At 46.4% G+C, this 116,888-nt stretch overlaps 1 protein-coding gene and 1 long non-coding RNA gene across 3 annotated transcripts; both read left to right on the forward strand.

Annotated features, from left to right (window-relative positions):
- The first annotated feature begins 6,377 nt into the window (after window positions 1-6,377).
- On the forward strand, window positions 6,378-66,796 carry LOC138667000 (zinc finger protein 182-like). 2 transcript variants are annotated; one of them, XM_069755215.1, is made up of 11 exons: window positions 6,378-6,447; window positions 15,145-15,294; window positions 15,424-15,603; window positions 15,686-15,809; window positions 15,889-15,983; window positions 25,168-25,314; window positions 25,444-25,614; window positions 25,698-25,821; window positions 25,905-26,002; window positions 27,127-27,217; window positions 64,922-66,796. In XM_069755215.1, exons 2-11 carry the CDS (start codon window positions 15,217-15,219, stop codon window positions 66,178-66,180), a joined length of 2,367 nt encoding a protein of 788 aa, XP_069611316.1. In that variant the 5' UTR covers window positions 6,378-6,447; window positions 15,145-15,216; the 3' UTR covers window positions 66,181-66,796. The 2 variants fall into 2 exon arrangements, with proteins under 2 accessions (XP_069611316.1, XP_069611315.1); XM_069755214.1 differs by lacking the exon at window positions 6,378-6,447 and adding an exon at window positions 9,215-10,443.
- A 28,135-nt stretch (window positions 66,797-94,931) lies between these two features.
- Window positions 94,932-98,567, forward strand: LOC138667053 (uncharacterized). Its single transcript, XR_011318588.1, has 3 exons — window positions 94,932-95,751; window positions 96,129-96,229; window positions 96,684-98,567. It is a non-coding gene; the product is annotated as an uncharacterized lncRNA (long non-coding RNA).
- The last annotated feature ends 18,321 nt before the right edge of the window (window positions 98,568-116,888 follow it).

Genomic DNA, 116,888 nt, shown 5'->3' on the forward strand with positions numbered 1-116,888 from the left:
ATTAAGGTATGGGAGAAATGGATTATCATCTGTGAATAAGTACCGTATTTTTCGGACTAAAAGACGCACTTTTTCCCCCCCATAGTTCCTATGACTAAGGGCGCCGTGATGCGCCAGAAACACGTCAGGCAGAGAGGGTCTCTCTCTCTTTTTTTTAATATTGTTTTTTAAAATGCTCTAATAAATTTTGGATATTTTACTTACACTGGATGGACATGCTGGATATTCCCTTTTCTTTTCTTCTACTTCAGCTGAAATCACCAGCAGGTACGGCACCCACCAGCTACATTCATTTGCAACGGCTTACAGATGCATGTTTCGGCGTGTCAAGCTCCTAACCTTCCCTCTCCCCCCTCCTCTTTTTCTTGAATACCTATATCACCCTCTCTATACGAGAAAGGAGAACGCTTTTCCACCACCTAGCAGTCATGAAGGTCCAAGACTCCGGAAACTTAACTACTCTCCTAATTAACTCTCCAAAACTTCATCTCTCCCAGCCACCATTAACAAAATAAAATGCCTGGTGCACCGCCGAGCGCAATCATCTTGAACCAATCCGTCCTGCAATGTCACAAGATAGTTATCATATAGCTAATCCAGTTTTATCAGTCTCAATAACATTTAGCAATTAACAATTGTCCCACAAACATATCGAAGCTTCTTCAACGGCCCTTCTCTGCTCCAATACGTTTAGCGTTTTTATCCAGCCAATTTGTGGTATCCTCAGGGGCCTGAAAGAAGTGCACCCCTCCCAGGGCCACCACTCTTAATTTAGCCAGATATAACACTGAGTAAGCCAAGCTTAGTCCACGCAATCTTCTCTTGACTTCTCCAAATTTCATCCTGAGCTTCTGAACTGCCGCAGAGTAGTCAGGGTAAATAGAAATCTGGTTGCCATCAATAATTAAGTCATTCATGTCCCTGGCCCTTCAAAGTAGAATGGTATTGTCCTGATAGTTCAGGACTTTGGCCAAGATGGATCTTGGGGCAGATCCCAGGGGCAAGGGTCTAGATGGTAACCGATGGGCCCTCTCCACCGCAAACAGTTTAGTGAGGTTGTCTCCACCCACTTTAGTTTTCAACCATGATTCAATATAATCCATGGAGTTACTTCCCTCCACTTTTTCGGGCACCCCAATTATTCTTAAATTGTTCCTGCGGGAACGGTTTTCCAGGTCAGCAGTTTTAAATTCCAACTCCCCGATGCATTGAACATGTACATGTGTACGCTCCCTCTAAACGCTCCTCCACCGCCTCCACTCTCTCCTCTACTTTTTGCATGGCGTAACGGAAAGGAGCTACTATTAGGATTCGGAGGGGAAAACCCGAAAAGTGGACCCTCTGGGTCGCGGCTTCAGAGCCTCCGAGGACGAGCGCATCAGATGGAGCCATCCCCTGTACAGTGAGTGTTTAGTACAGGCCCAAAGAGGACGAAACTGCAACTACCGGACCCAAAGGGGTGACTAAGGGCTAGGCCAAAGGAGATGAGAATCAACAGCAAAGAAACCAACAATCAAGAAGGCCAAAGGTATATTGAAAAATAGAAAAAACTTTATTTAATACAGATATAAATAACAGGTGTGCCAGTGGGTACTCCCACAAAGCATATGTGCAATTTAAACAGGAAGATGGGACATGGGAGGACAGGCAAAAATAAAACAAATCGTTCACTTAAATGTACATATTGTCCAAGATATGGACCAATATAGTATTACTATTAATACCTCTAAATATGATAGTGCGGTAGTCCAAAATAATAGTATTTATACCATCAATATATTTATATATACCTGTCAGGTCACATGTAGAGAGCATCAATAACACTGAAGGCAAAAAAAGCCTATATCCAAGGATGCAGCAGCAATCATAAAAAATGTATCAACATGTCTTACCCAAAGGATAACCAAGGACCACCAGAGAAGTCAAGGGGGAACCTGCCTGTACCACCCACATCACCCCTACGTCTTGGAGACGTAAGTGCAATCTGTAAGGGGCACGCATGAGGAAAGAACTAGCGCGGTCCGGATCGCTGCCGGCGTGTGGGAAACACCGGGCGGTGTGTACCACGTGATTGAAGGACCTGCCGGTCACGTGGTGGGAGAGTGTAAAAGATGAAAATGCCTTGTCTGCTGCAGCTCCCGCCATGGGCCCTCAACGGAGGTATAGGCAATGAAGTCAAAGAAAGAAGCGTTCTGAAGGGAGCACTGAAGAAAGAGGTCACTGGGGCAATACTGATAACAATGTGGACTTTTAATCACAACGCATTTCTACGGCAGGTAGCCATCTTCTTCAGGTGGCAATAAGTAAAAGGAGAAGGGGATAGTATTTAAAGGAAAAGGGACCAATGGGAATAAAGGCAATGAAAAAGGGGGGGAACAAATGTAAGCAATGGAAAGTAATGCATAAACACAATCTAAAAACAAATGCAAATAAATACATCAACAATTAATAATATGAATAAATAAAAGAAAATATAATAATCCTATGTAAAATCAATTACAAAACATTATAAAAGTGCGTCATAAATAGTGCATCATTGATAGCATTAAGTAAATTAAAACATGTCACACTATATGATAAAAAAAGAACAAACACAGACTATAAGGGATAAAACTGGTATTATGTTATTAGGCCACATTTTCTATAGTGAGATTTAGTCCCTCAGGGGATAAAGTGCCCAATATAAAAATCCAAAAACTCTCCCTATTTATTAAACTCTTGTATCGATCAGGAACATTTTCAGGTATGTTATCAACAATAATCAGATTAAAATTCCTAGGTCTTTCTGATGTACTAGCGAAAAATATTTGGATAAACTATGCAATAAAAATAAATTACGGATATTTTGCCTGTGCTTGTTTAAACGAGCGTGCATAGTCTGGATGGTACGTCCAACGTACTGAAGCCTGCAGGTACATTGGATCAGGTAGATCATATTGGAAGATTGACAATTCACATGGTAGTTAATATTAAAATTGGTGCTCGTAGTATTCGATGTGAATTGTTTTGCACCATGCACAATGGAGGTACAATAAAGACATTTTGAAGCCTTACAAGCAAAGCAACCTGGACTGAGTGTCCTGTGAATGCTGGGGAATAAGTATTCAAAGCCTTATTGCTGGGGACAACCAGATTCCAAAGGGTACGATTCCTTCTAAAGATCAATTTTGGTTTAGTAGGAAGGTGTTTTGAGAGTATGGGGTCACAATTCACCCTTTGGTATTATTCTCTAACATATACTAGCCAATTTTTGTTTATATTTGTATATAAGCTTTCTTCATGGTCATGGAGTATTTTGACACAAGCTTAGAATCCCATAGGTTAATTGTCATTCCTGAGGCCCAGGGGGCTGCAATTAATCCATCTTTGGCACATGAACAACAAATTTGTCATACACTAGATGACCAAGAGAAAAAAAACATGACTAAACGTTTCTTGGATTATGAGAACAAGAGCAAAATTCTCTAATCATGTGAATGTATTATTTTTGAAACGCTACATTCTGGAAGGGCTTATTCCTAAGGGCTTAAAAATCCCCCACAAATCCGCTTTCCCGCAAGATATTGCTTTCACTGAACTATGGAATTCGATTGTCTTTAAGTGCTCCACTGACATGATTCGATTGCTTATTGATAAAAGGAACTCTTCAGCTGAAACAGCTCTAACCCAACTTTCCTTATTTAGACAAAAGCTTTTTCCCTGTCATTCATCATTAGAATTTAAGGAGTTTGACAGCAAATTGTCTAACAAACTTAAGAAGTTCGAGGATGAATTAATAAGGAATAAAGTAAAAAAATTTACGAGGTATAGACAACATATTAGTGAAAATCAGTAACGTAAAGGATCATTATTCATGATTAGGGATTCTAAACATTCCTCTACTCAATTTGAAAATAAGCAGCAAAAGCTTCACTATGAACAACAGAAAAAGACATTGAAAATTAACAATTTGGTTGCTGGGTCCACCAGCCTTCCATCATCAAATACTAATGCCAGTGAAATTAATTCGCTGACATCAGGGACCCCTACCACACCTGATATTGCTGGCATCAGCTCCTCTAATCATGAAACTTTACAACATACCCCATATACCCCATCCATTTTAAATGAACCTAAGAAGTACCCAGATAACATGACTTGCACACAATTCCAGGAGTCATGGAATTTTACAGGTCTCTCCCAAATCACCCTTCATGATGACACTTGTCCTTCACAGTCAACTTTAACGACAATCCCTTCACCCACTATACCTCCCCTTGTGCCTTTGGAGGTTTCTATCCCTCCACCTCCAGTAATTGCAACAATACAATCAGTCAACCCATTACCGAATAATTTAAGTGTTTCATCTTCCATTGATACTTTAGTTCCATGTCCTACATCTTCAATTGGATCCAATGCTATAGCTATGGTCAGTTCCTCAAGAAATGCTAAAATTACTCAGTTTTTTCAGATTTCCCCGGGCCGGCTACCGAAAAGAAAAAGAGGAAGTGAGGTTGCAGAGGGGGAGGAAAATCCTATAAAAAATCCTGTCCCACAGGCAGAACACATGATGAAGAAAATGATGGCCAATTGATTACTGCCCCCAATTTAAATACTCCTCACTCCAATACTTTTGGAATTTTTAACCTTTCCAGTCATATTTTAACCAATGAGGAGAGATCTTTGTTGGAACACGGCCTATTTTTTTGTCCAGATTCCCCAGTAAATAAGTTTAATCTTTATTTAGATCTCAATGAATTTGTGAGGAAATTGACTATACAACATCACTTTTTATTAGAAGAAAAGAATAAAACCCTCAATCATATTTCTTCTTCATCGGATAATTTAAAGAATCCTTTTTTACATGTTGATACGCAAACATCATCTATCCATTTTTACCCTCTTCACCATAGGGCAGGGGTCCCCAACTCTAGGCCTTGAGGGCCACCAACAGTGCAGGTTTTCAGGATTTCTTTAGTATTGCATCGGTGGTAATGTGATCATCTGCACAGGTGATGATTCCAACCCCTGTGCAATACTAAGGAAATCCTGAAAACCTGCACTGTTGGCGGCCCTCGAGGCCTGGAGTTGGGGACCACTGCCATAGGGGTTCTCATATTGAAACTTTCCAACATCTCAATCTCAGTGATGTTCGTTCTCTACCTCCCACCAAAAAAAATATCACTACTCTTACTAGAGTAGAAAAGCTAGCTATAAATACCCTCAGGGATAATAAGAACATCATAATAAAGTGTGCAGATAAAGGAGGCGGGGTAGTTATAATGTACTGGATCTGCTATTTAAAGGAGGGTCTTAGGATCTTGGGAGATCAAGAATGTTATGAGAAAGTTGAACCTGATCTCTCCATTTCCATCTTTTATGAATACAACAAATTCATGCATTGTCTCTTGGCATCCTGAACAGGAAGGAATATAAGTTTTTGAATATATCTCGTCTTCAGGTCCCTTTCTTTTATTTCCTACCCAAAATCCACAAAGACCCCCTGAATACCCCCGGTCACTCCATAATCTCTGGTATCGGATCTATAACTAGCAATCTTTCTCATTATTTGGACCTTTTTCTTCAGAAATATGTCATCGAGTTAAGATATTCTTCTCAGTTAATTGACTTTCTTCATATTTTGCCTGCCCACCCCAACTGTATTCTCATAACTATGGATGTTCAAGCTCTCTACAGTAACATACCTCATGACCGGGGGTTGGACACAACTCTGTGATGAGAATATGCCTCACACACAGAATTTTAACTGAGCGACATTAAATTTAATCTAAATAACAATGATTTTTAATTTGAAAGTTTCACATTAAGACAGTAGAAAGGTTGTGCAATGGGGATGAGGTTTGCCCCAGTTATGCAAACCTGTTTATGGGGGTCTTTGAGTCGGCTTTCATTTTACCTTTTTTTCACCCTTTGGGAATAATAGCCTTTTACCGCCAAATCATTGATGACCTGTTCTTGGTTTGGACCGAATCTCAGGAAGAAGCATCCGACTTTATCCAAACAATAAATAATAATTCTTGGGGTCTGTCCCTTTCAGCTGCAATGTCAAATACCAATATACAGTTTCTAGACTTGATGATTTCACACCTCTACATTTTTAAAAAAAGTGAATGTAAATAGCTACGGTCCTTTCTTTTGCTAGTGGCCACCTTCACATTCTGGTGACACTGAACAATCAGTGCTGAGCGTAATTATTTATATTACAAAAAGTGACAATAAAAGTGCTGAGCAGTCTACAGCGGAGATGGTAAAATGAGGTCCTCAAAAAATCACCTCCAATCTAGTCCCTACCATTCTGTGACACTGTGGAGTTCTGCTTCCAGGACCTGTGATGATGTCACAGTCATGTGATCAGTCACATGGGGAGGAGCAGGATGGGCGGGAAGTGGAGGGTTTTCTGTGTAGGAAGCAGCGACATGAAAGAGCTGAAGGGAGAAGTCTGCACTGGTGAGCGGTAATGGGGGAGCAGGGACTGTGTGATAGAGGGGACAGGACTCAGTCCTGGGGGGGCACCGGGACTCTGCACATTAGGGTACAGCCGGCTCCACATGTAAGAGCTGAAGGGAGAAGTCTGCACTGGTGAGCGGTAATGGGGGAGCAGGGACCGTGTGATAGAGGGGACAGGACTCAGTCCTGGGGGGCACCGGGACTCTGCACATTAGGGTACAGCCGGCTCCACATGTAAGAGCTGAAGGGAGAAGTCTGCACTGGTGAGCGGTAATGGGGGAGCAGGGACTGTGTGATAGAGGGGGCAGGACTCAGTCCTGGGGGGCACCGGGACTCTGCACATTAGAGTACAGCCGGCTCCACATGTAAGAGCTGAAGGGAGAAGTCTGCACTGGTGAGCGGTAATGGGGGAGCAGGGACTGTGTGATAGAGGGGACAGGACTCAGTCCTGGGGGGCACCGGGACTCTGCACATTAGGGTACAGCCGGCTCCACATGTAAGAGCTGAAGGGAGAAGTCTGCACTGGTGAGCGGTAATGGGGGAGCAGGGACTGTGTGATAGAGAGGACAGGACTCAGTCCTGGGGGGCACCGGGACTCTGCACATTAGGGTACAGCCGGCTCCACATGTAAGAGCTGAAGGGAGAAGTCTGCACTGGTGAGTGGTAATGGGGGAGCAGGGACTGTGTGATAGAGGGGACAGGACTCAGTCCTGGGGGGCACCGGGACTCTGCACATTAGGGTACAGCCGACTCCACATGTAAGAGCTGAAGGGAGAAGTCTGCACTGGTGAGCGGTAATGGGGGAGCAGGGACTGTGTGATAGAGGGGACAGGACTCAGTCCTGGGGGGCACCGGGACTCTACACATTAGGGTACAGCCGGCTCCACATGTAAGAGCTGAAGGGAGAAGTCTGCACTGGTGAGCGGTAATGGGGGAACAGGGACTGTGTGATAGAGGGGACAGGACTCAGTCCTGGGGGGCACCGGGACTCTGCACATTAGGGTACAGCCGGCTCCACATGTAAGAGGTGAAGGGAGAAGTCTGCACTTGTGAGCGGTAATGGGGGAGCAGGGACTGTGTGATAGAGGGGACAGGACTCAGTCCTGGGGGGCATCGGGACTCTGCACATTAGGGTACAGCCGGCTCCACATGTAAGAGCTGAAGGGAGAAGTCTGCTCTGGTGAGCGGTAATGGGGGAGCAGGGACTGTGTGATAGAGGGGACAGGACTCAGTCCTGGGGGGCACCGGGACTCTGCACATTAGGGTACAGCCGGCTCCACATGTAAGAGCTGAGGGGAGAAGTCTGCTCTGGTGAGCGGTAATGGGGGAGCAGGGACTGTGTGATAGAGGGGACAGGACTCAGTCCTGGGGGGCACCGGGACTCTGCACATTAGGGTACAGCCGGCTCCACATGTAAGAGCTGAGGGGAGAAGTCTGCTCTGGTGAGCGGTAATGGGGGAGCAGGGACTGTGTGATAGAGGGGACAGGACTCAGTCCTGGGGGGGCACCGGGACTCTACACATTAGGGTACAGCCGGCTCCACATGTAAGAGCTGAAGGGAGAAGTCTGCACTGGTGAGTGGTAATGGAGGAGCAGGGACTGTGTGATAGAGGGGACAGGACTCAGTCCTGGGGGGGCACCGGGACTCTGCACATTAGGGTACAGCCGGCTCCACATGTAAGAGCTGAAGGGAGAAGTCTGCACTGGTGAGTGGTAATGGGGGAGCACGGACTGTGTGATAGAGGGGACAGGACTCAGTCCTGGGGGGCACCGGGACTCTGCACATTGGGGTACAGCCGGCTCCACATGTAAGAGCTGAAGGGAGAAGTCTGCACTGGTGAGCGGTAATGGGGGAGCAGGGACTGTGTGATAGAGGGGACAGGAGTCAGTCCTGGGGGGGCACCGGGACTCTGCACATTAGGGTACAGCCGACTCCACATGTAAGAGCTGAAGGGAGAAGTCTGCACTGGTGAGCGGTAATGGGGGAGCAGGGACTGTGTGATAGAGGGGACAGGACTCAGTCCTGGGGGGGCACCGGGACTCTGCACATTAGGGTACAGCCGGCTCCACATGTAAGAGCTGAAGGGAGAAGTCTGCACTGGTGAGCGGTAATGGGGGAGCAGGGACTGTGTGATAGAGGGGACAGGACTCAGTCCTGGGGGGCACCGGCACTCTACACATTAGGGTACAGCCAGCTCCACATGCAAGAGCTGAAGGGAGAAGTCTGCACTGGTGAGCGGTAATGGGGGAGCAGGGACTCTGTGATAGAGGGGACAGGACTCAGTACTGGGGGGCACCGGACTCTGCACATTAGGGTACAGCCGGCTCCACATGTAAGAGCTGAAGGGAGAAGTCTGCACTGGTGAGCGGTAATGGGGAAGCAGGGACTGTGTGATGAAGGGGACAGGACTCAGTCCTGGGGGGCACCGGGACTCTGCACATTAGGGTACAGCCGACTCCACATGTAAGAGCTGAAGGGAGAAGTCTGCACTGGTGAGCGGTAATGGGGAGCAGGGACTGTGTGATAGAGGAGACAGGACTCACTCCTGGGGGGCACCGGGACTCTGCACATTAGGATACAGCCGGCTCCACATGTAAGAGCTGAAGGGAGAAGTCTGCACTGGTGAGCGGTAATGGGGGAGCAGGGACTGTGTGATAGAGGGGACAGGACTCAGTCCTGGGGGGCACCGGGACTCTGCACATTAGGGTACAGCCGACCCCACATGTAAGCTGAAGGGAGAAGTCTGCACTGGTGAGCGGTAATGGGGGAGCAGGACTGTGTGATAGAGGGGACAGGACTCAGTCCTGGGGGGCACCGGGACTCTGCACATTAGGATACAGCCGGCTCCACATGTAAGCTGAAGGGAGAAGTCTGCACTGGTGAGCGGTAATGGGGGAGCAGGGACTGTGTGATAGAGGGGACAGGACTCAGTCCTGGGGGGGCACCGGGACTCTGCACATTAGGGTACAGCCGGCTCCACATGTAAGAGCTGAGGGGAGAAGTCTGCACTGGTGAGCGGTAATGGGGGAGCAGGGACTGTGTGATAGAGGGGACAGGACTCGGTCCTGGGGGGCACCGGGACTCTGCACATTAGGGTACAGCCGGCTCCACATGTAAGAGCTGAGGGGAGAAGTCTGCACTGGTGAGCGGTAATGGGGGAGCAGGAACTGTGTGATAGAGGGGACAGGACTCAGTCCTGGGGAGCATCGGGACTCTGCACATTAGGGTACAGCCGGCTCCACATGTAAGAGCTGAAGGGAGAAGTCTGCACTGGTGAGCGGTAATGGGGGGGCAGGGACTGTGTGATAGAAGGGACAGGACTCAGTCCTGGGGGGCACCGGGACTCTGCACATTAGGGTACAGCCGGCTCCACATGTAAGAGCTGAAGGGAGAAGTCTGCACTGGTGAGCGGTAACGGGGGAGCAGGGACTGTGTGATAGAAGGGACAGGACTCAGTCCTGGGGGGCACCGGGACTCTGCACATTAGGGTACAGCCGGCTCCACATGTAAGAGCTGAAGGGAGAAGTCTGCACTGGTGAGCGGTAACGGGGGAGCAGGGACTGTGTGATAGAAGGGACAGGACTCAGTCCTGGGGGGCACCGGGACTCTGCACATTAGGGTACAGCCGGCTCCACATGTAAAAGCTGAAGGGAGAAGTCTGCACTGGTGAGCGGTAATGGGGGGCAGGGACTGTGTGATAGAGGGGACAGGACTCAGTCCTGGGGAGCAGGGACTGTGTGATAGAGGGGACAGGACTCAGTCCTGGAGGGGCACCGGGACTCTGCACATTAGGGTACAGCCGGCTTCACATGTAAGAGCTGAAGGGAGAAGTCTGCACTGGTGAGCAGTAATGGGGGAGCAGGGACTGTGTGATAGAGGGGACAGGACTCAGTCCTGGGGGGCACCGGGGTGAGGGGAGTCCCGGTGCACCCCTGTCCTGGGGGGGACAGGGGTGAGGTGTCAGTCTACGCCGGGATTGTCTTCCACACTGACCGGTATGTATACCAGTGATATTTATTGTGTATGTGTTTTCATATATATTTCTTTGGACCTATGTGTCCAATCCATGTAGTTATATTTTATTCGCTTGCACAATTTTTTTGATCACTTTGTGATATCTGTCTTGGTTACAATGTGGATGTATTTATATTTTAGGCACCTGTCCCCTGTTCTTATAGGTGCGTGCTGAGTATAGCACGGGGATTATTTCCCCCTGTCGTCTTTTAACCTGGTATTACTATTAATAAAGTTTTTTCTACATGTTTACCCGGACTTTATGCTGCTTCCTTTTTTTCTGTTGGTCTATGTCTATTTGAGTGCAGTGGTCCGATATGGTCCTTCTTCCGGTCCCATTTTTTTCTGGATTGAATATACCCTACTTGGGTTAAATTATGATGTTGGCGACCTCTCACTGTTCCACCTTAGTGTTCTATATAGACAATCACATAATGTAGATTTTCTTTTTAGATTATTATTTATGAGGTTTTGGTGCCGGGTTGGAGATATTATGTGATAAATATCTGTATGTGACTATAATTGAATAGTGTGTTATACCGGGGACAGGACAGGACCATGATTGGATGTACATTTCAAAAACCTGACCTGCACATCCAAACATAGACTGAGTGTGAACAGGTGCTGAACCCAGAGTCGCCAACTCGTATATAGTTAAATAAACAGGGCAGCACACTGCAGCGCCAAAACATGCAAACTTGAAAAAACGAAATTTGAACTGCATTACTGCACTAGAAATATGAAAAATGAGAGCTTTTAGCGCACAAAAATGGCCAATTTTATGTGTACCTCGTAGCCACGTTAAGGCATCTCTCTTATACGAGGTCCTACGTTTGACCTACCTCACTGAGAATAAACGTCTCCATCTGAACGGGTACATGTGAAACCTCTTCTTGGACTCAAATTCTCTCTCTATGTGGAGGGGTATTGGACCTACTATAATTAAAACACCTGAAGCTAGGAGGCGGGGAGTGCACGATCAGAAGGCTAGAGAATACATTTCAAAAACCTGACCTGCACATCCAAACATAGACTGAGTGTGAACAGGTGCTGAACCCAGAGTCGCCAACTCGTATATAGTTAAATAAACAGGGCAGCACACTGCAGCGCCAAAACATGCAAACTTGAAAAAACGAAATTTGAACTGCATTACTGCACTAGAAATATGAAAAATGAGAGCTTTTAGCGCACAAAAATGGCCAATTTTATGTGTACCTCGTAGCCACGTTAAGGCATCTCTCTTATACGAGGTCCTACGTTTGACCTACCTCACTGAGAATAAACGTCTCCATCTGAACGGGTACATGTGAAACCTCTTCTTGGACTCAAATTCTCTCTCTATGTGGAGGGGTATTGGACCTACTATAATTAAAACACCTGAAGCTAGGAGGCGGGGAGTGCACGATCAGAAGGCTAGAGAATACATTTCAAAAACCTGACCTGCACATCCAAACATAGACTGAGTGTGAACAGGTGCTGAACCCAGAGTCGCCAACTCGTATATAGTTAAATAAACAGGGCAGCACACTGCAGCGCCAAAACATGCAAACTTGAAAAAACGAAATTTGAACTGCATTACTGCACTAGAAATATGAAAAATGAGAGCTTTTAGCGCACAAAAATGGCCAATTTTATGTGTACCTCGTAGCCACGTTAAGGCATCTCTCTTATACGAGGTCCTACGTTTGACCTACCTCACTGAGAATAAACGTCTCCATCTGAACGGGTACATGTGAAACCTCTTCTTGGACTCAAATTCTCTCTCTATGTGGAGGGGTATTGGACCTACTATAATTAAAACACCTGAAGCTAGGAGGCGGGGAGTGCACGATCAGAAGGCTAGAGAATACATTTCAAAAACCTGACCTGCACATCCAAACATAGACTGAGTGTGAACAGGTGCTGAACCCAGAGTCGCCAACTCGTATATAGTTAAATAAACAGGGCAGCACACTGCAGCGCCAAAACATGCAAACTTGAAAAAACGAAATTTGAACTGCATTACTGCACTAGAAATATGAAAAATGAGAGCTTTTAGCGCACAAAAATGGCCAATTTTATGTGTACCTCGTAGCCACGTTAAGGCATCTCTTTCAGGTTTTTGAAATGTATTCTCTAGCCTTCTGATCGTGCACTCCCCGCCTCCTAGCTTCAGGTGTTTTAATTATAGTAGGTCCAATACCCCTCCACATAGAGAGAGAATTTGAGTCCAAGAAGAGGTTTCACATGTACCCGTTCAGATGGAGACGTTTATTCTCAGTGAGGTAGGTCAAACGTAGGACCTCGTATAAGAGAGATGCCTTAACGTGGCTACGAGGTACACATAAAATTGGCCATTTTTGTGCGCTAAAAGCTCTCATTTTTCATATTTCTAGTGCAGTAATGCAGTTCAAATTTCGTTTTTTCAAGTTTGCATGTTTTGGCGCTGCAGTGTGCTGCCCTGTTTATTTAACTATATACGAGTTGGCGACTCTGGGTTCAGCACCTGTTCACACTCAGTCTATGTTTGGATGTGCAGGTCAGGTTTTTGAAATGTATTCTCTAGCCTTCTGATCGTGCACTCCCCGCCTCCTAGCTTCAGGTGTTTTAATTATAGTAGGTCCAATACCCCTCCACATAGAGAGAGAATTTGAGTCCAAGAAGAGGTTTCACATGTACCCGTTCAGATGGAGACGTTTATTCTCAGTGAGGTAGGTCAAACGTAGGACCTCGTATAAGAGAGATGCCTTAACGTGGCTACGAGGTACACATAAAATTGGCCATTTTTGTGCGCTAAAAGCTCTCATTTTTCATATTTCTAGTGCAGTAATGCAGTTCAAATTTCGTTTTTTCAAGTTTGCATGTTTTGGCGCTGCAGTGTGCTGCCCTGTTTATTTAACTATATACGAGTTGGCGACTCTGGGTTCAGCACCTGTTCACACTCAGTCTATGTTTGGATGTGCAGGTCAGGTTTTTGAAATGTATTCTCTAGCCTTCTGATCGTGCACTCCCCGCCTCCTAGCTTCAGGTGTTTTAATTATAGTAGGTCCAATACCCCTCCACATAGAGAGAGAATTTGAGTCCAAGAAGAGGTTTCACATGTACCCGTTCAGATGGAGACGTTTATTCTCAGTGAGGTAGGTCAAACGTAGGACCTCGTATAAGAGAGATGCCTTAACGTGGCTACGAGGTACACATAAAATTGGCCATTTTTGTGCGCTAAAAGCTCTCATTTTTCATATTTCTAGTGCAGTAATGCAGTTCAAATTTCGTTTTTTCAAGTTTGCATGTTTTGGCGCTGCAGTGTGCTGCCCTGTTTATTTAACTATATACGAGTTGGCGACTCTGGGTTCAGCACCTGTTCACACTCAGTCTATGTTTGGATGTGCAGGTCAGGTTTTTGAAATGTATTCTCTAGCCTTCTGATCGTGCACTCCCCGCCTCCTAGCTTCAGGTGTTTTAATTATAGTAGGTCCAATACCCCTCCACATAGAGAGAGAATTTGAGTCCAAGAAGAGGTTTCACATGTACCCGTTCAGATGGAGACGTTTATTCTCAGTGAGGTAGGTCAAACGTAGGACCTCGTATAAGAGAGATGCCTTAACGTGGCTACGAGGTACACATAAAATTGGCCATTTTTGTGCGCTAAAAGCTCTCATTTTTCATATTTCTAGTGCAGTAATGCAGTTCAAATTTCGTTTTTTCAAGTTTGCATGTTTTGGCGCTGCAGTGTGCTGCCCTGTTTATTTAACTATATACGAGTTGGCGACTCTGGGTTCAGCACCTGTTCACACTCAGTCTATGTTTGGATGTGCAGGTCAGGTTTTTGAAATGTATTCTCTAGCCTTCTGATCGTGCACTCCCCGCCTCCTAGCTTCAGGTGTTTTAATTATAGTAGGTCCAATACCCCTCCACATAGAGAGAGAATTTGAGTCCAAGAAGAGGTTTCACATGTACCCGTTCAGATGGAGACGTTTATTCTCAGTGAGGTAGGTCAAACGTAGGACCTCGTATAAGAGAGATGCCTTAACGTGGCTACGAGGTACACATAAAATTGGCCATTTTTGTGCGCTAAAAGCTCTCATTTTTCATATTTCTAGTGCAGTAATGCAGTTCAAATTTCGTTTTTTCAAGTTTGCATGTTTTGGCGCTGCAGTGTGCTGCCCTGTTTATTTAACTATATACGAGTTGGCGACTCTGGGTTCAGCACCTGTTCACACTCAGTCTATGTTTGGATGTGCAGGTCAGGTTTTTGAAATGTATTCTCTAGCCTTCTGATCGTGCACTCCCCGCCTCCTAGCTTCAGGTGTTTTAATTATAGTAGGTCCAATACCCCTCCACATAGAGAGAGAATTTGAGTCCAAGAAGAGGTTTCACATGTACCCGTTCAGATGGAGACGTTTATTCTCAGTGAGGTAGGTCAAACGTAGGACCTCGTATAAGAGAGATGCCTTAACGTGGCTACGAGGTACACATAAAATTGGCCATTTTTGTGCGCTAAAAGCTCTCATTTTTCATATTTCTAGTGCAGTAATGCAGTTCAAATTTCGTTTTTTCAAGTTTGCATGTTTTGGCGCTGCAGTGTGCTGCCCTGTTTATTTAACCATGATTGGATGTAGTGATCACGTGAAGCGGGTAACAGCTGCGGAGATTTCTTATATGGGATCTTTATGATGTTACATCGTCATCTTCTCCCCATTCAGGTTCCTACAATATCGGATCCTCTCAATGGATATCTTCAATATAGGAGAATTCTCCTGAGTGACCCTACAAGGATGGGTAGGGACAAGGACAAGATGGCGGAGAGGATATTACACCTCAACCTAGAGATCCTCTTCCGGCTTACTGGAGAGGTGAGAGATTCTCATGACGTCACATTACATCATTCTTATCTATGGGAATAACAGATGGACAGAACTGGAGAGGTGAGGACTCTGGAAATGTCTGTAGTGAGATTTATTAATGTGTCTCTCCATGCCCAGGATTACACAGTAGTGAAGAAGACCTCGAGTGAGCTCTGCCAGGCTCCTGCGTCTGAGGGATGGGGATCTCCCCTGATCCCAATCACAGGGTCCCCACCTCACCCTATGATACATGAGGGCATCAATGACCACAAGATCCTAAAACTCACCTACAAGATGATTGAGCTGCTGACTGGAGAGGTGACACTGCTGGGAATGGTGGGACATTATACAGTAACACTATCGAGGGATGGAGGGATGACTGTATCATTGTATGTGTCAGGTTCCTACAAGGTGTCAGGATGTCACCATCTATTTCTCCATGGAGGAGTGGGAGTATTTAGAAGGACACAAAGATCTGTACAAGGACGTCATGATGGAGGTTCCCCAGCCCCTCATAACACCAGGTAATAGACAGGACTAAGTACACACGGCCTATAATTATATGTATGTAAAGAATTCAGTTCCTGTATGTGTTTCTTTCAGTTCTATCCAGTGAGATGACAACAGAGAGATGTCCCCTTCCTCTTCTTCCACAGGACTGTAAGCAAGAATATCCCAATGTTCCTCAGGATCATCAGGTAGATGGAGAGAAGGTGTCATGAGAGCTTCCCTATGAGCTGTGGACAGCAGTTAAGGTCTTATGTTCAGTCTTGTTTTGTCCACCAGTATAAGGGAAGTCAGATGTATAACTTGGACCGGGATTACATCACAATACTCGAACTGGCTGGCGGCTCTCGCGTCCCAAGCATGACAACATGTATTTCTACGCAACTGTTACGCTTGGAGTGCACACCTAACATCATGACTGAAGTGCCAATAATGAGCGATAGTACAACCTGAGTCTACAGAGCTCCATATAGGAAGCATGCATTACAACTACAGTCTATTGTGTATACAGTGAGCCACCTAGAAACATCTCCCAATCTTACTTCAGACCCCACCATACCACTGAAACTGTCCAGATTAAAGTCACCAATGACTTACTAACCGCCAAATGAAAGCGACGCGAGTTTGTCCTCCTACTTCTCCTGGAACTGAAATCTGTCTTTGACACAGTGGACCATTATCTCTTACTACAGACTTTCTGATCTGTTGACACTACAGACTTGACCCTTTGTTCGATCTCCTTGTACCTAACAGACAGGACATTCAGTGTTTCCCACTCACACACCACCTCTTCATCTCGCCCCATGTGTCAGTGTCCACCAAGGTTCAGTTGTAGGACCGAAACCTATGCTTAGAGGGCGCATGCGTGCACTCCCTCCCTCTTAAAGAGACCGCCCGCATCAACTTAAGGTATTCCCAACCTATAGCTGGGCGACACCTTCTATTTAAGGCTTCTCCTTCAATATAGAGGTGCCTGAGCTACATTGTTAGTTTGCCTTGCATGCTTGCTAGTTGTCAGGTTCCCCAGGTCTGCCTGTCTGCTTATCTACCCTGTACCCATCTGATCTTACCTGTCTGTGCCCGTCTGCTTGTAGCTGTCTGCGCACTTCTGTCCATCAACCGGTCCACATCGCACCTGCCAGTGTCCATCTGTCTAACACCCGGTCGAGCAAGCACCTTCCAGTGTTTTTCTGTTCCTCAGCCGATCCCATCTGCACCCATGGTTCCAGAGTCTCTAAAGTGCCTGCCAGCAGTTTTCATCCCTCCTTTGGGCCGTAGCAGCTTACCCGCTGTAGGGGGTTAGCTGCCACCTTTTGTAGGCCAGCCATGGAGTAGCACCTGGTGCCACCTCTTTGATTCACAGTTTGCGCCTGCTGCCACATGTCCAAGTAGAGATTTGGTAGGCCACCTAGTTTCACCCCTACCAGGCTTTCAGAGGGATACGGAACAGTAATTCCACTACCTTGCCCGTTACAGTCTCCATCTGCTAGGTTGTCTGTAGTGGAAGAGGTTCTGTCTCCGCTATACTAATTCTACTTTATTGCAATTGATGCCACTTTGATGGTGCCTGCCACTAATTTTTGTAAATGTTTAGACTCCTGGTTGAGTCTCCTTCATGCGTGTTGCCTGTAGCAGTAGGCCTCCAAGACTGTCAGGCCTCCACTTCCTTGGAGTCAACTACCAGTGTTACTATCCTTACATTTTTCACAAAACTGCTATTTGTGCCACTTGAGTGTGGCTCAGCATGAAAACAGTTAGAGGTGTTGCATGTGGTATCAGGGCTCCCATCAAAGGGGCAAAACACCGATCCCTCACCCACCTCATCTTACTGTCACGTTCAATTGAAAGCTGTAAATGCTGTCCCAGACCCCGATACCTCATGCCTGACTGATTGCTGCAGTTCGTGCTACAATTTGTACTGTGGGTGAATTGAGGCCACTTTCCTGGTGTCTGTTCCTCATTTCATGAGTTTTGGCAGCATTTGGGGCCATTCTAAGGTGTTGTGCATCCGTTTGTTTTTGCCTCCCATTGAGCTGAATGTCATTCGGTTATGTTTGGTGAATATTCGACAAATTAATTGGCGAATATTGCAAATATTGAAATATTCACTCACCTCTACTCACCATAATCACTAAATTCTAGTCACTTCAGTGCTGAGCTGACTACATCGGAGAGGATTTTTTAATCCGATCTATCACCTCAGCACTGAACCGTCTACAGCGAAGATGGCAAAATGAGGTTCTCAAAAAATCACCTCAGATCTAGTGTCTACCATTCTGCTATGGGATCTCTCCTGGTCTGAAGGAGGCTCTGCCCCTTCCGGTGACATCATTCCCTCACAAAATCAACTCCATTCTAGACCCAACCATTCTGTGACCCTTTGGAGTTCTGCTTCCAGGACCTGCGATGATGTCACAGTCATGTGATCAGTCACATGGGGGGAGAAGCAGAATTGAGCTTGTATGAAGTGAAAGGTTTTCTGAGTAGGAAGCAGCAACATGTCAGAGCTGAAGGGAGAAGTCTGCACTGGTGAGCGGTAATGGGGGAGCAGGGACTGTGTGATAGAGGGGACAGGACTCAGTCCTGGGGGGCACCGGGACTCTGCACATTAGGGTACAGCCGGCTCCACATGTAAGAGCTGGAGGAGAAGTCTGCACTGGTGAGCGGTAATGGGGGAGCAGGGACTGTGTGATAGAGGGGACAGGACTCAGTACTGGGGGGCACCGGGACTCTGCACATTAGGGTACAGCCGGCTCCATATGTAAGAGCTGAAGGGAGAAGTCTGCACTGGTGAGCGGTAATGGGGGAGCAGGGGCTGTGTGATAGAGGGGGACAGGACTCAGTCCTGGGGGGCACCGGGACTCTGCACATTAGGGTACAGCCGGCTCCACATGTAAGAGCTGAGGGAGAAGTCTGCACTGGTGAGCGGTAATGGGGGAGCAGGGACTGTGTGATAGAGGGGACAGGACTCAGTACTGGGGGGCACCGGGACTCTGCACATTAGGGTACAGCCGGCTCCACATGTAAGAGCTGAAGGGAGAAGTCTGCACTGGTGAGCGGTAATGGGGAGCAGGGACTGTGTGATAGAGGGGACAGGACTCAGTCCTGGGGGCACCGGGACTCTGCACATTAGGGTACAGCCGGCTCCACATGTAAGAGCTGAAGGGAGAAGTCTGCACTGGTGAGCGGTAATGGGGAGCAGGGACTGTGTGATAGAGGGGACAGGACTCAGTCCTGGGGGGCACCGGGACTCTGCACATTAGGGTACAGCCGGCTCCATATGTAAGAGCTGAAGGGAGAAGTCTGCACTGGTGAGCGGTAATGGGGGAGCAGGGGCTGTGTGATAGAGGGGACAGAACTCAGTACTGGGGGGCACCGGGACTCTGCACATTAGGGTACAGCCGGCTCCACATCTAAGAGCTGAAGGGAGAAGTCTGCACTGGTGAGCGGTAATGGGGGAGCAGGGACTGTGTGATAGAGGGGACAGGACTCAGTCCTGGGGGGCACCGGGACTCTGCATATTAGGGTACAGCTGGCTTCACATGTAAGAGCTGAAGGGAGAAGTCTGCACTGGTGAGCGGTAATGGGGGAGCAGGCACTGTGTGATAGAGGGGACAGGACTCAGTCCTGGGGGGCACCGGGACTCTGCACATTAGGATACAGCCGGCTCCACATGTAAGAGCTGAAGGGAGAAGTCTGCACTGGTGAGCGGTAATGGGGGGCATGGACTGTGTGATAGAGGGGACAGGACTCAGTCCTGGGGGGGCACCGGGACTCTGCACATTAGGGTACAGCCGGCTCCACATGTAAGAGCTGAAGGGAGAAGTCTGCACTGGTGAGCGGTAATGGCGGAGCAGGGACTGTGTGATAGAGGAGACAGGACTCAGTCCTGGGGGTAATCATCGGGACTCTCTGCACATTTGCTCTGATGAACACTTGTGTGTATTACCGTGAAGAGCTGTAAAACCTGCACTCATGTAATGATCACAGACAGGATACAGATCCCCAACACACAGCAGGACTATAATATTCCCAGAACATTCGCATGTTGTTCCAATGGGGTGTACTTAATTCTATGCACTATATGTTCTATTGGGGTTTCTATGTTAGAGAAACAGGACAGAAACTGAGAGCGAGGATGACACCTCATCACCACACGATTACAGATAGAAGACCCTTTACCTGTGGCCAAACATTGCTGTGCTCCAGGACACAACATATACAATATTAAAGTTGTTTTTTAACCCCTTAAGAACCGCCGATACGCTTCTCTGAGGTCATGTGATGACTCCAAGGTACGGTGGCCGGTGAGGTTCAGCTATAAGATGAATTTCACAAGTACTGCAGTGTATGAGACCAGCAATCAAAGTAAAAAATTATAAATTTTTACTTTTTTTTCTGTACTTTTTTTTTCTCTAATACCCTTTACAAGCCCCACACAAAACATGTGTAAAAGCACCACTTACATGCACTTTCCCAGTATTTTAAAGAATAAAATAAATATGACCCTTTCTTCAAGAAGACAGAGGAGGCATACACTTTCCTTGCTTTCAAGCAGTGAGAACCACATTCCTGTAGTGCTCTTCCTCCTCACTTTTGTTTCTGGATCTCTCGTTACCTTCCTGGCCATGGGAATAGATCCGGCTACAAACAAGACAGAAGACCTTGGGTCCGGGTTAACAGGACCGACTTTACTGTGTAATTCATTTACACATGGCTGCAGCATACAGATTAAGACAGTCTCTTTTTAGTGATGTTCCCTTGGTTTTGTGCTCCATCAGTCCTTGTCCCCGTCCTGTCCTGAGACCTAACATCTTTACCCCACTCCGCGATTAGGCTGATAAATTCTTCATCAGGGAGACAGAGGCATGACTGTCTATGCCTTTTCTTGACCTTAAGCCCAAAACTGTCCCAGAATCTTGACATGGCTTGTGATGTGCCCTTATTCTTCTAGAAATCTTGTACTGAGCGAACTCGTTCTTCTTTGCTGAACCTTCCTTGCACTGGAACCTGCTTAGGCTAGTTTCACATTTCCGTATGGGAGGGTTGCGGATGGCTTACTTCCTCACTACTTCCTCCCTGAAACCCCACCTATGCCCTGCCTACTCTGCATGCGTCATGCGTAGCTATCTTTAACATTGGGTACGCAGGGACATGTGTTGTATGCAGATGTGTTCGTATGCGGCGATCTGAATTGTGGGATGACCGCACAGAAATGCAAAATTGTGGGAGAAATTGCACAACAAGTTTTGGCTGTTGGAGCTCGCTGCACCAGTCTCAGCGTAAAATAGCAGCGCAAGCCATGATCCGCCATTTATACAGGATGGGTCAAGTGTTGCGCCAGCCAATTCCAGCCATGCCAATATTTGGCATGTCTGTGATGGCTCTGGAAGTGCCCACTGCGTCATAGCTTGTTGTATGACTGCGCTGCAACCTTTCAACAAACTTTATTCATCACGTGTTCGGATTTAATCATCTTCCGGTACGAACCCCGATCTTTAAAGTTTGGTTTCGCTCATCGCTGTTCAGATAGTTTGTTATACCATACCTGATGATGAGACCTAAGAAGTCTTGAAAGCTTGCTTTGTAACATGATTAAATTTATTTTACTTAGCCAATAAAAGGTATCGTAACTAGAAGCTTATTATTTTGTTTTTTTCCACCGAGAGATTTTTTTTTATATTAATTTTTACATACAGACCACACTGATGTCAGCTTGTCTGTATGTTATTGCTGATCTCTCTATATTTATTCTGTTATTATTGGTATCTTTCAATGTATGCTAAGAGACAGGATAGTCAAGGAATCTGAGGTCAGATGCCAGGAAGGTACGTCATAATAGAAGGAAGAGACAAAGACGTAGTCAGGTAAAGCTCTGAGGTCAGAATACCAGGATGACAGCAGATCAAAGCATAAGGGGTTAAAGAGACGGATGGCCAGAACGAGGTCCAAGGTCAGGTAACTAAATATCTGCAAACAGAACACAAGGCACAGAGAGACAAACCACACAGAAGCTGAACGTGCATCTTACAGAGGTCTGGGAGAAACAGCTCCACTAAATAGCCTGGCAATCACCTGGGATAATGAATCCTTGGAAACCGCGTCAGACTGGAGCACCTTGTTCCCACCAGAGAAAATAATTCTTGGGGCCCACTATGTAGCTACATAGAAATAAATACAAGACCAGCAACTGAGTGATAAAACACGATAATATCAGGGTATAATATAAGGTAGTACACGTCTTAATTATGCAGCAGGGGATGGGGTAACCCCCTCAGAATATAATCTATCCCCCTCATAGAATATAATGTAGCCTCCCTTATGGAATATAATGCAGCCCCCCCACAGAATATAATATAGCCCACTCAAAGTATAATGCAGCTCCCCTCATAGGGCATAATGCGGCCCCCTCCACCTCCATCATTGTCCTCATCACCTCTTCTATCATTGCCTTCTCACCCGCAACCCCTTTCATGGCCCATTCCACCACTTCCATCATTGCCTCCTCCCTCACCACCATTGTCATTTCCACCACCTCCATCATTGGTTTCTTCCCCACCACCCCATCATTGCCCATTCCACCACCTCCATCGTTGCCTCCTCCCCCACAACCACCATTGTCCTTTCTACCACTTCCATCATTGTCCTTTCCACCACCCCATCATTGCTTTCTCCCAATTATTGCCCATTCCACCCCTTCCATCATTGCCTCCACCCCATCATCCTTTCCACCAACATTGCCTTTTAACCAACCATTCCCATCACTGCTCTTTCCATCACCCACATCATTGCCAATTTCTACACCACATACTCTCATGCAGGCAGAAAAACAGAGACACAGCAACACTCACCTATTCGCACGCTCGTTGCAGCCGCAGCACATCCAGGAAGCAGCATCTTTGGCGCCGGCTGCTTTCTCTCTGAAACAGCCGCGCTGAATGATAACGTCATCCAGCCGCGCTGTCAGACAGGAAGCGCCGGGCAGCGGACAGGAAGCAGGATGGCATCTGATCCCTGCAACTCCGCTTCGCTGCCAAGCTGCAGGGATTAGCTACCCTGCTGGGGTCCACCTCCGGGGCCCCAATGCAGCCGCTCCGGATTTATATGCGGGCACTATTAGCCTCAGACTGCGGCTAACACTGCCCGCTATGTGAAATGATTACTCACTCCTCTCCACGCCCATGGGGGTGTGGGGAAGCGTGAATATTCATTTCTCTTTAACAGCGGGGACAGGCTCCACTCTCCAGCTGCAGCTCAGCTGACACCTGGCAGGCTCCCCTGACTCGGTGACCCCATAGCTGCTGTGTGTGCCGCTATTAGCGACACACCACTGGCTGGGGGCCCATGGAGGAGTGTGAGCCCTAGGAAGCTGCTGGCTGGTATGCCAGGAGGTGACAGTGCCTGGGCCCACCAGAGAATCCTACGGTGGGCCAGTCCAACCCTGCCTGGAGACAGCCAGTGTCTTCCAGTCTCAGATTGGACGGCCGAACTGTCAATCAACACACTTGATAGCTCAACAAGCCTCTGCACCACACTGGATGACTGAGCTGTCAGTAACTGTATCCAAGAAACACTGAGGGGTGGAATCATAACTATCATCCTTCCCCCTTCCGCCCTTTTTTGTCCTTGTTTGTTTCCAGTCTCACTTTACTACCTGTACTGGGAACAAAAGGGGCAGTACTGCAAAATGGTGCATAAATAGTAAGAAAGTAATAATAAATGGGTTAAATGAATTAAAAAATGCCAAAGTTGAGCATGTAACAAAAAAATAATAGGCAGCTGTGGAGCACCTGATATGCAAAGAACCTGCAGTAATTGTGTTCAGCCAAGAAAAGGTGCAATAGTACTATATATGATTGAATAGAAATAGTACATAAATGACAAGGCTTTTAAAAATAAGGGAAATGCTAGAGAGCGACAAACACAGCAGGAGGTGTAGCGAGTACATTATAATGATGGTGTAAGAACAATGTATACAAATAAGTACATAATGGGAGAATGATGTCATTCAACCAATAACACACAAGCCCAAGTAATAGTGGTATATAGTGAGGTAAAGTTAGAGTTTTTGAATAAGGGCTGCAAATATGAAGAGAAACAGTAAAGGACTAATATTTATCCATATGTTCCTCCTGCCTGGATGGCGTCAGCCCAAAAGCGTGTTTCTGCGCTAGCCTTCATCAGGGGGTGCCACAAAACCAGTGGAGAGAACTATTTAACCTCTCATGAGCCAGTCAGAACTGCTCGGTCACAATATATCATTGCCAAAAAATGGAGCAGTCACTGGACAGCTTCCGAAGGCGAACACTCCCTGTTCCACATCATCGGTGGTGGGATGGGTCACTTGATGGGAAACACGACCTTGTCAATGACGAGGGCAGGGAGGGTGAGACGAGAGCCACACCATGCCCGGATATAGACGCGGTAGAGAATGTGCTGGCCCGATGAAGATCAGCGCATGCGCACAGACAAGAAAGCCAGAGACTTAGTGAAAAATGCCCAGGCAGGAGGAATGAGGCAAGAAAGCAGATTGAAACCAGAGATGAAGAATCAGGGCTGGGAAACGGGAACTAAAACCATCTTGTATACATGTGACAGACTGTGTGCACTGAGGATCACTTTTGGATCAGTTTTTACATACAGACCACAATGATGTCAGTCTATCTGTAAGTTATTGCTGTTTGCTTTATATTTAATCCTTTATTAATTCTCGCTCTTTTCAATATTGCCCCCCCCTTTTTTTTGCCTCCCAGTCCCACTCTACCACCTGTACTGAGTAACTCCTGTATACGTGTTAATATCCTCCATATCCGCGCTCTTTTCTGTTGATCCTGATATCTCTGACCCTGTGTACATGTGACTGCAGGGTCAGTTACATCTCCGCTCTACGTGCGCACTTCTGTACTGTTGTGTTTATCAATTTTTAGCCATTGGTATCATTATTTCTTCCCTGACACACATCCCCTTCTCGGTTTTCTCGATTTATGCAGCGCCTTTCTGGGACAATCACATTTACTGGGATTATAAATTTCTGTAGCTTCTATCATTATCTGTTACTCGCGTCCCCAGTTCTGCCGTCCCGATCTCTGTGGATGTTTCCATCACTTTATAACTTTATATCTTTTTTTCATGGAACAGTTATTTAACAAAGAGTCCATTTAGGTTTTCTTTTTAGGTTATTTCTGAGTTTTTGGTGCCAGGTTGGAGATATTATGTGATAAATCTCTGTATGTGCCGATAATTGGATTGTGTGTTAAACCGGGGGCAGGACGGGGCCATGACTGGATGTAGTGATCATGTGAATCCGGTAACAGCTCCAGAGATTTCTTACATGGGATCTTTATGATGTTACATCGTCATCTTCTCCCCATACAGGTCCCTACAAGATCGGATCCTCTCAGTGGAGATCTAAATAAGAGAATTCTCCTGAGTGACCCTACAAGGATGGATAGGGACGGGGACAAGATGGCAGAGAGGATATTACACCTCACCCTAGAGATCCTCTTGAGGCTTACTGGAGAGGTGAGAGATTCTGATGACGTCACATTACACCATTCTTCTCTATGGGAATAACAGATGGACAGAACTGGAGAGGTGAGGACTCTGGAAAACTCTGTAGTGAGATTTATTAATGTGTCTCTCCATAACCAGGATTACACAGTAGTGAAGAAGACCTCTACTGAGCGCTGTCAGGCCCCTGTGTCTGATGGATGGGGAAGACCAATCACAGGACCTCCACCTCACCCCCTGATACATGAGGACATCAATGACCAGAAGATCCTAGAACTCACCTACAAGATGATTCAGCTGCTGACTGGAGAGGTGACACTGCTGGGAATGCTTTGACATTATACAGTAACGCTTCGGAGGGATCGGGGGGATGACGGTTTCATTGTATGTGTCAGGTTCCTATAAGGTGTCAGGATGTCGCCGTCTATTTCTCCATGGAGGAGTGGGAGTATTTAAAAGGACACAAAGATCTGTACAAGGACGTCATGATGGAGGTTCCCCAGCTCCTCACATCACCAGGTAATAGACAGGACTGAATACACACGGCCTATAATTAGTTGTATGTAAAGCATGATTTCAGTCCCTGCATATGTTTCTCTCAGCTCGATCCAGTAAGAGGACAACACCAGAGAGATATCCCCTTCCTCTTCTTCCAAAGGACTGTAAACAAGAACATCCCAATGTTCCTCAGCATCATCAGGTAGATGGAGAGAAGGTGTCATGAGATCTCCCCTATGATGTGTAGAAAGCTGTGAAGGTCTTGTGTTCAGTCTTGTTTTATCCACCAGTATAAGGGAAGAGTCAGATATATAACTTGGACTGGGATTGCATTACAATACTCGAACTGGCCGGCAGGTCTCCCGTCCCGAGCATGACAGCATGTATTTCTACGCAACTGTTACGCTTGGACTGCACACGTAATATCATGCCCCAAGTGCCAACAATGAGCAATAGTACAACCTCACTCTACAGAGCTCCATATAGGAAGCATGCATTACAACTACAGTCTATTGTGTATACAGTGAACCACCTAGAAACATCTCCCAAGACTCCTCCCACCCACAGTGCTAACCCTCTGTAACTCTCACCTGCCCAGCTGCAGAACTGACCCTCCGTAACTCTCCTCTGCTCAGCTGCAGGGCTGACCCTTTATAACTCTCCCCCGCCCAGCTGCAGGGCTGACTCTCTGTAACTCCCCTGTCCAGCTGCAGGACTGACCCTTTGTATCTCTTCCCTGCTCAGTTGCCTACAGTCCATAACTATCACATAAAAGTGACTACAATAAACCATGGCATTAACCATATAGTTACAGTACTATTCATCAATGTCATGTAAGAAAGGTATATTTGTGATGCTGCAGGATATGTAATGTCATACATCAATTCTCATCAGGAGGTGCCAAGATTTTCCATTCCTTTACACCAGGAATATGACAGTGAGTTTTCCTTGTTTTCCACCTTCACAGTCCTCAGATCTTAACCCTATAAAGCATGTCTGGGACGAGGTAGAATCGGTTGCTCAGAGCATCTCAGCACCTTCTAATTTGCGGCAATTACAAGAACCTATCCTGTTAGCATGGGCAAGTATTCCTGGGGAACAATCTCAGCACCTTGTGCAATCTATGACGCGATTAATATCTGAGGTTCTGAAGGGCAGAGAAGATCCTACGTGTTACTATATGGGTGTCTCCAGTAATGTGGCCATTCAGTGTATGTTTTATATCTGGTGGAGATGACAGGATAAAGATGATCATAGACATTAGATTTTGTCTGGATCTTCTCAAATGTCTCCATCTGCCAGTGACTTTTACAATCTTTGTTTCAGGGTGAAGATCTGACTCATTATAATACTATAGAGACATATGTGAGGGGCGATGAGCAGTGTAAGAAGCAGATTGCTACAGATAACCGCACAGGTGAGTAGTGACCACTAAATGCAGAGAAGTCACAGGTTCTATAAGAAGAAGAGCTGCTCGCTGACGTGGAGCAGCTCAATCACCGGCAAGAGCAGTCGGTGACCACTCTGACCCAGAGTCAAGTACAACAGTCAGGTAATTGTTTCTGTTAGCAAGTACCTGCTTATTAAGTTTTTAGGCCCATAGTAAAAAAAATGTAAGTCCTGGACAATCTCTTCAAGATTGGCACCGTGCACTCCAGTCTTTGATATAGGAGGGTGGTGGGGTAAGGCCCCTTTCACACATCAGTTTTTTGACGGATCTGGTGCCTATAGGCTTCCATTCTAAGAAACGATGGACGGAGACAAAAAACGTTACTTTGTCCATTGTCTCCGGCCGCCGGACATACAATTTTTTTTTTTTTAACCAATAGATATTTATTGAAATTTTGCATGTTAAACAACACATCAGTAAACTTCAGAGGGGGAGGGAGACAAGGGTAAACAGGGGGGGGGGGAGGGGGATGTGGGAAAAAAGGACCAGCGCCTAAGTTAAAGACCACAATATGAACAGTATAATACACACAGATACAGTGTCAAAACTTGAGAAGCAAACGATTTAAATGAGGGCAAGAGCAGACTGAGATATATGTGCCGAGGACACCCAGGGATCCCACCACGAGAGGACCCTAGTTCTCCTCGATAGATCCTGTGCCATGATAACCTCATAGCAGAAGTGTAAGTCAATTCTGGCGATCAGTTCGGCTCTGGAGGGAAGACCCGAGGATTTCCAATGTTTCGCTATACATTGTCTAGTGGCAACTAGGATATTTGAAATTATGGGCCGGAGATGGGAAGGGAGACCCATGAGGGAAATACCCAGGACAGCTAGTTGACCACTCAGCGCAAGGGGGAGACGTGTCAGATCGACAATCAAAGCCTCCACCTCACGCCAGAAAACCCGGATCTGCGGGCACGACCACCATACATGAGAGGAGGACCCCAAGGCGCCGCACTTCTTCCAACACAGAGGGGAGGAAGACGGGAAAACCTTCGCCAGGCGGACAGGGGTAAAGTACCAATGCAGTTGAATTTTTTTCACGTGCTCCAAGTGGCCAAGACATGTGGAGAACCTGGAAGGGTGCACCATAGCAAATTGCCAGTCCTCCAGGGAGGCCTCGAAACCCAGCGAGGACTCCTAGGCGGTCATGAAAGGGAGCTTGTCAGCAGAACCATAGGAGATGAGAGCTTTATAGATTATGGAGATGCCATGGGGCAATATGGTGGCCGGTCTGAAATATCTATGAGCCGGGTCCTCTGTCAGAGGCGGGGGCACTCCGAATGACCGACGTGACCTGAGAAAGCTACGGAGCTGCAGGTATTGATAGAAGTCAGACCCAGTAAGAGAGAATCTCCCTGAGAGGTCCTCAAACGACAGAAGGCCATTTGAGCCGAAAAGGTCTGCCACCCGGAGCACCCCGCGGTCCGTCCAGGAGGAAAGAGAAATGTGCCCGATAGCATACTCCAAAGCCTGCAAAGAAACATAGTCAAACATAAATATTAGATGGGAAGTGCTGAGTAGCGCCCACAATTTAGAAGCATTCCTAATAGAACGGAGACAAGGGCCAACTAGAGGTACCTTAAGCAGCTGAAACTCCAAGAGCAATCTAAGCGAGTTTTTGGGGGCAAAATGCGATTCAATCAGAAACCAGGGTAAACATGAGTTCCCCTCCCACCATATTTTAAGGGGCTCAAGGATCGCCGCCCTATAGTATGAAAGCACTGCAGGCGCGCCCAACCCACCCATAGAATACGGTAGGGACATAATCCGACGCCTAATCCTGTGAGGTTTCCCATTCCAAATAAACCGATCTATAAGAGATTGAAAAGCTGAAATAAACTTCGAAGGGATAAAAAGGGGGAGGCATCGGAAGAGATACATTATTTTGGGTAGGAATAGCATTTTCGCCGTTTGTATGCGGGCCATCCAGGAGAGCAGTGCACCCGTCAGATGATCCATGCTCTTCCTGACTTCCGCAAGAGTTTCCTCACAATTTACACGAACTATATTATCCAGCCTAGTTATCCTGATGCCTAAGTACGTAAAGCCCAGGGGAGCCCAAATGAACTCGTATTGGGATTGAATTTGGATTTGAAGGGGGGCCGGGAGAAAAAGGGGGAAAATTGTGGATTTGGTCAGATTAAGTTTATAATATGAAACCGCCGAAAACTCAGTTAAAATAGAGGTAATCGCGTTCAGCGATGCTAACGGTGAGGCACAAGTCAGGACCACGTCGTCGGCATAGAGGCCAATTTTGTGTTCGGTTCCCCCCACCCGGATTCCCTCAATGTCCGCACTCTGTCTGACCATGGAAGCCAAAGGCTCCATGACCAGAGCAAAAATGATAGGCGAGAGGGGGCAGCCCTGACGAGTGCCATTCCGAATAGAAAATGTCCGAGATCTAAATCCTGCCGAACGAACCGACGCGCAGGGATTGGAGTATAATGCCATAACCGCTCTACTAATTTGCCCGGTGAGCCCAAATTTTTCCAGCGTGAGTTCAATATAACTCCAGTGTACCCTGTCGAACGCCTTTTCGGCATCAAGCGAGAGAAATACACCGGGAAGGCTCCCCCTCTCGACCACATCTAAAAGATCTATCAGGCGCCTGGTGCCATCCCTGGTCTGTCTGCCAGGAACAAACCCAACTTGGTCGGGGTGGATGAGACCAGGGAGAACCGAGAACAGTCTGTTGGCCCAGATTTTTGCATAAATCTTAACGTCGCAGTTTAAAAGTGCTATCGGACGAAAGTTCCCCGGGGATGTTGGGGGTTTCCCTTGTTTGGGGAGAGTCGCTATGGATGCCTCCAACCCCTCAGCCCTAATACTGCCCGTTGACAGCCAATTATTAAAAAGGCGCAAGAGGTAGGGGGAGAGGGCAGGGAAGAACTGAGCATAGTAGAGAAAAGAAAAACCATCAGGCCCCGGGGAAGAACCCTTGTTGGCCTCTCTGACAATATGCGAGAGTTCAGACTCAACAATGGGAGAGTTTAGGAAGGAGAGCTGTTCCTGGGTGACCGAGGGGAGATTAACCTTCTCCAAGAACGCCAAAATTGACTCCCGCGAAGGCTGAGGAATCCCTAGGTCAGACCCGAGGTCATAGAGCGAGGAGTAATAAGATGCAAATTCCTCCGCGATATGAATCGGATTATACACCCGGGAGCCGTCAGGCTTGAGCAAAAATGGAATCTTGGATTGAGCCTCTCTCTTCCTAACACGTCTGGCCAGAACAGCACCCGCTCGATCGCCCATTGTGTAAAATTTAGCCCTAGTTTTCCTCAGGGCCCTCTCAGCCTTATGGAGAAGCAAATTGCGAACATGCATGCGTGCTTTGGAGAGGTCAGAGAGAAGCGCCGGGGTAGGAGATAATTTGTGCGCGGACTCCAGGCGCCTTAATTCATCTAGGGAAGACTGGAGAGCTGCATTATACTTTCTTTTGGCCCTTGCCGCCAGTTTAATAAAGTGACCCCTAATTACCGCCTTGTGGGCAAACCAAAGGGTGTCGTCGCCTATGTCAGGAGTATCATTGGAGGTGAAAAATTCCCCCAAAGCCTCCTCAATACACCGAGAGTTGGAATGGTCAGCGAGGAGATGGGGGTTGAGACGCCAGTGCAAGGGGGGTCTAATAGCCAAGGGATCTCTCAGTGTAAGGGACACCGGGGCATGGTCTGACCATGTGATACTGCCTATATCTGCTGAAATGCAGTGAGGGAGAGCCACGTCATTTACCAGCACAAAATCAATCCTGCTATAGGAACCGTGCCTGGGAGACAGGAACGTGTAGTCTCTCTCGCCGCAATGCAAATATCTCCAGATATCATGCAGGTTAAAAGAGTTAGTCAGAGGACCTGCTTCGCATCTTGACAGGGAAGAAGCAGAGCAGTCCAAGTCCCTAAACATTGGAGCATTGAAATCACCAGCAATCAGTTTATGACCATGTTGGATATCACGCAAAGTTTCAAAGACCTCCTCCAGGAACCTAAGCTGCCCTACATTGGGGGCGTAGATCGAGGCGATGGTATAGGGGGCGTTATTAATGAGGCATAGGACCACAATAAACCTACCCAACGGATCCGCTATGGAGCGAACCAGCTGGAAGGCGTTAGACCTACTGAAAAAAATGGCTACTCCCGCCTTTTTTGACGGGCCGTTGGCAAAAAATTGATGCGGGTATAAGCCTGACTGCATTCTGAGATTATCACATTCCAGTAGGTGTGTTTCCTGAAGACACAGAATGTCGTGACGGGATTTACCCAACTGACGCCATACCACAGACCTCTTGCCCGGCGAATTGAGACCATTAACATTAATTGAATACAGCGATATACTCATAATGAGAACATGTAAACAGTTTTGCAAACTTCAGGACACCAATAACCTGTGTAAAAGAGTCTAGTACTTTTGGCAAAAAAGTAAGTAAGGGGGGACCAGAAGGAGAGAAGGGGAAAAAGGGGAGCAAACAAGACATACAACAAGTCAATCAGTGGACCGAGGTCCATCAGGGATACCCTGAGTCCAAGAGGTGAGAATCAGGAAAACAATTCACCTATGGTTCAAACAAATGCTGCGGATACTCTCGAGAGAGGAACCAACGCAGCTTAAAAAAAGAAAAAAGAAAACCAAATGAATCTGTGCGGGAAAATGGCCAGGAACCAAAGTTGCAGTGGGCTCAGGCCACCTCCCAGTCCGGTGTGATGCGGGCCCTGAGACCTCCACCAGCTCCACGCTTAGGAAGGGTCACGGCGGTTGGAGAGTCCGGAGTTGAGAATCCCCATTTGGTGAAAGCAGTAGCTGCGTGTGACGGAGTCAGGCAGGTGGTGATTGATCCATCTTTACGGATGAGGAGCTTGGTAGGAAACCCCCAGCGGTACAGGATGCCTTTCTCTCTGAGGATGGTAGTGTAGGGGGCAAAGGCCCTCCGTAGAGCCAACGTGCCCGGGGAGAGATCTGGAAAGACGGAGATGCTTGCAAATCTTTCAGGAAGAGCTGGACCCTTCCTTAGGGCCTGGAGAAAATCCTCCTTCATCTCGAAGAAGTGTATGCGTGCCAGGACATCTCTCGGGATGGAGGGCCCCAGGCCAGACGGTTTAGGGATCCTGTGCACGCGGTCAATTATAATGTCCTTTGGGGCCAACTGCGGGAGAGCTGTGGCCATAAATTCCTGCAGAAATATCTTCAAATCCGCCGCCAGGACAGATTCCTCAATGCCTCTCAGTTTGACGTTGTTTCTCCTGGACCTATCTTCCAGGTCCAAGGCTTTAGCATGGGTTTTAGTGGCCATGATTTGCAGGGTCTCATGAGCGTCCCAGAGTTCATTATGAGAAGAGACCAGCTCCGCCATTTTGCGTTCCAAACGGTCAGTGCGGTTACCCAGCTCAACCACCTCCCCTCTCAGTTCAGCCAGCATAGTGCGTATATCTTCCTGGATGGAGGTTCTAAGGTCTCCCAGCAAACCCTTGAGGAGAGAAGCAGTCACCGGGCCATCAGCCGAATCAGACGCTGTACCACTTGAATGCAACGCCTCTCCGCCTAAATGCGACGCTGCTCCGCTTGAATGCGACGCTGCAGCGCTCGATTGCGACGCCTGAGCGTTGCGTTGTGAAGAGCGGGAAGATCTGGGGGAGGGCGGCGCCATCTTGGACTCCGGCGGTAGCTGTGAGGAGGCCGCAAAGAAGTCAGGAATTCTCCTGGTGGGGTCACGGGAGCGCGTTTTGGATTTCCCCATACACTCACCACCGTACCAGGGACCGGAATCAAGATCGAGGAGGAGCAGAAGGGCGCCGGAGAGGTAGATAAGAGCCGCTTTAGGATTCCTGGACACGGAGCTCCCACTCTGTGTGACCTACTCCATCAGCAGTTAGGCCACGCCCCCCCGGACATACAATTTTTGACGGATCCGGCGAACAACGGATGAAACGCGAGGCCATCCGTCGCTAATAGAAGTCTATGAGAAAAAAACGGATCCGTCGGCATCAGTCGATTGCGACTGATGGCAAAAAACTGATGCGTGAAAGGGGCCTAAGTAATAATGAATTAATTCAGACGTACACATAGTACTTATTCTCAGTGGTGCGTGCCTCTGTGCGCCTTACCAGAAAAAGTCAAGAACGGATTGGAGAAACTATCTGAAGCGTGTAAGTTATGCCCCTAGTAATAAATTTGGCAGGCACCAGCAAGCCCCGTTCATACTTCACCCACTTTGGCCTCCCTTAGACTGGCGTGAAAATGCCAAAAAGTCAGATTTATATATATTTTTTTGTTGTTTTTAACAACATTTTGTACAAATGTTTCTCCCCCACATCCAGAACACATTTCAGGACTGTGAGTAAAGAGCTATCACAGGTCACTGTGCACAATGGATGTCTCGAAACATATTATGAAGCATCTTAGTGTCAGTGACCTCAGATGTGTAAGTCAGAAACATTACCAGCCACAGGCTTCACTGCTGTGTACAAGAGAATTTTGTCAACCTAAAAACCTCAATAACATTCTTCTTTACATGTACTGGTACATATATACTGGTCTATACAGATATCTCTGTATGCCAGTACATTATAAGATAAAATAAAGGTGCAAAACAATTATAATAAACATGACATACTTTGTATAATCATAACAAGCAGTACAATTAAGCGAACACATGTTTATGGTTATGTTTTCTTAAACCGTACCTGTGTACAAATCCAGAAGGGCCCCAATATTCCTCTTGTATTTTCATCTAAGATCTGTCTGTTAGCTGAGTGCTGTTTGTTCTTCACTGAGCAGTTAATATGAGAAGTGTTAATTTTCTACTCGCTTGGTTGCGCTTGAGTTGGCACAGGTATTGGTTTAAGTAAAATGTCCAGGCTGGTTTATTAAGAATATTGATCAGCGAACTTGTTAAGAAAACATTCACCTATGTCTAATTCAGCATCAATATAGCAACGTTCGGATTTGTGTTCTGCTTCCCGAGCATTTTTCCTCAAAGTAGTCAAAATTCGGTTTAAAGATCGGTAAATAATTGCGTTTCCACTGTTCGTTTGGGATAAAACTGTGTTGCAGTAAGGAATCAGGAAGACCCATTTGCTCTTCAAAATTGTTAATACTAATATTGGGGATTCAACCAGAAGGCCCTATTTGCTAATCCAAATAATTTGTGATAAAACTGTGTTACAGTGAGGAATCAGGAGGCCCCATTTGCTCTTAAAATCGTTAGGCCACTGACATCTGTTACTGGATAGGCTATTTGAGGGTCAAAAAGACAATGTGCTCCAGTGGATGGCAAGCACTGCATCAAGTGGCCTCCCCTCTTCTTCTTCAACCATAAAGATCACACACATTACAATCCTCAGAGGTGGAACCCAAAGCACCCTGGTTTCCCCCCACATCACAAATTTCCAAACGCCCAACTGACTGTGGGGAACCATAGATGGACTGTTTTGCAAAGCTGTTCACACATTCTTTTCCATGGGCATCAGAGGTCTCCTCTAAAGATTCACAGAATCCAGAGGAGGAAAGCATCTGCACCGATGTTAGATCCGGGCCTGGATGAAGTAGTCAAGCAGAATCTAGACCCTCATCACCAGACGTTACCACCAGGGGAGGAGTGATCCTAATGAGACTCAGATAACACGCCGACTGTACTGTGGCATCAGGGCAAGAAGAGGAGGAGGGTAACTCTTAGGGCGAGGAGTGGGAAAACAGAGAGGATGACAATGAAGTTGTCGCTCCCTCTTGGTGTGAACCCAGAGGTACGCAGAAGAGTAGCTCAACAAAGGGGGGGTTGGGGTAATCCCGCACAGACATGTGGTGATGCAACCGCGACAAGCATTGCTTTCTCATCCACAAATCTGGCTGTGGCCAGCAGCGGTCCCGAGTCTGCTGTTCACAAGGGAAGTAAGGGTTGCCTAGCCTGGGCTTTTTTTTGAGACTGCAATGGATGACCCAACTCACGTTAACTGCCAATTTTGCCAAAAAATACTATGTATAGGCAAAAATTGCTATAATTTGACTACTACATGCATGAACCGGCACATTCACGATCAACATGCCTTAGTCTGGGAATTTCACTGCAATAAAATGCGGACTTATGGGCCTCGCCAACCATCAGCTGTCCCATCAACCACATCTGCTGCTTCTTCCTCCTTTGTCACTGTGCCAATTGTTATCACACTGGTGTCTAGTCCGGGAGAGTGAGAGTCCATCAGCTATTACAGAAGTGGACATGCCTGCTGCTTTTGTGTCACCTAGCACCACACATCTTTCTCAATTCACAATAACAGCCCTTGGTCCTGCAGTTGTGGTCATGTAAAAGAATGTTTCCTCCTACACATGCTAAAGCTACAGTAAGAGCTTGAACTCCACCATCTCCAATCTGTTGGCAATAGCTGTCTTCAGTTAATCTGGAGCCAGGGAAGACCCTGTGTGATAACGGTGCAAACCTGGTGGCGGCCCTATGCCAGGGCAAACTCACACACGTGACTTGCATGGCTCCCATCCTCAACCTGGTGGTTCAGCAATTTTTCTGCCACTATCCCGGCCTGGATACACTGCAACAGTTAGGAGATGAAGAGGATAATGATCCCTCTCTGTTGTCCGTGGTTTGTGGGAAGGGACGAAGGAAGCAAGCTTGAGTGTTACCTCGCCACCCACACACTATGGAATTGGACTTCATGGAAGCTTATGACACATGAGCGCCTTCTTGCTGCTCTATCCTGATATTTGATCTGCATTCACGGTGACTGAACTGCACATGGTAAGCGTATCTGAGGGCATTAGTAGCAGCATTGGATGCATGGTGATTTTGTCCACACCACTTGTTTTTTGATGTTCGCTTACTTCATTGCACTCATTAGGAGCTGTTAGGTCTCTTTCACACTTCCGTCTTTTAGCTCCCATCGAAATCCGTTGATTTTTGAAAAAACAGGATCCAGCAAATTTTTCTGCTGGATCCTGTTTTTTCCCATAGACTTGTATTAGCGACGGATTGTGATGGATGGCCATCCATTTCATCCGTTGTGCACAGAATCCGTCGGAAAAATGCTGTCCGTCGGGCGGAGAAAACGTTCAGAGAAACATTTTTTCTGCACGTCAGAAAATTGCTCAGCGACGGATCCTGCAGTGCCCGTCGTTGGCTATAATGGAAGCCTTTGGACGCAGGATCTGTCGCTGACTGTGAAAAGCAGGAATCCAGTGACAGATGCCGACTTTTCAAACTGAGCATGCGCGGAAGAATTTCCAGTCAGGGAAATTCTCTCTTGCTCTCTCTCTTTTTACTATTGCATATGCATCAATAGTAACAAGATATAATATTAAAAATAATAAAAAAAAAAAAATCGCAATATTCTTACCTTCCGGCGTCCCACGCAGCGTTACCGATGCTCGCGATGATCCCGGTAGCTAGCATTCCCAGTAATGCATTGCGAAATGACTCGATGACATCGCGGTCATGCCGGAAGGTAAGAATACTGCTTTTTTTAATCATTTTTAACCTGTGTTGTGTATGCGTTTTCGCAGCGGAAAACCGCTGTGAAGACGCATACACAACAGGTGCACATAGTCTCGATGGGTCCGTCAGAAAAACGGGCCCAGTGCACCCATTTTTACAATCTGCACAGCATCCGTCATTTCAACATTTTGAACATAATTGATGCTGGTTCGCTACAGGCGCAGCTGCTTATGAGATATAATTCACATGTCCTAAATTTGGCAAACATCTACCATTTTGCATACTATATGTTTTATAGTGAATTGTAACAGGATATTGTTTATTAACCCCTTTCTGACATATGACGTACTATCCCGTCGAAGTGGGGTGGGCCCGTATGACCACCGACGGAATAGTACATCATACGCGATCGGCCGCGCTCACGGGGGGAGCGCGGCCAGGTGTCAGCTGCATATCGCAGCTGACATCCGGCCCTATGTGCCAGGAGCGGTCACGGACCGCCCCCGGCATATTAACCCCCGACACACCGCGATCAAACATGATTGCGGTGTGCCGGCGGTATAAGGAAGCATCGCTCATGGAGGGGGCTCCCTGCGGGCTTCCCTGAGACCCCCGCAGCAACGCGTGTGATCGCGTTGCTGCGAGGGTCTCTTACCTCCTCCTCCCTGCAGGCCCAGTCCAAAATGGCCGCGGCATCTGGGTCCTGCAGGGAGGGAGGTAGCTTACCAAATGCCTGCTCAGAGCAGGCGCTTGGTAAGCCTGCAGCGCTGTAAGTCAGATCGCTGATCTGACAGACTGCTATGCAAACTGTCAGATCAGCGATCTGTGATGTCCCCCTCTGGGACAAAGTAAAAAAGTAAAAAAAAAAATTTCCACATGTGTAAAAAAAAAAAAAAAAAAGCCTAAATAAAGAAAAAAATATATATTATTCCCATAAATACATTTCTTTACCTAAATAAGAAAAACAAGCAATAAAAGTACACATATTTAGCATCGCCGCGTCCGTAACGACCCAACCTATAAAACTGTCCCACTAGTTAACCCCTTCAGTAAACACCGTAAAAAAAAAACGCAGCAAAAACGCTTTATTGTCATACCGCCGAACAAAAAGTGGAATAACACGCGATCAAAAAGACAGATATAAATAACCATGGTACTGCTGAAAACGTCATCTTGTCCCGCAAAAAACGAGCCACCATACAGCATCATCAGCAAAAAAATAAAAAAGTTATAGTCCTGAGAATAAAGCGATGCCAAAATAATTATTTTTTCTATAAAATAGTTATCGTATAAAAGCGCCAAACATAAAAAAAATGATATAAATGAGATATCGCTGTAATCGTACTGACCCGAAGAATAAAACTGCCTTATCAATTTTACCAAACGTGGAACGGTATAAACGCCTCCCCCCAAAAGAAATTCATGAATAGCTGGTTTTTGATCATTCTGCCTCACAAAAATCAGAATTAAATGCGATCAAAAAATGTCACGTGCCTGAAAATGTTACCAATAAAAACGTCAACTCGTCCCGCAAAAAATAAGACCTCACATGACTCTGTGGACTCAAATATTGAAAAATTATAGCTCTTAAAATGTGGTAACGCAAAAAATATTTTTTTGCAGTAAAAAGCGTCTTTCAGTGTGTGACGGCTGCCAATCATAAAAATCCGCTAAATAACCCACTATAAAAGTAAATAAAACCCCCCCTTCATCACCCCCTTAGTTAGGGAAAAATTAAAAAAATGTATTTATTTCCATTTTCCCATTAGGGCTAGGGTTAGGGTTGGGTGTTGTGAATTCTGCTTTTGGGCTCCCTCCGGTGGTTGTAGGTGGTAATGCAGTTGTCTCTGGGCTGCAGTCCTGGACAGGTGTATCTACTGATTGCAATTCTGACTGGGGTATTTAGGTTTGCAGGACTCATTAGTCCTTGGCAGTTGTCAATGTTTCTTGGGAAGTGTTGGATCTCTGTCTGGCTTCTCCTGCTTGGCTGCCAATTCAGCAAAGATAAGTGTCTGTTTCTTTTTCTATGGCACACAAGCTGTGTGCTTGTTTTTTGATTGTATTCCTGCTCTGAGTTTAGTAGTCTCTGGAGTTGCAGATATACGTTCCACGTCTTTAGTTAGATGGAGGAATTTTTTGTATAATCTGCTGTGGATATTTTTGGAAGGGTTTTAATACTGACCGCACAGAATTCTGTCCTATCCTTTCCTATTTTAGCTAGAGTGACCTCTTGTGCTAAATTCTGTTTTTCTGCCTGTGTGTGTCTTTCCTCTCCTACTCACAGCCAATATTTGTGGGGGGCTGCCTATCCTTTGGTGTTCTGCTCTGAGGCAAGGTAGTATTCCTATTTCCATCTTTAGGGGTATTTAGTCCTCCGGCTGTGACGAGGTGTCTAGGGCTTGTTAGGTACACCCCACGGCTACTTCTAGTTGCAGTGTTAAGATCAAGATTTGCGGTCAGTATAGTTACCACCTACTCCAGTGAAAGTTTTCATGCTGCTCCAAGGTCACCGGATCATAACAGTTGGGGCTAAAGTTAGGGTTAGGGTTTGGATTACATTTACGGTTGGGAATAGAGTTGGGGTTAGAGGTGTGGTTAGGGTTACCATTGGGATTAGGGTCAGGGGTGTGTTTGGATTAGGGTTTCAATTATAATTGGGGGGGTTTCCACTGTTTAGGCACATCAGCGGCTCTCCAAACGCGACATGGCGTCCGATCTCAATTCCAGCCAATTCTGCATTGAAAAAGTAAAACAGTGCTCCTTCCTTTCCGAGCTCTCCCGTGTGCCCAAACAGGGGTTTACCTCAACATATGGGGTATCAGCGTACTCAGGACAAATTGGACAACAACTTTTGGGGTCCAATTTCTCCTGTTACCCTTGGGAAAATACAAAACTGGGGGCTAAAATATAATTTTTGTGGGAAAGAAAAAGATTTTTTATTTTCACGGCTCTGCGTTATAAACTGTAGTGAAACACTTAGGAGTTCAAAGTTCTCACAACACATCTAGATAAGTTCCTTGGGGGATCTAGTTTCCAATATGGGATCACTTGTGGGGGGTTTCTACTGTTTAGGTACATCAGGGGCTCTGCAAATGCAACGTGATGCCTGCACACCAATCCATCTAAGTCTGCATTCCAAACGGCGCTCCTTCCCTTCCGAGCTCTGCCATGCGCCCAAACGGTGGTTTTCCCCCACATATGGAGTATCAGCGTACTCAGGACAAATTGGACAACAACTTTTGGGGTGCAATTTCTCCTGTTACGCTCGGGAAAATACAAAACTGGGGGCTAAAATATAATTTTTGTGGGAAAAAATTTTTGTTTTATTTTTACGGCTCTGCATTATAAACTTCTGTGAAGCCCTTGGTTGGTCAAAGTGCTCACCACACCTCTAGATAAGTTCCTTAGGGGGTCTACTTTCCAAAATGGTGTCACTTGTGGGGGATTTCAATGTTTAGGCACATCAGTGGCTCTCCAAACGCAACATGGCGTCCCACCTCAATTCCTGTCAATTTTGCATTGAAAAGTCAAATGGCGCTCCTTCCCTTCCGAGCTCTCCCATGCGCCCAAACAATGGTTTACCCCCACATATGGGGTATCAGTGTACTCAGGACAAATTGTACAACAACTTTTTGGGTCCATTTTCTCCTGTTACCCTTGGTAAAATAAAACAAATTGGAGCTGAAGTAAATTTTTTGTGAAACAAAATTAAATGTTCATTTTTATTTAAACATTCCAAAAATTCCTGTGAAACACCTGAAGGGTTAATAAACTTCTTGAATGTGGTTTTGAGCACCTCGAGGGGTGCAGTTTTTAGAATGGTGTCAAACTTGGGTATTTTCTGTCATATAGACCCCTCAAAATGACTTCAAATGAGATGTGGTCCCTAAAAAAAAATGGTGTTGTAAAAATGAGAAATTGCTGGTCAACTTTTAACCCTTATAACTCCCTAATTAAAAAAAAATTTTGGTTCCAAAATTGTGCTGATGTAAAGTAGACATGTGGGAAATGTTACTTACTAAGTATTATGTGTGACAGTGTCAGAATCACCAGGATCCGTTGAAGCGTTCCAGAGTTATAACCTCATAAAGGGACAGTGGTCAGAATTGTAAAAATTGGCCCGGCCATTGACGTGCAAACCACCCTTAGGGGTAAAGGGGATAATCTTTTGTGTGTATGTATGTATGTATATATATATATATATATATATATATATATATATATATATATGCATACACACACACACATACAGTATATATACAAAAATATCTGTGTGCTGGGACAGGTCCATGAGTGTGGTGGATGGTTAGCCTTATTATAGGCTTGTTCATGTAATGTAGGCCCTTATGGCTTTTTAAATATTTTTATAATTGGAGTATTTACTTGCATATGAATACAAATAGGTACAAATATTTTATTTTCAACATTTCTGACTGATCCCTGGTATTAGTATGCCTCTTTCCCTTCTCTTGTATGTGGTTCATTGTATTCAGCATACTTAAGGTGATCCTTGTTCACCGGAGTGGTGCCCTCCACCCTAGTTCTTAACAAATTAATGCCCAGCTCATGCCCGGACAAATGGTAGTTCTGTGGTTGCTATATGGCGTGCCATCCCCGAGTCACGACGTTGAATTTGGTGAAATGATTCGTCATGACCAAGCAATGTTCATACCCTTTGTAAGCCGGGCCTATTGTCAGATAATAGATCATCAACACTTCTAGAGGTGCTGAGGTCACGATAGTTTGTGTGGGAGCTCTCTGTTCTGGAGGTTTGGCTCATTCACAGCTTCTACAGAGCCGGCATACTTCTTTAACTACTGGCTTCAGCAAAGGGTGGTACACTAGTTTCTGTAACCACTGAAAGGTCTTCTCGTGGCCGAAGTGAGCTCCTCTATCATGTGCCTCGGTGGCCACTTTATGCAACAGCTTTTCGGGGATCACCACTTGCCACGTGGTGGACAGTCCGTTGTAATTGTATTTTCGGATACAGCAGTCATTCATTAAGTTGACGTCTCTCCCACTGCCGAATGATTTGTAGTAGCCGAGGAGACAGGACCTCTCTTTTACTTTGGCGAGGCCGTTGTTTAAGGACTACCCACTGTCTTATTTGAGCAAGTTCTTCGTCCTTCTGTTGAACCCATACCCACTCGTCATGAGTCTGCCCCAATACATTTTCTCAGGATACTGCTTGCACTTGTTCTTGCGTAGCTGCCAACGTCCTACAGAGTCTCGGAACTCGGGAACTTCTTCGGCGTCTAGTTTATCTCGGTTGAGACCACCAGAGCTCTCGTGTGTCACTCTAGATAGGGTAACTGCATGAGTTTTCTCAGCTCCCCCTCCTATAGGAAATTTTATACATGTACTTAGAGCCACCCAGCACTGCTCCAGGGCCCCCAACTTTGCGCTCTCCAAGTGGGCCAGTGGGTTGTTATCAGTGTGTTCTATGACTTCAGAGCCAGACAAGTATTCCGCGAACTTCTCTGTCATGGCCAACACTAAAGCTAACAGTTCTAGCTTAAACGAGCAATAGTTGTCCGGGTTCTGTTCGGAGTCATGGAGAATTGTGTAGGCAATCACCCTCTCTTTTCCATCTTGGATCTGAGATAGTACAGCTCCGAGTCCATGCTAGCTTCCATCAGTATGGAGTTTGAAAGGTTGTGAAAAGTCGGCGTAGGCTAAGACCGGTGCGTCAGTCAAGGCCACTTTCAAAGTTGTTACGCTCTCTCCTGCACTTTCCCCACTGAATCGTCCTGTTCTTTGCACCAGATGGCACCCCTTTCAGTAGTTCCAACAACGGATTCACAATGTGAGTGAAGTTTTTCACGAATCGCCGGTAGTATCCAGTTAGTCCCATAAAGGCCCGAACATCCTATACGGTCTTTGGTACGGGCCAATCCTGTACTGCTGCAATCTTCTCATGGGTCGGTCTTATACCCTTAGCAGAGACCACGTGGACAAGCTACTCGATCTGGGTGCGACACTTGGGAGGTTTTACTTTCAACCCATGTTTCTGGAGCCAGCTCAATACTTGTTCTAATCAGTGCAGATGTTCTTCAAACGTGGTGGCATACACAGTTATATCGTCCAGGTATATGAGAATGGCTTCAAAGTTTAAATCTCCCAAACACCTCACCATGAGACGCTGAAAATTACCAGGAGCATTAGATAGACTGAACAGCATCCAGTTGAATTTGTACAAGCCCATGGGTAAGATGAAGGCTATCTTTGCCCGGTCTTGTGCAGACATCAGTACTTGCCAATAGCCACTGGCCAGGTCTAATGTAGAAAAGTATCTTGCTCTTCCCAGTGCAGACAGGGACTCTTCGATTTGGGGTAGTGGGTATGAATCTCGCATTGTGCAGGCATTGAGTTTGCGATAGTGTACGCAGAAACGCAGGGTGCTGTCCTTTTTCCATTATAAGCATGATGGGAGCAGCCCTGGAACTTTGACTCTCTTGGATGACTCCGATCTGTAGCATCTGCTTTAGCATCCCTTTTACGTCCTGGCACGTTTGCGGAGGTATTTGACAATAACATTCCCTTATGGGCACTGTATTACCAGTTGGAATTTTGTGCGTGATTGCGGTGGTGCAGCCAAAATCGACTTAATAATGCGCGAATGCGTCCTGCTATCGTCCAAGTAGGGCTTCCACTTGTTGTACCTGTTGTGGTGTGAGTTCTGTAATTCAGCTCGCATTTGTTCCAGAATACGGCGCCCTTTCTGCTGTTTTGGAGGTTCTACCACTGGGGATGTCTCGACAGCTACTGTCCACGGGTCCTCCTTTTTTACCGTCTACTGAACAGCCTGTGGTGGTATCAACTCCTCTGGCATGCCTAAAATTTGTGCTATTTCACTCCTGAGGGAAAGTGTCAGACTGTCCTCTCTCAAGTTCACACCCGGCACAGGTATCATTCTTTCATGCACAGTAGCCAGCATCCGGGCAACTAGTAATCTTGGAGGTAGGTGCTCCATGACAGCTTATTCTATTTGAACTTCAACCCCCTCCAGAGGGGTGCAAGCCCGGATGGGTAAGGAAAGCATGGTTTGTCCCGGTGGTAATACAAGGTTGTTAGCGGACGGCATGATCACTTTTCGCAGCACCTTCCCTTCACAGGAGGTCTCTTGTGCTTGAGCCGCCCAAATCAACTGTTGAAACACTTTTCTTTGGGGTGTACGTGGGCTCCATTGGTTCAAAAACACATCTGGGGACTCACCGATGAGAAGACTTCCAAACTCTTCCAACACATTCATTCTTAGTGACAGCATGTCCACGTTCTGTATCTCCGGCAGTTAACACCACACCTTTTCAACCCAGGTCTTTGCCACAGACTTCGATCTGCATCCATGCCACCCCTGCCACTTGGATGGGTAATTGATTGGCGGCAGTAAACTTTATTACCGGGCCCCACTCAGGCCTCATTGCTTCAGAGAAATGTCTTCTACAGTATGTCTCGGGCGTTGTAGTCACTTGTGAGCCAGTGTCTACTAGGCAGCGAACAGCCTGACCATCCATATCAGCCCAGACTAGAGGACACATGGAAACTAAATTGGTGGGACTTCTGTTTCCCCTTTTTGGCCATTCTGGTGATGTGCGGCATCCCCAGCCTCTAAGCCTCCTAGTTCAATGGACGATGCTGTAGAGGTCGCCCTTGCCGTGCCACATGTCCCAATTCTCCACAGTCATGGCATGTAGGAAGTTCCTTGCGACAAAATGTTCTCCCAGCCCATCACGGTTCTGAGATAGTTCTACCTCCGGGTGGGTTTGATGGGGACATCACCTTTTGTAGTTTCTGTCAGGTCTTCTCGCACATCATGAATCTGCTTCCTCAAGTCTTCTACCCATCCTGGTTCAGTGATGAGATTTACAGACACCTCCCCACTCCGGACCTTTGCCGCCGGGGACTGTCACTGCCTGCTCTTGCTCGTGCGTGCGAGCCTCATTTTCCAACTTACGCAAAGGTCAAGTGCGGGTTCACTCGCAAGCGCTCTCTAGTAGGGTCTGTTTTAGCAGCGCGTCTCTCAATCAAGTCACTAACTGGTCCTGTAACACTATGTCAGTAGATCCTATACCAATGCCGTCTTTTCTGAATATAGTAGTGTAAATTTCCTGTAGCACATTTGTATACCGAGTCACTATCTCCCCCTCTCTTTGAACAACTGCATTCGCAATTCCCCTATGTCTGTGGTGTCCCCATGTATCTCTTCCAGTATGCCCAACACTTTGTCAAATGTGTCTCGTTGTTGGGGAGGAGGGGGTCGGAGCATGACCGAGTTCCTTGCTTCCCCGTCCAGAGCCATGATGGCGACCTCCGCTTGCAAGGCGGGAATCATAGGGTGCATTCTCATAATTCCCCTAATGGACTTAGTCCAGCTCCACAACATATTATTATTCCCATACAATTTTGTTAGGTTGCTTAACATGGTCTACCGCCTCCGTGCTGGTGGACTGCATCCTGCCGACTATGCCAAGTGTGAGCAGGTTGCAAGATGCAGTAACTGACCGGAGGCAAAGCAAGGGTTTACGTGAGGTCTACTTTAACAGGTAATACTCCACACAGGGAGAAAACAGAGTAAAACAGGTTTGAACGGGGAAATGCAAAATCTGATGAAATAAGGGCGAGGGAATTAAAGGGTAAGTTCAGTAACGTTATACTTATTAGTCCGACGACGTCAGAATGTGGGTTCCTGGGTTGGAGTGATAGCGCCAAGGGGTCCGGCGTGGTCCTGAAGAAGATGGCGTTCCGATTCTCGGTGGCGACTGTGGTTCCTCATCCTGAAGGGAGTCCTGGATCCTGGAGCTGAAGCGCAGGGACGGTTACAGTCTGTATCACTGTCTGCAAATAACGTCAAATCTCCCTTAAGTATGCCTTCATAGCGTCTCGCACTATATGCAGTCCTGCACTTCCCTCGTTAAGCCTAAAAAATTCGACTATCTCCTCCCTATGTCCAAAAGCTGCAACCAAAAGGGGTTAATTTTTCAGTCCCACTATATTCCTTTGGCCTTCGATCTGTATCGACACCACTGATGGACTATGATCTGATAAGACTCTAGACAGATATTCCACCTCCTGCACTAAATTATCCATCAAATCATTTCTCAGCGCTACGTTAATCTGGGACAGAGCAATATGTTGCCGAATAACAGTACTTATCCACATTTCGTACGCTCCATAAATCCATCCAAGCTATCTCTTGTAAATAGTGACCAAATGCCGTCTCATTTCCCTCCCTCCTCAATATAGCATGACTTCCCTTATCCCAATGATCATTGGCAATATTATTCACATCCCCCATTATAAGTAACGGAACGCCAACCCATCTACTCGATATCTGTAATATTTCTTGTAACTTTTTCCTAGAGAATGATGGGTGAATAAAGACCAAAACAATACACAATTATCTTAAAAGATCGTACAAACTACATACACATACAGTATTGACCGTCCTTGTCAATTACCACCTCTACTTCCTCAAACGGAGTGCTTGTGTGTATCAACATTGAAACACCACTGGCATAAGCTGAGAATGTTGAGTGATATGCCTTCCTCACCCACCTCCTCTGTAGTACAGCTACTTTTTCATTAACCAGGTGCAATTCTTGATGGCATATCACCGAGAGCCTCTGTTTCATAATATATTGCAGTATTGCTGTACGCCTCGTACTATTACATAAACCCCTGACGTTCCAACTCAAAATTTTAACCCTACCTCCCATCATATTCTATATCTACAGGATCTCATTTTGCCCCTCCAATAGCCTCCCCCCCCCCCCCAACAACCCAAAACTCTCCATTTCCCCATTATTAAATCACAACTGAGACACTTTCTCTAAACTCTTTATGTGAATACCTGATTCACCCTCTCTATACGGGATATGGGAACATTGTTCCTGAACCCAGCAATAACAAAGGTCCACAATTCCAGGCACTTAACTCTTTGTCTTAATTAACTCTCCACCACTACATCTCTCCCACCCACCTATAACAATATATGATATCGGTTGCGCTGCTGAACACAACTCACTCCATCCATACCAACACACTGCACCATAACATAGCTATCACATAACTTTTCAAATTTAGTAAACTGCATAACTACAAACAGTTATCTATTGAGTCCCAAACTCATAGGACCGGCTTCAGCGGAACCTCTCCACACCAATATGCTTAGAATTTTGATCAAGCCAGTGTGTCGCCTCCTCTGGGTTTTGGAAAAAATGCACCCTGTCCATGGCTACCACCATTAGTTTAGCCGGATACATAATTGAGTGGGCCAAACCAAGACCCCGCATTCTCCTCTTGACCTCTCAAACCTGCATCCTAAGCTTTTGGACTACAGCAGAGTAGTCAGGGTATATAGAAATCTGATTGCCGTCAATGGTTAGTTCATCTGAATTCCTGGCTTTCCTAAGTAGACTGTCCCTATAATGATAGTTCAGAATTTTGGCCAGAATGACTCCCCAGGCAGACCCAGGGGACAAAGGTCTAGATGGCACTAGGTGCACTTATTCAACGGCAAACAACTTAGTAAGACTGTCTCCTTCAACTTTAGTTTTCAGCCATGGCTCAATATGATCTGTGGGGTTGCACTCCTGAACTTTTTCAGGTACACCAATTATTCTCAAATTGTTCCTAGGGGAACAGTTTTCCAAATAATCGGTCTTGAACTCCAGCTCTGCAATAATTTGGGCATATTTTTTCGCCTTTTTAATTTTTCAGCAATTTGATCCTCAGCGCCCCCCACACGTTCCTCCACTGCTTCTGCTCTCTGCTCCACCTTCTGCATGGCAGAACGAAAGGTAGCCACCTCACCCTTTAATTCTCCCACCTGCAGGGTCAAAGCTGTGATTGCAGACTTACAGGATATCGCCACTGAAAATATGTCCTTCAGGGTCGGCTCCTCCATATCAACTGCACATGCATATACTGCTCAGCATGTATATGGCCTTGTGGGGCTATTGCAGCAGGTAGCGTATCCCCCATGCCATGTGCTTTGTCACGCTGCCTTGGAGAGCCCTGTGCCATTTCACCGCCTTGTGTTTGGGTACTTCCTTCCATCTGCTCCCCTGGATCCTCCGCTCCTCCAGCCTTCTCACATTCAAGTCCCAGTGTTGGGGTCGTCACGACAATACCCTTCATCCACCAGTCATTCCAAATCAGATTAAAAGCATGTTGGTACCGGATAAGAATGAGTCAGACAAAATGCTGGTTCAAACTCATTGCATGCTCGTGTGTAACGTCACAGCAACAACAACTTTATTTTCTAATACACAACATTATATGATCTATTGGGGGAAGGTGTGCAGAGGGCGGGATTAGGCGGGGTTTAAGCAATGTATCTAGTATTCAGTCCTTCTGGTTGGTCTGACGTCATCTGATGAATCTTCCTTTGTCCACATCTTGTCCACATTGCTTTAAGTATCATTTCAAGAGAAATGATACTTGTCCTTCTGGAATGTGTAACTTGTTCCTTCAGCAGGGCGAATCTGGGGCAAAGGTGAATACTGGCAGCCATCTTAACTACAATTACATATGCATTTGGCAAGCAAAGAGAAAAACTTATTGTTTCACAGCATAAGAATATATAAAAGTACAAAGAGTATAAAGATAATATATTTTTACCTTCACAATCCCCCCTAAACACTAAGTTTTTCCCTAAAAAGAAAGTTCCTTCGAGACTGTCCATGTGATGGGAAAAGGGGAGGTGGATTTCTTCATCCAGACACCTCAGAAGCTCTCCCCTTGTGAGAGGCCTCCAGGCAGCTGAACCCTTCACTAGCTTCACATGGAGTTCTCATACTGTCCCTAAACTAAATCTCTTAGCATCATCTGAGAATTAGGGGTTTTGTCTAACTTCTTGAGGGGGACGTACTTGGGGATTTCCCCTGGATCAGTGCCATCGCACTCTAGTGGGTCTACTTCTTGGTTGAGGAAGGTGCCAGTCGGAGTTGCCTCAATGATAACCTTTTTATACAGGGGAATAACACAACAGAGAATTATCGATCCAACTACAAGAAGGGCAATCAGTACCAGACAAGCTTGTTGAAGGAATCCTTTGAGCCCACCCAACCAGCCGGAAAAGAAAGATGTGTCTACTCCAGCATTAGTTTTTAATTCTGCTGCTAACCCATTTATCTTTTTAATAGCTATCATGGTCTTTCCATTTACCCCAGAGTTTTGAGGGATATAGGTACAACATTCCTCTCCCACCATCCCACAGACTCCTCCTTTCTCCGCTAAGATCATATCAAGGGCTAGTCGGTTTTGGAGGGTCATTCTAGTGTTAGGGCCTAATTCCTCAACTATACCTTGGAAGGCATCACAGCTAAAGTTGACAAACCTTTGTTCACTGTAATATATGTAATTGATCCCATCAACATTTTTATTAATCTGCACTTGTGGTTTAAAGAAGCAAGCTAGCATAGATCTGGTTCTGGGCTTTAAATTGGTCAGGCACCCCCCTTGGCACTCCATGCCATCGACATATACTAATAGATCTTCTTCATAACTCATGTGGAGCTGATCGAGACTTCTCCTCTTTCTGGTATATTCATCAGATATCTCTGGATCCCAAGGTAAAATCTTGAACTGCACAGCTAGTTTAACAAGGGTGCATTGACCTGTCCAGGCATTAGGCAACCTAGGACGGAGCTTACCATCTCCACATAACCAATAAATGTTGTACATATACTGTGTATGATTAACTAGCAAGTCAGTATCCAGGGAACTGTTCTCTTTGCAGAAACCTGTCTCGAAGACCCCTACTGGTGTACCTGTAGTGTCGTGGGAATTATAGCAGGTATAATTATCAGCTAACACGGTTATCCCTCCTGGGACCTTTAGTTTAGGTGCTTCATGAATTAGTGGGACATAATCTGAGCAATCAGTGGGTTTAGACCCTTCAACAGATTCATAACACAGGCAGTGGTATTGTCATCAGGAAAAAACAATGCATGTGTGTATAGATGTGTATCCGCTGCAGCACAAGCAACACATCCTACAGAGATATTCTGAACTCTTACATTGTATCTTACCCATTCTAACCATAAATTTTTCCTTGGGGCTGTTTGTGTTTCTATGGAGAAAACTTCTAACACATATATATATATAATACTGGATGATTCCCTCTACCACCCGTTGAGTCTCGGGGCACTTGACTACATTGCAGAAATGAAATCACCAGATATTTACCGGGGCCGTTAGATTTACCCAGAGAATAGTGGCACCGGAATTCTTATTTACAATAGGGGCCGGAGAGATAGGGGCGAGGATGACCCCCAGCCTCAGGACCAAAAACAACAGCAACATTTTCCTTCGATCATCACTGCTGCGACTAGGCGCTGGTTCGGTCTCTTTTGCAGTGTGAAGCGTAGATCCAGGTGCTCTTTCCTTCAAGTTTTACTGACATAGCTTTTCACGACCATAAAACCACCAGAGTTCAAGTTGTGACAAATATCGGTTTCTGCTGAATCTGGAAGGGAAGAAGAAACTAAAACATGGGTGTTAGCAACATTTTTTTTACTAAACTGAATAACATATTGAACAGCACGGTCAGTTTCTTCTGACAACTGCTGAGACTGAAAATTTGCAACTGAGAACCTAGCACCAAACAATATCTCATATGGGGACAGGCCATGTTTTGCAATAGGGGTAGTACGAATGTGTAAGAGCCCTGGCCATGGAGCCGTAGTCTCCTGCATCATTTTGGTCAATTGTCCCTTCAGTGTGCCGTTCAGCCTCTTTACTTTCCCACTGGATTGTGGATGGTACGGAGTATGGAGGGCTACAGTGGATCCAAACATTCAGAACCTCCTGATACACATGAGAAGAAAAGTCCGGGCCTTGGTCACTTTCAGCAACTTCTGGAACACCATATCTGCATATAACTTCCATCACCAGTTTCTTTGCTGTGGTCTTTGCAGTCACGTTGGTAACGGGGAATACTTCTGGCCAACTGGAGAACATGTCGACAACCACCAGACAATATTCATACCTTCCAGACTTAGGCAACGTGATGTGGTCCACCTGGAGCCTTTGGAAAGGATAGTCGGGCTTATGTGGTCCACCTGGAGCCTTTGGAAAGGATAGTCGGGCTTAGCAAGGTGCTTCGGGGGTACACGTTGAAGTTGACCGGGATTGCAGGTCTAACAGATACCTCGATGTGTGGGCCCATGCGCCCACGTGGCAATAGCAGGGTACATCCGCTTAGGGAGACACACAAGTTGGTCCTTTTTTCCAGCGACTATTGTCCATACGTGCTCCATCAGCTTTCCACTGCTTCACTTCCTCCTTTGGAGACATTCTCTGCATCGTCATTAAGCGGTCTCGCGGGGTCCGGCAGAAAACCTCAGTCTGTCATAGATCATCAGGTTCCTGTAGAGTCAGTGTTTCTTGTAACTGTTTACGCTGAGAGCGTGTGGTCACCATAGCTGGTATGGTCAGTTCAACGGGTAGGAGAGCAGCGGCTTTTGCTTGCATATCCGCAAAGGCGTTACCAACAGTTTGTGGTCTGTTCCATAGTACCGTGCTCCTTAACTTTGATAATGGCCACCTGAGTAGGTAATTCGATTGAGTCCATGAGGGCTTTAACAGCTTCAACATTCTTCACTGAGTCCCGGCAGTAGTAACAAACCCTCGATTGGCCCATAGGGCTCCGAAATCATGAGCAATACCAAATGCATACTGTGAGTCCGTGTATATATTAGCCCGCCTGTCTTTGGCCAGAACACATGCAGTAGACAGAGCCTGACGTTCTGCTTCTTGTCCTGACAGGGAGGGAGAGAGTGCAGCTCCGTGCACTACAGTATCTTCCGTAGTAACAGCGTATCCGGTGTGGAATCTGCCAAAATCATCAGCATATCTTGAACAGTCTTTCAGGGCCTTGTAGAGAAATTGCATTATGCGGGATGCGTCCGGTATTCACTGACAACAATAAGTACATAGTCCAAGGAAACGCTGGAGTTCAGTCTCATCTTTTGTAGCTGACGGCTATTTTTCTTTCTTCTGTGAGGTGTCTGGCACCCTGAAGGAGACAGTGACCCAAAAATATCACTTGACCAAGGCAGAACCGAAGTTTCGAGGCTGAAACCCGACAGTTCAGATCTGCCAGATACTTGTGAAAACTAACAGTGGCAACAATGGCTTCCTGCTCTGTCCGTGCACACAACAAAACAAAAAAATTACCCACATACTGAAGCAGCATAACATAAGGATATTCTAACTGCCAGGGTTAGAGACACTATCCCCCCCTATTTTTTTTTTTTTTTTTACAAACTGATTGGGAAAGGGCGTGTAAGATACACATCTCATTATACTCATCTGCATAGGGGTTATATAACATAAGGACCATCCGACCATCATCTTGGCTCACCAACTCTCTAGGTCTGCTCAGGTGCACTTATACATCCATCATATTGTCATTGTCTGTAAAATGGGAAAGGTTTGTTCTCAGGGTCAGCCAATTATTTTAGCGTAGCTAGCTAGTCAGAGGGCTTCCAGGGATAATACTCCTGTATCTGTCTTACACTACCTGATGTGGTTGGTTCTCTGGTGGTGGGGGTGACATGATGACCGGTTGGGGGTGACATGACATGCTGGTCTACAGCTCCTTCCCAAAAGGATTACTGTCAGCTTACTCCCAAAGTTAATGTCCCCACTAACCACAATCCTGTGTCAGCTTCTTATGTCACTACGTGTGATCTTATCTGGACAGGAATCAGTGTAATTCACTTAGGTTGGGTTGCAGCACAGATTATACAAGTATTTCTCCAGTCTGGGTTTGTCTGACCGCAATATTTACAAGTCCATCTGTCTTGTCTTGGTCTGAGAATTAACATGGCGAGAGAGATTTCCAGACACAGGGTTAAAATGGATATTGGAATATGAGACTGGATTTGTGTAAGGGAGGGGGGCTGGAGTCTTTCTCTTGGGCCACTGATAAGGAAGCGAGCTGCGAGCTGTGTCCTTGAAGCTGCGGGGGCTAGAGAGTGGTGGGGGCCAAGAGCGCAGCTGCTGATACAGAATAGGTTAAGTTCTTCTGGACTCAGTGCGTACTGAACCAAGGACAGAATATACACAACTCAATATTCTTCAGCGCAGCTGGCCCCCCTTTCTCTGGCCCGCAGCACAAAGAGGAGAAATAAAAAAAAAAACAATTCGCGCAGGGGTTCACCCCTCCCATCGGCTATAAACACAGAGATAAGAATTTACAGCATTCCTCAACACAAAAGAAGAAAAACAACAACGCAGCTATTTGACTCCCCCCTCCCATCGGGTGTTTTCACAGATCTACACAGAGTAACGGATTACAGCAGTTCTCAGACTCAATTAATTTCTACAAAACCTTCACACAATTCATATACCAAAACACCTTAGAAAAACCAATGATCGAGACACCCTACAACCAAACACGGGCTCTGCATCCTATGATCCTCCCTCTCCATCAACCTCTTTCCATTTCTCGTTCTTTAAACCTCGCGCAACTCGCAGATGAGCTTGCGCTTATTCTAACAATCCTTTATCTTTCAACATGCCCTTTTTGTTCTCTATGAGATGGTGCCATGTAGACGGCTGCAATCTCCCTTTCGAGGGCAATCCTACATGCTTGTACAACCTCTCAACATTCTTGACTGCCTTCTTGCCATCCCGTGACTCTACTATTGTCTTGACTTCCACAGAATCCTCACTTAACTCGTGGGGCATGGACTTCTTCTGCTATAAGAGACGCAACATGACTCACAGAATACTACGCCCTTCTGCAGCAGGCCGCTGACAGCGACAGCAACACTTGTGTCCTAACACGGAGCCTCGCGCTCGACGTGCTATGAATAAAGAGCCTCGCGCTCAATATTTTTCCCTAACCTGAACACCAGTGATTACAGTCTGTCCTGTCACGATATTCTAAACGTTGGGAGGCTGTCTCCTAGTGAGACCCCTCCACTGTGTTTCTGGTGGTCCCCCTCTTGGGACGTCTTAATTACCGATATGTGCAAGTGTGTGCAAGTGTTTCTGGTGGTCCCCCTCTTGGGACGTCTTAATTACCGATGTATGTGCGTGCAATATCACAGAGGCTACGTCTCCTATCCCTTTCTCTCAGCCGCCCCCAATCCACAAACTTCTCAATCTTTCACTCTATCACTACTAGGCAACAGTCACGGGTAGGGTGGTTGAATGGAGTACAATGACCGGTGGAGGAGGTGTGGTGTACACGAGGACGCGCAGAGTGCGACGTCTCTCAGTTGCTGGTTCGAAGCGTGGCACGGGATCGCGCTTGGTCTCACCACCCGACCGGTCACTCCACAGACCCAAGGAGACCACAGACTAACCAATAACGGCTGAAACACTAGCAAGTGTGACACATACATAGTATGTGATCTCCACTTACCGTGTTTGGAGGGTGATCAGTCCTCGAGGTCAGCCACTACGGGTGTCGTCCACGGATGTCCAGGCATTGTTCCAGGGGGTCTCGGATCGCCGGCCACGCCCCACGTTGGGCGCCAAATTGTCGGGGTCGTCACGACAATACCCTTCATCCACCAGTAGTGTTGAGCGATACCGTCCGATACTTGAAAGTATCGGTATCGGATAGTATCGGCCGATACCCGAAAAATATCGGATATCGCCGATACCGATATCCGATACCAATACAAGTCAATGGGACATCAAGTATCGGAATGTATCCTCATGGATCCCAGGGTCTGAAGGAGAGGAAACTCCTTCAGGCCCTGGGATCCATATTAAAGTGTAAAATAAAGAATTAAAATAAAAAATATTGTTATATTCACCTCTCCGGCGGCCCCTGGACATCAGCGGGAGGATCCGGCGTCCGGCACGGCTTCTTTCTTCAAAATGCGCGCCTTTAGGACCTGTGGAATGACGTCCTGGCTTCTGATTGGTCGCGTGCCGCCCATGTGACCGCCACGCGACCAATCAGAAGCCACGACGTCATTCCTCAGGTCCTAAAAGGCGCTCATTCTAGGACTTTAGCTGAGGAATGACGTCGCGGCTTCTGATTGGTCGCGTGGCGGTCACATGGGCGGTACGCGACCAATCAGAAGCCGGGACGTCATACCACAGGTCCTAAAGGCGCGCATTTTGAAGAAAGAAGCCGTGCCGGACGCCGGTTCCTCGCGCAGATGTCCAGGGGCCGCCGGAGAGGTGAATATAACAATATTTTTTATTTTAATTCTTTATTTTACACTTCCGATACCGATACCCGATATCACAAAAATATCGGATCTCGGTATCGGAATTCCGATACCGCAAGTATCGGCCGATACCCGATACTTGCGGTATCGGAATGCTCAACACTATCCACCAGTCATTCCAAATCAGATTAAAAGCATGTTGGTACCGGATAAGAATGAGTCAGACAAAATGCTGGTTCAAACTCATTGCATGCTCGTGTGTAACGTCACAGCAACAACAACTTTGTTTTCTAATACACAACATTATATGATCTATTGGGGGAAGGTGTGCAGAGGGCGGGATTAGGCGGGGTTTAAGCAATGTATCTAGTATTCAGTCCTTCTGGTTGGTCTGACGTCATCTGATGAATCTTCCTTTGTCCACATCTTGTCCACATTGCTTTAAGTATCATTTCAAGAGAAATGATACTTGTCCTTCTGGAATGTGTAACTTGTTCCTTCAGCAGGGTGAATCTGGGGCAAAGGTGAATACTGGCAGCCATCTTAACTACAATTACATATGCATTTGGCAAGCAAAGAGAAAAACTTATTGTTTCACAGCATAAGAATATATAAAGGTACAAAGAGTATAAAGATAATATATTTTTACCTTGACACCAGCAGCAGCTGTTCCGCCTCCTCCGTTATGGCAAATTCCTCCAGCCTGGAGATTACCTCCATTTTTTATTTTGTATGCGGCGCTTGCCTTTGCTGCCTCCTCCTCCGTCGCCTCAACGCCATCTTGGACCTGCGAGCTTCCCGCTGTCCCCGGCTCCTTTGGTCTCCTGCACGTCATCCCGGGTCTGGGGATCTTCACAGACAGGCTCCGCCTGCTCACTGGATCTAAGGACACTCCAGCAGCTGTGCACCTGGTGTTCAGTGGCACCTACAGTGCCTACAAGTAGTATTCAACCCCCTGCAGATTTAGCAGGTTTACACATTTGGAATTAACTTGGCATTGTGACATTTGGACTGTAGATCAGCCTGGAAGTGTGAAATACACTGCCGCAAAAAAGAATGTTATTTCTTTGTTTTTGTTTTTTTTAAATTGTGAAAAGTCTTTTCAGAGGGTCATTTATAATTCAACCCCTCAACCCACCTGAATTCTGTTTGGTTCCCCTAAAGTATTAAGAAGTAGTTCAGGCACAAAGAACAATGAGCTTCACATGTTTGGATTAATTATCTCTTTTTCCAGCCTTTTCTGACTATTTAAGACCCTCCCCAAACTTGTAAATAGCACTCATACATGGTCAACATGGGAAAGACAAAGGAGCATTCCAAGGCCATCAGAGACAAGATCGTGGAGGGTCACAAAGCTGGCAAGGGGTACAAAACCCTTTCCAAGGAGTTGGGCCTACCTGTCTCCACTGTTGGGAGCATCATCCGGAAGTGGAAGGCTTATGGAACTACTGTTAGCCTTCCACGGCCTGGACAGCCTTTGAAAGTTTCCTCCCGTGCCGAGGCCAGGCTTGTCCGAAGAGTCAAGGCTAACCCAAGGACAACAAGGAAGGAGCTCCGGGAAGATCTCATGGCAGTGGGGACATTGGTTTCAGTCAATACCATAAGTAACGTACTCCACCGCAATGGTCTCTGTTCCAGACGAGCCCATAAGGTACCTTTACTTTCAAAGCGTCATGTCAAGGCTCGTCTACAGTTTGCTCATGATCACTTGGAGGACTCTGTGACTGACTGGTTCAAGGTTCTCTGGTCTGATGAGACCAAGATCGAGATCTTTGGTGCCAACCACACACACACGTGACGTTTGGAGACTGGATGGCACTGCATACAACCCCAAGAATACCATCCCTACAATCAAGCATGGTGGTGGCAGCATCATGCTGTGGGGCTGTTTCTCAGCCAAGGGGCCTAGCCATCTGGTCCGCATCCATGGGAAGATGGATAGCACGGCCTACCTGGAGATTTTAGCCAAGAACCTCCGCTCCTCCATCAAGGATCTTAAGATGGGTCGTCATTTCATCTTCCAACAAGACAACGACCCAAAGCACACAGCCAAGAAAACCAAGGCCTGGTTCAAGAGGCAAAAAATCAAGGTGTTGCAGTGGCCTAGTCAGTCTCCTGACCTTAACCCAATTGAAAACTTGTGGAAGGAGCTCAAGATTAAAGTCCACATGAGACACCCAAAGAATCTACATAACATGGAGAAGATCTGCATGGAGGAGTGGGCCAAGATAACTCCAGAGACCTGTGCCGGCCTGATCAGGTCTTATAAAAGACGATTATTAGCTGTAATTGCAAACAAAGGTTATTCCACAAAATATTAAACCTAGGGGTTGAATAATAATTGACCCACACTTTTATGTTTAAAATTTATAAAAATTTAACTGAGCAACAAAACTTTTTGGTTTGTAAGATTTATGCATCTGTTATGAAATCCTGCTCTTGTTTGAAGTTTGAAGGCTTCAACCTATTTGCATCTTATTAAACCTGCTAAATCTGCAGGGGGTTGAATACTACTTGTAGGCATTGTATATTCAGCCCTGGATATAGAAAGTACGGCAGGAGAGATCTGACATCGCCCGTTAGACCACGTCCCTCAGTGTTTCTGTTAATGTTGATGATTATCTGATGAACACCTCCAGTTGTCATGCCAACCCATTGGTGACCCGCTATCATGTGACGGGGTCACAGATGGGCAGGATTAGTGATGTGCCTCCAGCGCGATCACATTAAATGCCGCTGTCAGAGATTGATGGGTTCACAGCCGCGGTTGGATCACGATTCCACCTGCGGCTGTTGCGGGTAATTGTCACCTGTTCAAAACAGCTGACATGTGATGGGAAAGATGTGGGCTCAGTGTCGGAGCCCGCAAAAAAAGACGGACACGACATGCAGCGTATATGTACGACACATGTCATGAAGGGGTTAATCACATTACTGCATTGCGCACAATTCAAACTTGCAAAAGTCCCATTTGTTTTGGTTGATAAAACAAGTTTGTCTGGCAATGTTAATCTTACTCCGAATGTCAGCGTGCAGTAATTTATTCTTAATATTAGGTAGTCTTTTATGGCAAATTATGAAATTCTGCAATATTGGGGTATGCTTTTCCTAGGATATGCCAATTTTTTTTTTATTATTTGATTCACCTTGATATTGATTGGATTTAAATCTTTCCCAAAAGGGTATACCGGTCATTTCTTTTTAGAAGGATTCTCTTCAATTGTTGAAGGAGTTATAGCTTCATGGAGAAGTTGTAAAGGTTAACCCCTAGAGTGATAGCATCTCGGCAAGTTTGTTCACAGATTAGAGAGGTGGCCCATCCCATTATTAGTTTTTTACAACTATTTAAAGGGAATCTGTCACCCTCCCAGGACGTATATGACCTATTAATATGGGCATACAGATAATAAAAATTTTAAGCTAGTCCTACCTGTATGCCTCATGTTAGCGGTCTTGTTGAGAAATGATATATTCTTTCCTTATACTGATGATTTCTTCCTGGCACCGCACGCCCTGGAGCCTGGAAGAAATCATTAGTGTAAGTCCCTGCCTCCTGTCTTCATTGTAATACTATCCCCCTCCCATGCATGCCAGTTATGGCCCCGGAATCCAGCGACTGCACCCTGCACTCCCTCAGAAATACATACCTCATCCTCCTTTCTATGGGCACTGCATTCACGGATCTTCTGCGCAGGCGTCGGCGACTTCCGCTCCAGTGACCTCCGGTGTGCACACCGATAAGGTGCTCTCCCCACTTCTTCCCTGCATAGTCATCACTATGTACATATGGTTCCTAGCGATGACTGTACAGGGAAGAAGTGGGGAGAGCGCCTTATCGGCGTGCATGTCGGGGTTCACAGTGACTTGCCTGCGCAGAAGATGGTTGTGACCAAAAAGTTCAATTTTGGTCTGTCACTCCAAATTACCTTGTTCCAGAAGTTTTGAGGCTTGTATCTATGCTGTTTAGTGTATTTAGAGAATTTTTCAGAAATAACTTTCATCTGACAAAAGTAATAATGAATAAAAGATCTATGAAAATGAACAAATGAAAGTCAGACAATGCTTTTCAACCGTGCTTCCACAGAATTTTTAAAAGAATAAAAATAGGCCTGGACAGAAATGATGGTGCCACTGAAAATAATGTGACAAAAGGGACATGTTAAATCAAGGTGTGTCCATTAATTAGCATTACAGGTGTCTACAATTTTGGAATCAGTGAGTAGGCCTGTATATAGGGCTAAAGATACTCACTGTGCTGTTTGGTGACATGGTGTGTATCACACTGAACCTGGGCCAGAGGAAGCGAAGGAAAGAGTTGTCTCGGGAGACTAGAAAGAAAATTATAGACAAACATGTTAAAGTTAAACGTTATAAGACCATCTCCCAGCAGCTTAATGTTTCTGTGACTACAGTTGCACATATTATTCAGGAATTTAAGATCCATGGGACTGTAGCCAACCTCCTTGGACGTCACTGCAGGAGGAAAATTGGTGACAAATCAAGGAGACGGATAATACGAATGGTAACAAAAGAGCCCAGAAAATCTTCTAAACAGATTAAAGGTGAACTTAAAGCTTAAGGAATATCAGTATCAGATAGCACCATCCGTCGTTTTATGAGCCAAAGTGGACTTCATGGGAGACGACCAAGGAGGACACCATTGTTGAAAAAAATCAATCATAAGAAAGCCAGACTGGAATTTGCCAAACTACATGTTTGACAAGCCACAAAACTTCTGGGAGAATATCTTAGGGACAGATGAGGCAAAAATTGAACTTTTTGTCAAGGCAGGCACATCAGCTCTATGTTTACAGATGGAAAAATGAAGCATATCAAGAAAAAACACTGTCCCTACTATGAAACATGTAGGAGGCTTTGTTATGTTCTGGGGCTGCTTTGCTGCATCTGGCACAGGGTGTTTACAATCTGTGCAGAGTACAATGAAATTTCAAGACTATCAAGGGATTCTGGAGAGAAATGTGCTGCCCAGTGTTAGAAAGCTTGGTCTCAGTCTCAGGTCATGGGTCTTGCAACAGGATAATGACCCAAAACACACAGCTATAAACAACCAAGAATGGCTAAGAGGAAAACATTAGACTATTCTGAAGTGGCCTTCTATGAGCCCTGGCCTAAATCCTACTGAGCATCTTTGGAAAGAGCTGAAACATGCCGTCTGAAAAAGGCAACCTTCAAACACGAGGCAACTGGAGCAGTTTGCTCTTGAGGAGTCGGCCAAAATACCTGTCGATAGGTGCAGAAGTCTCATTGACAGTTACAGGAATCGTTTGATTGCACTGATTGCCTCAAAAGGTTGTGCAACAAAACATTAAGTTAAGACATATCTGAACTAGAGTGAGTGCAGAGAAGAGACACCGGTTATTAGAGCACTGGGGGGTCTGCAATACCAAGACATGTTATGACACTTAGAGTTATTTAGTTTGAAAAAACAAAGGCTTAGGGGTGATCTTAATATAATGTAAAAATATATGAGGGGACAGTACAATGACCTTTCTAATGATGTTTTTACTCTTAGACCTGAGACGGGGACAAGGGGGCATCCTCTACGTCTGGAGGAAAGAAGGTTTAACCATAATTACAGACGCAGATTCTTTACTGTAAGAGCAGTGAGACTAATAATAATAATAATCTTTATTTTTATATAGCTTTACAGGTTGCACACATTATCGTCGCTGTCCCTGTTGGGGCTCACAATCTAAATTCCCTATCAGTATGTCTTTGGAATGTGGGAGGAAACCGGAGGAAACCCACGCAAACACGGAGAGAACATACAAACTCTTTGCAGATGTTGTCCTTAGTGGGGCTTGAACCCAGGACTCCAGCGCTGCAAGGCTGCTGTGCTATCCACTGAGCCACCGTGCTGCCCGTGAGACTATGGAACTCTCTGCTGTATGATGTTGTAATGAGAGATTCTTTACTAAAATTTAAGAAGATACTGTATGCCTTTCTTGTAAAAAATATAGTGTTACAGGTTATATACACTAGATTCCTTGTTAGGGCGTTGATCCCGAGAACTAATCTGATTGCCATATGTGGAGTCGGGAAGGAATATTTTTTCCCCAATGTGGAGCTTAGTGTTTGCCGCATGTTTTTTTTTTTTTGTCTTCCTCTGGATCAACATGTTAGGGTAAGGGTTGAAATAGATGGACTTAAAGTCTCTCTTTAACTTTAAATACTATGTTACTATGTTTAGTGAATCATCATTTATGTCCAGGCCTATTTCATGAGGTCTCTTTTTAAATTCAGTGGAAGCAAGGTTGAAAAGCAATGTCTGACTTTCATTTGCGCATTTTCATACATTTTTTTTTATTTACTATTACTTTTGTCAGATTCAAGTTATTCCTGTCACCGTTGTGGGTTTTCCTGTCATTAAACAAGGGATGCCAATAATTTTGACTGTGTGTATATGTGCATGTATGGTTGTATGTATGTCTGTATGTATATATATATATATATATATATATATATATATATATATATATATATACACATAATTAACAAGTCCCAACATACTGGATATCAGTATCCAGTGCACTGGCACCTTTGTTGACCCACATGATATACGTGGTGTATAAACAGCAGTAGTCTGAGGTCTGCAGGTATCCGGGCTTATTTTCCCGGCCTGTGACACTATTCTGACCTCTGCCCCTTAGTTTGGTGTGACAGGTTTTTGGGCCAATACACTTAAATGGCCAAGTTTTTTCCTGACCTGTCTTTGTAGGGATGATCTGTATACTGTCATTGTGTATTTTGCCTTTTTGCTCTCTCCAATTTGCATACTCGTCCAACCGTAATTTTTTGTACATTAAGTGTTTCTGAGTTTTGTATTAGATGTAATAAAATTATATTTGATCTGATCTCACTCTATAAGTGGTTACTAGACCTCAGTTGTTCTTTGGGTCTGAGCTCCCCTTTTCTCATGTAGGATATATATATACATACAGTACAGACCAAAAGTTTGGACACACCTTCTCATTTAAAGATTTTTCTGTATTTTCATGACAATGAAAATTGTACATTCACACTGAAGGCATCAAAACTATGAATTAACACATGTGGATTTATATACTTAACAAAAAAGTGAAAGTGTGAAACAACTGAAATAATGTCTTATATTCTAGGTTCTTCAAAGTAGCCACCTTTTGCTTTGATGACTGCTTTGCACACTCTTGGCATTCTCTTGATGAGCTTCAAGAGTTAGTCACTGGGAATTTTCTTCCAACAATCTTGAAGGAGTTCCCAGACATGCTTAGCACTTGTTGGCCCTTTTGCCTTCACTTTGCGGTCCAGCTTACCCTAAACCATCTCGATTGGGTTCAGGTCTGGTGACTGTGGAGGCCAGGTCATCTGGCATAGCACCCCATCACTCTCCTTCTTGGTCAAATAGCCCTTACACAGCCTAAAGGTGTGTTTGGGGTCATTGTCCTGTTGAAAAATAAATGATGGTCCAAGTAAACGCAAACCGGATGGAATAGCATGCCGCTGCAAGATGCTGTGGTAGCCATGCTAGTTCAGTATGCCTTCAATTTTGAATAAATCCCCAACAGTGTCACCAGCAAAGCACCCCCACGCCATCACACCTCTTCCTCCATGCTTCACTGTGGGAAGTAGGAAATCTTTAAATGAGAAGGTGTGTCCAAACTTTGGTCTGTACTGTATATAATTAGAACCAATATTTTTTTTTTTTTGCCGTCATGACCCGGATGTCGTCATGATGATCTCTGCTCATGGCGGCAACTATCAGGACCTCATGATGACATTGCGGGGGTGCCGATTGGAGGGAAGAGGGAACTCTATCCCTCTTCCTACCTTTTAAATGCTGCGAGTGATGTTTAGGGGATTAGGCTGCAGGCATCGTTCCAGTCAATGAAAGCCAGGTGTCAGCTATGTTGTTAATTGCACACGCAGTTTATGTACATACCTAATACGTCATAAGTCGGGAAGGGGTTAAGACATTATTCTTAGTAGTATAATGTAAAACAGACTTATATGAATAGGTTTATTGAAGGGTAACACTAAAAGGCTAACAAAAAACACTTTTATTAAAGAGAATCTGTCACCTCATTTTTCTTATATACAGTAAGCTGTGGTCACCGCCATTAAGGGTTTATCTACAGCATTCTGTAATGCTGTAGATAAGCCCCCAATGTAACCTGAAAGATAAGAAAGACAAGTTAGATTATGCTCACCCAGGGGCGGTCCCAGTGCGGTTCGGGTGCGGTGGGTGTCTTTTAAGTTTCATTTAAAAGATAAACTAAGAAACCCCCACTAAAGGTGAAAATGCAATGTGCAAAACTATATAGCTTTATACAGATAATTATCTAGGGCTAATAGCCCCAGAAGGTGGCTTAGTATAACATATAAGACCTAGCCCTGTATCCTTCTGTTGCTTACAGTAGTATTGTTAATTATACCTACTATGTGTATTGAATGTCACCATAGTCTGACCACAAGAATCTAAGTCAGACAAAGAGTGGGAGACAATTATTAGTCCAACAATACAATGCCTCATCAATTAAAAAGCGGTATAACTAATTAACCAGGGTACCCAAACAATTGCTGTAAGTACTACCTAAAAATGTCCTAAAGTACAAGTATCCACAGTAACTGTGTTTGAACAAGTAATCACTCATACTCAGCCAATGTGAAGGAAAGGGTGCATGTCACCCCTGCTGTACACCTACCTATTTGTGGAGGTTGGCACCCTGAGATGGGGCTAAGTGGCGCCTCCGCTCGTGCGCCGACTGCCCCTGAATTTCTATAATAGCCCCTAGCCAGACGTATAGTAAGAAACAGAGGGCCGGTTGGCCTGTGTGTGCGGCTGGCAATATTTTCTGTGGAAACTTAATTAATGGGAAGATAGATCTCATAGACTCTATGACATAGAAGGAATGACGGCAGGAGGCTAAATGTCAGAGTGATAGCACACAAGGGCAGACACAACTTCATACAAACCTCCCAGGCCATAGATGCAACTTAATAAAAACAGCAACTGTTATGCATAGCATACTCGATTACATTGACTACTGGTGCTGACAGAGTGCATAGCATCATAGCATACTAAACAGGGTTTTCCCCTTGCATTATACTCAGTGGACCAGATATAAAGTTATGCAATCTGCTAATAAACAAAACCAGTGGGTAAGCACCAGACACAACATCAGAAAGCATATATGAAATAACCAATTGGCTTGATCAAAAGAGTACATTAGTTGTAAAGATATGCAAAGTCACAATTGGTTGCTTATCTGTTCAGACATGGTGCTCCAGGTACACAGGTAAATGCCATTGGTGATCAGCCATGGGTCTAGAGGAGGACTGACCTCCATAATGGTGCGTAACTGACCTGTAGATAGTACAAATTAACATCTCTATTTATCTACTTTTAGTGTGAAAATCAGATGTAGTTTTAGGTCAATTTTATGCAGAAATATGAAAAATTTTCACAAACGTACAAGCACCAGTGTAAGGCTAAGTGATTTACACAAGAACGAGGGATGGACAACTACTATGTTTGCAGAGGACACTGCTGCAAATAGGAAATTTTCAAATCCCCAGAGCTCCTACATTCAGTCAATGTTTCTGTTGGCCTACATGACATATATAAGAATATGAAGGACTTGATCTCCTTTCTTGTATCCACTGTTTAGTTACATAAATAAAAAGATATAAAAAAGTGCTTTTTTTCTCTAAAGCCATAACTTGTGTACATTACCATTCTCCTCCAATATGCTTTACTCTGTGCTACAGCGCTTGTATCTGTCAAAGAATATATGAGAAGGAATATCTTAAAAAAACTGATTACAGATCCCTTTCATGAGTCTCTTCTAAATGTGTAACTGGAACAGATTCATGACAGACACAGAGAATCATGACCTGAAAATTGGCTGTAATAGAGTAGTAAACATTTGTAAGGACATAACCTGGTGGACTAACATTGTGATCTCAGTCCCTCTTTGTGGTCTATTGTCCAGTTTGCACAGACATGTTATAAAGTATATAATAATATAACTAGTATTATAATTCCAATGTAATGCATCTGAAAAATAATAAAATAATTTTTATTCTTGGCAGGTGACATTACCAGGAGCACTGAGGGATGTCTGATATTCTCAGACTTTTCTGCAGATAATGTTCATATGACGTCACTCGATACTTATGAAGAACATGTCATAATACCAGATACACCCCAAGATGTTGTGAGAAAAAAACTGTCACCTGATCCTTTTCAACAAGTCCTTGTTTCTGCCTCATCAAAGACAAATGTGCAAAACAAAAGTCACAAAAGGGCTCTTGATTATGAAACAGCTCACATTGGGGAGAAACCTTTTTCTTGTTCGGAATGTGGAAAATGTTTTACACACAAATCATGTCTTGTAAGACATCAGATGGTACACACAGGGGAGAGACCAGTTCCATGTTCAGCATGTGGGAAAGGTTTTACAAAGAAATCACATCTTGATAGACATCTGGTAATACACACAGGAGAGAAGCCATTTTCATGTTCAGAATGTGGGAAGTGTTTTTCACTGAAATCAAGTCTTGTTGTACATCAGAGAATTCACACAGGGGAGAAGCCCTTTGCATGTTCAGAATGTGGGAAATGTTTTACAGAGAAATCAAGTCTTGTTGTACATCAGAGAATTCACACAGGGGCGAAGCCATTTTCATGTTCAGAATGTGGGAAATGTTTTAATCGGAAAAAAAATCTTGTTTCACATCTGAAAACTCACACAGGTGATAAGCCATTTTCATGTTCAGAATGTGGGAAATGTTTTACAGAGAAATCAAGTCTTGTTATACATCAGAGACTTCACACAGGGGAGAAGCCATTTTCATGTTCAGAATGTGGGAAATGTTTTAATCGGGAGAGAAATCTTGTTGCACATCTGAAAACTCACACAGGGGAGAAGCCATTTTCATGCTCAGAATGTGACAAACAATATAGTGATAAATACAAACTTTCAAAACATCAGAGAATTCACACAGGGGAGAAGCCATTTTCTTGTTCAGAATGTGGGAAATGTTTTACACAAAAATCACATTTTATGATGCATCAGAGAATTCATACAGATGAGAAACCATTTGCTTGTTCAGAATGTGAGAAATGTTTTACTGAGAAATCAAGTCTGGTTGTACACCAGAGAATTCACACAGGAGAGAAACCATTTTCATGTTCAGAATGTGGGAAATGTTTTAGAGAGAAATCTGGTCTTGTTAGACATCAGATAATACACACAGGGGAGAAGCCATTTTCATGTTCAGAATGTGGAAAATGTTTTAACCGGAAAACAAATCTTGTTACACATCTAAAAACTCACAAAGGAAAATAGCCATTTTCTTTTTTTTTTTTTAAATTAAAAGTTGTTGTTTTTGGTAACCGCATAATATAACAATAAACAGAAAATCAAAGTCTGGAGGAGGAAGAACAGAAAGAAGTGATATATGGACTCCATTACATAAAGAATCAAAGCATATCAATAAAGTGGGATAATCATGAAATCAATATAGTATATGGATAAACAAGACACTTCAAAGATGAGAAGGAAAAGTCAAGGGGATCCATGGGTTTTTAATTATTTAATAGAGTAGATTGGATTACAATCACGGTGTAAGGACGTCGATAGACTGGAAAAGGTATTCGACAATTAGTTGGTCTATGGGCGTGCAAAGAAGAGACAAACTTTAAGGCACCTTAGCCTAGTTTGGTAAAGTGGAAAATAGGAAATGTTTTCCCAGTGAAACCATTTGGTAGGGGTTGTAATAGTCTTCTTGTGTTTGGGCTATCAGCTTTCCCACAGCATGGGTCATAGCCATCTCTACGAACCATTCTAAAGAATGGAGGGGTACTGAATTCCAGTGAAGTGGTATTATTGTTTTAGCTGTCTAAGGCTGGTTTCAGACTTGCATACGGGAGTGCTGCGGATGTCAACGTACTTCCTCCCTGAAACCCCGCCTACGCTCCGCCTACTTCTTGGGTCCTGCGTACCTATCTTTATCATTGGGTATGCAGGAATGTACGCTGTTTGCGGATGCCTCTGCATGCACCATTTGGACGCTGCACTAACCACAAGAAAATGCAACATGTTGCATTAGGTGCAGCATCCAAATGGTGCATGCTGAGGCATCCGCAAACAGCGTACGTCCCTGTGTACCCAATGATAATGATAGGTACGCATGGCACCGCAGGACGCAAGGAGAAATAGGCGGGGTTTCAGGGAGGAAGTACGCTGCCATCCGCAGCACTGCAATATGCAAGTCTGAAACCAGCCTTAAGTAGATGTCTTTTAATAGTGATTTTCTTATACACCTGTTTGGGCATAGAAAACATGTATAACAGTATAGCCTCTGGTGTCCTAGGTGCTGATACGCTTGTCAACTCCTTAATAACTCTGATGACCTCATCCTAGAATTTTTCTAGAGGCGGTCAAGATCAGTATAAACGTGACATTGTCTCCCCATGCACCCCTAACACCAACATAGACTAGATACCTCAGGGAACTATTTATGCAAAGCGTTGGGGACCCGATACCACCTTGAAACAATTGTATAGCTTGCACCTTGTAATTTACTGGCCATAACCGATTTGTAGGAGAGGAAAAAGCATTTGTCCCAATGATTCTTAAATGTATTTAGGAGCACAGTTTCACAAGCTTTGCAAAATGGAGGAAGGTTATCCAGATATGGGTCTGTCAACAATTTTTATATACAGAGATGGAATGTGGAGGGCATAGAGTGGCGACACAACATTTCCAAAGGGATGGCTGAAAAATTCTGGACGACTGTCCATTGAAGAGTAAATACAGTGCAGGGAAAAAAAGTGTTTAGTCAGCCACCATTTCTCCCACTTAAAACGATGAGAGAGGACTGTAATTGACATCATAGATAGACCACAACTATTAGGCCGGAGTCACACTACAGCGAGATACGGCCAAGTCTCGCAGGTTAAAAACAAGCTCTGGCACCGGCACTCCGGAGCAGAGCGTGCAGCTCCATGTATTGCTATCCAGCCTCACGCTCCGCTATGGAGTGCCGGTGCCAGAACTTGTTTTTAACCTGCGAGAATCGGCCGTATCTCTCTGTGTGTGATCACAGCCTAACAGTCAAATTTGAGAAAACAAATCCAAAAAAATCACCTTGTCTAATTTGGCAAGATTTTTTTTTTTCAAATTATGATGGAAAATAAGTATTGAGTCACCTAAAAACAAGATTTCTGGATTTCACAGACCAGTTAACTTCTTTTTTTTAAGAGGCTCCTCTGTCCTCCACTCATTACCTGTAGCAATGGCACGTGTTTGAACTTGTTATCATTATAAAAGACACCTGTCCACAAACACTCCAAACTCCATTATGGTGAAGAGTAGACCAAAGAACTGTCGAAGGACACCAGAAACAAAATTGTAGCCCTGCACCAGGCTGGGAAGACTGAATCTGCAATAGGGAAGATGCTTGGTGTGATGAAATCAACTGTGGGAGCAATAATAAGAAAATGGAAGACATACAAGACCACTGATAATCTCCCTCAATCTGGGGCTCCACGCAAGATCTCACCTCGTAGGGTCAAAATGATCACAAGAACGGAGAGCAAAAATCCCAGAACCACACTGGGGGACCTAGTGAATGACCTGCTTAGAGTCGGGACCCCCCATAACAAAGGTAACAGTAACGGTATCAGTAACACACTACGCCGCCAGGGACTCAGATCCTGCAGTGCCAAATGTGTCCCCCTGCTTAAGCCAGTACATGTCTTGGTCCATCTGAAGTTTGCTACAGAGCATTTCGATTATCCAGAAGAGTTTTGGGAGAATGTCATATGGTCTGATGAAACCAAAGTAGATCTCTTTGGTAGAAACAAAACTCATCGTGTCTGGAGGAGACAGCATGCAGAGTGGCATCCAAAGAACACCATACCTACTGTGAAGCATGGGGGTGGCAACATCATGCTTAGGGGCTGTTTCTCTGCAAAGTGACCAGGATGACTGATCCGTGTACATGAAAGAATGAATGTGACCATGAGATTTTGAGTGCAAACCTTCCATCAGCAAGGGCATTGAAGATGAAACGTGGATGGGTCTTTCTGCATGATAATGATCTCAAGCACACCGCCAGGGCAACGAAGGAGTGGCTTCGTAAGAAGCAAATGAAGGTCCTGGAGTGGCCTAGCCAGTCTCCAGATCTCCACCCTATAGCAAACCTTTGGAGGGAGTTGAAAGTCCGTGTTGCCCAGCGACAGGCCCAAAACATCACTGCTCTAGAGGAGATCTGCATGGAAGAATGGGCCAACATACCACCAACAGTGTGTGCCAACCTTGCCAACAAAGGATATATAGCAAAATATTGACATGAATTTTTGTTAACGACCAAATACTTATTTTCCACCATAATTTGAAAAATAAATCTTGTCAAATCAGACAAGATGATTTTTTCTGGATTAGTTTTCTCAATTTTGGCTCTCATAGTTGTGGTCTACCTATGATGTCAATTACTAGCATCTCATCTTTTGTAAGTGGGAGAAATTGCACAATTGGTGGCTGACTAAATACTTTTTTCACCCACTGTATGCTGAGGTTGTATGTATTCAAAATTATGACTTATCTTCTAAGGACAGGCACCTAGGATAGTAGAAAGAGGCAAGGGAGTACCAAATGGAGCTATTTGGTGTATACATAAAGACTTCTTTTTGGATCTGGATAGTAAGGAATTTGCAGACGCGTCAAGTAGAAACCTAGAGTGATCCGTTATTAGCATCAATGGTCCCCTCTTATCAACCAAAACTTCCCTCACACTTGGTGTATTCATGGTCTTCAGTGTCTGCCTGATGATGTATAATGCTGAATTATTATTAAGCAACAGGAGGTGCCAAGTCCGTCGAAAAGAGGATGCCAACACCAAGCAAATATTGTGTGCAATGCGGACCCAAAGTATTGACTTAATTCAATGCAAGAAATCAAGGATCGCTGCATGGGCTGATGCTAGATAATATCAACGGCAATCAGGTAAACCAACACCCGTAGCATTTTTTGGACAGGATATTTGATTGCCAAACAAAACAACTTTAACAGTTTTCAATTTTAACCCAAAAAGAGGAATGTATATACTCAGGATGGATTGCAGCAGGTATACAGTAGCAGGCTAGGTAGATTGTTATTCTGGGAACATTGACTCAGCCAACCAAGGAAAATTCTCTCCAATTCCAGTAGTTAAGATCCAACTCCAACCTGGAGAAAGACAGTTGAATGTTGACAGAGAATAGCCTTTAGGTCGGGTTGAACATCAATCTACAGATAGTTGATATTGCTCTTTGGGGGCCATTTAAAAGGGAAGTTGGACATCAGATTGTTCACTTATTGTTGATGTAGAAAGACATTTAAGGCTTCAGATTCGTCAATATTTATCGTAAATTGAGACCATTTCTCGAAACGCATCAATTCAATCAGAGAGGGGCCAGATATGTGGATTGGTAATGTACCATATAGTACAGGTAATATACAATATAAAAATACCTTTTGCATTATGTGTTTACTTATATTATCTTTGTTTAATATTTACTTTTTTAGTGATCAGAAACATTTTAAGTGTGACAAACATGCAAAAGAATAGGAAATAAGGAAGGAGGCAAACACTTTTTTCAAATGATGCAGATTTGTATTCTCTCCTTGCAGTCTTGATTTCATGTATATCAGTAATGGCGCATATGGCTGCCAAAATATTTTCCATAATTGGTATATAGAGTAGGCTCACAGACTCCATATTGGCCATATGATTTGCTGACATTAGCAGTTTGACACTGAATAAACCAGATAAGAAACAGTTATTTGGATATTTGACCTGATCATTTACAGTAGCGCCTCACACCGCCTGATATCAGATCATGTGGATTAGAGAGGTGCAGGATAACCCATTTTCAAACTTGTTACCAATCATTACTAGAAATGTACTTTATAAAACTTTGTTTTTAACTATATTTATTTATTATTTAACTGTTAAAACTTTGCCTTCAACCTGTGGAATTGAGGGAGGGCTGGTATTTGTATAAATAGTGAATAAAATATTCCATAGTATGGCTGAGAGATGGTGATTCAGAATGTAAATGTAATTTCTCTTAATCATTTTATCAGTACAAATAAAGGAGAAATTCTTCACCCTGAGAGTGGATATAACAGATGCTAATTTTAATAGACATCCAAGCATTATATTAGGTGCTCCATCCTTACTCCGTTTGTGTGTGCTAAGAATATTAAATGGAGTGAGCAAGGGGGCAGTGTTTGTCGTCGCCCTGGACCACATGCGCCCACCTGGAGCTATGCTACCATTAACTATATTGCCAGGCAAAGCATGCGGCTGCCCTTTCCCTGCGCTCAGATGTATTCATGTCCTGAAATGGAGTGATGAGGTTGCACACTGCTGACTTATCACTCGGAGCGGAGGAAGAATGGAGGACAATATGGAGAAGTGGAGGACATTATGGAGAATACGGGGGAAAATATAGAGAAGTAGGTTTTCAATGTGGAGAAGTAGGAGGACAATATGGGGTAAAAGAATGGAGAAAGGGGATTGTATTCATGTCCTGAAATGGAGTGATGAGGTTGCACACTGCTGACTTATCACTCGGAGCGGAGGAAGAATGGAGGACAATATGGAGAAGTGGAGGACATTATGGAGAATACGGGGGAAAATATAGAGAAGTAGGTTTTCAATGTGGAGAAGTAGGAGGACAATATGGGGTAAAAGAATGGAGAAAGGGGATTGTATGGAGAAATGGGGGCACGGTGTGGAGACATGGGAACTTGGGGGACAATATTGAGGAGTGGAGGGACCATATTGAGAAGAGGGGAAAATTATGGAGGTGGGAACGTGGGTGAACTGTATGGGGAATTTGGTGTACAATATAATGAAGTGGGGGGACAGTATGGAGAGGTGGGATGGTAGTGAACAATATGGAGAAGTGGGAGAACATGATGGAGCATAGGGGACAATATGAAGAAATGGGGGTACAGGATGGAGAACTGGGGGAGTGTGTGGGGACCATATGGACAAGTGGGAGAATGAAGGAATTATATGCAGAAATAGGGGGAACAGAATAGACAGGTGAGAGTGAGGGGGACAATATTGACAAGTAGGGGCACGGTATGTAGAGATGGGAGCGTTGTGAAACTGGAGAGGTGACAGCATAGGGGATAATATGGAGAAGTGGCTGCAAAGTTTGGAGAAGTGGGAGAACACTATGTAGTGATGGAAGCATGAAGGGACGGTATGGAGATGTGAGAGCTTTGGGGACAATATGAAGAAGTGGAGGCACAGTATGTACTGACAGTGGACATGGTAATGGGAGGCCTGATGGCTCAGTGTTTAGCACTGCAGCCTTGAAGTGCTGGTATCCTGGGTTCAAATCCCACCAAGGACAACATCCGCAAGGAGTTTGTATGTTCTCCACGTATTTGTGTGGATTTCCTCTGGGTTCTCCTGCATTCCAAAGACAAACTATTAGGGGATTTACTGTAGATTGTGAGCCTCATTGGGGACAGCGATGTTAATGTATGTAAATCATGTGGAATATGATGGCGCTATATAAGCAAAGCATAATAAATAATGGATTCATGTAGTGACTGTGGTCCTGATTGTGTGGAAATGTACCAATCCTTAACTGATCAGAGGTCTTCACCCGCCTGAGGTAGTCGCATTTCTGCCACTGGTTCTCTAAGAGAAAAAATAATAATCTTTATTTTTCTATAGCGCTAATATATTCCGCAGCGCTTTACAGGTTGCACACATCGTTGCTGTCCCCTGTTGGGGCTCACAATCTAAATTCCCTATCGGTATGTCTTTGGAATGTGGGAGAAAACCGGAGTACCCGGAGGAAACCCACGCAAACACGGAGAGAACATACAAACTCTTTGCAGATGTTGTCCTTAGTGGCGCTTGAACCCAGGACTCCAGCACTACTGTGCTATCCACTGCGCCACCGTGCTGCCCAATAATAGGAGAAAAAAGAATGGCTCTACCTGTGGCGAAACATTTTTGTATGCCTGATCATAGCACCATGCACCTGAAATTACTTGTATTGAAAGGTCACTTCAAATCTCAGAGAGACAGAAAAATCTGGGAGAATAAACTTATGACGACCTTTGACACACTTAGTGCAGGAATGAATGTGTTGCATGGATTTATGTCTTTTTACATCAATTAAGGAATTTGCACTTCAGACCTTATGGGGCATCATAACAAATAACCAGACCCCAATCAGAGGACAATAAAACATTCAGTCCTTATCTAGGAACTCTTCCAATATTTATGGACACAACTGTTTATCACTCTCCCATAATGACAGTTCTGTGCTGTATTGTGTATAAATATGTGATTCTTCAGATGTATTAGTCTATGCCTGATGAAGAGGCCTGAGTAGTCTCAAAAGCTTGCAATTTGTTACCATCTTTTCAGTTAGCCATTAAAAGGTATCAATCACTGAGCACTCAATTTAAAATATTATTGTTTGTTCTAAAACAATTTTCTTATTCCTAGCTGGTGGTTCTAGAAATGTACAGTGGATAAATAAGTATTTAATACACTACCGATTTTATAAGTTTTCCCAGATACAAAGTATGGAGATGAATACTTCAACTGTGAGGGACAGAATCTTAAAAAAAAATCCACAAAATCACATTGTATGAGTTTTACATAATTCATTTGCATTTTATTGCATGAAAGAAATATTTGATACAATAAAAAAAAACTTAATATTTGGTACCGAAATCTTTGTTTGCAAGTACAGAGGTCAAATATTTTCTGTAGTTCTTGTCCAAGTTTGCACACACTGCAGAAGGGATTTTGGTTCACTCCTCTATACGGATCTTTTCCAGACCTTTCAGGCTATTGAGTTTCAGTAACATTGAGTTTCAGCTCCCTCCAAAGATTTTCTGTTGGGTTCTGGTCTGGAAACTGGCTAGGACACGCCAGGACTTTGAAATGTTTCTTATGGAGCCACGCCTTTGTTGCCCTGGCTGTGTGCTTTGTGTCATTGTCGTGTTGGAGGAACCAGCCACAACCTATCCTCAATGTTCTTACTGAGGAAGGAGGTTGTTGGCCAAAATTTTGCAATACTTGAACCCATGTAGAAAAGCCGCGGAGACACCATCACGTGTTTATCAACACAAACAATAAATAGCCAGGTCTTTCACCGGGAAGGAACAACCACGGGAAGGGCAGCATCCAAAAAAGAAAACCACCTATGCCAAAGCATGGTATCCATCCACAGACCGCTGTTTCGGGGTATTTGCCCCTTATCAGTGTGGAGTAGGAAACTGGCTATTAGGAGCAGTGCGTAGTAAAAGGACTATAAACAAGGATGAATGACCTCGGGGAGATCAAAACATCCAACACCGCGGAGACAACGCAGTGATCCAGAACACTGCCCCCATCTTTTTTGGATGCTGCCCTTCCCATGGTTGTTCCTTCCTGGTGAAAGACCTGGCTATTTATTGCTTGCATTGAGAAACACGTGATGGTGTCTCCCCGGCTTTTCTACATGCATTTGCATATTTCCCATAAAGGATGGGGGCAGTGTTCTGGATCACTGCGTTGAGAAACACGTGATGGTGTCTCCGCGGTGTTGGATGTTTTGATCTCCCTGAGGTCATTCATCCTTATGTTTATAGTCCTTTTACTAGGCACTGCTCCCAATAGCCAGTTTCCTACTCCACACTGATGAGGGGCAAATACCCCGAAACAGCTGTCTGTGGATGGATACCATGTTTTGGCATAGGTGGTTTTCCTTTTTGGATGCTGCCCTTCCCGTGGTTGTTCCTTCCCGGTGAAAGACCTGGCTATTTATTGCTTGCGTTGGGAAGCACGTGATGGTGTCTCCGCGGCTTTTCTGATGACTGACGGTTGTGCTCATTTATGATGACTGTCGATGGCGCTCTGTAATGATGACTTTCGGTGGCACCCTTTTATGACTGTCGGTTGTGCTCTGTTATCATGACTGTTGGTTGCGCTCTGTTATGATGACGGTCGGTTGCACTCTTTTATGTTGACTGTCGGTGGCACTCTATTATGATGACTGTCGGTTGTGCTCTATTATCATGACTGTTGGTTGCGCTCTGTTATGATGACTGTCAGTTGCACTCTTTTATGATGACTGTCAGTTGCACTCTTTTATGATGACTGTTGGTTGTGCTCTGTTATGATGACTGTCGGTTGCGCTCTTTTATGACTGAAGGTGGCGCTCTATTACGATGACTGTCGGTTGCATTCTGTTATGGTGACTGTCGGTTGTGCTCTGTTATGACTGTCGGTTGCACTCTTATGATGACTGTCGGTTGCACTCTTTTATGATGACTATCGGTGGCGCTCTTTTATGATGACTGTCGGTTGTGCTGTTATGATGAAAGTCGGTTGCTCTCTTTTATGACAACAGTCGGTTGTGCTCTGTTATGATGACTGTCGGTGGTGGTCTTTTATGATGACTGACGGTTGCGCTCTTATGACTTTCGGTTGCGCTCTTTTATGATGACTTTCGGTTGCGCACTGCTATGTTGACTGTCGGTGGTGCTCTTTTATGATGACTGTCGGTTGCGCTCTGTTATGATGACTTTCGTTTGCGCTCTTTTTATGATGACTGTCGGTTGCGCTCTGTTATGATGACTGTCGGTTGTGCTCTGTTATGATGACTGTCGGTTGCGCTCTGTTATGATGACTTTCGTTTGCGCTCTTTTTATGATGACTGTCGGTTGCGCTCTGTTATGATGACTGTCGGTTGCGCTCTGTTATGATGACTGTCGGTTGCGCTCTGTTATGATGACTGTAGGTGGCACTCTGTTATGACTGTTGGTTGCGTTCTTTTATGATGACTTTCGGTTGCGCTCTGTTATGTTGACTGTCAGCGCTCTTTTACGCCTCACCCTGTGAAGCTCCACGCACTTCTCACAATGTCGTGGCTGAAGACAGGATGGTGATAGACGGGAGACGTCACATTCTGGTGACACTGAACAATCAGCGCGGAGCGTAATTATTTATATCACAAAAAATAACAATAAAAATGTAAGATTTATAAAACAAGAAAAAAAATGAATTTTAGCCAAATACATAAAATCTAGAACAGTGTAAAGAACCTTCCCGTCTGACTTGTGATGTCTGCGCCATTATAACCTGCAGCAATTCTATAAAAAAGCCAGAAGAGGCGACTACAATGGAGTCTGTGAGGATCACAAACAACTACAATCTAAATGCAACCATTCTGTGACGGTAGCGTCTAGATTGGAGTTGATTTCTTGAGGGGGAGGAGTGATTCCTTGAAATCATGATGTCACCGGAAGAGGCGGGGCCTCCTTTATTGATGAGCCGATAGCAAGGAAGGAAGCAGCTGCTGGAGAAGAGACGCGGGAAATCAGTGGCTGAACCATGGAGCCGTGTGGAGAGGTCCGGGGGGGCTGCAGCATGGAGGTGAGGGGAGGACCGGGGGGCTTCAGCATGGAGGTGAGGAGAGGACCGGGGGCTGCAGCATGGAGGTGAGGGGAGGACCGAGGAGCTGCAGCATGGAGCCATGTGAGGAGAGGACCGGGGGGCTGCAGTGTGGAGCCGTGTGCGGAGAGGACCGGGGGCTGCAGTGTGGAGCCGTGTGCGGAGAGGACCGGGGGGCTGCAGTGTGGAGCCGTGTGCGGAGAGGACCGGGGGGCTGCAGTGTGGAGCCGTGTGAGGAGAGGACCGGGGGGGCTGCAGTGTGGAGCCGTGTGAGGAGAGGACCGGGGGGGCTGCAGTGTGGAGCCGTGTGAGGAGAGGACCGGGGGCTGCAGTGTGGAGCCGTGTGAGGAGAGGACCGGGGGGCTGCAGTGTGGAGCCGTGTGCGGAGAGGACCGGGGGGCTGCAGTGTGGAGCCGTGTGAGGAGAGGACCGGGGGGGGCTGCAGTGTGGAGCCGTGTGAGGAGAGGACCGGGGGGGCTGCAGTGTGGAGCCGTGTGAGGAGAGGACCGGGGGGCTGCAGTGTGGAGCCGTGTGCAGACAGGACCGGGGGGCTGCAGTGTGGAGCCGTGTGTGGAGAGGACCGGGGGGCTGCAGCATGGAGCCGTGTGAGAAGAGGACCGGGGGGCTGCAGCTTGGAGCAGTGTGAGGAGAGGACCGGGGGGCTGCAGCATGGAGCCGTGTGAGGAGAGGACCGGGGGCTGCAGTGTGGAGCCGTGTGTGGAGAGGACCGGAGGGCTGCAGCATGGAGCCGTGTGAGAAGAGGACCGGGGGGCTGCAGCTTGGAGCAGTGTGAGGAGAGGACCGGGGGGCTGCAGCATGGAGCCGTGTGAGGAGAGGACCGAGGGGCTGCAGTGTGGAGAGGACCGGGGGGCTTCAGCATGGAGCAGTGTGAGGAGAGGATCGGGGGGCTGCAGCATGGAGCCGTGTGAGGAGAGGACCGGGGGGCTGCAGCATGGAGCCGTGTGAGGAGAGGACCAGGGGGGGAGGGGCTGCAGCGTGGAGCCGTGTGCGGAGAGGACCGAGGGGCTGCAGCGTGGAGCCGTGTGAGGAGAAGACCGAGGGGCTGCAGCATGGAGCCGTGTGAGAAGACCGAGGGGCTGCAGCATGGAGCCGTGTGAGGGGAGGACCGAGGGGCTGCAGCATGGAGCAGTGTGGAGAGGACCGGGGGGCTGCAGCATGGAGCCGTGTGAGGAGGGGACCGGGGGGCTGCAGCGTGGAGCCGTGTGAGGAGAGGACCGGGGGGCTGCAGCATGGAGCCGTGTGAGGAGAGGACCGGGGGGCTGCAGCATGGAGCCGTGTGAGGAGAGGACCGGGGGCTGCAGCATGGAGCCGTGTGAGGAGGGGGGGGGCTGCAGCGTGGAGCCGTGTGAGGAGAGGACCGAGGGGCTGCAGCGTGGAGCCGTGTGAGGAGAAGACCGAGGGGCTGCAGCATGGAGCCGTGTGAGGGGAGGACCGAGGGGCTGCAGCATGGAGCAGTGTGGAGAGGACCGGGGGGCTGCAGCATGGTGCCGTGTGAGGAGAGGACCGGGGGGCTGCAGCGTGGAGCCGTGTGAGGAGAGGACCGAGGGGCTGCAGCATGGAGCTGTGTGAGGAGAGGACCGAGGGGCTGCAGTGTGGAGAGGACCGGGGGGCTGCAGCATGGAGCCGTAAGAGGAGAGGACCGGGGGGCTGCCGCATGGAGCCGTGTGAGGAGAGGACCGGGGGGCTGCAGCATGGAGCCGTGTGAGGAGAGGACCGAGGGGCTGCAGTGTGGAGAGGCCCGGGGGGCTGCAGCATGGGGCCGTGTGAGGAGAGGACCGGGGGGCTGCAGCATGGAGCCGTGTGAGGAGAGGACCGGGGGGCTGCAGCATGGAGCCGTGTGAGGAGAGGAACGGGGGGCTGCAGCATGGAGCCGTGTGAGGAGAGGACCGAGGGGCTGCAGCGTGGAGCCGTGTGAGGAGAGGACCGAGGGGCTGCAGCGTGGAGCCGTGTGAGGAGAAGACCGAGGGGCTGCAGCATGGAGCCGTGTGAGGGGAGGACCGAGGGGCTGCAGCATGGAGCAGTGTGGAGAGGACCGGGGGGCTGCAGCATGGAGCCGTGTGAGGAGAGGACCGGGGGGCTGCAGTGTGGAGCCGTGTGAGGAGAGGACCGAGGGGCTGCAGCATGGAGCCGTGTGAGGAGAGGACCGAGGGGCTGCAGTGTGGAGAGGATGGGGGGCTGCAGCATGGAGCCGTGTGAGGAGAGGACCGGGGGGCTGCAGCATGGAGCCGTGTGAGGAGAGGACCGGGGGGGGGGGCTGCAGCGTGGAGCCGTGTGTGGAGAGGACCGAGGGGCTGCAGCGTGGAGCCGTGTGAGGAGAAGACCGAGGGGCTGCAGCATGGAGCCGTGTGAGGGGAGGACCGAGGGGCTGCAGCATGGAGCAGTGTGGAGAGGACCGGGGGGCTGCAGCATGGAGCCGTGTGAGGAGAGGACCAGGGGGCTGCAGTGTGGAGCCGTGTGAGGAGAGGACCGAGGGGCTGCAGCATGGAGCCGTGTGAGAAGAGGACCGAGAAGCTGCAGTGTGGAGAGGATGGGGGGCTGCAGCATGGAGCCGTGTGAGGAGAGGACCGGGGGGCTGCAGCATGGAGCCGTGTGAGGAGAGGACCGGGGGGCTGCAGCATGGAGCCGTGTGAGGAGAGGACCGGGGGGCTGCAGCATGGAGCCGTGTGAGGAGAGGACCGGGGGGCTGCAGCATGGAGCCGTGTGAGGAGAGGACCGGGGGGCTGCAGCCTGGAACCGTGTGAGGAGAGGACCGTGGTGCTGCAGTGTAAGAGGGTGAACTGTAGTCCCACTGAGAGGGCACTAGGACCCTGTGGTTTTTGCCTATTGCAGAAGAGAACAGACCGTGCAAAACTCCCAGAGACAATGTGTGCTGCTGGGTGGGGTCTAGTGTCTCGGGTGTAAAGTGAAACTTGGAAGTGAGAGCTGAGAGAGAAAAAGGCGGGAAGCAAAGGCAGAAGCTGCTGTGATATCTTAAAGAGAGACTGTGTGTGGATTTACTGCAAGTGTTTTTGGAGGAAAAGAAGCTTTTGAGAGACTTTTTGTTGCTAACGTTCCCCTGGAGAAGAATTAACCTTTTGTTTAACTCTGTGAGAGACTTGTGTTGCTAACGTTTCCTGGAGAGGAGTTAACCCTTTATTTAACAAAAGACTGAGACTTTACTAAGAACCCAGTACGTATTTGGAAGTCTGTGGATTCCCTGTGCATTGAGTGGAGAACCAAGTCTGGACAGACTGCTGATACAGAGACGGACGGATTGTCGTGGAAGCATTCCTAGGAGCTACAGAAGCAGAGACTACATCGTGAGACCACTAACTAAGTCCCCGGCGTTTGGGCTCGGCATCGGCCGACAAGACAAGAGGAGTTTGCTGTAACTTATTGGCGCTGAAAATATGAACTGGCTACAGCCTCTGCGGATTCCTGCCTGAGAGGAAATCTATCTCAGGATACGGTACCATAGTTATAGATACCCGGGTATCTCTGCTCAGAGTGTTAAGTTGTTACTTTAGAGGTGTATCTTATATTAGAGTTGTGTAAGTTATACTCAGTGTGCCATTCCAGGGGCTCCCTTAATAACACTACATTCAATTTACACTTGTTCCTGCTTTTAGTTGCCTGTTAGGTAAATTTCTTACTAGTCTGTTGTAGTATACAGTTCTCAGGAGACCTTGGAGTGGCACAGTGATTTCAGCTGCTGCTGAGCTAGTGTATCTTTGGGGTGCATCTGTCTTAATATTCTCCATATTACCTTGATTATTTTGCCTTTGAGTAAATACCGTTGGAGATTTCTGCCTTGGTCTTGGTTTGTGACTCACTGGATCTTATTCGGACCTCTGGTCATTACATTTTTGGCGTAGTCGGCAGGATCCAGTGTTTGTCATGGACGAGGGCGATGGTGGAAATGACCCCGCTGTATCCGCATCCTCCTCGGGGGTTGGGGTTCCCCTGGCAGCCGCGGCGACTTCGGGAGGGTATGTGCCTGTAGGAGCTTTACTTCAGCACATGCCGAAATACGATGGGCGCAATATGGCGTTGCAAGATTGGGCTGAGAGAATCCGGAGTATTCTGCGCATGTGTAATTTGACCCCCGCGTTACGCGCTGAGCTGGCATTAAATGCACTGGAGGGTGATATTAGGCGTATGGTGATGGTGCGCCCAGAATCAGAGAGGGATACATTAGAAAAGATTTTGGAACTGTTAGAGGGGAGTTTGGGGGGCCGAGCGCGCGTGGCCCAGCTTCGGTCCCTATTCTTTAATCGTCCCCAGAGAGAGTGTGAGTCCCTGATGCAGTACTCTAATATTTTGCAAGAGATGTTGAATGAGATGCAGCGACTAGACCCGGGGGCCATGGGGGCATTCCGGGAGGTAGACCGCTTGCTCCGGGACCAATTCATCACCGGTGTAGCCAATAGACTTCTCCGGGACAAACTGTTGGAAATGGCCCGGGTTGCACCAGAGTTATCTTTCTGGCAGATTTACCGAGCTGCAGTGGAAAGGGAAGAGAAATCGGCCTATGTTCCCGAGGGGTCAGTGAACAGTGCCCAGCTGGAGGAAGGTGGTTCATCAGGGTCGGGGGGAGAGGGGCTGGTAAGCGTGGTACAAGCTCTGCGTGCTGAGGTGAAGGAGTTGAAGCTGAAATTGTCTCAACTGACAGTTGATCCCGCCTCTACCCCCTCGCGGGAACCTCCTGCCTCACCCCCTGGAACGGTGACCCCGCAAATGGCCAGGTCGCCCTATCATAATGAGTCAAGCCCTCGCCCACGAGGAACAATCACCTGCTGGAAGTGTGGCCGCCAGGGACACATCTCGCGTTACTGCCGGGCGCTTACAGCCCCAGAAACCCCGTCGCCGGCTTTAAACTTCCGGCCGCTGCCATGAGAGGGCAAGCAGCAGCGGCCCCACCCACACAAAGCCCTCGACGGAATGAACAAGATTTGTTTGCATGTAGTCCAGTGATAGAAGCAGAGTTTGAAGGGCGGAAGATGAGGTGCTTGGTTGACACGGGATCCGAATGTACTATAATGCCTCTAGAAGTATATGAGAGATACTTCAGTCGACTAGTGATTCCAGAGGATGGCCGAGTGATACGACTGACCGCCGCAAATAATGGTCAATTGTCAGTAAAAGGGATCGTGTGGATGCAACTAAAAATGTTTGGTCAAGAGCTGGGGCAGAAAGGGGTAGTACTGGTGGATCACCCCCCTAGAAGAGGGATGGAAGTGACGCTCGGAATGAACGTGCTGCGAGATTTGAATCACAAGATGTATGCCAGTGAAGGACCCCGATACTGGGCCCGTGCGACAAGACACCGACCCACACAGAGAATTCTACACCGTCTAGTGCTGAGTTGCGACTTGCTGAAAAGTGCGGTCCCAGGTGGCCGGGTGGGCCGGGTCCGAGTGACTTCGAGGGCCCCGATCCTGCTGGGACCCAGACAAGAGGAACTCTTAATGCTGCCTGTGGGAGCTGCACAGAGATTGAATGGGCTTGAAGTGCTACTTGAGCCCGCCCGAGAGGGTTCCTCATTTGCCAAGGTACATGTGGCCCGTTCTTTGGCGATTGTGAAGAATGGACGAGTACCGGTCCGATGCATCAATGTTTTAGATGAAGCTGTTGCAATTCCCGCTGGGACCATACTGGCTGAACTGTTCGTACCGGCAGAGAAGGTGCCGGAAAATGCAGGGTTCGAATTGCGACCAGACCAACAGTCATCCTGGACATTCGCGGTCGAGGTAGGCCGGACTGAACCTCCTACGGAGGAATGGAATGTTCATGTGATCATGGAGCAGATGGGAGTGGATCGGGAGAAGCTGACCCCCGTGCAGTTGGAGCAGTTGGAGAGAGTTTTGTGGGAACATCAAGAGACCTTTTCCCGACATGGAGAGGACTTCGGGTGTACCCAGACGATTGAGCATGAGATTCCAACGGGGGATACTCCACCCATTAGAGAAAGATATCGCCAAATTCCTCCGGCGCTCTATCAAGAGGTGAAGAGCATGGTGGCCAGTATGCTGGACAACCAAGTGATCCGAGAGAGCCGGAGTCCCTGGGCGGCCCCTGTAGTCTTGGTCCGCAAGAAGGATGAGACACTCCGATTTTGTGTGGACTATCGGAAATTGAATGCCCACACCGTACGAGACGCATATCCTTTACCCCGTATTGAAGAATCCCTGTCGGCCCTGGGTCGGGCCAAGTATTTCTCAACGTTGGATTTGGCAAGCGGGTACTGGCAGGTCCCAATGGCTGAAAAAGATCGGGCCAAGACGGCGTTTGTATTGCCAATGGGGCTCTTTGAGTTCAACCGGATGCCCTTTGGCCTCGCTACCGCCCCGGGAACCTTCCAACGCCTGATGGAACATTGCTTGAGTGATCTAAATTTTGAATCAGTCCTGATATATTTGGACGACATTGTGGCGTTCGGAACCTCATTTGAAGATCATCTGGAGAAGCTGCGTCAAGTTCTCCGGAGGCTCAAGAGCTACGGCCTGAAAATAAAGCCAAAAAAATGTCAGCTGTTACGAAACCAGATTGAATATTTGGGGCATCTGGTGACCCCGGACGGGGTACTACCTTTAGCCAGTAAGATTAAGGCGGTACAAGAGTGGCCACCTCCTTGTGACCTGCGAGAAGTGCGGGCCTTCCTGGGCCTAGCAGGATACTATCGGCGGTTTGTGCCTAAATTCTCACAAGTGGTGAGTCCCTTGAATGAACTTTTGAGAGGGACAGCGCTGGGTCCTCGAAATCGCCCCATTCCATGGGGGCCCCTACAGAAAAAGGCATTTGATGGAGTGAAAACCGCCCTAACGAGTGCCCCATTGCTGGCCTACGCCCGGTTTGACACCCCTTTTTTGTTGTATACCGATGGTAGTCTTCATGGGTTGGGGGCAGTACTAGCACAGGTGCAGGACGGCCGAGAACGAGTGATTTCTTATGGCAGCAGATCTTTAAGAGACTCCGAGCGAAATCCGGCTAACTACAGCTCATTCCGTCTGGAATTGCTGGCCCTGGTGTGGCAATGACAGAACGCTTCGCCGAGTATCTAACAGGAGCTGAGGTGCTAGTCATGACAGATAACAACCCGCTAGCTCACTTAGAGAATGCAAAACTGGGGGCGTTGGAGCAGCGGTGGGTCGCCAGACTGGCCAAGTTCAATTACCGCATTAAATTTCGCTCTGGTCGAGAGAACGGCAATGCAGATGCATTGTCAAGAGTGCCCCTTGGGTCATCCGGGGAAGATGTTGATGAACAACTTGAGGATACTGAAACTCCAGCTTTGGGGCAAATACCTATCTTCCAAAGTGTGGTACACTCAAGTGGGGTGGCCACCGGGATGCCCTGTGTCCTGGGTAAAACACCCTCAGATTGGACAAGAGTCCAGGATGAGTGTCCGGACGTTGCACTTGTGCGCCGTTGGGTACAAAACAAGGCCTGGCCCAGTGCAGAGGACAAGGCTCAGTTGTCCATGGAAGGAATGAAACTCCTTCGACAATGGGATAAATTGTGTGTGGAACAAGGTCTTTTGTATCGTAAGGTGTACCTGCCATCGGAGCTGCAGCATCGGTACCAACTGATAATTCCTGTGGGGATGGGGCCGGTGGTCGCTCGTGAGGCGCATGAGAAGGGGGCCCATTTTGGAAGTGAAAAGACACTTCAGTGGTTGCAGCGAGTCCTCTACTGCCCTGAGTTGGGAGGGATGGTGGCCGACGCGTGTCGGCAGTGCCGAATTTGTGGGCTCAACAAAAGCCCTGAGCAGCGGGCTCCCACACAGTCTATTAAGACTTCAGCTCCACTGGAACTACTCATGATTGACTACGTGTTGATAGGGTACTCTACATCAGGGTACTCCTACTGCCTGGTGATGACAGATCACTTTACCAAGTATGCTGTAGCGGTGCCGACAAGAGATCAGACGGCCAAGTCGGCGGCTGAGGCAGTGTGCCGACATTTCTTCCAAGTGTTCGGGTGTCCGCAGAGAATACATTCAGATCAAGGGGCCTGCTTTCAGGGAACGCTGATGAAAGAGTTGCACCAGCTCTATGGTATCGAGCAGTCGAGAACAACGCCTTACCACCCTCAGGGTAACGGGGCGTGTGAGCGTTTTAATCGGACCCTGTTGCAAATGTTGAGGTCCTTAGAGAGTCAGCAACAGACATGCTGGCCTGAGTATCTCCCCGAATTGATGTGGGCTTACAATAACAGGGTGCACAGTACTACTGGTTACTCACCACACATGTTGATGTTTGGTAGACCTGGCCGAGACATTGAGGATTTGAGCATGCCAGATCCCTCCTCCGCCCCCCTTCGGACTGCATCCGAGTGGGTACGAGAGCATCGGCGGCGGTTGAGGGTGGTGCATCAGGTGGTGGGTGACCGCCTTCGCCAGGTGGTCCATAAGGACACGCGACCTGTACAAACAGAGCTGTTCTCTCCGGGAGACAGAGTGTTGGTGAGGACAAAACGACGGTCAGGAAAGCTGAGTGACCGATGGGAGGCGATACCGTATCTGATAAAAAAACAGGTGAACCCTGAGATTCCAGTGTACGAGGTCGAACCGGTGGGGACAGGGGGGCCAACCCATAATTTGCATCGTAACATGTTACAGCGGTGCTGGTTTGAAGATTCGGCGCCTACCCCCCTAGAGCCAGAGGCCATGTTTCAAGGGGCGGAAGCTCTGAATGATCTTGAGTTTGATGGTGTGCTTACTCCTGCGCCTGCTTATTTGCCCCCTGTGACCGATCTGGCCTCGGGTGATGAGAATGTTGGGGATATGGAGGATGTTGTTGAGGAGAGTGCATCAGGTCAACTGCTTGGTCCTGACGCTGTATCACAGGACATCGAGCCGCAGGAGGAGACAACTCCACTTACGCCCACTGACACGACCATGGAAGAGACTCTAGCTCCCTCTAAGGTCGCACCTGTTGATGTAGGACTCAGGAGAACTACACGATCTACGGCAGGAATACCGCCTCAGCGATATGCTCAAGATGAATTTGAGTGGGAAGGTATGTCGAGGACGCCAACCTCTAGTGGGGTGGCATGTAAGAGGGTGAACTGTAGTCCCACTGAGAGGGCACTAGGACCCTGTGGTTTTTGCCTATTGCAGAAGAGAACAGACCGTGCAAAACTCCCAGAGACAATGTGTGCTGCTGGGTGGGGTCTAGTGTCTCGGGTGTAAAGTGAAACTTGGAAGTGAGAGCTGAGAGAGAAAAAGGCGGGAAGCAAAGGCAGAAGCTGCTGTGATATCTTAAAGAGAGACTGTGTGTGGATTTACTGCAAGTGTTTTTGGAGGAAAAGAAGCTTTTGAGAGACTTTTTGTTGCTAACGTTCCCCTGGAGAAGAATTAACCTTTTGTTTAACTCTGTGAGAGACTTGTGTTGCTAACGTTTCCTGGAGAGGAGTTAACCCTTTATTTAACAAAAGACTGAGACTTTACTAAGAACCCAGTACGTATTTGGAAGTCTGTGGATTCCCTGTGCATTGAGTGGAGAACCAAGTCTGGACAGACTGCTGATACAGAGACGGACGGATTGTCGTGGAAGCATTCCTAGGAGCTACAGAAGCAGAGACTACATCGTGAGACCACTAACTAAGTCCCCGGCGTTTGGGCTCGGCATCGGCCGACAAGACAAGAGGAGTTTGCTGTAACTTATTGGCGCTGAAAATATGAACTGGCTACAGCCTCTGCGGATTCCTGCCTGAGAGGAAATCTATCTCAGGATACGGTGGTGCATCTGTCTTAATATTCTCCATATTACCTTGATTATTTTGCCTTTGAGTAAATACCGTTGGAGATTTCTGCCTTGGTCTTGGTTTGTGACTCACTGGATCTTATTCGGACCTCTGGTCATTACAGCAGCATGGAGCCGTGTGAGGAGAGGACCGAGGGGCTGCAGTGTGGAGAGGACCGGGGGGCTGCAGCATGAAGCCGTGTGAGGAGAGGACCGGGGGGCTGCAGCATGGAGCCGTGTGAGGAGAGGACCGGGGGGCTGCAGCATGGAGCCGTGTGAGGAGAGGACCGGGGGGCTGCAGCGTGGAGCCGTGTGAGGAGAGGACCGAGGGGCTGCAGCATGGAGCCGTGTGAGGAGAAGACCGAGGGGCTGTAGCATGGAGCCGTGTGAGGGGAGGACCGAGGGGCTGCAGCATGGAGCAGTGTGGAGAGGACCGGGGGGCTGCAGCGTGGAGCCGTGTGAGGAGAGGACCGGGGGGCTGCAGTGTGGAGCCGTGTGAGGAGAGGACCGAGGGGCTGCAGCATGGAGCCGTGTGAGGAGAGGACCGAGGGGCTGCAGTGTGGAGAGGATGGGGGGCTGCAGCATGGAGCCGTGTGAGGAGAGGACCGGGGGGCTGCAGCATGGAGCCGTGTGAGGAGAGGACCGGGGGGCTGCAGCATGGAGCCGTGTGAGGAGAGGACCGGGGGGCTGCAGCATGGAGCCGTGTGAGGAGAGGACCGGGGGGCTGCAGCATGGAACCGTGTGAGGAGAGGACCGGGGTGCTGCAGCATGGAGCCGTGTGAGGAGAGGACCGAGGGGCTGCAGTGTGGAGAGGACCGGGGGGCTGCAGCATGAAGCCGTGTGAGGAGAGGACCGGGGGGCTGCAGCATGGAGCCGTGTGAGGAGAGGACCGGGGGGCTGCAGCATGGAGCCGTGTGAGGAGAGGACCGGGGGGCTGCAGCGTGGAGCCGTGTGATGAGAGGACCGAGGGGCTGCAGCATGGAGCCGTGTGAGGAGAAGACCGAGGGGCTGCAGCATGGAGCCGTGTGAGGGGAGGACCGAGGGGCTGCAGCATGGAGCAGTGTGGAGAGTACCGGGGGGCTGCAGCATGGAGCCGTGTGAGGAGAGGACCGGGGGGCTGCAGTGTGGAGCCGTGTGAGGAGAGGACCGAGGGGCTGCAGCATGGAGCCGTGTGAGGAGAGGACCGAGGGGCTGCAGTGTGGAGAGGATGGGGGGCTGCAGCATGGAGCCGTGTGAGGAGAGGACCGGGGGGCTGCAGCATGGAGCCGTGTGAGGAGAGGACCGGGGGGCTGCAGCATGGAGCCGTGTGAGGAGAGGACCGGGGGGCTGCAGCATGGAGCCGTGTGAGGAGAGGACCGGGGGGCTGCAGCATGGAACCGTGTGAGGAGAGGACCGGGGTGCTGCAGCATGGAGCCGTGTGAGGAGAGGACCGAGGGGCTGCAGTGTGGAGAGGACCGGGGAGCTGCAGCATGAAGCCGTGTGAGGAGAGGACCGGGGGGCTGCAGCATGGAGCCGTGTGAGGAGACGACCGGGGGGCTGCAGCATGGAGCCGTGTGAGGAGAGGACCGGGGGGCTGCAGCATGGAGCCGTGTGAGGAGAGGACCGGGGGGGGGGATGCAGCGTGGTGCAGTGTGAGGAGAGGACTGAGGGGCCGCACCATGGAGCTGTGTGAGGAGAGGACTCGGGCGGCATCCAAGGGAATGTGGATGCAGGAATCAGTTTGAGTGCTCGGAGGTTGTAATTTGCTGTGAGAAAGCATGGGGTATGTAGAGGGGCATCCAGGGGGCTGTTGTGAGGAGGCATGGGGTATGTAGAGGGGGCATGGGGCATCCAGGGTGCTGTGTGGATGTTGTGAGGGGGCATAGGGTATGTAGAGGGGCATCCAGGGGGCTGGTGTGAGGGCATGGGGTATGTAGAGGGGCATCCAGGGGGCTGGTGTGAGGGGGCATGGGTTATGTAGAGGGCCTTCCAGGGTGCCTTGTGGCTGTTGTGAGGAGGCATGGGGTATGTAGAGGGGCATCCAGGGTGCCTTGTGGCTGTTGTGAGGAGGCATGCGGTATGTAGAGGGGCATCCAGGGGGCTGGTGTGAGGGGGCATGGGGTATGTAGAGGGGCATCCAGGGTGCCTTGTGGCTGTTGTGAAGAGGCATGGGGTATGTAGAGGGGCATCCAGGGTGCCTTGTGGCTGTTGTGAGGAGGCATGGGGTATGTAGAGGGGCATCAAGGGTGACTTGTGGCCGTTGTGAGGAGGCATGGGGTATTTAGAGGGGCATTCAGGGTGCCTTGTGGCTGGTGTGAGGGGGCATGGGGTATGTAGTGGGGTATCCAGAGGGCTGGTGTGAGGGGGCATGGGGTATGTAGAGGGGTATCCAGGGTGCCTTGTGGCTGTTGTGAGGGGGCATGGGATATGTAGAGGGGCGTCCAGGGGGCTGGTGTGAGGGGGCATGGGGTATGTAGAGGGGCATATAGGGTGCCTTGTGGCTGTTGTGAGGGGGCATTGGGTATGTAGTGGGGTATCCAGAGGGCTGGTGTGAGGGGGCATGGGGTATGTAGAGGGGTATCCAGGGCGCCTTGTGGCTGTTGTGAGGGGGCATGGGATATGTAGAGGGGCGTCCAGGGGGCTGGTGTGAGGGGGCATGGGGTATGTAGAGGGGCATCCAGGGTGCCTTGTGGCTGTTGTGAATGGGCATGGGGTATGTAGAGGGGCATCCAGGGGGCTGGTGTGAGGGGGCATGAAGTATAGAGGGGTAGAACACAGCTAGAAGAGTATAGCCCAATAGAAATAAAACATAACTTTTACTAATAATATTAAAAAGTGGACAAAACAATACAAAATACAAATAAAAGTGCTCACGCCGAAAACTGTGCTCAATTTAAAAAACTGGTTTGATCTCACCAATCTCACCATGGACGAAGGATACCCATACCAGTGATGAAGGGTCCCAGGGAGGGTCCAAAAGTCGTAGGGTAAGGCACAGGGGACGGGGAACCTATTTTCTAAACCCCTGTCGTGCCCCAGCAATAGCTCCTGTCCTTACAAGGACAGGCCCAAGTCAGCCCTACAATGGACACCCCCCACCGTATGTAGTATGGTAGACACCTCCCTACGCGTTTCTTCTCCAATCACGGAGATTCATCAGGGGAGTTTCAATGGCCAAAAGGCCCAGAGGTAACTTCAAAAGTCCATAGATGCTCAAAAGTCCATAAGTAGAGTAAAGTAAGGGAAATACGCAGTGGCTGTATATTATCCCCAGCATAGGCAGTTCTGTGTGATGTCTGTAACAGAAGGTGAGTCAGCTCAGTATGGCGACCGCTACCTCCTTATAAGCGAGGGGCCACTCCCCCCCCAGACCAATAGGGTCACCTGTGTCCGCCCCCATCCCCCTATAATACCTGAGTGGGCTAATTACTGTCCACGCTGCGCTCCAGGGGCTGGAACGTACGCCAAGCTCCCCCATGCCGACCGGCTGTGAACCGCTCATTCCGGCGAGACCGGAAGTAACAGCGCCATCCTGAGGATACAACTTCCGGTGCGCCACCAGCAAGATGCGCTCCAACAGTGGAACGCAAACCCTGGGCGCTAGATGATCCGATCGTCCCGGCGAGACCGGAAGTACAGACTCCATCTTGAAGATGTCACTTCCGATGCGCCGCTAACCTCATGCGCTCCAGCAGTGGAACGCAAGCTCTGGGCGCATAGTGATGGCATAGTCCACTGCTGGTATGGTGCGTTCCAAAAGAGGAACGCAGATACCCCAGCGCCAAATGATGGCACAGGCGCTAAATAATACCCCGAACCCACGTTAGGATAAATACCACTAAACAAATTTCTGCTTATGTAGCGCTGCAACAATAAAGCGCAGGCACCAAGATCAGAAGGGGGGTATTGTTTGAGAGGAGCGCTATGTTAATAATAAACCCACCCACTCCTAGCCCCACATGAGAAACATACAAGGGAGGAGGGGGGGGGGGTTTGGGGGGCACAGACACCAAGATTGTCCACCAGGTATACAAGTAGCAACATGGAAGCATAGTTGCCTAAGAGTTACGGCATTTATTAAATGCCATGCATATATCGCACACACACCAGGAAACCTACGCGCTATATTTATGGTTGGAAGTGTCCATACCAAATAATGAAAAACAGCAGATAGCTGGAAATGGCCAGAATATCCAAGGCAACATAGATGTACCTATACTGATATAACTAGTGTGCAAGATGGTTGGTAGCTGGAAGTGTCCAGACCATACCAACCATATTGAGCACATCCATAATAGAAGAGGGAAGGGGGGAGGGGGACAATGAAAGATGGGAGCAGACCCAGGCGGAGAGAGAGAGAGAGATAAATGGACCTATATTTATGCGGAAATGATATCACTGCGCCATACTCAAAAAAGTATGTAAAATTTGCCCACATAAGAACACACGTGCCCCAAGTCCCTGGAGAGTCACTCGGTACTACATATCAAAATTTATACTAGCCGATACCAGGGATCAAGTCAAAAGGGGAACAATGGTACAGGGTAATGACCCTGTTCCTACATAATTGCAAAATGTTTTGTTTATTATGGCTGTATTCAGGACACAGGGTGCCGGACACCGACCAATGGACGAATGCAGATATGCAAAAGATTCCTTAAACAATAAAGCAGTAGGGATGGTTAGGGAAACTCAGAGGTAAGAAGAGGGAATAGGACTAACAAGAAAGAGGAAAATACGGAAATGGAGGGCAAAGCAGCACACGGACCAGATGGACCCAAGGGGGACCATTATAGATACTAAAGTATACCTAAAGAAAGCAACTAAAGTTGAGCTGCTCATTGAGTCCATGGGGGTGACAAGTGTCCAGCAAGAAGATCCACCTTGTTTCTTTCTGCAGTAGGATCTTATCAAAATCACCTCCTCTCACCAGAGGGGCCACTTTGTCAATCCCCATGAAACTCATAACCTTAGTATCTCCGTCATGGCAGTTGTTAACATGTCTTGCAATGGGGGTATCCCTCCGATTTCGGATGTCCCCCAAATGCTCACATACTCTCCTTCTTAGTTCTCTAATAGTTTTACCTATGTATGTAATACCACAGGTGCAGGCAGCTCTGTATATGACCCCTTTTGATTTACAATTGATGAATTCTTTAATAACAAAAGTTTTTTGCGTGTTGGTGTTATAGAACTCCTTCCCCACCTGTATTGATTCACACGCTACACATGAGCCGCATCTGTAACAGCCCTTGGGTCTGTATGGTAGCCAGGTCGCCTTACTTGGTGTAGCTAGATGACTATGTACTAGTCGATCCCCTAGGGGCATGAAGTATGTAGAGGGGCATCCAGGGTGCCTTGTGGCTGTTGTGATGAGGCATGGGGTATGTAGAGGGGAATCCAGGGGGCTGGTGTGAGGGGGCATGGGGTATGTAGAGGGGCATCCAGGGTGCCTTGTGGCTGTTGTGAGGAGGCATGGGGCATGTAAAGGGGCATCCAGGGTGCCTTGTGGCTGTTGTGAGGGGGCAGGGGGTTTATAGGTATGTGCACATGTTGCATATCTGCCTGTGGAATTTTCTGTGCAGATTTTGCATCTCTTGGCAGAAAAATCTGTGCAGATTTGATGCTGATTTTCATGTGGCTTTGTGTGCGTTTTAATAAAGATCTATTATTTAACCAAAAAAAAAAAAAAAAAGAATTGTGATGTAATTTCTTGTTCAACCTTTTCCTTTATATACTCCATTGAAGAATAATGTTTACACACACATAGATAATAGATAAATCTATAGATAGATATATAGATAATACCAAGCCCGGTGCTTAGTAATGAACATAATAAAATGGTACATAGAGAGTTAATCCGACCTGTGCCAATCCGACCTATGACGCCTATGTGGCGTCATAGCAGGATCGCGTTCCTGCAGATCGGGTGAAAGGGTTAACTGAAAATTTGTGAAATATTACAATCCAGCCATGGCCGATGCTGCAATATCATCGGCCACGGCTGGAGACCCCGATCTGCCTGCCCCCTCCACCGACTGACAGCGGCGATCCGCCGCCATCAGTCTTCTCTCTGCCCGCGCCCTCCCGCTGTCCGATCCCACCCCCCCCCATACTTACCAAGTCCTGGTGTCCCTCCGGGTGTCCGTCTGTCTTCTCCATGGGCGCCGCCATCTTCCAAAAGAGCAGGCACATGTGCAGTGCGCCCACCGAATCGGCCGGCAGATTCATTCCAGGTACATTTTGATCACTGTGATACAACCTATCACAGTGATCAAAATAAAAAAAAAAATTAAATACCGTTCTTAAATGACTTTGCAGATTTGCATATAGAGAATGTGATTGGATAGTTATTGTAATGTCACCATTTCCCCTATCCTCTTCCCTTCCCTAATCCCCATAACGTTGTGTTAATTATTAAGAATTTAATGTCAATAAGATGTAATGCTTGACACAATTTGTAAATAAAAATTTATGTTTAAAAAAAAAAAATAAAAAAAAAAAAAAAAAATTATAATTAACCCCCCCCCTTTATCACCCCCATAGGTAGGCAAAATAATAAAATAAAGAAAATACCGTGCAGAAACACTGTGTTGTATGTTCTGCAGCATGCCAGAACATTTGTCTACATAAGTGTATTTCACACGTAATGGTGGTTTTTTGTAACAATGGAGTTTTTTACTCGTTGGAGTAATTTTAACTGCTTTTAATTGTGTGTAGTATTTCCTTGTAAAAATAAAATTTGATACTTTATTATAAACAACATTTTTGTGTGGAGTTCCAACCTTAATGGGCATGTGCTTCTTTCTTTCTTGTTTATTCTGAGGTACATTTCTACATGCCCGGTAGTGAACCCACTTGATTCATAGGTGTTATTTTGGATGGTGCCCACTGAATTAGGTGTATTTTCGTATACAGGTGTGGACTCTTTGTGGTGAAGAGTTTTTTCTATCAGTGGAGGCACATCGGGTTTTGACATTATGGATCTGAAGGCTAGAGAGGCAGCTTGGCAGGAGCAGATGAGAGATATTTTTGGATCTGGAGAGGGCATGGGGGCTAGTGGCAGCAGTACACAAGATGGGGAATTTCATAACTTAACCCAGGAATTGGTCAATTTACATAAAAAACTGACCAAAACCTGGTGGAACATGACAAGTTTGATAGAATATAAAAAACTAGGATTGATACCACGGGGCCTTAGGGTCCAGATATTCCCAGCTTGGGAAGTAGAACAAGAGTTCAAAACCACATGGGAGAATGGTCTACAGAGATGTTCATATATTATTATTGATATGTTGATTGAGCAAGACAGGTTGATGTCAACAAAAATCAAAGAAGATATACAGAAAAAGGAAAGGGACTTAGAGACTTTTGACAGTAGGACCCAAATAGAGCCATTTAAAACATATTTGAAAGAAATTATAGACAAATATGAAAAAGAAATCATCAAGGGTAAGAAAAACAAATTTCAACGAGACAAATTAGACATGGAGAAACAGAGAATGTATAAATGGATACACCAAGGCAATAGAAGGACTTATACTAAAACAACGGACAAAGGGGAGGGTTTGATCAACAATGGAGCAGGCACCAGTATAAATAGTGATTTTTTTATCAACGGACACAAGCGACAGAGAAAGCAGCATAGAAGGGGGCGAAGAAAATCAAAGCACCCGTGCAAGAAAAAATCGGAATTTGAGACATTGGTCCCCGAGCTCAAAGAGAACAACACGCTTCAACAACCGGAAACGGTTTTGAATGCGAATGACCCCCTAGTACACAATGATACAGACACAAATGAGTTCCGTATTATTAATCTTTCAACATATCAATTATCACAAACAGAAATCAAACTACTTACAAGAGGTTTGTCTTTCTCACCCATGAACAGTCTTGATAAATTCGAATTGATTAAAGACATCTACTTGTTCTGTAGGCAATTAACATTCAAGATGCTATATCATCAACCATCCCTGGTAGACGAACTACCGGATCTAGATAGACAAACCTTTAGGGACCTATTGGACCTTCTGACTGAAAATGACAGAGAACAGGGTAGGAGACGTTTCACTGGTAGAGTACCATCCCAGGCAACCCCCAATTTCTCAATGTTTCCAACTATTCAAATATTCTTTGAAATGATGTGCAAAGACATCAAGAAACTTAAGCTAGACAAACACGGCCAAAATAACCTCACAAAAGGAGAAAGAATTGCAATATCTACCTTAAAAAACAACGATTCATTTGAAATCAAAGAATCAGATAAAGGGGGGAACATAGTGCTATGGCCGAAGGACATGTACCTACAGGAAGCAAGACGCCAATTAAATAGCGTCCAATATTATCAAAAATTACCATCAGATCCAACAACAATTTTTAAAAAACAATTGGACAATTTGATTGCAGGTGCCTTTTCCTCGGGCACGTTAAATAAGAGAGAACGGGACTATTTAACCACAGACCACCCAGTCATTCCAACCTTCTACTTGGTACCCAAGGTACATAAGTCCACTGATAGGCCACCAGGGAGACCAATCATCTCTGGGTTGGGGGGCCTATATGAAAAACCATGTGCCTATTTGGATTTTTTCTTACAGCCGGTGGTAAAGTCTTTGGATTCCTATGTGCGTGACTCATCCCATCTGATTGAAATCTGTGAAGGCTTAGGCTACGTTCACATTAGCGTCGCGTCGCTGTTGCGTCGGCGACGCAGCGGCGACGCACGGAAAAACGCGCGCGTTTTGCGACGCGTGCGTCGTTTTTTGACGAAATCGGATGCACAGAAAATGCAACTTGTAGCGTTTTCTTGCGTCCGACGCTAGCGTCTAAAACGACGCACGTGTCGGAAAACGCGTGCAAAAAGACGCACGCGTCCCCTATGTTAAACATAGGGGCGTGTCGCCGCTGCGTCGCCGACGCAACAGCGACGCACATTAGCGTAACGCTAATGTGAACGTAGCCTTAGAAGTCCCTGATAAAGCGATTCTAGCAACTCTGGACGTGGAAGCGTTGTACACGAACATTGGACATGATTTGGGTATGAGAACCACATCTTATTTTTTAAGTAAACAATCTACGGGGGACAGGGCCCATGATACTTTCATCTTACAATTACTCAAATTTGTCCTGGAGAAAAATTACTTTGTATTCGATAGGGAATACTATAAACAAACATCTGGTACAGCTATGGGGGCGAAGTGTGAGCCCTCATACGCGAATCTCTTTATGGGGTGGTGGGAGGAGACACATGTACAACAACTGGCGGATTTTTCGAAATATGTGATAAAGTGGCTACGTTATATAGACGACATTGTCATCGTATGGTCAGGGACATTTGAGGGTTTGAACACCTTTGTAGAGGGACTCAACAATAATGTTTGGAACATCAAATTGACATCCTGTTTTTCCACTACCTCTGTTGAGTTCCTAGATCTAAAACTGATGATAGACCAAAATCGGATCAGAACCACACTATTCCGGAAAAGGACGGCCACAAATAACCTCCTCCATTTTGAGAGTTTCCACCCGATGCACCTCAAAAAGGGAATCCCAAAAGGGCAATTCCTCAGACTACGGAGGAATTGCAGCCGCACAGAAGACTTCATTGAGGAATCCCGCCGTTTGACTGACAGATTCCGAGATCGAGGGTATCCTCGTAGGACTATATCAAAGGCCTTTGAGACATCAAGGGAGAGGACAAGAGAGGAAGCCTTAAGAGCACGGGTAAGACCTGTTTCAAATACAATCAATGTAATCACCCAATACAACAACCAGTGGAGTGACATCTATCGTATATTGAATACAAATTGGGGCATTTTGAAAAGTGAACCAAAATTAAGGCCCTTTATTGGAGATCGACCTAAAGTGGTGGCAAGAAGGGCAAAAAATCTTAAAGACCATTTGTCCAATAGTCATTTTAGACGCCCAGCCACAAAATTAAGAACCAACCATCTAAACAGAGGCTCGTTCCCGTGTGGGAGCTGCTCAATTTGCCCCAAGATGATCGCTAGTATGAGGATCACAGTTAAACAACAACAAATACAGTCTAAGACATACTTTAATTTCCGTTCACGCAACGTTGTTTATGCTTTGGTCTGTAGTTGTGAGAGAATCTACGTTGGTCAGACAACACAGGAGATACGACGCAGGACACAGCAACATCTGTCCAATATAGCCACCGCAAGATCAGATAAAGCAAAAGGTAAAAACTTAACATCAGTGGCGGCACACTTTTTGGAAGCCCATGCGGGTTCAGGGGATTCTCTAAGAGTTATGGGTTTGGAAAAGGTCAACACCAACATTAGGGGTGGTAACATAACAGAAGAACTTTTACGTCGAGAGGCCAGATGGATTTTTGATCTAGATAGCTTGGCACCCAATGGTCTGAACGAGGAGCTGTTATATTCTGGCTTCTATAAAAAGAAATGACCTTTATGGCTCCTCTGTCTGACCATGGGTGAGGAACTTTCACATATGTTAAGTTCAAACCCCCCCCCCCTTTTTTCGACCACCCCACCCCTTCCCTTCCCCTCCCCCCCCCCCCCTCCTTCCCTTGGGTGTTTTTTTTTGTTGTTTTTTTTTTCCCTCTTTTTCTTGATTTTGTAATTATTTCTTCCTTATTTATTTATACTTTTTTCCTTCCTTTTTCCTTGCAGTGGTCTACTACCTCTAATGGGTTTGATGGGATTTGAGGAAAAAATCTACCCATTACGAAAATAAGAAGAAAAGAAAAATTATATGGACTACATATTATACTTCGTTTTTTCGGTATCTGGGTAACAGAATGATTTGCACCCCATCTGTGCTACTATTTCAGAGTTGTCCAATGACCCATAAACACAATAGGCAATATATATATTGGATATTAGCTAAGAGATTATGTCCCCATCAGCTACAAATTCAAAAACGTCTGTAAATAGAACCTACAATTATTAAGATATGTGTCCTGCAGGAGCAAAAAGAGGTTGCGTCCTTTTTTTTTTTTTTTTTTTTTTACCCTAGGGGTGGGATCTATAATTGGAGCCTTAGTGCTTCTACATAAGCTTTGTGTTCATGTTTACTGGGGGCAGGATGGGGATTAGCCATCAGATCCAAAAGCGCCAGCATTTAAAATAGGGATATGACATGGTGCCATGTGGTGCGAGCACCGGGTGCTAAACTCGGGCACCCAGAGCATTAACATAAATGTGATTATGCACTGACAAGGGGCAAGGACATGGGCTGGCTGTTGAGCCCGTTTGCACCTGTACATACATAGAGACCAAGCAGAATGCTCTGCCTGTGTAAAAGTATAATCATGGGGCAGCTTTTCGTCTCTGCACTCTGGAAAGCATATGGTGCGTAGACGCAGGTTTTTCCTATGTGGCGAGATATATTTCCACTGCCGGTTCTGTCTATAGGCTGGCTGTTGAGCCCGTTTGCGCCTGCGCATATATAGAGACCAAGCAGAATGCTCTGCCTGTGTAAAGGCGCAATCATGGGGCAGGTTTCGTCTCTGCGCCTTGGAAAGTATACGGTGCGCAGGCGCAGGTTTTCCTTATGTGTCACCAGGTGGCAAAATATATTCCCACCGGCGTTTTCTGTTCGCGCTTGCGCACACGCAGCAACAAGGCGCAATGATACAATCCTGCTGCCGGACTTTGTCCGCACCTGCGCACAAGCAGTAACAAGGCGCATTGATCTAACGCACAGGCGCTTTCAACCCCGCACCAATGCTTCCGGTGTATGACATCACACGCCGAGGCTGCTCCTGTTTCCGGCTTCTCACACCTGAGATCCAGGTAAACAGAACAGAAATGGTTTAAATAGCGAATATCATACAAGGAATATACTCACCTTGAGAAAGACACCTGTGTGTGTCGGAACGCGTGGGCTTCCACACTCCTTCATATACTGGCTGCACCGCTGCTCTAAGGGACCAGGGGGCGACCGTTAAGTGACTGTAGAGGACTGCCTAGGGATAAGTATATGCTTTTTTCTTTTCCCACTAAGTGGTCATGGGTCAACCTATTATGTACCCTGTATAGAGACTATTGACTCATAATTAGGGCTGTGCCTGTATGTACATCTCTGGAGATCCAATCCTAGGTATGGCTAGAGACTCTATCTATTATTTAGGTATGCACATTTGCCGTGTTTAAACACTAGAGGGTATAAGTGAACACATATTGCAGTATACTGGACCGAACTCCTCTTATCACATCTGGTACCATCAGTCTAGAGGCCCCAGGATATATAGATATTATTGGTATATGTTATCTCAATGCAGCATTATCAGTAGTCATAAATTGGTGCAATAAGATATTTTGCAATGCCAGAACATTTGTCTACATAAGTGTATTTCACACGTAATGGTGGTTTTTTGTAACAATGGAGTTTTTTACTCGTTGGAGTAATTTTAACTGCTTTTAATTGTGTGTAGTATTTCCTTGTAAAAATAAAATTTGATACTTTATTATAAACAACATTTTTGTGTGGAGTTCCAACCTTAATGGGCATGTGCTTCTTTCTTTCTTGTTTATTCTGAGGTACATTTCTACATGCCCGGTAGTGAACCCACTTGATTCATAGGTGTTATTTTGGATGGTGCCCACTGAATCAGGTGTATTTTTGTTATTGATGTTCTGCAGCATGTCAATTGTGCGGATTCCGCAGCGTTTTACACCTGTTCCTCAATAGGAATCTGCATGTGAAAGGCGCACAGAAAACATTGTAAATCCACAAGTAAAATGCAGTGCGTTTTGCCTGCGGATTTTTCAAAAACTGTGCGGATCCGCAACGTGGGCACTTAGGGTTAGGGTTGGAGTTAGGGTTAGGCTTGTGGTTCGGGTTAGGGGTGTGTTGGGGTTAGGGTTATGGTTGGTATTAGGGTTAGGGGTGTGTTAGGTTTGGGATTAGGGTTACGGGTGTGTTGGGGTTAGTATATATCCAAAGGAAAAGGGAGTACCAACCGAATAAAATATAAATATTTTATTGATAACAATTAAAATGAAATAATACAAAACATATATATAAAAGAGTAGGAACAAGGCAGAGTAGCCCTCAAGCAATCCCAGTATATGTTAAATAACCAGGTATATACATATCAAGTACATCATGTCCAGTGAATTCACTGGATATATGCGATTTTTTGGTGGTACACCGTGTGTATTTATTGGTCTAATTTTGGGTAAAGTGTTGGGGTTAGTGTTGGAGTTAGAATTGAGGGGTTTCCACTGTTTAGGCACATCAGGGGCTCTCCAAACGCGACATGGCGCCACCATTGATTCCAGCCAATCTTGCATTCAAAAAGTCAAATGGTGCTCCCTCCCTTCCGAGCTCCGATGTGCGCCCAAACAGTGGTTTACCCAAACATGGGGCATAAGTGTACTCAGGAAAAATTGCACAACAACTTTGAAAAAAAAATGTGGACTAAAATTACTTTTGTGGGGAAAAAAGATTTTCTATTTTCACGGCTCTGCGTTATAAACTGTAGTGAAACACTTTGGGCTTAATAGTGCTCTCCACACATCTAGATAAGCTCTTTGGGGGTCTAGTTTCCAAAATGGGTTCACTTGTGGGGGGTTTCTACTGTTTAGATACATCAGGAGCTCTGCAATTCTGCATTGAAAAAGTCAAACGGCGCTCCTCTTCCAAGCGATGCCGTGCGCCCAAACAGCGGTTTACCCCCACATATAGGGTATCGACTTTCGTGGTCTAATTTCTCCTGTTACCCTTGTGAGAATAAGAATTTGTGGGCGAAAAGATCATTTTTGTGTAAAAAAATAAGATTTTTTATTTTCACGCCTCTAAGTTATAAACTTCTTTGAAACACTTGGGGGCTCAAAGTGCTCACCACACATCAAAATAAGTTCCATAAGGGGTCTAGTTTCCAAAATGGTGTCACTTGTGGGGGGTTTCCACTAGAGTTCAGCTACTTTTACTTTTTTAGGATCGAGTCGGGTTTTGCGAAACCTTACTTTGTCAGAAGTCAGGTCGGGTGAAATCGGCCGATTATTTCCAAAAGTCGGGGGCCGATCGAAACACGAAACCCAATGCAAGTCAATGGGGAATCAAAGTCAGCAGTGAGTGGAGGACAGGGAAAACACCTACAGTGCCCATTTTAATGCCAAAAACATCAATTCTTATTAGTGAAGCTTGTCAATCTTAATTTACTTTATAATAATAATTAGGCATTGAAAACGGGGTCATTTGGCTAAAGTTATGGGGGTAGGGCTGGCTCAAGATGTTCGTGGGCCCAGGAAGCGCGGAATACGTCACGGCGGTGGAGCAGGGAGAGGTAAGTATTTCAACTTTGCAAGTGCTGTGATCCAGAGCAAGCAGGGGGGGCCCACTAGTTGGCACTGGCACAGGGCCCCTCATAGTACGGCAGTGTGTTTGACGGGCGGCGCCTCCCACTGTCAGAGACACTTTTGCGTACTATGAGGGGCCCTGTGCCAGTGCCAACAAGTATGCCCCCCAACCTGATGAAGGAATCTGCACTTTCATCTGCACCTTCCTCTTTGTCCCCGTGTAAGGTGGTATAGTATGCGGGAAGGGGAACCTGACTTTCAGCAGGGTCAGATTCTGGCTGTGTAGAGTGCAAGGGGAATGTTGTGGTCTTTGTCAATGTACCAGCAGACTCGTCTAGCAGTGGCTGGCCAATGGGCAGGACGAGGAGGAAACAGATATAGGCCCAAATAAGAAAGTAGGCTAAATCCAGTTCAAAATCTGTAACAGGACTAAACAGGCGGCATTGCTTTGTTCAGCGGAGGACAACTGTAATGAGAGGCTGACAGTTAGTAGGCCCAAATAAGTAAGTAGGCTAAATGTAGTTCAAAATAGCTAAAAGGAGTAAACAGGCGGCATTACTTTGTTCAGTGGAGGACAACTGTAATGAGGGCCAGACAGTTAGTAGGCCCAAAAAAGTAAGGCTAACTGCAGTTCAAAATTGGTTACGAGTACAAAGGCGGCATAGCTTTGTTCAGTGGAGGACAGCTGTATTGAGTGGCGCAGACAGACTTAGTAGCCCTAAAATAAAAAAGGCTAAAAGCAGTTCAAAATTGGTAACGGGAGTACACAGGCGGCATAGCTTAGTTCAGTGGAGGACAGCTGTATTGAGTGGCGCAGACAGACTTAGTAGGCCTAAAATAAAAAAGTAGGCTAAATGCAGTTCAAAATTGGTTACAGGAGTGCACAGGCGGCATTGCTTTGTTCGGTGGGGGACAACTGTAAGGAGTGGCACAGACAGACACAGGTAGTAGGCCTAAAATAAAAAAGTAGGCAAAATGTAGTTCAAAAATGGTAACGGGAGTACACAGGTGGCATAGCTTTGTTTTGTGAAGGACAGCTGTATTGAATGGCGCAGACAAAGTAGGCCCAAAATAAAAAAGTAGGCTAAATGCAGTTCAAAATTGGTAACAGGACTAAGCAGGCGGCATAGCTAGGTACGGGGGTGTGCTCCTCTGCTGAGTAGCAGACAGTGGTAGTAGGCGCAAAGTATTAACTGGTCTAAATGGAGGCCAGGGCCCCTGTATATTTTAACTATCCTCTATCATTTCAACAAATTTGTATTGGCAGTGCCATTGAAGGATTTAACTGCACAGACTACACAGAAGTGGAGCAGGGAGAGGTAAGTATTGCAAGTGGTAGAGCACTGTTCGAGCTGGGGAGAACACTCTCTCGTGAGCGGCGGTACTGGCACAGGGCCCCTCATATTACGACAGTGTGTCTGATGTTGGTTGTGCACCACCACCGTCAGAGACACTTCATTGTACTATGAGGGACCCTGTGCTAGTGCCGTCGCCCAAGAGTGGGCGCACCCACCTGTCCAGGTAAACGGACCTCGCACGGGTGCTTGCGCCAGGTGGTGACCACGGCCCTGTGGGGGGAGTCAGCCCATTTAGGGAGGTATAAAAATGGCTTATGGTGGACTTTCAGCAGCTGCAAGTGGAGGAATTGGAGCAGTCAGTAAGAGGAGGCAAAAGCAAGACATTTTTCAGGCAAGCTATGTGTCAGCAGGAGAAGGTGGGGCAAAATAATTTGAAATCCATGATTGGTTCATTTTTATGAAGGTTAGATCATCAACATTCTGGGTAGCTAGACGAGTCCTTTTTTCGGTCAGTATTGAACCAGCAGCACTGAAGACTCTGGTAGCACATTAGCAGCTGGGCAAGCGAGTTCATGTAATGCATATTCTGCCAATTCAGGCCAGGTGTCTATTTTAGATGCCCAGTAATCAAAGGGGAAAGACCTGTGAGGGAGAACATCGATAAGGGAGGAAAAATAGTTTGTAGCCATACTGGACAAATGCAGTCTCCTGTCACTTTGAATTGATGCAGCAGTACCTGTCGTGTCTGCGGTCATTGCGAAATCACTCCACAACCTGGTCATAAAACCCGTCTGTCCAACGCCACTTCTGATGTGTGCACCTCTAACACCTCTGCCATGTTGCCCCCTACAGCTCGTGTGAGAACCATCACCGCCGCTGTGTGCTGGGAATGCCTGAACCAAATGGTCTACAAGAGTTGCTTGTTTGGCGGCCAATATTTGCTCAAGGTTCTCATGTGGCATGATATTTTGTCATTTCCCTTTATATCGTGGAGGCAGGCCAACCAGTAATCGTCATCGGTCATCATTTTGATAATGCGGGGGTCCCTTTTTAGGATACGCAAGGCATAGTCAGCCATATGGGCTAATGTTCCAGGTGTCAATTCACTGCTTGTGCTGGGTTGAGGAGCACTTTAGCTACGTTCACATTTGCGTTGTTGGGCGCAGCGTCGGCGACACAACCAACAACGCATGTACACAACGCAGCGTTTTGTGACGCATGCATTGTCATAAGATCCTACAGATCAGGAATTTCGGCGCAGGGAAAACGCTGCAAGTAGCGTCCTCTGCGCCCTGTCTTGTGCATCTATATGACGCATGCGTCGTAAAATGCAGTACAACGCATACCGGCGCATGTCTATGCGCCCCCCTTGTTAACGATAGGGGCGCATGACGCATGCGTCGGTATGCATCGACGACGCTGCGCCCAACAACGCAAATGTGAACGTAGCCTTTCTTGCAAATCAACATAATTTGTCTCCCGCAAAAACCCTGTAACTGACCTTGCAACGCCACCAGTTTCTATTGCCCCCTGAGAAGCATCCTCCCATAAATATTCATCCCCATCATCATCATCCTCCTCTTCGTCCGCCACCTCGTCCAGGAGAGTTCCCTGAGCAGACAGTGGCTGACTGTCATCAAGGCTTCCTTCCTCCTCGGCTGCAGACGCCTGCTCTTTAATGTGCGTCAAACTTTGCATCAGCAGACGCATTAGTGGAATGCTTATGATGGCGTCGTCTGCACTTACCAGCCATGTGCATTCCTCAAAACACTGAAGGACTTGAAAGAGGTATTGTAGCTTTGACCACTGCACACCAGACAACTGCCTGCCCGTGTATGTGTATCGTCCCACAAATAAATGACAGCACGCCTCTGTTCGCACAGCCTCTGAAGCATGTGCAGTGTGGAGTTCCACCTTGTTGCAACGTCGATTATTAGGCGGTGCTGGGGAAGCTTCAGCGATCACTGATGGTTCAGCATATGGCTGGAGTGTACGGGCGACCGGCGGATGTGCGAGCAAAGTCTTCGCACCTTCAGGAGCAGGGCTGGTAACTCCGGATAATTTTTCAGGAAGCACTGCACCACTAGGTTCAAGGTGTGAGCCAGGCAAGGTATGTGTTTCAGTTCTGAAATGGCTATGGCAGCCATAAAATTCCTTCCGTTATCACTGACTACCTTGCCTGCCTCAAGATGTACACTGCCCAGCCATGAATGTGTTTCTTGCTGCAAAGTACTCGGCCAGTACTTCCGCGGTGTGTCTGTTGTTGCCCAAACACTTCATTTCCAACACAGCCTGCTGACGCTTACCACTAGCTGTTCCATAATGGGACACCTCGTGTGCAACACTGGCAGCTGTGGATGGAGTGGTCGTGCGACTGCGCTCTGTGGACGAGCTTTCGCTTCTGGAGGAGGAGGGGTGGCGAACGCCTACAGCCAACTGTTTCCTAGACCGTGGGCTAGGCCCACTATGGCTGTCCCCTGTAGACCCTTCATCCACCACATTAACCCAGTGTGCCGTGATGGACACGTAACATCCCTGGCCATGCCTACTGGTCCATGCATCTGTTCTGAGGTGCACCTTTCTACTGACTGATTGCCTCAGTGCATGGACAATACGGTCTTTGACATGCTGGTGGAGGGCTGGGATGGCTTTTCTCGCAAAGAAGTGTCGACTGGGTAGGTCATAGCGTGGTACTGCGTAGGCCATCAGGGCTTTGAAAGCTTCGCTTTCAGCCAACCGGTAGGGCATCGTCTCTAACGAGATTAGTCTAGCAATATGGGCGTTCAAACCCTGTGTCCGCGGATGAGAGGATGAGTACTTTTCCTAACGAGAGTCTCTTGTTGGGTGAGCTGGACTGTAGAGCTGCATATGGTGGAACTAGCGGGAGTGGTGGTGGACATGGCAGACTGAGAGAGGGTTGGTGATGGTATTCTTGATGTTGGCCTACATACAGTGTTTCCTACTAAGAACCTTGTGATTCTCTGACTGCTTTGGCCTTGCGACGATACCTCCACATTTGCTGCTGCTGGTGGTGTCCTGAGCGGTGGGCTTACAGTGAGGGAAGCAATATAGCGTTGCTGACTACCTTCATTCTGAGCGGGTGCACCAATGGTACGGGACGTTTGGTAGTTAGTCCAGGCTTGCAAGTGCATGCTGTTTAAATGTCTAAGCATGCACATTGTATTTAAATTTTGGACATTCTTCCCTCTGCTAAAGGTCTTTGAGCATTTCTTACAGATAACTTTGCACTGATCATTCGGATCTTGGTTAAAAAATTCCCACACTGCACTCTTCCTAATATCGAATACCTGTTCAGGCATTGCACGCTGTGCTACTTTCACCGGATGGCCACGCTGCCCTAAAAGTGTTTTTGGTTTTGTCAAACGTTTTTGGCCAGATACGGGCCTGCCAGATGAAAGCTGTTGCGATGTAGATGGCTGCTGCGGATCATCCTCCTCTGCTTCAGAGCTACTGCCAGGAGCACCCTGTTCCCCCAATGGCTGCCAATCTGGGTCAACAACTGGGTCATCTATCACCTCCTCTTCAATGTCATGTGCACCTTCCTCTGTGTCACCATGTAAGGTGCTATAGCGTTCACCATAGTCTCACCAGGGTCAGATTCTGGCTCAGTACACTGCGAGGGCAATGTAGTGATTTGAGTCAATGGAACAGCAATAATAATCTAGCTGTGGCTGTGCATCTGTGCACTCCACGTCCGATTCATCTTGTAATGGGCTGTTAGCAATTTCCCTCTCTAACCCATGCACGGTATGTGTAAAGAGCTCCATGGAGTAAACTGTAGTGTCGCCTGACGCATCCTTCACTTTTGCTTTGGGTGAAGGACACAAGGAAGCGACTTGTTCCTGACCGGGAGCATCCACTGTCGACTCGCTGCTTTTATATTTCGAACTTTCTGAAGAAGAGGCGAAAGAGCTAGAGTCTGAGCCAGCAGGGAAAGCCAAAACTTTTTCCTGCTGCTCCGGCTTTAAAAGCGGTTTTCCTACTCCCAGATAAGGGAGCCTTCGAGGACTTGTGTAGCCAGACGATGACGCTGGCTCAACACCTCCAGCCTTAGGTGCTATTTTGCTTTTCCCACTATCACCAGATGATGCTCCACCACCACCATCATTACCAGCTGGCAACAACAACCCACAGCCTCTTCCACCAGACTTCCTCATTTTTGGGAAAATGTAAGCAAAATAACAACCATTATATGGTACTGTAAAACAAGGTAGAAGGTGTATATAAACTTGTTGAGAATTTAAATCTCCCTTTTTTGGGGGGGAGACTGCACCAAAATTCAGGCCCAGTGTATTACACTACACAATGTAAGTGGCAGAACGTGGCTGGAAGATATACGACAAACAGAACTGACAGATCCACTTAGTGGCAATGTAAATCTCCCTTTTTTGGGGGGGAGACTGCACCCAAAACTCAGGCCCAGTGTATTACACTACACAATGTAAGTGGCTGGAAGATATATCAAAAAATACAAGGACTGTAGTACAATTTCAATCTCCCTACAATGATCTCAGAGTCAGGACAAGTATGGCAGCAATAAAAAGGACTGCTGCACACAAAAGTGTGGACAAAGAAACAAGATACCTGTGCAGAAAGGAGCAACAGGATTTTTGCTTTTAAAAAAGCAGTTGGTTTGCACAGCAGCGTACAAACAGCAATGCAGCTATCAGTGAGCCTTCTAAGGCAGCCTAATAAGCTACAGAGCTGATGCACAAAAATATAGCCTCCACTGTCCCTGCAAAGAAAAGGAGGTGTTGGACAGTGGAAATCGCTACAGCACAAGCGGTTTGGGGGTTAATCTTCCCTCCCTAACTATATCCCTTCTTATGATGAAGCTGCAGCAACCTCTCCTTATGCTAAGATCGGCAGAAGTAAGATGGCGGTCGGCGTGCACGCCCCTGTGACGCCACAGAAAGCAAGCCAATCACTGTCATGCCCTTCTCTAAGATGGTGGAGACCGAGACCTATGTCATCATGCTGCCCACCCTCTGCGTCCTCCTTCATTGTCTGAAAAATGGCGCTGAAAGCGTCATGCGAAACGCGACTTTGGCGCGACGATCGCCGACCTCATGGCCGATCCCACACTAGGATCGGATCGGGTTTCACGAAACCCGACTTTGCCGAAAGTCGGCGATTTTTGAATTTGACCGATCCGTTTTGCTCAACCCTAGTTTCCACTGTTTAGGCACACCAGGGGCTCTCCAAACAAGACATGGCGTCCGATCTCAATTCCAGCCAATTCTACATTGAAAAAGTCAAATGGTGCTCCTTCTCTTCCAAGCCCTGCCGTGCGCCCAAACAGTGGTTTACCCCCACATATGGGGTATCGGCGTATTCAGGAGAAATTGCACAACAAATTTTGTGGTTCATTTTCTCTTTTTACACTTGTGAAAATAAAAAAAAATTGGTTCTGAAGTAAAATGTTTGCAAAAAAAAGTTAAATGTTCAATTTTTTCTTCCATATTGTTTCAGTTTCTGTGGGGCACGTAAAGGGTTAATAAACTTCTTGAATGTGGTTTTGAGCACCTTGAGGGGTGTAGTTTTTAGAATGGTGTTAAGTTTGGGTATTTTCTGTCATTTACACCCCTCAAAGTGACTTTAAATGTGAGATGGTTCCTAAAAATTTTTTTATTTATTAACTATTTTGTGTGACATATCTTTCCGATTTAACCCCTTAATCCCATATGACGAACTATCCCGTCCAGGTGACCTGGGACTTAATTCCCATGGACGGGATAGTACGTCATATGCGATCGGCCGCGCTCACGGGGGGAGCGCGGCCGATCGCGGCCGGGTGTCAGCTGCCTATCGCAGCTGACATCCGGCACTATGTGCCAGGAGCGGTCACGGACCGCTCCCGGCACATTAACCCCCGGCACACCGTGATCAAAGATGATCGCGGTGTGCCGGCGGTGCAGGGAAGCATCGCGCAGGGAGGGGGCTCCCTGCGGGCTTCCCTGAGACGATCGGTACACGGTGATGTGCTCACCGTGTACCGAGCGTCTTCTCCCTGCAGTCCCCGGATCCAAAATGGCCGCCGGGCTGCATCCGGGTCCTGCAGGGAGCACTTCCGGGTCAGGATCAGGCTGCAGCTGCAGCTCTAATCCTGCCCGGCTGTATGTCAGATCACCGATCTGATAGAGTGCTGTGCACACTGTCAGATCGGTGATCTGTGATGTCCCCCCCTGGGACAAAGTGAAAAAGTAAAAAAAAAAATTTCCACACTTGTAAAAAAAAAAATAAAAACAAAATTCCTAAATAAAGCAGAAAAAAAAAAATATTATTCCCATAAATACATTTCTTTACATAAAAAAAAAACAATAAAAGTACACATATTTAGTATCGCCGCGTCCGTAACGACCCGACCTATAAAACTGGCCCACTAGTTAACCCCTTCAGTGAACACCGTAAGAAAAAAAAAAAAAAAACGAGCCAAAAAACAACGCTTTATTATCATAACGCTGAACAAAGAGTGGAATAACACGCGATCAAAAAGACGGATATAAATAACCATGTTACCTCTGAAAACGTCATCTTGTCCCGCAAAAAACGAGCCGCCATATAGCATCATAACCAAAAAAATAAAAAAGTTATAGTCCTCTGAATAAAGCGATGCCAAAATAATTATTTTTTCTATAAAATAGCTTTTATCGTATAAAAAATAAATAAAACATAAAAAAAATGATATAAATGAGGTGTCGCTGTAATCGTACTGACCCGAAGAATAAAACTGCTTCATCAATTTTACCAAACGCGGAATGGTATAAACGCCTCCCCCAAAAGAAATTCATGAATAGCTGGTTTTTGGTCATTCTGCCTCACAAAAAAATCGGAATAAAAAGCGATCAAAAACTGTCACGTGTCCGAAAATGTAACCGATAAAAACGTCAACTCGTCCCGCAAAAAACAAGACCTCACATGACTCTGTGGACCAAAATATGGAAAAATTATAGCTCTCAAAATGTGGAGACGCAAAAACTTTTTTGCTATAAAAAGCGTCTTTTAGTGTGTGACGGCTGCCAATCATAAAAATCCGCTAAAAAACTCGCTATAAAAGTAAATCAAACCCCCCTTCATCACCCCCTTAGTTAGGCTAGGTTCACATTGCGTTAATGGGTTAACGCTAACGGACAGCGTTGCACGGCGAAAATGTCACAATTAACGCCGTGCAACGGGTCCGTTAGCACAACCATTGACAGCAATGTGATTTTCAGGTGTAGCGCATCGCTAGAGCGTGCCATTTTCGGCTCGCGCTAGCAAGGTGCCATTCTTTTGTGGCGCGCCTCAGACGCTGCTTGCAGCGTCCGCGGCGCGCCCGAGGTCCGATCCCCGATCTTCCAGAGCGGGGACGTTAACGCGACCACTAAACACGACACCTAAAAAGACATTGTGTTAGCGCAATCCGCTAGTGCTAAACGGATTTCCCTAACGCAATGTGAACCTAGCCTTAGGGAAAAATAATAAAATTAAAAAAAATGTATTTATTTCCATTTTCCGGTTAGGGTTAGGGTTAGGGTTAGGGCTAGGGTTGGGGCTAGGGTTAGGGTTTGGATTACATTTACGGTTGGGATTAGGGTTGGGATTAGAATTAGGGGTGTGTCTGGGTTAGGTGTGTGGTTAGGGTTACAGTTGGGATTAGGGTTAGTGGTGCGTTTGGATTAGGGTTTCATTTATAATTGGGGGGTTTCCACTGTTTAGACACATCAGGGGCTCTCCAAACGCGACATGGCGTCCGATCTCAATTCCAGCCAATTCTGCATTGAAAAAGTAAAACAGTGCTCCTTCACTTCCGAGCTCTCCCGTGCGCCCAAACAGGGGTTTACCCCAACATATGGGGTATCAGCGTACTCGAGACAAATTGGACAACAACTTTTTGGGTCCAAGTTCTCTTGTTATCCTTGGGAAAATAAAAATTTGGGGGGGCTAAAAATCATTTTTGTGGGAAAAAAAAGGATTTTTATTTTCACGGCTCTGCGTTGTAAACTGTAGTGAAACACTTGGGGGTTCAAAGTTTTCACAACACATCTAGATAAGTTCCATGGGAGGTCTAGTTTCCAATATGGGGTCACTTGTGGGTGGTTTCTACTGTTTGGGTACATCAGGGGCTCTGCAAATGCAACGTGACGCCTGCAGACCAATCCATCTAAGTCTGCATTCCAAATGGCGCTCCTTCCCTTCCGAGCTCTGCCATGAGCCCAAACAGTGGTTCCCCCCCACATATGGGGTATCAGCGTACTCAGGACAAATTGAACAACAACTTTTGGGGTCCAATTTATTCTGTTACCCTTGTAAAAATACAAAGCTGGGGGCTAAAAAATCATTTTTGTGAAAAAAAAAAGAATTTTTATTTTCACGGGTCTGCGTTATAAACTGTAGTGAAACACTTAGGGGTTCAAAGTTCTCACAACACATCTAGATAAGTTCCATGGGAGGTCTAGTTTCTAATATGGGGTCACTTGTGGGGGGTTTGTACTGTTTGGGTACATCAGGGGCTCTGCAAATGCAACGTGACTCCTGCAGACCAATCCATCTAAGTCTGCATTCCAAATGGCGCTCCTTCCCTTCCGAGCTCTGCCATGCGCCCAAACAGTGGTTCCCCCCCACATATGGGGTATCAGCGTACTCAGGACAAATTGGACAACAACTTTTGGGGTCCAATTTATTATGTTACCCTTGTGAAAATACAAATCTGGGGGCTAAAAAATTTTTGCGAAAAAAAAATAAATTTATTTTAACGGCTCTGCGTTATAAACTGTAGTGAAACACTTGGGGGTTCAAAGCTCTCAAAACACATCTAGATAAGTTCCTTAGAGGGTCTAGTTTCCAAAATGGTGTCACTTGTGGGGGTTTTTAATGTTTAGGCACATCAGGGGCTCTCCAAACCAACATGGCGTCCCATCTTAATTCCAGTCAATTTTGCATTGAAAAGTCAAATGGCGCTCCTTCCCTTCCGAGCTCTGCTATGCACCCAAAAAGTGGTTTACCCCCACATATGGGGTATCGTCGCACTCAGGACAAATTGCACAACAACTTTTGTGGTCTAATTTCTTCTCTTACCCTTGGGAAAATAAAAAATTGGGGGCGAAAAGATCATTTTTGTGAAAAAATAAGATTTTTTATTTTTACGGCTCTGCATTATAAACTTCTGTGAAGCACTTGTTGGGTCAAAGTGCTCACCACACATCTAGATAAGTTCCTTAAGGGGTCTACTTTTCAAAATGGTGTCACTTGTGAGGGGTTCCAATGTTTAGGCACATCAGGGGCTCTCCAAACGCAACATGGCGTCCCATCTCAATTCCAGTCAATTTTGCATTGAAAAGTCAAATGGCGCTCCTTTCCTTCCGAGCTCTGCCATGCGCCCAAACAGTGGTTTACCCCCACATATGGGGTATCGTCGCACTCAGGACAAATTGCACAACAACTTTTGTGGTCTAATTTCTTCTCTTACCCTTGGGAAAATAAAAAATTGGTGGCGAAAAGATTATTTTTGTGAAAAAATATGATTTTTTATTTTTACGGCTCTGCATTATAAACTTCTGTGAAGCACTTGTTGGGTCAAAGTGCTCACCACACCTCTAGATAAGTTCCTTAAGGGGTCTACTTTCCAAAATGGTGTCACTTGTGGGGATTTCAATGTTTAGGCACATCAGGGGCTCTCCAAACGCAACATGGCATCCCATCTCAATTCCAGTCAATTTTGCATTGAAAAGTAAAATGGCGCTCCTTCCCTTCCGAGCTCTGCCATACGCCCAAACAATGGTTTACACCCATATACGGGGTATCAGCGTACTCAGGACAAATTGGCCAACAATTTTTGAGGTTCAATTTCTTCTCTTACTCTTGGGAAAATAAAAAATTGGGGGCGAAAAGATCATTTTTGTGAAAAAATATGATTTTTTATTTTTACGGCTCTGCATTATAAACTTCTGTGAAGCAATTGGTGGGTCAAAGTGGTCACCACACATCTAGATAAGTTCCTTAGGGTGTCTACTTTCCAAAATGGTGTCACTTGTGGGGGGTTTCAATGTTTAGGCACATCAGTGGCTCTCCAAACGCAACATGGTGTCCCATCTCAATTCCTGTCAATTTTGCATTTAAAAGTCAAATGGCGCTCCTTCCCTTCCGAGCTCTGCCATGCGCCCAAACAGTGGTTTACCCCCACATATGGGGTATCAGCGTACTCAGTACAGATTGTACAACAATGTTTGGCATCCATTTTATCCTGTTACCCTTGGTAAAATAAAACAAATTGGAGCTGAAATAAATTTTGTGTGAAAAAAAGTTAAATATTCATTTTTATTTAAACATTCCAAAAATTCCTGTGAAACCCCTGAAGGGTTAATAAACTTCTTGAATGTGGTTTTGAGCACCTTGAGGGGTGCAGTTTTTAGAATGGTGTCACACTTGGGTATTTTCTATCATATAGACCCCTCAAAATGACATCAAATGAGATGTGGTCCCTAAAAAAAAATGGTGTTGTAAAAATGAGAAATTGCTGGTCAACTTTGAACCCTTATAACTCCCTAACAAAAAAAAATTTTGGTTCCAAAATTGTGCTGATGTAAAGGAGACATGTGGGAAATGTTACTTATTAAGTATTTTGCGTGACATATCTCTGTGATTTAAGGGCATAAAAATTTAAAGTTGGAAAATTGCGAAATTTTCAAAATTTTCGCCAAATTTCCATTTTTTTCACAAATAAACGCAAGTTATATCGAATAAATGTTACTACTAAAATGAAGTACAATATGTCACGAGAAAACAATGTCAGAATCGCCAAGATCCGTTGAAGCGTTCCAGAGTTATAACCTCATAAAGGGACAGTGGTCAGAATTGTAAAAATTGGCCCGGTCATTAACGTGCAAACCACCCTCGGGGCTTAAGGGGTTAAGGGCATAAAAATTCAAAGTTTGAAAATTGCAAAATTTTAAAAATTTTATCCATATTTTCAGTTTTTTTTATTAATAATTGCAAGTAATATCGAAGAAATGTTACCACTATCATGAAGTACAATATGTCACCAAAAAACAATCTCAGAATCAGCGGGATCCGTTAAAGTGTTCCAGAGTTATAACCTCATAAAGTGACAGTGGTCAGAATTGTAAAAACTGGCCCGTCATTAAGTACCAAATTGGCTCTGTCACTAAGGGGTTAATTAAACAGTTTGAGAAAAGCTTGTTTGGGCATTAATGACAGGTTACTGGCTGTTTGATCAAGGTGTGTTTTCTTGCAAAATCTTTTTTAAAAAAGAAGTATTTACACAAATAGCCACAATAATAGGTCTGCAATAATGTAGATCTTTTTCATCCTACAGACTATTTTATTAGGTCACAGCTGTGTTTCTATGGCAATCTTGGGGCATTCTACATCATTCCCTATAGCCCAAATAGCTAATAAAGAATTTCTATTAAACCCCACTCTTTCATATCCCAACAATGTTGATTACAGTAGCGCTATAACACCCTCCTCTGGATGCCTCTCCACATCCTCATCAGAAAGGTCCGACGCGTCGCAAAGTCCCAATAGGCAAAATCAGGCACACAAAAAAATGGCAAAAGTCGCATGCTCCTTCAGAGGTTATCAGCTGGTTAGCTCCACCCACTCCAGAAATGTCGGAGCTGGGACTGGTTGGAATACAGTAAAAGTCAAATTCGGCAAAACTGAACAGTGCTGTGTGTAATTATTTTTTTACAAAAAATGACAATACATACATGCATACATTTATAATTCCTATGCCACAAGATTGGAATCTAGGAGGAGCTCCCGGAATTAACTCCATTCTGGAAGTTTCAGTCATGAGCCGTCTAAATTAGATTTGATTCTATGAGGACACCACTCCAGCAACTCCATTCTAGTCATGTCAGCAATGAACTGTACAGAATAGAGGCTACAAGGAAAAACTCCGCTTACTGTTTGAAAAACTCAATTCCAGTCGCCTCAGCACCAAACTACAGAATAGAGGCCAGTCTAGACAGTTCATCATGTCCTATCCTGCTCCCACCTTCTAATGCTCGTTCTGCTACTCCTTGTTGCTGGCGACGTATCCCCAAATCCTGGCCCTCCTCAACACATCCCCACACTCATTTTGAACACCCTACCACGATCCTCTACATGTTTTCTCAATGATGATAACCTCATACCCACTCATCCAGCCCCCGGTCCCCTTAGCTGGCGCTCTATGGAGCGCACGCTCTGTCTGCAACAAACTGCCGTTTATCCATGATCTCTTTATCACCAAACTCTCCTTCCTTGCCATCACTGAAACCTGGCTCACTACCTCTAACTCAGCCTCTCCAGCTGCACTTTCCAATGGCGGATTCCACCTCTCACACCCCTCGCCCCAGTAACAAACGCGGTGGAGGAGTTGGCTTGCTCCTGTCAGATACCTGCTCCTTTACCCCAATTCCACTACCACCCTCTGCTACTCTTCCCTCGTTTGAAGTGCGCGCCATCTGCATCTACTTCCCCTCCAACCTCCAGCTGGCCTTCATATGCCACCCCCCAGAACTAGCCATCTCCACCTTTCTTGACCACTTCACCTGGCTATTTCATTTCCTTTCTGCTGACATCCTCACTATCATCATGGTCTACTTCAACATCCCCATTGATGCTTCCACCCCAGCTGCCTCTAAACGTCTGTCACTCACTGCCTCCTTTGTCCTCACTCAATGGTCCTCCGTGGCCACTCACAAAGACGCTGGACCTTATCTCCACCCGCCTCTGTTCCCTTACTAATCTCATTCTCACTAACTCACCCCTCCCCCTGTCTGTCCACAACCTACTGACATTCTCTTCTCTCTCCTCTCCTAGTGTGCAACCCCTACTCCACAAACTCACTCACCCTCGCAGAAATCTAACACTTCAATTTACAATCACTCCGAGTCCCTTCTCCCTCTAACAGACAGCTTCCCTTCATGACACAGATATTGCTATCACTTTTTATAACACCACAATGACATCAACACTTGACTCGGCTGCCCCCTCACGCATAGCAAAACTCGTACAATCAACAGGCAGCCCTGGCTGACCAGCCTGACCACAGAACTGAGGCGGGCTTCCAGGGTCACTGAGCCTCCCCTCTAGGACTCTGGCACTTTTCCAATCCATCCTACACTTTGCTGCCCGACTAATCCACCTGTCTCCCCATTATTCCCCAGCCTCTCCTGTCTGCCAAGCCATTCACTGGCTTCCTATTGTCCAGAGGCTTCAGTTCAAAACCCTAACTATGACATACAAAGCTATCCACAACCTTGTCTCCTCCATACATCTGTGACATGGTCTCCCGGTACTTATCCACACACAACCTTCGATCCTCTCAAGATCTCCTTCTCTACTCCCCCATTATCTCTTCTTCCCACAACTGCATACAAGACTTCTATGCCTCCCCATACTCTGGAACTCTCTACCCCAACACATCAGACTTTCGCCTACCACGGAAACCTTCAAAAAGAACCTGAAGACCCACCTCTTCTGACAAGCCTACAACCTGCAGTGATCTTTAGTCTGCTGAACCACCGCATGACCAGCTCTACCCTCTCCTACTGTATCCTCACTCATCCCCTGTGGACTGTGAGCCCTCGTGGGCAGGGTCCTCCTTCTGTACTTGTGTGTGCCTTGTTTTGCTCATGCTCATTGTGCTTGTCTATATCTGCCCCTTTCACATGTAAAGCACCGTGGAATAAATGGCGTTATAAAAATGTATTATAATCTATAATTGTCTAAGGGTCACTTCCGTCTTTCTCGAGACCGCTACGTCATCATCTTGCGAGACCACAATGCATTCTTGGGACCGGAGCGTCGCGAGGAGCATCGCTGAATGCCTGGGCTATATCCGGGGGCCGTCGGAGGGTGAGTATATAATGATTTTTTATATTATTTTTTTAACAGTGATATGGTGCCCACATTGCTATATACTACGTGGGCTGTTATATACTACGTCGGCTGTGCATTATACTGCGTGGCTGTGCAACATACTACGTGGCTGTGCAACAAACTACGTGGGCTGTGTTATATACTACGTGGCTGTGGCGGTCCTCAAAAAATCCACTACAATCGAATGTTGTAAATAACAAGGACTCTGTTGCTTCACTCTGTTATGTTTCTCCCTGCGAAGCTCCGTTCACTCTTTGAAAAACTCGATTCCAGTCACCTCAGCACCAAACTGTACAGATTGGAGGCTACAGGGAGGTCCTCAAAAAATCCACTCCGATCTAGACAGCTCACTAGTTAATCAGCTAGAATGGCGTTGACAAAATGAGGTCCTCAAAAAATCCACTCCGATCTAGACGGCTCAATGGTGAATCAGCTAGAATGGAGTTGCTAAAATGAGGTCCTCAAAAAATCCACTAGAATCCAATGTTATAAATTATGAGGACTCTGTTGCTGTGCTATGTTATGTTTCTACCTGTGAAGCTCCGCTCAGTCTTTGAAAAACTTGATTCCAGTCACCCCAGCATCAAACTGTACAGATTGGAGGCTACAGGGAGATCCTCAAAAAATCCACTCTGCTCTACACGGTTCACTAATGAATCAGCTAGAATGGAGTTGGTAAAATGAGGTCCTCAAAAAAATCCACTCCGATGTAGATGGCTCAATGGTGAATCAGCTAGAATGGAGTTGCTAAAATGATGTTATAAATTATGAGGACTCTGTTGCTGTGCTATGTTATGTTTCTCCCTGTGAAGCTCCGCTCACTCTTTGAAAAATTAAATTCCAGTCACCTCACCATCAAACTGTACAGATTGAAGGCTACAGGGAGGTCCTCAAAAAATCCACTTCGATCTAGACAGCTCACTAGTAAATCAGCTAGAATGGAGTTGCTATAATGAGGACCTCAAAAATTCCACTCCAATCTAGACGGCTCAATGGTGAATCAGCTAGAATGGAGTTGCTAAAATGAGGTCCTCAAAAAACCCACTCCGATCCAACGTTGTAAATTATGAGGACTCTGTTGCTGCGCTCTGTTATGTTTCTCTCTGTGAAGCTCCACTCAGTCTTTGAAAAACTCGATTCCAGTCACCTCAGCACCAAACTGTACAGATTGGAGGCTACAGGGAGGTCCTCAAAAAATCCACTCCGATCTAGACAGCTCACTAGTAAATCAGCTAGACTGGAGTTGCTACAATGAGGACCTCAAAAATTCCACTCCAATCTAGACGGCTCAATGGTGAATCAGCTAGAATGGAGTTGCTAAAATGAGGTCCTCAAAAAACCCACTCCGATCCAATGTTATAAATTATGAGGACTCTGT

The sequence above is a fragment of the Ranitomeya imitator genome, chromosome 2, assembly GCF_032444005.1.
Source record: "Ranitomeya imitator isolate aRanImi1 chromosome 2, aRanImi1.pri, whole genome shotgun sequence".
Lineage (NCBI taxonomy): Eukaryota > Metazoa > Chordata > Amphibia > Anura > Dendrobatidae > Ranitomeya > Ranitomeya imitator.

Excerpts from the sequence above, each read along its gene's own strand:
- LOC138667000 (XM_069755215.1), top strand. The coding sequence starts at position 15,217 with ATGGGTAGGGACAAGGACAAGATGGCGGAGAGGATATTACACCTCAAC. Across the intron at positions 25,615-25,697 it reads TTCAGCTGCTGACTGGAGAG|GTTCCTATAAGGTGTCAGGA; the intron begins GTGACACTGCTG and ends TGTATGTGTCAG. Across the intron at positions 26,003-27,126 it reads ATGTTCCTCAGCATCATCAG|GGTGAAGATCTGACTCATTA; the intron begins GTAGATGGAGAG and ends TCTTTGTTTCAG.